The 120,975-nt window shown below is 36.8% G+C and overlaps 1 protein-coding gene and 1 pseudogene across 6 annotated transcripts; both read left to right on the forward strand.

Annotated features, from left to right (window-relative positions):
* Positions 1–6,321: 6,321 nt before the first annotated feature.
* On the forward strand, positions 6,322–110,496 carry PALS2 (protein associated with LIN7 2, MAGUK p55 family member). 6 transcript variants are annotated; one of them, XM_068550004.1, is made up of 13 exons: positions 6,322–6,580; positions 60,834–60,955; positions 75,716–75,868; positions 79,576–79,728; positions 80,767–80,994; positions 91,177–91,218; positions 92,698–92,829; positions 94,698–94,797; positions 95,134–95,202; positions 97,519–97,680; positions 102,934–103,136; positions 104,088–104,216; positions 110,104–110,496. In XM_068550004.1, the coding sequence occupies exons 2-13, from the start codon at positions 60,839–60,841 to the stop codon at positions 110,278–110,280; spliced, it is 1,665 nt and encodes a 554-aa protein (XP_068406105.1). In that variant the 5' UTR covers positions 6,322–6,580; positions 60,834–60,838; the 3' UTR covers positions 110,281–110,496. The 6 variants fall into 6 exon arrangements, with proteins under 6 accessions (XP_068406105.1, XP_068406104.1, XP_068406106.1 ...); XM_068550003.1 differs by having other exon boundaries at positions 60,837–60,955; XM_068550005.1 differs by having other exon boundaries at positions 6,322–6,570; positions 60,837–60,955.
* Positions 81,145–84,329, forward strand: LOC137768712 (transcription factor BTF3-like; annotated as a pseudogene).
* Positions 110,497–120,975: the final 10,479 nt, after the last annotated feature.

Consider the following 120,975-nt stretch of genomic DNA (forward strand, 5'->3'; position numbering starts at 1 on the left):
TAGGCATGAGCACAATAGATAATTGTTATTATTCACTATTATTATCAAAGCAGGATTTTTAAAAGACCTGGTCTTTCATATTTATAAACAGCTGATACTTTAAAGAGGAATGGAGTGCCCTTTACTCCCTACCATGAAGATGGCATCACTTTAGAATGGGCCATCAAGTTCCTGGATTTTTATTTTTTAACAGACAAAACAGCTTGCCCTGACTATCCCCGACACACACACACACACACACACACACACGCACGCACACACACACACACACACACACACACACCCCTCTACTTCATCTTTGTTCCCAGTATCCTGATCATGTTTCATTCATTTGTGTAACAAAAGTGTCTTAGGGGCCTACTATGCACTCTCTTCACTTGGTTTTGCCCTCAAGTCTGCCCTCCAGTATTCTGGAAGAGCATCAGACTCAGAGAGTTTTATCCTTTGCTTCTGTGCTTAATGGCTATTCAGACACTCTTTTTTACTATAATGCCATAAGACTCCTCATAAAGACCTCTGCCTTCCAGGACTTCATGCCTCTCTGCCTATCCAATGAGCCTAGGATACCATATTGACACCATATATATTCACAATCTTTCATTTTTTTCTGTTTTCATATATTTTAAAATCTACTTTTGATGCCTGAGTAGAACTGCTATTATTTTTTTTAGCTCGTATATAAATAGGAGAGCTGGAATCTGGAAGCCAGTTTGAAATGAGACTCCCAAAGGGTTAATTAGATATAGCAGCTGGCTGCTGTCTGTTAAACTCCAGTAGCTCAATTAGGGTCCCTGCCTGAAATCTGATTGCCCTTGGAAGAGCTTCTCAGCTGTAGCTTGTATACAAGAGCAAGAGTTCACTTCTAATTAGCAACATTTTTTTCCACTTAATTATCTTTAATTTTAGAAGTCCACCAACTAACAACTTTATCTGTTTCAATAAATGAGCCCCTACTATGAGTAGTATTTTGCCAAGCATTCCTGTACACAGCACCCTGGATTCTTATCTGCAAGTAAGTAGGAGATGGGGCTGGCAGTTGTGGTGAAAAGAGTGTTAAGATAAATATTCAAAGACAAATGATGCTATTGTGAAGCAGAATAGATAAAGGGCTGTAAGAGATAAAATGTTACAGGAATTCAAATGAAAACAGTTGCCTCTGTTTAAGGTGGAGCAGATAAATCGTAGTGGAAAAGGAGGATGTGAGATGGGCATAAAAGCTTGGATTTGGGCCAGCAGAGATGGGAAAGGCATTCCTGCCAAAACAGAGGGGTGGAAATGTAAAGGTGCAAGATATGACTGATGTGTAATATCCCCACATGGGGGCAGGGGAGTCTTGAAGATTGTTGTGAATGACCTTGTGAATAGAGTCCCATGGGCAGTGAGGAGGCAGGGATGATATGACTGACATCTGGCATTCAGATGCACATGGGACTGGACAAGGAGACTTTCTATAGGGCCAGAGGAAATGAACAAGAGAACCCCCTCCTATGAATGACATTGAAAAGGCAAATTTCAAGAGACCTGGGTGCAGGCTGTATCCGTTAGGGAGAGGGTAAAAGAGGCACAAGGGAAACCTGCAGGAGGGATAGAGCAGGGGGGTAGAAACAATACATTTTATTTTAGACGTTAATTTGAGCTGTGACTGGGTTATCCAGATGGAGATATTCAACAGGAAGTTGAAAACATGCCTCAGGGGAGAGTAGAACTGTAGATACAGATGTGGAAGCACTGAAGATAGAACCCTAAGGGTCCATGAGATTCTTGAGAGAAACAGTGGTCTCTTCTCTGTCTACACTTTCTCCCTCAAAAATCTCTTCCATTCTTAAGTGGAACATTTTCATTTAGGAAGTGGGAGAAGATGACACAAGTTAAGAGGGCAGAGAAGGAATAATCAGAGAAGTAGAAGGCGGTCCTGGGTCGTAAAGTGTCAGGGAAATAGAAGGAAAGGAGAGGTTTAAAAGGTGGAGAGGCTAACCTCCTCAGACACTGCAGAGAAGTTAGATTGCTTGAACACTAAGCAAAGACGCACCCCGCCAGGATTCCATTGTGTCTGGTTAAGACTCCTGACATAGCATTTATCATGTGATAATTTAATTGTTTATTATTCTCCACCATTAGGTAAGGGTAATTTGGTATTATTAATTATTTTATTACCAGCAATTACCACTGATAAATGAGTGAATGAATGAATAAACACATGAATGAAAATGTCAGTTGTGGCAGCAGTAAAGTGTAGTTTCAGTTGAGAGAGGGGGGTGTGGAAGCCAAACTCCAATGCCTAAAGTAAATGAATGGTGGAAAGGACAGTCAGGGAGATCAACCGAGATATACAGGCTGTTTTTAATTTTTGTAAGAAACAACAACAAGAAAAAAAACCCAAACATGCAAATTCTTACAACTGTTGGCTTTAATTGTGGTGACTGAAAAAAAATGAACTGCCCTTGTGTCAGGGAATGTTCTTTCTGGTGGGTAGGAGAAAGTGCTGCTAAGAATAACATTTCTGTTTATTTTGAGATTGTCTGTTAACCTAGTGGGACTTCAGAGAGATTTAGATTACAAGTAAACCTCTGACAGATATCTATGAAAGCTAGATTAAAACAATAATACGCACAATCAACTGTGGTCCAAGGGCTTGTAAATCAGTGCCAGTTGGAATGTTCAGAGAATTGGGAACAGTGATCTTTAGGCAGCCAGGTGAGACTAATCTGGGGAAGCTTTAGGAAGGAGATAAATTTAAGTTGTTTTGAAAGGGGACTATTCTAGTCAATTGGCAAAGAGTCTTACAGCACAGGATTAGGTGCTTTAATTTGATTACTTGAGGTAATTTGGAGCCACCCCAATATTCTGAGAAGACTTGGTATAAAATGTTGTTTGGAAGATGACTCATTTCAGTAGTTTTTAACTCTGGCTGCATATTAGAATTACCTGGAGAGCTTTGAAAAATCCTGGTGCCTAGGCTATGGGGCAGAACGGTGAAAGCTATAGAGTTGGGACCTGGCCGTCAGTGGTTTTTTTAATGTTTTTTATTTTCTTTGTTTTGTTTGTTTGTTTAAATTCTCTGGATGATTCCAATAAACAGCCCAAAGTGAGAAGTACTGCTCTAAGTGTAGGGAAAACTGCAAGCGAGCAAGAGAGAGACTAGAATTAGAAAGGTTAGCAAGGAGGCTGGAAATTGGTATCTGACCTAGCTTTGTGAACAGAGATAAAAGGGGTGAAGCTAAATAAAGTATTCTGGAGGAAAGCTTGGTTGGACTTTGTGGTACATGTCAGTTGCAATTTTTCACAAAGCTATATTCCAGGAGCATTGCCGATCTTATTAGGATGGATTAGTTGAAAAACAAACAGGTAGGACCTGCTAAGATTTGGGGCTTTTATTATTAGCAAAATTCTCAATTTCTGAAGTGCCAAAGCAACTCAGAAGAGAGAGAGAGAGAAAAAAAAATCATATTGAAAGTATAGAAGATTTTGTTTATATTTGAAGGCAGAAATAAAGCCAATGATAGATGCTCTGGAATTAAGAATCAAAATTCAGACTTTAAATTGAGTTACAGTTAGGAGAGATATTGGTCTGTGGCAAAATTATGATCCTTTTAGAGTAACCTTGAAGAAAATGAAAAGCCAAACCATTAAGGACACTAAAAGAAAGATTCCCCATCGTTTTCAATCATAACATTCCACTTTCTTGGAACAAAGAATTTGTAACAGGTATGGGAAATGGATGGGTAGTGTCTCAGAAATGATGACCTCTCAGAAAGGTGGGCTGGCAAGCAACGATGAGAATTCCAAAGTTCATATTAAGTCACTTTAAATTTATTCTGGCATGTCCCACCTTTAAAGTTTAGAGGAAGGGCAGAATGTCATAAAGTGGCACTATTATTTATAAAAGGTAGTGTTTTATAATATATCATATTTGATAAAATATAGGCACTGAAAGAGAAACTTCACTACCAAGAGCATCCTGAAGACAAGCAATTGAAGGCAGGTGTGGAGCAAAACCATTTTTTTCTGGCTCTGAGGATGAGGCTGAGTCTTACAAGCATGGTAAGTCTCCATGTAATAGCTGTCATTAATTAAAGAACAGACTTGGAACTGTAAATGAAAGATAATTGTTCCTATATTCCTGCTCCCAAATGCTGGGTCCCTGGTACATGCAGGGATAAGGGAGTTGGCTAGGACTGGTCCCAGCTGTAAGTCAGGGAGGACTACATGTTGTGATTTGAGGGGCAGAGACTCCCCTATCTCTCCCTCCCCAAAGCTTCCTCAGTAAACTTCATCCTATTTTCAGGGACTGGGGGTGGAGTAGAAGGTTAGTACCTTGCTTCCAGAACACCCTTGAGAAAATAAAAGCATACTGTAAGGGATCAGGAACACACCAGAAATGACACTCATCCCCTCTCCCTCAGAGGAGCTCAGGGCACTCCCTGGGTAGGAGGGAGGTGTCCTGAGGTTGAGCGTCAGAAGGAAGAAGAGAATCGAAGTTGGCAGGTCTGGGTAGGGTGCAGCAGGGATGAGCCATCGGGTCTCCCGTGGGAAGCTAATGGGTCTGGGAAGCAAGGAGGAGGAAAAGGAAGACCTGAAAGTTTTGCTGATTCTCTGAGAGGAGAAACCACATTCTTCCCTTCTGCACCCCCGCCTCGCCTCACTCTTGGGCATGGGGCACTTGCTACTTCATTTCATCCAGCTGGCCTGACTACAAGGGAGGGGGGCTCAACACGTGTCCACAGTTACTCTGTATCCCTTAGTACATTCAGGTGTCCTTAAATGCTTCCAATTTCCCTTCCTCAGGTTTGCTGTTCCAGGAAAGAAGGTTCTAAATTAATAGGCTACAAACTCCCCCTGCATGTTGGTTTGCAAAATTAATGATCCTAACGGAAAAGTAAATTAATCTTTGATGCTTGGTTGAGGCTAAGAGAAAAATCATTGTTTTGGGGGCTGGGCCTTCTTAAACACCTCACCCAAAGCATTCTCTCCCTCCCTTCTGTGCTAACCACACTCACAGAGATTGGGTGGCCGGGGGCCGGCAGGGGGGGCCCGGGGGGGGGTCGGCGGGGGGCCGGACACAGTACAGCTTGAAACTCCATCTCTGAATCCAAAGGGCCATGTTGCAAACATTTATCAAATGCCTGGTTTGTGCAGAACAGTGCAACTGTGCCCAAGAGAAGCCAGGAAAGGCTGCATAGAGGAAGCCACCTGACGTGACGTTCCTCCCATGTCAAGTTTTACTTGCACTTTCTACATTCACGGTTTGAAAAGACTGCAGTATACATTTTGTAAAATGTAAAGAACACGTCCACAGTTCCTTCAGTTTTCGGAAGAACAGCTTTGCCAAAAGCCCCCATCACAGGTCTGAGGGTTCACAGATCTCTTGGGATTAGGTAGATGTTAAGGGAATCAGAAGTTCTCTGATTGTCTTGCTGTGTTTCTCTAGCCAGAGACTCTGCTGCACTGCATTGCTCAGTTTCTTTCAACTGAAAAATTAAATCTGCGCTCCTGTCAAAACGCATCATCTGCACACCTGGTCACTCATCCCAGTTCACCAAGCTCTCGGCAGAGTCGAGGTGGAAAGGATGGCAGTCCCCACTTCCGAAGTCTGGGAAGGCCAGATGTTTGGGAGGATCTGAACAACTGGTGTCCTGGGAGTTCCACGGGAGACCCGGTGCTATGAAAAGAGCTAGTGTCCGTCCATTTCCTAGCGTGTGAATCAGCCGGGTTGGGCCTTCGGGAGAAAATTCGTGAAGGACATCGTCAGAGCTATGGAATCTGCCAAATACACACGTCAGAATCAGGGGTGTGAGTGTGAAGGGGGAGGGGGGAGATTTTCAGAGGCTTTTCTTCGAGGTCTATTTATCCTTTGTGCCCCACGACTGGTGGGTTCTTAGAACTTAAACTCTTGGTAAGGGCCGGGAGGAGCCTCTTCCGAAAACGCCCGGGGGAGTATCTTGCTCATCAGTAAATGCTGAATGACAGCGGCAATTTCGGTCTGGAAGACCCGGCGCGGATTGGGTCTGGTGACCCTCTCGCGGGCGCGGCTCGGGGCCAGGACCGGGGAGACCCTGGAGAGGCGGCGGGGCGCGGGCGGCGCATCTGGCCGGGACGCCGCCGTCTGCGGGCGCTCGGAGGGGGCTCCACCTGGTCGCCGCGCCGCGGCCGGAGGGGCGGGGCCCGGCTTCCCCGCGGCGGCGGCGCCTCCTCGCTCCCGAGCGCGCACTCCCCGGCGTCCGGCGCACGCGCGAGGCCGGGAGGGAGCGCGCCCCGGCGGCGGCGGCGGGAGCGGGAGCAGGAGGGGGAGGAGGAGGAGGAGGCAGTGGCGGAGGCGGAGGAGAAGGGCGGCTGAGGGGAGGCTGGCCGCGCGCGCGGTGGTGGCGGCGGCGTCGGCGACCTGAGCCGGGCGGAGTGGAGAGCGACGGAGGAGGCGGAGAGAGAGGGAGGCGGAGGGGAGTGAGAGCCGCATTTCCAGTTCCCAACTACGAGTCCCGAGTTTGTAGATGGGGCTGCTCGGCGGCGCCTGCGGCTGAGGAAGAACAGCGGCGGCGGGAGGAGGGGAGCGACGGCGGCGCGGAGGAAGCCGAGGTGCGAGCCGGTGAGTTGCCGGGGCCCCCACTCTCTCGGGTAACGGTCTCGCCGCGCGCCGAGCCGGCCGGGGGGCGCCCTGTTGCTTGAGGCTTCGCGCCACGCGGGGACCCCGGCCCGCCCCGCCCCCTCGGCACCTGGGCTCGGGCGGGCGGCGGGGGCTGCTCGGCTCGTCTCGCGCGGGAGGGGCGCGCTCTGCGGGGCCCCCGGTTCCTGGGCTGCGGGCGTGCGGGCTGGCGGGCCGGGTGCGGCAACGTGTCTGGCCCATGCTGCCGGCCGCCGCGCCCCGCTCTCCGCCCGCGCTCCCCGGCGCGGCCCGGGCTGGGGCAGGGCTGCGGCTGGGGCTGGGGGCGCGGGGCCCCCTCCGAGAGGGCGCCTGCACCCTCTGCGGCGAGAGTGGCGTTAAAGCATGAATGGAGAGCCGCGCCGGGGACGGCGGTTGCCGTGACTGACACCTTCGGGGTCGGTCCCCAGTGGGGGCGACTCCGCCGGCTTCTGGCTGCCTCTCGAGCTCCGAGTTCTTGGGGGAGGAGGCTTTCGGCGAGTACTGCTGCCACTTCCGAGGCACGAGACTCCAGTTGTTTGGCCAGAGTGGTTTTGGGCCGAGCACACGCTGCTCCGGAGGCGTTTGCGGCTGAGGCAGTGCTTTCCGATTCTGAGTACGTTGGTCTGGAACCAGAAAGGTGCTGGCTTTTTTTGTTTGTGGTTTTTTGGGTGGTTTTTTTTTTGGCGGGGTGGAGGGCCAGGAGCGAGTCGATGGAGGGATCTTACGGTCGGCGTGATGACAGGATGTGGATTGGTTGGTGGGTGTTTTGGCAGAAGGACTTTTTAACACTTTCTTGGGAGTTTAGTCTCAATCTCCCCAGCTCCTGGGATTACGGCTGGAGATTACATCCATTCAACTTCCATCAGTTGGGGCACGTAAAAGGGGGTGGGGGCAGGCGAGGAAGGTAATTGAAGGCTGATGGGGAAGCTCAGAAAATTCTCCGCATTACTTATAAACAGCCGGTTAAGGTCAAGCTAGCCACGTTTTACTCTTTTTCCATGTCTTTGGGGATGGTTGGAATTTTACTTTGTGCTTCCTGACTTGGTCTTCTTGTTATATGGCTCGGAACAGTGGAGGTGCGTTAAATCGCTCTTCAATGAGAGTATGGTTTAGCAGCCATTTCTTCCCTTGAAATCTTTTCAGATGGTCGTTGGGAAACTTCCGTATGCCGAATATTTAGGAGAGGTAACACGCTGTTAACCAATGCGGAGATAGTTGCGGTACGCAGGTGAAACAACAGACCTCACGGTATTATTGTATCAGGCCTGATTATAGTCATGTGTTCTGAGGCCTGATTACAGTAAACAAAGAACTTTTGTGGGTTGTGTCATTTTGAGGTCATCTGTATCTGAAATCTATCATGTATTTAAATTCATGTTTAAATAGACGTTTGCACAATGTATTACTCTTTAAGGTCTATGCTTCTTTTAGTTTAGACTAGGGTTACATAATATACAAGTGGCAACATTTTTAATAGCTCTGTTTTTGTCCTATAGAGATTGTACACTAAATATCTTTATGCAAAAAAAAAAAAAAACATTCCGGGATGTGTGTGTGTGTGCCCTTTTCTAATTGATGCCACTCAGTTGCTTTTCCACTTGGAATTTCAAAATGAATTTTTTCTTTTTTTACATTCTAAATCAAATGAACACTGGAAAAATTAGGGGCTTAAGCAAGTCTGGTAGCTCTATATAAGACAGCGTCATTTTTTGTTGTTCTGTAGGCCAACTGTTGGATTTTTTTTTTTAAACGAATCATTTTTTTCTTAAACATTCATGGGAGCAGTTTGCATTTTTCCTGAGTCTCATTTAAGGCTGAAATTGTTCCAGAAGACTACACAGCCTGCTTCTCTTCCTCCTCCCCCCACCCCCTCTTTTTAGCTTGGGATAACCAAGAAAATCATAATTGTGAGACTCCGTGTATGTTATCTATATTCTGCTTTTAAAATTGAAGTTGTTTGAGTATTTACCATCCCTTTATATACTTTACCATTTAATAATAGATGGTTAGCAGAAGACAACTGAGATTTTAATTAAATGCCCCTCACTTTTTTGACATCCAAGCTTTGTTAAAAGTAACATCAGAAAATTATTGCAAGTTACAAATAATACAGGGTTAGTGCCGGTCAAAGACTACCTAATTATAAAAACACCGAGAAAATAAATGTTAAAAGAGGCAAGAGGAGCCATTTGTACTTTTTTTTTTTTTTAATTTTATTTATTTATTTATTTTTGGCTGTGTTGGGTCTTCGTTTCTGTGCATGGGCTTTCTCTAGTTTTGGCAAGCGGGGGCCACTCTTCATCGCGGTGCACCGGGCCTCTCACTGTCGCGGCCTCTCGTTGCAGAGCATAGGCTCCAGACGTGCAGTCTCAGTAGTTGTGGCTCACGGGCCTAGTTGCTCCGTGGCATGTGGGATCTTCCCAGACCAGGGCTCGAACCCGTGTCCCCTGCATTGGCAGGCAGATTCGCAACCACTGCGCCACCAGGGAAGCCCCAAGCGCTGTACTTTTTATGTCACTTGCTGTATTATAAATTACCTAGTTTTAGGTGGTTTTTTAAAAAGAGTGTCTTGCAAATTAGACATTAGGTTTTTAGCACTGGTTATAATTTTCTTTAACAAGGTGGTTCATTTAGTAAGTGACTAAATTTGTATCAGAACATCACTTCAGGTAGGTGTAGTTAACTTGCAAGGGATGTGCTCTTATTTATTTCCGGAGGAATGAACACCTGTCCATTTAGATAAAACAAATACTGGGCTGAGGATATCATTAAATTATTCCTAAAAAATTGTACTGAGAAAAAAGAACCTATAGATTCTTTCCTTCCAAAAATAGTGTTCACATTTATGAATATCATAAGAGCAGAAAAGCATACGAGGTCTCTTCACTGATATGGTGCTAGTATTGAATTAAAGATTTGATTTCTTCATTGTAGTTACCAGATTCTGCATAAATTACTTTTGGTCAGTCTCACAGGAGCTGCGATCATTTCCCAACTCTTCCTGTTATTTGTATGTGGCCACTGGGGGGAGACTTTACAATTTAGGTTGACCGTATCCCTCCCTCCCATACACCGCTACTAATCATCCCTGAGCACTTTGCCAAACTGCTGGAAATATGTTGAGGAGGATGCCCTCAGAATCAAGTCTTGATCGAGGTGTCTAAATGACTTTTATTTCTTTAACTCACACCACACTCAAAAAGTACCTCTCTTTATAGATTGTGTTATTAACAGTCTACTTTTTGGTTACATGGGCTACCTAAATATCTAACACAGTGAAAGATGAGATTCATGAATACATTAGAGCTTTCAAAGATCTGACTTTACTGATATTAATCTTAGAAGCAGTGCAGGTTTAATTACTTGCTTTGCTTATATAGATATTAGTTGTCCAGAAAGATCTGGAGAGAACACCGTCTTATGTGAGCTGTACTGTATCCAAACCTCTTAAAGCTGATTGTTCTCCTAATTTAAAAAGCTTTCAGAGGAAAAGATACTGAAGCATACTTTGTACCTAATTTTTATCATGTAGGGGAAGTTCTTCCTTTATCATAGTAATAGAGATAAGATTGAAACCCACAACTTTGTTGACCATTAAGCTGTAGCTATTCTCAAGAGATACAATAAAGTCAGAGAAGTCTAGTTTCCAGTTTTCTCTTCTGACAATATTTAACTTTGTTAACGTCCAATTCAATAATAGTGAACTCAGCAAAGGATGTTATTTTTATAGTAGCTTAGAAAAGACTTAAGTTTTTAAGTTCTTCTTTAAGACCTTCGTGCAATCTTGATCATAGCATATAGATTCATTCACAGTATAATAAGTAGTACAGAATTTGAAGTAGTTTCTACCATCTTTCCTAGTTTCTTCTTTTTTAAGATGGCTTTGCATTTTTTTCTTAAAACATTTCATAATCCTCCAGAAGAGATATTTTCTGCTTAGGAAATGCTCATTCCTAGCTAACCTCAACATTGTGTTTAATACTTGGGGAGTAGTTTCTAAAGGTTTGTAAAGTTATCACTGATGCAAAGCAAAATGAGAATTAAAGACAATGTAGTGAGTTTTTCATAAAGCTCAAGTTATTTTCAAATCCTTTCCTCTGCCTACTAGTTCCTATACATGATCTGATTCCTACTTACTTTACCAACTTACACCTTTCCCTCTTAGATCAATTACTCCATTACCACTTCTTTATCATTCCCCCTTGTTCACTATATTCCGTCTACACTGCCCTTCTTTTTTTCCCTCAGAAATGTCATGGCTTGTTCCTGACTTAGGTCTGTTCCCTCTGCCTGGAATTCTCATCCGAAAACATGCCACAACTGGCTCCTCATCATTTCAGGTTTCAGTTCAATTACCTTCTCAGATGAGCATTATTATCTAACCACCCTGTCAGAATGGCACCATCCTCATTTCCCTGTATCCCATTACTTAAATTTTTTTCTGCAAACTGTTTATCATATCTGAAATTGTATTTTTATTTTATTACCTGTATACTCTCACTAGAATGCAAGGTCCATTAGAACAGTGATTTTTATCTCTTTTGTTTAACAGTATATTCCAAGAACTTAGACTTGTTCCTGGCACACAGCTGTCATTAAATATAAATATTCCTTTTTTTAAAATTTGAGGTTCTATTCCTCCTGAGGCTTTGGTGTTAAAATGTTCCTTTATGAAATGATTTGAGTAGATGATAGTTGTAGTAAGTAGGCCACTTTTGGCTGTAAGTAACAGAAATCCATTCTAACTGGTATGAACAAAAAGTGAGATATACTGTAAAGATGCAGGAGTGTCTAAAGGAATCCAAGTGTTCGGACTCTGGAACTCCAGTGCCAGCAGGATACACTTCATCTCTTCTCTTTACTCTTCACTGTGCATTTGCTTCACATCTTCTAATGCTGTAGAGGACCACTTCCTAGTCCTCTTAGTAGAGGGCCATCAGCAGCTCCTTAATTTTCCCTGCACTGGCCCAGACAACAGGAAACAGATTCATCTAGCACCCATCCCTCCCCTGTTCAACAAACTATAATACCATGTTACTAGAACTTGCTTGTACTTGCTGTAATCATGTGAAATAGGATTGGGCAGTCAACCCAAGTAGGTGCCCCAGTGATAATTCATTTTCACCCTTACCACCCCCCCCCCCAAAAGGCTGGTTTCCCCTCTTTTAAATTTTGCTGCTATATGTAGTTGGAAGATTTGAAAAGCACTGTCCTGGGTTTATATAAAAGCAATGTCCTTTTATGGAAGGAATTTACCATCTGGTTGAGGATAATATATACATGAAGGAAAGAAACAGAGTGGCATGAACTAAGGATAATATTTGCAACTTGTATTATAGACAACAAGCTAACTTCCTTAACATATGAAGAGTACCTGCAAATTGATAAGAAAAAGACCAACCATAAAGTGGGCAAAGATCATGAACAGATAATTCACAGAAAAGGAAATTCAGATCGTTCTTAAACATATATATCAAGATATTCAACCTCACAATATAAATATCAAAAATTAAAACTGTGAGATACTATTTTCAGCTATTAGATTGGCAGATCAAAAAAGTTTGATAGTACATTTAAAATTTTTTATTTTATATTGGAGTATAGTTGATTAACAATGTTGTGTTAGTTTCAGGTGTACACAGATTCAGTTATACATATACATGTATCCCTTTTCAAATTCTTTTCCCATTTAGGTTATTACAGAGTATTGAGCAGAGTTCCCTGTGCTATACAGTAGGTCCTTGTTGGTTATCTGATAGAACTTTTGAAGAGGATAGAGACTAACAGATGTTCTCACGCATTGCTGGTGGAAGTATATATCAATAGAATTTGATGTGATTGAAATTTCTGAAGATTGCTAAGGTAAATAGAACTACCTGGGAATATGTATAAATTGGTGTAGCTTTTTATGGGAGAGGAAAGAACTAACTTATTTACCTGAACACTAACTTGTGTTGCTTTATTTTTGGCTTTAATCGTGAAATAAACCCAGGCAAAGGTAAAGCCAGCAAGATTCCACACACACACACCCCGCCCCCCAACACACACACAAAGGAGATTTTTTTTTAAGGATCATATTCAGTTCTCCTTCCCAGGTCACCTTTTCTTCTACCCTAGTACTGGTGAAGTTTGTGTCTAAATCACTGAGATTTCCATATACTTTGTATCTTTTCAGAGCCTTGTACTTTGTTAGCTACTTAGTAACAGTTAAGTAAAGATTGAAGTGAACAGGGCTTAGCTTATTGGCTTTTTATAGCCACTTCATAATTTTATGCTTTTGGAAATATTTTGTAAAAAATGATTTATAATTTCACTTAATATATGTACTTCGGATTTTATTACTATAAATGGTCATAGAACACTTTTATAAGTTTATTATATAATATATTAATGGAACTTTTACATGGTTCCTTTGTTCTATGAAATATTGTTAGATCTTAGTTGGGTTAGAAAAATGTTGTGGAAAGATGGGGGAGGGCAGCTGAAATTCATGGACCTTTGCTAGAAAAATTCGTGAGAAAGCGTGAGGAAGATGACTGAGCAGATCAGGGCCACATGCTTAGGAAAGGAAAAGGAAAGACTGAGGGATTTATAGAAAGTCTGTGGTGGAACCCAGAGGGGCTACATCTTGGGAGAAGTTTTAACCTAGGAAAATGCTGTTGATTTAGTTGAATGCATACTTTGAGGATACATTATATCCTTCATGAGACTTTAATTCTGTAGGTCTTTTGCCATGAATTGGCTCTGATACCGGGGCTCTCTACCTGAGTGGGTATCGGAATCCTTTAGAGTTATCCCACACCAAAGGATTCTAATTTAGTAGCTCTGAAGGGCGGCCAGAGCATGTTCATATTTTTTAAATCCCCAAGAACCAATATTTGTAAAATAATACATCCTATAAAATATTCTTTTTAACGACCAAATCAGTCAGCATAGCTTTTATGGTCCTTTACCATTTAGATAACTAACCTCAGAAGGTCTGTCTCACCTTAGTCTCTACTTTAGCCAGATTGATAGTCTACAAGCATCTAATTGATTTCCATTGCTTTGCTCACTTTCATGCTTTCCCCTTCTTTGCCCCCTTGTTTCTTCTCTGCTAATAAATGTTTAAGCTTGCCTCCCCCAAGAAGCTGTCTTTGGCTGGCCTCATCCACCATTTATCTTTTCAGTATAGGACAAATTATAACGTAACACTGACATAGCTGGTAGGTACACATCATATGAGGGGCTGATTCATGTGTTTTCACTCCTGAGTCTTGTGTATGTATTCCCCTGTTTTACTGTTTGAACATCCTTATTTTTTCCTCTTGCTACCAAGAGCTTGGAGCTTAGACATAGTTGGCTTAGCATCGATAATGGCATCAGCAGTATATTTGAATGCTTACTGTGTTTCAGGAGCTTTGCTAAGTGTTCTCCACACGTTATCTCATTTGCTCATCCACAGATTTTTAAAAATCAAAACCCTTTTCTGATTGAGTTGGTTTCCTGTGGCTGCTGTAACAAATTGCCACAAACTTGGTGGCTCAAAACAAAAGAAGTTTATTCTCTCACAGTTTTGGAGGCCAGACGTCTGAAATCAGTATCATTGGGTAGAAACAGGGTGCTCCCTCCAAAAGCTCAAGAAAAGACTATGTCCCTTGCTTCTTCTGCAGTTGCTGGTGGTGCCAGAATTCCTTGGCTTGTGGGTGCATCACTCCAGTCTTCAAGGGCAGAATTTCAGATCTCCCTCAGCTCTGTTCTTCTCATCACATTTTCCTGTGTGGGAGAGAAGGAGAACTCTCTCCTTGCCTCTCTCTCATAAGGACACATATGAGGCCCCCCGCTATTGTTCCAGGATAATCTCCCTGTCACAGGATCCTTAACTTAATCACAGCCACAAAGATCCCTTTTGCAAATAATGTAACATTCACAGGTTCCAAGGACTAAGACATGGATATCTTTTGGGGGACCATTTTTCAGTCTACCACTGTGATAATTCAGATGGTCCAGAAAAGGAGGGCTGGTAAAAGTCTTTTTGCCCCACCCTCATTCCTCTCTTTCTATATCAGTGTTTCTAAGCTAGAGACAATTTTGCTGTCCCCTCAGGGACATTTGACTATCGTAACAGGGAGGCAGTTGCTGTTGGCATCTCTCAGGTAGAGGCCAGGGATGTTGCAGACAATGTACAGGACAGGCCGTCCCTCACAAAGAATTATCCGACCCAAATATCATAGTGCTGAGGTCGAAAAACCTTGTCCTAAAGGTAACTATTGCCAATAGTTTCTTGTATATCATTTCTGAAAAAAAAATCTTATGTTAGCACATGTGATGAGTAAAGCCCTCTGATATGATTTGATTATGTCTGGTGGTAGTTTTTGGTTGATTGAAAGTTGATTTAAGTGAAGAGTCATAAAAAATGACTCAATATACCTTAAATAACATATTTTCACTTTCAAAATATAAATATACATGCATGCGCCAATCTTTTCTTTGAGTATGTATCTTTTTTTTTTTTTTAATTTTATTTATTTATTTATTTATTTTTGGCTGTGTTGGGTCTTCGCTTCTGTGCGAGGGCTTTCTCTAGTTGTGGCAAGCGGGGGCCACTCTTCATCGCGGTGCGCGGCCTCTCACTGTCGCGGCCTCTCTTGTTGCGGAGCACAGGCTCCAGACGGCGCAGGCTCAGTAGCCGTGGCTCACGGGCTTAGTTGCTCCGCGGCATGTGGGATCCTCCCAGACCAGGGCTCGAACCCGTGTCCCTTGCATTGGCAGGCAGATTCTCAACCACTGCGCCACCAGGGAAGCCCTGAGTATGTATCTTTTGACTGGAGCTCTGGGTCAACATTCTTATATAAACTTGTGTATTATCACCGATCCTAACTTAGGAGCAAAAACTTAAAAGTTTGTGAAGGACTCTGAGTGTAGGATCCTTGTAGTGTTTTGTGACTCCTGGATTGTTTACAGCTGTCTTGCTTACACTTAATTATACAGCAATTTGGATTTTTTGTTTTCTTGTTTTGTCACTTGCTTTCTTTGGGTCTTTCCAAAGCATTCAACTTGGTTTTCATATGAAGAATAATATAGCTCTCATGGTCTTGTATCAAATACAACATATATATATATATAGGATGTGTGTGTGCGTGCACACGCGTATGTGTATAAAGAAATCCAATTTTGTACAGAAAAGAATGGCTAAGATATTGCAAGTACTTCTTCCAGTTGTAGCTCATTTAAATAGCTTCTCATCTGGTGATACGGTGAGAGCTAATGTCACAGTTACTTCCAGATTTTTGGAAGTTTTAGAAAATTTTGTTTTAATACTATAATGACAGAGTTTATAAATTATATGATATTACCGTAAATACTCTATTGCTGTTACCATCTTAATGCTTGAGTTACTTTTCATTAACTGTAACAAATATTATTTGGAGTTTTGCTTACTAGCAAAACATTTTCACTGTTCCTTATATAGTGAAATGATACAGTTTCTTGAAACTGAGTACTTTATTATTTTCTTACTCAGCAAGGCAAGAGAGTTAGCGATATGGGTTGTAATTCCAGTTTTTCCAACTTCCAGCTCTTTTACTTTGTTCAGGACACAGAGCTCTGTGTGGTATAAACAATACGCTTGCTGGCAGAGATTCTGGTGTTACTACTAAACTCAATATACCTTATCTCTAAAATAGGGATTATAACATCTACTTTGTAGGGTTGGTGTAAGATTTTAATTGGATAATATATGTAAAGTGTCTAGCACAGAGTCTGGTACAGTAAATATCAGTATCCTTTTCTTCTCTTACTGTTTGGTACAGTGTTATGTGTACAGTGGATAATATTTGTTGAACAAATATGTCTTCAGTGCCTTTGCTTGATTCATACTTTCACTTTTTTCTTTCCAGTGTAAGAGCTATGTCTGTTAGTAAATATTTTTTAAAAGAACTTTGCTTTTAAAGTAGTCCAGTAAGTTATGTGCTGTTGACTAAAGTTAATAAGTCTTATTTCTATATGACATTTCAGTGTGTTTACAAAGGCAAGTTAAATATTGGGTGGAAAGATGACTGTGTAACCTCAAAAATTCCTTCCAACGTAATCTAAAATTTTTATAAACTTCACACAATCCTGAGTTTTCCTCCTGCTTTCCCCCTAAAATCTAAAGAAGTAAGTAGTGTTTGAAAATGTAGCACTTTGTTTGGAATGAAGAAAATGACCATAATTATAATATGTTCATAATGGTCCATTTATCATATAATAGGAATTCTTTAGTATTTGGAATGAATGTTGCTGTCTTTAAGTGGATTTGTCTTTTTATTTTACCTTGAATATGTATTTTTATATACATATAATAAAATGTTTTACGGGAAGTTTCATTTTACATAAAACTATTTGCCTTTTTATTCATCTATTACATATCCTAGCTGGGACTTTGGTATAAGAAACTTGGGTAGCTGAGTTAAAGAAATCTAATTCATTGAAGTTGCTTATTTTAGAAAGTAAATGATGGTCATGCGTAATTTTATATAAGTTGATTCAGATGTTTTTAATTTTCTTTTTTAAACTAGTATTTTGGAATGGGGGATAAATGAAAAAAATTAAACCACGTTTTTAAGAAGGTTGGAACACCCTGGGAGGCACATGGGCAAAGCCATCACAGTATGCACTTGCCATCCTTAGCACTGGGTTCTTGAAAAACCCAAGGTAGAGAAGTTTTCCCTGAAGGAATTTAAACTGTTGTGGGGGAAATAGGATTAAGGAGTCTGAGATTGTGAATGAACCCTTAAAAACCTTATAAACTTTTAATGTCCTCCCAGTTAAAACGTGAAATATATCAAACAAATTATCGATGACATTTTATGCAATTCAGTTTGGAAATACCGGGTACTATACAACTAGTTTGCATTTACCACTACTTCCTTGAAAGAAATGTTTCAGGATTTCCAGTCTTGGGGTAGGGGGGGACAGGAAATGCTTCATAAATCCTAAGAAGCATTTTTAGGACCTCTTATTCAGAGCCTTTCTTATTTTCACTTAAAGGTTACTAACTTCAACTTCTGTTTCTAACTGTTGTTTTAGAGATAGCATAATTTGGATATTTGAGGTAAAAGAATAAGCTTTTAGTAACCTTTATTTAACTCACTCAGCTCGCTATAGCCAAGTGGGTATTTATAGTTCCTTTCCGTCCGTGGTAACTTCATGCCAGTTCATGTCAGAACGTGACATAGTGGGACACTGACTTGGCTCTGATTGTCCTTCCACTCTCATCTCTGTTCTCTCCTTCCCAACAGACTGTGATTCTTTCTAGATCGAAGGCTGGAAATTTGTTTTGTCTCTGTTTCTATCTCTTTTAGGAGTGCCCAGCAAATATCTTCTACTCCTACTCTGTCATCTCCTTATTTCCCTTCCAAACCTGCAGTTCCCTCTCTTCCAAAATATCTCCAGAAACAACAGCTTAGAATTTGTTACACTCAAATAGAAATCTTTACCAAAAGTAAATCTGTGTATATATGTATATACTGGAATTTCACATAATACAAAGGTTATTTTATATCGCTATTTGAGGGAAGAAATGGTCTTTGTGTCCCCTCAGCCAAGCATTGTCCCATGATCTTAGGCAATGCTTGATATTTATTATTGAGCAAATTAGGAAACCTCAGAAATTAGCATATAAGTAGTGGTTTATCAAGTGCAGCAGACTGTAGGTTCTGAGATGGTTTAAGAAAAGAAATTCTTATCTGTAGGGAGGGACTTGCTGCTCATTTGGTTGGATTAGTTTTTGAGGTAAGTCCTAAGATGCTTTTAGCTCTAAAACTTTGATTGTAAAAAAGCAAGAAGGGGGCCATCAATTGATTAGGTATTGAATAGCCAAGAAAAAAAGAATATTGTTGGGTGAGGTAACATGAATGAAGGCATTTGGGTGGGAATGAGATAATGTGGTTGTAGGTATAGGAAGTAAAAAGATCAATGTAGTCAGGACAGAGTTTGTATTAGAGAATAGAGGAATTCAGTTGAATAGATGGAAGGCTAGATTTTTAAAAGAGAAATTTAAGCATTTCCAGATGGCAGAAAGCCCTATTTTTCTAATGCAGTATTGTCATTAAAATGATATTTTAACGTGATCTGTGTGATAGTCTTATGCCGAGTGGATTACAACAAAGAAGAGAATAGTAGTAGAAGATTTGCAGTGGTAATTTAAAGGTGAAGCAGCGAGAGCTTGGAAGACAGGTGGCAGAGAGAATGGGGAGTATAAGATGAATATAGGGAAATTGTGAATTCACTGTGGCTGATCAAATGGAATATAGAGGTATTTTTCAAGGTAGTTTTCAAGGGATTCCTAGGCAAAGGACAGTCCCTGGATTTTCAGGGTTTGGGGATCTTTTCCGAAGATAAGCCCTGTTCTTGTTTTAAAGGTTCATTTAGGTTCTTATTTTTAAGTAAGTTGTTACATTCCTTAGATTTAAGCAGGCTGTTCTCAACTATATTTGACCCTTTTTATTATTATTAAAGGATAGAAAAGTTCTTTTGAGACCACTTACCTGGGTATTACTTAGTAAGTCAAATTTCATTTGGACCAGCATGATATACTGTTAACTTTCAAAGGAAGGGTATTTACCGTAATGATGATGGAGGCGCTGTGTCCGTGTTGTCCTGGAGGGGAGGGACAGAGAAACTAAAAATTAGGAAAAGGGGAAACTTAGAAAAGCAAGACGCTGATAGTACTGATGAAGATGATAAGAATATTAAACCAGGAATATTAAATTTTAAAAGCATTCAAATGCCTGAAAAACAATTAAAACAGTGTTAGAAGTTGTGGGGAAATATGAGAAGTCTGTGATTTGATTTTTATTATCAGAAGGCATATATAAAGAATGGTCATGGGCCTTCCTCTCTGACTTTTTTTTTTTTTTTTTTTAATTCATCAAAAAACCATATCGTAAATACCTCTTGGAACCATGGTCATACTTTCTCTAGAAAGCCAAATTATTATGAGACATTTACTGGGTGATCAAGAAAAGTGAGGTGATTTTGATTCTAGAAACATCAAACTTTATTAGCTTGGTTTGCATTGTATTTCAGTGTATATTGTGTAATTGTGTATATTGTATTTCAGTGTAATCAATGTATATTCTAAAATATACCACTGATTCTTTAAGGGGGGCAGTTTTGCTTCCCACGGGATATTTGGTAATATCTGAAGATTTTTGATTGTCACAATTTGGATAAAGGTACTCATTAGCATCTAGTGCTTAGAGGCCAAGGATGCTACTAAACAATTCATAGGACGGTTCCCCATAACAAGGGACCAAAATGCCAGTAGTGCCAAGATTGAGAAACTCTGGAATATGGAGTAGGCAAGTTCTTCCCGGGGAATTTTAGAGACCTGGTCAATTTATTATTTCCTTTTTTCTAGATTTGACCAGGTATTGCCTTCTGTTAATGCACTTTCTTCCCACAGCTTACAATACACTTGATTGTCACTGTTTTCTTTATTGTGTTCTTATCCTACGGCTATATCTTGGATACTTTGATTAGACAAATATTTCCAAATACTTCGACCTGTCTTCTCTTAAGGTGGCATTTTTCTGCTAGGACTGTTTATCTTGTGTTTCGTTTTACTAATTTAATTCTTGAGGGATCACCCTATTTTCAAATTCTGAGGGCCTCTTGATGCGATTTCTTAAGTACTTTCTTTTGTAAGAAGGCTTTTTCATGTGCTTCAAGTCCCAGGTCTGAGTTCTTGAGTCCAGATTTTTTTTTTTCTGATGATGTTTGTATCCATTCTAATATTTTCGTGCAAGGTAATTTTTTTTCTGACAGTATTTGAAACTGTTGTAATCTATTATACAAGTTTATTTAAATGAAATGTTTAACTCCAAGAAAAACCATCTAGGAGTTATTTCTTTTAGAATAATTTTATCCCTGCTTATAGATAAAGATTACCCTACATAAAACAGTTGCATGTGAAAAGGTAGTTTAAAAGGTATTAGAATGGTTTCCTAATGATAAGTGAAAAACATTAGGAACCGGTTTATTTTTTCCTTAACATACCTCAATTTGATGTTCATCTAAACATATTGACCATTTAGTAAAATATAAGTGCAGCATGCCTGTGTATACAGTTGACCCTTGAATAACATGGTGGGTAGTGGGGTGGAGGGGCTGGTAGTCTGTGGATATGTATCACTGGCCCTCTGTATCTGTGGTTCCTTGGCACCTGTGGGTTCAACCAACCACGGATTGTGTAGTACCGTAGTGTTTACTATTGAAAAATATCCACGTGTAAGTGGACCCACACAATTCCAACCCCCATTGTTCAAGGGTCAGCTGTACTAGCTACTCTGTGTACAGGAAAGGAATAGGGAGGGAAAGCAAAAGTATAAAGGAATTATGTAGTAGTCAGGATGTGATGGATCCATATTGTGTGTGTGTGTGTGTGTGTGTGTGGAAAATTTGTCATCTTTGAGAAGCGAAGTTCTGGAGTAAGTGTAGGGTTTTTTTTTGTAGTAAATATTTTCTGTCTACTTCTAGTACACATCACTTATATCTTAATCTTCCATTTTCATCTGTGCAAATGTTTCATTAATTGACCTTCCATCAATCTAAAACTGATCTGCCTCACTGATAGATCGCTTGTTAAAAAGAGGCTTTCATTGGTTTGTTAAACGACATATTCTGGAACTGCACAACAGAACCATCCTACCCCACCACTTCAAATGTGCGTAGTTATTGTTTTGAGTCTTGACTCCTTCCTTGGGCTTCTGTCAGCCGTGGAGAGCACTGCAGTTGCAGCTGCTGCCTCACAAAAGAGGTTTCGGATCCTCACTGCATGAGCACACAACCAGCATCAGTAAGTCTGTTTTAATTCAGAAGATACTTTAGCTAAGAAATATTTAAATGCCGGAAGAGACTGCTCTTCTGAGTCTAGGAATTGTAGGGTAGTCTGATGCACTGCTTTTATCCTTGGTGTGCTGAACAACCCAGTTTATCTAAAAGGAGAGATTTATGTTGACTGATGAGCAGGACAGTTGTCCCTCCCATTACTTGTTTATATAAATTTATTTTTAACTTTTAAAAAATATTAATGATAAACAGTTAAAATAGTACAGAAGGATGAATGTACAATGAAAGTTGCAAATTTTCTGTTCCCAGTTTTACTTCATAGAGTTATTCGTTGATAATAGCTTCAGATTTAGTCATATCAGTAAAGTGTTTCTCAACAATTGGTCTTTGACATTTTTGGCAGTACTGTGCTTTGTCTTGTGGGATTGTGCTGAACACCACTTAAAGTTTAGTGCCCCTGTTCTCTACTACAGCCATTGGAGCATCAAAGATGCCCTCACACATTTCCAAATGCTCCTGGGGAGGGGAGCGGTACTTACCCTGGGTGAGAGTTTTGTAAATATTAAAATTACGCTGTGTGTCTTAGAAAACATGTGTCTATTTTTTCAACTTTACCCAGTAACTATTGACTCTACTATAAAAGAAGAATATTTGAGCACACATGCACTTCTCAAGGGAGACCCAGAAAGAAGTCCACTTGGGAAGAACTGCGCTTACCTCTGATGGCTTAGATTACAACATTTATTCAATCTTACCTGCATTCCTTTATGATAGTATTACTCTTGTGTTTTCAATTACCTATCTTTTTTTTTTTTTTTTTTTTTTCTCTCTTGAGTGTTTTTTGTGATTTTTGAATTGTGAGCTCATGCTTGGCAGGGTTTTATTCAAGGGATTCTGTGCAGCCTGGTTAGGGGACACATTTCTCCAGGGAAGATTTGCTAAGGGTTTTCTTTGGCACCTGTGTAATTTCTCAGCTTGGGGTTTTCTGAACTAGGTAGGTATATTGGAACCCTGAATCCTTGAGAGTAGCTGTGGTTACAAATTCTCAGGTGGTATTTGCCCCCTCATACAGAGTTCAAGCTGAAAAAGGGCTCATTTCCTCATTGTCTTCCTTGACCAACAGGGACAACTTTGCCAGGCCACTCTTTTACCAGGTGGGGCTTAGTCCTGTAGCATCCCTGATCTATATGGAGGGGTCTAATTGGCAGTTCTTCTTTTTGAACAGACCAAGGCCTAAACTGCTGCCTCTGAACTAGGTACTGAAGTCTGCAAACACTCCATGCAGCCATGACTCAAGCACATGCTTACCAGTTTGTTTTTATCCTCTTCACGTTGGCCCATGAGGAGTTTCTTGAGGACTTACCCTTGCACTTGAGAGGATGATTTTGGTGCTTTGGTTAGCATTTCTAGGCATTTTGTGAGAGAATTACTTTCAGATTTTCAAGTCCATCTTTTTGCTAGACATGCAAGCCTCTTCACCAGCTTTCTGACTTCTAGTATTTCCTAAAATTTCTGGTTTCTAATCTTTCATTTCTCTCCCATCTCACCTCTAGTACTGTTGGTGTTCTATTCTTTTTAAAAAGCACGGATTCTGTCATTTCAGTGGGACCTCAGGAGGGAGACGGTGTAGGCATGTGTGCTCAGCCTTCCATTGTGTCTGGAAGCTTGTCACATAGTTTTTAGATCTAAGCCCATCGATGCTAACTGACCTGAAGAAAAATAAATCTCTGTAAATGCCTTTTCATTTAACTGTGATTTTTTTTTTTTTAAGTTTGAACTTGAAGAGCGTGATGTTTGGCTATAAAAGAGGTGAAGGGACAAGGGATGGAGGATGAAGTTCAGGCCATTAACTGTGCAGTTGAGCAAGGCCTCCCTGGTGTGGGGAGCAGAGTGGGGATCTTACCATGAAGTCTAAATATATAGGGTAAAATTACAGTACAACAATGAGAAACTACAGTTTTCTTAGTTACATGCAATCAATGTTAACTGCAGTTTGTTTGGCATAATAATAAGAATTAGAGTTCAAAGATAAATAAGATGCCATTTCTGCCCTCAGAGAACCCACTAATTTTGTGGTAGAGATAGAAACGTAAATGCAAATACAATCATTTCTCATTATTCATTTTTTGTGGTAGTTTTGTTCTGTAAGTTCTCTGTGAACACTGAATTAGGGAATACTGAGCCATTGTTTCTAGGCTAAAAGAGGGTTAGGTTCCTACAAGCCTCTGATCACATTTTCATTAACTGGTCAATACATTACCTTGCTTTATGTGTGTTTCTGTTTAAAGACACCTTGAGATATATATATAGTTGATTCATTAACATTGAATGGCCAACAGCACTATAATTTCATGCCTGAAGGAAGCTCATCAGACACTTGTATTTTCTCTGTAAGGTACATCACCCTACTTCTTTGTGCTTAGGAACACTGGACAGCACTTAGGCACTATGCTTGGGGGACATTTCAGACAGTGAAATCACCATGAAAAAAGCACAAAAATGTGAAAAACATGACACTAAATAAACCATGAAAAGGATACTTGTTTTTGGTGTGAGAGCTGAAACAACAAGGCAGAGTGTTGCCTAATTGGACCTAAGCTGGGGATGCACACACTGGGCATGTTGTTTTTGCTGCTCTGTGTCTGCATATGACAACAAAAGCACTATGAGTATTGACTTTGAGGCTAAAGGTAAATTTTAACAAGTGGGTGAATTCATAAATACAGAATCCGTGAATAATGAGGATCAACTGTACTATTCAGTAAGTGCTGTATGTTCTAAATCTTCTAGGATGGGTCAGGAAAGGCTTCATTTGAGACCATTAAGATAAAATCACAGCAGTGTGAAGCAGTAGGTTTATGGATAGCAAATGGCTTGGTGTGGCTGGAATTAAAAGGGCCCCTTTAAGGGGGAGCAAGAGAGGATGTTTGAACAGTTAAAGGGGGGAATATAAGATCCTTATGCCTCATATGACCCTTATGCCATGTTAAGTAATTGGAATTTTATAGGTGATGGGGAGCCAGTGAATGATTTTAACCAGGAGGAAACATGGTCATATTTGTATTTTGGAAAGCTCACTCTGATGGTGGTACTGGGGATAGATAAAGTAACAAAAATAAGTAGAAGGTGTTAGAATTTAAGATGAGAGAGGATGAGAGTATGAGCTAAGGAAGTGACAGTGGAGATAACGAAAAAGGGATGTGTTTGTAAGATATGCAAGATAACAGATTGAAAGGTCTTGGTGGCAGATTAGGTAGCAGGAATAAAGGAAATTGAACAGGTTTACCTGGGTGCCATTAATTGAGATAGGGAATACTGGAAGGTGACCAGATTTAAGAAGTAATTTGATGAGTTTTGGGCATGTTGAGTTCATTGTGTCTGTGGGATATCTTTACAGTGATTAGACAAGAAAATATCATCTGAAGCTCAGGAGATAGAGCTTTGAGAGACATTAGCATATATTTGTTAATTGGTTGATGAATATCTGAATGCCGTCCATGTGTCAAGGCACTGTCCAGTGCTGGAGGAGACAGAACAATGAGTGAATTTCTAGCAAGGGAGACAGGCAACAAGCAAAGATACTTTCGGATGAGCCCTAGGATGAAAATAGAACTGATAGGAGGGAGAATGACTGAGGATGTGTGTGAGGGAGAGGAGCTTGTTTAGACTGGGTGTTAGGGTTCACTTTCTGGGGCGGTGACATTTATACTGAAACAAAAATAAAGAGAATAAGGATATGCATGTGGGTATCTGGGAAGATCATTTCAAGCAGAGAGAACAGAAGATGGTAAAGATGGGAGATGAGAAATGGGAAATAAACTGGGCATGTTTGAAGAACAGAAGGAAGGCCAGTGTGACTAGAGATGAGCGGACCACGGGGAGAGAGTTGTAGCAGATGAACTCAGAGGGACGCACAGGGTGCCAAATCATGAAGGCTCTGTAGGTCATGGTCAGGAGTTCGGATGTTTTTCTAAGTGCAGTGGGAAGCCTTTGGACGGTTTTAGCACAAGAGTAACAAAATCTGTTTATGTTTTAAATGATGGTTCTAGCCAATCTGGAGAATATTGTTGAGAACTAGAGTGAAAGCAGGGGTGACTGAGTGACTACTGAAGTAAATGAGCAAGAGATGGTGGTGGCTTAGAGTAAAATGATAGCCGCCAGGGGTACGAGAGTTGGATTTTGAGTCAGTTACTTAAGATTATGTACTTTTCTTCTATTACCACCATCATGGCTGAATTTAAAAACCACTTTACCATTGGATCTGTTTTGAATTCTACATATTTTTATAAGTGCATGTGAAAAATAAGTGTTATCTTGAAAAAACTACCAATGAAATTTACTCTAAAATAATCTAGTTTGGGGGATACTAAAAAAAGATTCAAATTTGTATATTTAATACAATCTGGCAGTGACGCTATAGTCATATTTCACATTTATTAGTGCTTATTGTATAAAAACACTTTCAGACAATTCTGTTGGTTCAGTTATAATACTACGTATTTTCTTATAAAAAAACCAATGGAGCTTTAAACTGCTTTATTAATTAGTGGTTAGGTCAGTAAAAATGTATTAAAAGCAGGGCTACTGCATTCTGAGAGCAAATTAGGAACAGCACTATTTGAGCTGTTTAAAAAAAAAAAAACTGTAGATCTAGCTTTTCTCAGGATGAGCTCTGTACTGTAACAAGGATGCCTCTGGACACAGCACGGAGCCAGGACCAGGGTGGGGAAAGATTAGAGATCAGTAGACCAGTTAAGAGCCTTTTAAAATAGTCTAGACAAGAGAAGATAAAAACTTTAAGCTCAGAGGCTGGAAATTGTGATGAGGATGAATTTTTGAGACTTTTGTGTAGTAGAATGAGAAGGATTTGGAGGAGAATTTGATGTCTAGGTTAGGGAGAATTTTTAAAAATCAGATGATTCTGAGATTTTAAGCTTTGGAGAATGGGTGGATGGTGATGTCATAATAACAAGAGCTAGAATCTCTAGTTAGGGTGAGTGACTAGTTTTGAAAATGGTAAATTAAAGGCACCATCTTTGGGGTTCCCGGGGAAAGTACAATACATTAAGAAGGCAGTTGGGGAAAAGTGACTGCTGTAACTAAGATTTGAAAATCATATTCAGATAGAAACTGGTTGAAGCCCTAGAAGTAAATATCATTCAAGAAAAGAATGAAGATCTGAGGAACACCAACAGGAGTGACAGCCTGCCCTCAGGCAGAATGTGGACAGAATATGTGCTTGATTTTTCAGTTAGCTTATTCCTAAACATAGTTAGGAAGTTGGAGGAGAGTGGTGGCTAGGGAAGCCAGATAGCGGAGGCTGAATGGGAAGGTGGAGAACTGAAGAAAAGACGCCCAGGGTGAACTACTCTTTAAAGAAGCTTAGTAGCTGTGATGGGGAAAAGGAGAGAGAGGAGGGTGTGACTTAAAAGTGAAATGGGGGGCTTCCCTGGTGACGCAAGTGGTTAAGAACCCCCCTGGCAGTGCAGGGGACACGGGGTTCTAGCCCTGGTCCGGGAAGATCCCACATGCCACCGAGCAACTAAGCCCGTGCTCCGCAACAAGAGAAGCCACCACGATGCGAAGCCCGCACACCGCAATGAAGAGTAGCCCCCGCTCGCCGCAACTAGAGAAAAGCCTGCACGCAGCAACAAAGACCCAATGCAGCCAAAAATAAATAAATTAAATAATTTGTTCTTAAAAAAGTGAAATGGGGTTCAAAATGGAGATTTAAAATATCATTACTGAAAGATGAGGAGGATATTAAAACTTAAAAATGTGGGGGTTACAAATGAAGAAAAAATACTGAAGTTACAGGAGAGGGATAACCCATGGGTCATGGTCCTACAGTGGGTGGGAGGGACTTGATTCATCACACAGACAGCAGCTCTGTAGAGGACTAGGGGCATATTTTCTTGTGAGATTTGAGGAAAAAGAGGTAAGGAACGGAGCTGAAACAGTTGATTCTACAAGTGGAGGGGAATTTCAGTAAATCATAAACGATAGCCTCTTTTTGTTTCCCTTCTGACAAAATCGTCTGCTGACTAGGGTAGTAAATGTTTGAAATAGAGAATGTGAGAGAACCAAGGGGCAAGTAATAGAAGTGTGAAGCAGTATTTGGGACTTTGCTGATTTGGGGGGAAATAAGGAAGTTTGAGCATATTGAAAAAGCTGGGGATAAGAATAGGAAGGAGGGCACTGAAAGGAAGGAAAGAGCTGTGGAAATCAGAAGGGAGGGGAGATGAAGACAAACTTGATTCCCAGATAATTTTGTCTAGGGCTACATTTATTGAAATGAGTGCAGGCAAGCTGTAGCCAGGCTAGTGGGTGAATCTTTTCACTAAGTCTTAATGTAACTACACCATTAATGCAATTTTATCAAACCAAAGCATATGAAGAAAATTCTGTTAAAGCAGAAAGCTGTCATTACAGAAAAGGACTTGTAAAAACTTTCTGCAATATTTGAAACAATATTTTTATGTAACCTTTTAATAAACATTTATGAGAGACACAAATTACCACATTTCTAGTTCATTTTGTTACCAGTGTTCTCAAAACATGGTATCCAGCTCCTTAGCTGCTAGAACTGAAGGGCTGGCAAGGATATCCAGTTGTGTCTAGTGTTTATGCTTGCCATAAGGAAAATTGCAATGAGAAAAAGACTAAAATAGTACCAGGATTCAGTTGTCATTTTATCTATTTAGAGTGTTCTTTCACCACTTTGAACATATTGCGTGTTCCTCAAGTTTCTTACAACCAGAAAGTCTTCCAAATAAGAAATGTGAGGTTAAAGCCTAAAATAATCTCTTCATTTTGGATAGGATATAGCTGCTCTCACTGAGGCAGAACTTCTTTGGGCTTTCTAAATTTCTAAAACTTTTAAAATAATTAGTAAGGCTATTCTATGCAGGGTTTCCATCTGGACGTATAGAATGAAGTTTTCTAATATTGTAGATTATGTTTGACATTCCATACATGGACTTTCTATGTGGGGAGACTGTGTTCGCCTGTCTTCTTACCTGAGCATTCCTGCCCAGGAGACCTAGTTGAGTGGCATTATACCTTGGAGAAGAGAATGTTTCCTTCTTCTTTTTCACTGTCAATAATATATTATTGTGCTTATTTTTAATGCAGTGCCTTGTACTTACTTTTATGTAATGTTTTGCTCAGTGCTTTAAAGGCTGATATAAGTAGAAGTGAACAACAGCCTGAGAGTGTTGAGTGAGATAAGAATATTTGAAATTGATAGCTAATTCTAGTAGCTTATAAAATATTTTTACATAGAGAGATCTGTGTCATTTTAGTATAACAGTACTATAATCTGAATTGTATTTGATTACCAATCAGTGATTTTTGAGCCCCAGTTCCTAGTTGGAGTGGAATTAGTGGTATGTGAATTAAGGAAAATGATTTGGGTTAAAACTAGATAAACATGGCAGTAAATAGAAGAAGCAGTTTTATGATGAATTAAATAAGATTGATTAAAAAGTTTCCTTTTGTTAAAGTTATATCTGTACACTTATGAATGCAGAGAAAATACATATCTTTTGAAAATTAAAAATATTCTTTATAGGTTTTTAAATATTGATTTTAAATGTTATATTTTAATGGAATGTTTTACTGAAATACATTTCATATCATAATATATACAAAGAAGAATTTAATGAAGCATATCATCCAAAGGTGACTTGGTGTTTCCAGGCTTTTTCGCCTTCAAAGAAAAAGTCCTGTTTGTTTTTAACTCTGCAAGAACAGTTGTAATTCTGATCTTTCTGTGTTCAAATTGGTTACTGTTTATGCACAAGAGGCATATTTTTGGGTAGGTTTTCACATTAAAATTGTTAATGCATGTACAGATCAAAGACTGTCTTGCTCTTTATCTCTATTTCTTGATGCCTAGAGGCTACTACTTTGAACTTTTTAGCTGATTCTTTTGGCACTGAGCTCCATATCATTTATGGTATACTTATGTGGCTGATTTCTTGATTGTTCAGTATTAACCGTTATGGAAGATGAGGATTTAGCTCTTTTTTCCACTCTACCCCTACCTTCTCTCTCTCTATATATATATACACACACTTCTGATCCCTCAATTCTCCCAACATAATTATATTAATATTTTTATTAAATCAGTATTTATTAATTGACCCATAGTAAATTGTAGTTACCTTTTCCATTCCTGTGTTTTTATTTTCTTGGAGTTAATAATTGTTTGCTGAGTTTTCCATATATACTGCTTATCAATAATTCAACCCCCAAAATCTCTGCTAGTTTTTTAATTCACCTTTCAGTATGTTTATCCAAGTTTATCAACTTGATTTTCTTGAAGAGGTTGCTCCTGGGACCGTCTCACTGTCCAGGATAGACTCATTATTCTCCATACCTGATACACACTTGTCACCATCTTCCTGAGAGTCACTTTTGCCTTTCTCATGGATTGCATCTTCTAGTTCCTTTATCTCATATCTTCCCCTTTTCTATTTTGCCCCTTTGTTACATGCTCAGAGGGCAGCATGTCTTTTTTTTTTTTTTTTTTTAATCTTTCTAAGAAAAAGTGTTTGTGGTAGATTAGTTTTATGAAACCTTATAAGCAAGTCTGAAAATTAATTTTAACTGTCCTCACACTTGATTGATAGTTTGGCAGGGTAAAGAATTTTAGGGTGGAAATGTTTTTAGATGCATCATTTCATTGTCTTTTATTTTTAGGTGTCATCATTGAAAAGTTCAAAAGGACTTTGATTCCTAATTCTTGATATGTGATTGTGGTTTTTTTCCTTTGTCTCTAGTGTTCTGAAATTTCACAATGATGTGTCTTAGTATACCTCTGTTTTCATCTATTTCACTGGGTGCTCTATGCCCCATTTAGTCTAGCAACTTACCGCTTTCAGTTCTGGAAAATATTAAGTGTTTCATTAATGTTTTTCTCCCTTCTGTTTTGTATATTCTTCTTTCTAAATAATTCCTCTTATTTAGATGCTCTCTATTAGTCCTCTGACTTTTCTATCTTTCTACCTCTGTACTTTTCTACTTTTTTTGGTATTTCCCCAAATTTATCTTCCATGATTTATATTGCATTTTTTATTTCTACTTTTGCATTTTTATTTTAGAAGCTCTTTTGTTTCCCCTGGATGTTCCGCTCCTACAGCAGTCTTGTTCTAGTTTGATGAATACAATGTTTTCATATTTCTCTGAGGATTTTAATGATTGTTTCCTTTAGCCTTGAACAGTTTTATTATTACAAGTAGATTTTACCTGTTTGTTTATTCTGGTCTCTGTCACTCAGCATCTGAGATCCCAAGGTTAATATCAGTAGCTCATTCTTTTTTTTTTTTTTTTTTTTTAAATAAGCATGACTTTTAATGCATTTAACATTTATGTACCCATAGGAACATAAAGAATCAGGTTTGTTTTTTTCCTTTCCTTAAAAAACTTTTAACCAAAAAAAAAAAAAAAAAGTACCCAGTTAAAAACAAGTAAAAGTAGAAAGAGATATATAATGAGAAGTCAAATTTTCTACTTCACATCTGTTTCCCACGTCAACCACTATTAGTGTTTTCTTATATGTTCTTACATAAATATTTTATAAACACACAAAAGCATATATAAATATGTAAGTGTGTGTATTACTCCTTCCCCACCTTCTTTTCTTAAACAAATGGGAGCCTGGTATACTCACTTTTTTTTTTTAACTGTAGATGTTTCATTTCTGTAAACATGAATACAGCCCATTCTTTCCACAAGTATATATATTATAACTGAGCATACATACTATGAGTATATATATTATGACTTATTTAGCCAGATTATTTCTAGTCTTTTTTTTTTTTGGCTGTTTTTTTGGGTCTTCGTTTCTGTGCGAGGGCTTTCTCTAGTTGCGGCAAGCGGGGGCCACTCTTCATCACGGTGCGTGGGCCTCTTACTGTCGCGGCCTCTCTTGTTGCGGAGCACAGGCTCCAGACGCGCAGGCTCAGTAGTTGTGGCTCACGGGCCCAGTTGCTCCGCGGCATGTGGGATCTTCCCAGACCAGGGCTCGAACCCATGTCCCCTGCATTGGCAGGCGGATTTTCAACCACTGCACCACCAGGGAAGCCCATATTTCTAGTCTTTTGCTTTTATAAATGATGTAGCATTGAAAATCCTTGAAGATACATACTTTTTAATTTATGTAGAAGCTGCCCCAGCGTGTACCCCCAACTCTGTTACCAAACAGAGTTTTTGACCTCTGCATTTCTCTTTGGTTAACATTAGTATCTCACTGTTATTTTGATTAGCCATCCTCTGTTTAGTTCCACTGATCTTCCCATTTCTACCTGAATGAGTACTACCCTGTTTTGATTAACACAGCCTTAAAATATATTTTAATGTCTGATAGGTTCAGTCTCCTTATATTTCTCTATAAAAGGATCATTTTTAAAATATTTTTAGGACTTCCCTGGTGGCACAGTGGTTAAGAATCCGCCTGCCAATGCAGGTGACACGGGTTCGAGCCCTGGTCCGGGAGGATCCCACATGCCACGGAGCAGCTAAGCCCGTGCGCCACAACCACTGAGACCGCGCTCTAGAGCCCGTGAGCCATAACTACTGAGCCTGCATGCCACAACTACTGAAGCCCACACGCCTAGAGCCTGTGCTCTGCAACAAGAGAAGCCACAGCAATGAGAAGACTGCGCATCACAGCGAAGAGTAGCCCCCGCTCCCTGCAACTAGAGAAAGCCCGTGCGCAGCAACGAAGACCCAACACAGCTGAAAATAAATAATATAAATAAAAAATAAATTAAAAAGAATTTTAGGACAACATTTCAGATTGCCTTGATGACAGACTGACCAGCACAATATAGTTATGCTCTCAGTATATAAATCCATCACAGACCTTGGATATATTGCGGGTTCAGTTCCAGATCATCACAATAAAGCAAATATCACAAGGTGAGTCACATGGATTTTTTGGTTTCCCAGTGCATATAAAAGTTACGTTTACACTATACTGTAGTCTAGTAAGTGTGCAATGGCATTATGCCTACACATCTTAATAAAGAAATACTTTATTGCTAAAACATGCTAACCATCATCTGAGCCGTCAGCGAGGTGTAATTTTCTTGCTGGTGGAGAGTCTTGCCTCAATGTTGATGGCTGCTGACTGATCACAGTGGCCATGGCAGTTTCTTAAAATAAGACAGCCATGAAGTTTGCCCCATTGATGGACTCTGCCCTTCATGAACCATTTCTCTGTAGCATGCAGTGCATTTGACAGCAGTTTACCCACAGTAGAAGTGCTTTCACAATTGGAGTCAGTCCTCTCAATCCCTGTCGCTGCTTTATCAACTAAGATTATATAATATTTTAAATCCTTTGTTGTCATTTCAACAGCCTTCACAGAATCTTCACTGGGAGCAGATTCCATCTTAAGAAACCACTTTCTTTGCTCATCCTTAAGGAGCAACTCCTCATCCATTAAAGTTTTATATTTGTAACAGATAATGAAAAAGTTTGAAATATTGCAGTTACCAAAATGCAACACAAAGACACAAAGTGCAGTAGCTCATTCTTAACAGCAGAGAACTAAAACCATGGAACTCTGTGTGCATGTATGAGCTTCACTGTAGCCATTCTGTGACTGGATTGTTTGGGGGTAATGCCTGATCTTGATGTCTATGTCTTTCCACTTAGGCTGGTCATATTCTCTAGAGAAGATTCTTCACATCTGCCTGGAAGGTAAAGATGTGAAGGGTAAAGGCTTTTGATAGTCAAGAGGGAGAAGCAGGTGGAAGGTTTGTCTCATCATTCAGTAATCCTGTTTTCCATATGATTTCATTGTCCTTTGTCCAGCGACACTTCTTACCTTACTCTCTCCAGATCAACCCCTAGTTTTCAGTCCTGCATGGGTGAGGGTGAGGGGCAGCAAGTACCCTGCAAGGAGGGTGGGGTTGAATTACTGATAAGTAGTATATATGAAAAACTAAGCAAATAAATATTAACTTCAAGAAAATAAAAATACAGGAATGGAGAAAGGTAACTACGGTTTACTAAGGGATCAGCTAATGAATACTGACCTAATATTATCTGAGTCTCCTCATTGTAGTTCCCCTCACTTCATGTACCTTGGGCTGCTAATTCCTCAGTCTTTGGAAGATTTTGGGTTTTTTTGTTGTTGTTTTTTTAAGGATTATTTATTTATTTATTTTTGACTGTGTTGGGTCTTCGTTTCGTGCGCGGGCTTTCTCTAGTTGCAGCAAGCGGGGGCCACTCTTCATCACGGTGCGCGGGCCTTTCACTGTCGCGGTCTCTCTTGTTGAGGAGCACAGGCTCCAGATGCGCAGGCTCAGTAGTTGCGGCGCACGGGCCTAGTTGCTCCGCGGTATGTGGGATCTTCCCAGACCAGGGCTCGAACCCGTGTCCCCTGCATTGGCAGGCAGACTCTCAACCACTACGCCACCAGGGAAGCCCCTGGAAGATTTTGTTTTGTAAATGAAATGATTTTCTGCTTTTCCTGTAGCTTGTTTAGAGTTTGACCTCTTGGGTCTGCTAAATCAGTTAATCCTTTATCCCTGTGTTTTACAGCTTCCAAAGTCAATTTATCTCTAATTCTCCACATCTTTGTAAACTTATGCCTTTAAAAATAAAATAAAATTACACACACACATCTTTGTTACATTTTAGAGAGATTTTAGGTGAGAGCAAAAATAGATGAATTCAGTTTATTTTAACCTGGAAATACTGATACTTGTCCTCTTGAATAAAAATATTTGTTCATTTTACTTTTGTTTTTGTGTTTAATATTCTTTCAAGCTTGACACTTAATTTTGTCAAATCCAAATATGCCAAAATGTTGGAGCCTGTCAGAGAGAAGGGTTTCTGCTTTCTAACCATGTTTATTTTTAATTCTTAATTATACCTTGGGTAAAAGGATCTGTGATGAAGAACACCCATCCGCTTTCCCTTCCGAAAGAAGGTTGTTTGCTCTAAGAGCCACTACAGCCATCCATGCTTTGCTTCAATTTGAATTTTTCTTTAGACCTCTTCATTGTTAGCACAAGAAATTAACAAGAGTTGGTTCCTTTGGCATACTGGTGCTATTTCAAACTCAAACTAATCCCCAAGTGACTTTGTATTTTACTTTGGTATGTGTCAGTTGCTGATTATACAAAATTTTATCCCCAATCAGAGCTGAAAGCTAGGTAATATAAAGGAAAAATAATTCAGAGCATTAGTTAAACACTTATTAAACATTTGTTGAGTACCTATTATATACAAGGCTCTCTACTGGGAGCTATAATGGAAGAGAAAGCTCTTGTTCTTAGAGAGGTAATCATTTAACAAAGAGAAACAGGGAACAAATATGAAATACTTAATGAATGCTGGGAAACCATTCTTTCTGCTTGTTTAACCAGATGTTTGTATTTAAAAATAATTAGGAAAATAGGAAAATTAATTATGAATGTATGTATTCCCTTTGGATCTTGACTTCGTTTGTTAGACATTATAATAATCTTTTTTTGGAATTACATAATGTAGAGTGACATAATTAAAATCTGTACCTGTTATCACTCTTCCTTCAGCATTTCTTGAATTCTTGATAATTGGTTTTAACCCTAAAAGATTACTTTAAGCAAAGAATATGAGAGAAAAAAGAAGGTTGGTAATTTGCAAGAAAAGGAAATGTTTTATATTTAATTTTTTTTTCTTCAGATTTCAATACATACATTTGATTCCATGACTGTTTTATCTTTCACAGTTCAGGGAGAAGGAGAGAATAAAATGGAGTGGTGAGAGAAGTATCTTAACCCACTGTTGATCTGTAGCATCCAGCATCCCTGACTTCAAAGAGTTTCTAATGGCCATTTCTGACTATTAACCTGGAGTTTTATTTCAGTCATCTGTTGTTCTTGCAGGCATTTATTTTAGTCATCTGCTGCTCCTGAGCATGTTAGTACTGGCAACTCATTTTCTTCCATCTTCCTGAACTTTGCAACTGCTTCCAAGTTTCACAAGGATATTTCTGATTCCATTACTGTGTCCAAACACTTGGCATGGCAGTAGAAATGATGAGAGATGGCTGGTGTTGACCAGTAGAAATTTGTGTCTACTCTTTCAGGGCTGAAATCATAATAAAGTCATACTGCATAGTGGCAAGACTGGGACTAGGAACTGCGTTTTCTCATGCCCAGCGTTCTCTCCAGTGACCAAACTGAATTGTTTCATGAGTTTTCTTCATATCTGCCACTTGTTGAAATGCAAGCCCTCAGTGACAGAACTCATGTCATCATATCCCTGTGCTTTTGGCCAGTCCCTTGCAAAATGTTCTGATTTGTTATCCTTTCAGTCGCTTGGACATTTTCCTTCTTTCTGTTTAGGGAAAATATTGAGATTGTTTTGTAGAGTGATCATATATGGGAAATAATCTGTGATTACAGCTGGGAAAGATGAGCATGGTTTGGGGCCAGTCATTTACATTTATTATATGTAAATATGATGTACATATTTTTTTAACCTATTGAGTTATCGCTGGTCAGTCTCTTAAACTTTTGGGGCCTCATTTTTCTCATCTTTAAGATGGAGATAATACTTATACCCTCCAGCTTATGGCAATTTTTTGAGACTGAAATGGGATAGAAAATGTAGGAAAATGTAATAACAGTGGTATGCAGGCTTGATTCAATGATGGAGGAGTTGTAAAGAGTAAGGGATTTAAGACTTTTATACTGACACCACTTGATGGCTTTGATTAAATTAGCGTGTGTGGGTGTGTTACATGAGCAGAAAAGCCTAAAAGAGCTTTTACAAAAGGGGCTCCTTAAAGCAGCAGTAGTAAGAAATTCTTCCTCAGTCACTTAGTACAAATAGAAAAGATGGTCTATTTTGTCATTTTACAGTTGTGAGAGTAATACAGTATTATAAGAGAGAAGAAGAGTCCTCTAGCCTGATAAATATTTATCAAGAATCGATATAGAAATTCTTAGTCATCTCATACCAAATACCCTGGAGCTACATGCAGAAATTACAGTTTTCATTGTGTGTGTGCATGGCTAACAGTGGAAGGTAAGTTGTTTTCATTTATTCCCCCAGTGGCTTGGAGGCTTTGTTTTGAAATTTATAAAGGTCGTGATTAAGGTAAAAATGGGAAAAAAATATCTGATTTGTGGAATGAACATGTAAAAAATTAAGAGCAATTGTTAGTGAGTTTCATTCATTGTAATGCTTAACTATAGGCATTAAAATAGTCTCATCACTTAAAGTGCTCCTGTTAAAATTATGAAAAGGTATTATTTAATGTGACATGGACTGAAATGGCTTACTAGGAAAGAAATCCATGATAAAAAGTACAAACTAATACATAAGGCATGAGGTATTTAAGGGATGAAGTGTTCTATATAAGGAGATTATCTTTGGAGAGACAAATCCATGACTTGAGAAATGAGGCTAAGCATTTTTGCCTAATGAAATCTTGTATATAAGGCTACTTAATTTTATTAGGTAAGGTGGTTTTCTTTAATCCTTATAAGTCTGTACAGAAACCTCTAGGAACCTTCATGATATTGACTCTCCAGATATACAGTTCATAGTTTGAGCAGCTCATTTGTTCAGTCATTGTTTTGTTACACAGGTATGCATAAATATATTAATTTTGTAACAATTTTAAGATATTACCAGGTAGAGCCAAGAGCCCTTTTAACTAACCCTTCTTTCAATCTCTGCTCCTTCCCCAGGGGTAATACCTGTTATACTTTGCTTTATATCTTTCCAGACCGATTCCTGTATATTTGCATATTTGTACCTGTGGAAAAGATAAAGTTTTGTGTGCTTCATTTCTCTCCATATGACACAATACTATCTTTATGACACTTGCTGTTTTCCACAGAAAAACGTGTTTTGGAGGGTTTTACATGTTAGTGCATATAAAATCACGTTCTTTTAACGGTTGCAGATTATTCATAGGATGGGGATTTAGGCGTTCCCCTGGTGAGGAATATTGAGGCTATTTCTCTTTTTTCCCATGTTTTCCAGTAACATCACAGTGAGCATCCTAAAAAGCTGCCTCATTAGAAGCAATATTACCAATTATCATGACGATCTTTCACTTGATAATAAGTTGTGATGATGAAGGTTTAGTAGAGTTAAAACTTGGATTTTTCTTTTTAATTAAAAACATTACTTGAATTCTGGTAATGGTGGCATGAAGAGGCTGGCAGTTCCCTCTGCAGAAAGTAAATAGAAAACCAGACAGAATTGTCAAAAACATCCATTTAGGGGTATTGGAAATTGACCAAACGTAGTTAAAAAAAATTGATCTTGCACAACCGTTAGGGCTTGGGGTGAGAACAGTGCGAGTCTGTGGCCTTCTGGCCTGGGCCCTTCCCAGATACCTCCTCAGGCGTGCCCTGCTGTCCCCACCCTCCTCAGCTGATGAAAACTGAAGCTTTACCAGCTTGGGACTAGCTGAGAAACCGAGCAGCTTTGCTGCCAAAGAGGTGGCCGTGGGGGAGTAACTTGATTCAGGGAAGGGAGGAGTGAGAGGGGGCACAAAAACCTGTGGCTTTGCAAGTACAGAGTGGTGGGTTCGGATGGAAAGAGAGGGAGAAAACCTGCTGCCTTGCTAGCTCAACGCTGTGGACCTGGTTTAGGGTGAGCAGTGGACCAGAAGAAATTTAATAGAGAAATCCCAGAAATGAGAGAACCATAGAAGGGCTGAGGTAAGTTCACCATACAGCTCTGGTTGACTGGAAGCTACGTATGTGAAGGGGAGACCCAAGAGAGGGGAGACCCAAAAAGTTCAACCCAAAGGAGACTAGAGAACTGGCTGCAGTGTTGAATGCATTCCCCAGTCTATACACAAATCAACTGGCAAGAGCTGGACGTCTTACAGGCTTGAGATGTTTGAGCACAACCATTGCCCAGGTCATTGGCTGACCATTAAGCTATACAGACATAGGCACACCCACTAGGAAGCCAGGCTAAAATATAGAAGTAAGAATTTAAAAAACTGAACAGAGACGTCCCAACTGCATACCATGTAGGGAAACTGATTCTTCAGTTCAAGTCCAGATGAATTACTAAAAAAGACCCAGCATCTCTGAAAAATAAAATAAATTGAATTGCCATAATATATTAAAGGTTCAATTTTCAAACAGAAACTGCTGGATGTGAAAAAAAAAAAAAGAAAAGAAAACCTAGGAAAACGTGACATATAATCACGAGAGTCAGTGGAAACTGACTGTGAGTGGGCTTGATGTAGGATTTAACAGAGACTTTGAATTGGCTGTTTTTAATATGTTCAAAGAATTAAAGGACAGTATATTAGCAACACTTAATAGAGAGTCCCAAGAGAGAAACAAATTAGAAAAGAAGAATGAAATAGAAATTTAAGATTTCAAAAGTACAATAATTGAAATGAATAGGATAGGATTTATTTATCCAATAAATCTGTTATTGGATAGGCTCAGTAACAGATTTGAGATGTCAGAGAAAACTTGAAGATCAATAAAAAGTATTCACTCTAAAGAAGAGAGAGAGAAAAAACATATTGTGAAAAGTGGGCAGAGCCTCAGAGACCTGTGGGACAATGTCAGACATTTCAACATAGATGTAATGAGAGTTCCAGACAGGAAGGAAGGACAGAAGGGACAGAAAAAATATTTGAAGAAATAGTGGCACCAAACCTCCCCCCCCAGATTTGGTGGAAAATAATAAAAAGGGTTCCAGTAAGATGGAGTAAGCACACAATACCCCGTCTCTTCCACTGAATGCGGCCGTAAATACTGGACAGCATACAGGAGTAGCTATTTGCAGACTCTGAAAAGTCAATAGTATCAGGCGGGTTAGAGAAGACAACCAGAAATTTAAGTACCATTGAATCAACGGTGAGTTTACTGTTCTTTTGTTTTGTTTTGCTTTGTTATCCCTGGACCTAACCCCAAACCTAGAGCATCAGAATGGACAGCTAGAACTCCAAAAACTTGCTGGTTCTGGTTTAAAGAGCAAGATGCTCAACAGGAGTGCAGAGATCAATCAGTCCCTCCCCCTCCCTCTCCCCTCCCCCTCCCCTCCCCTCCCCCTCCCCCTCTCTGCCGCCCAGCCCCCAGGAAGTCCTTTGGCAGCAGTGCTGAAGCAGCTACAGCAGCTAAGAGGAGCATAACTAAAACTCCAAAACAAGAAACCTTCCTCTTCAATTGGAGGAGTTGTAGTTCCTGTCGTTTTTTTGTGGGGTTTTTTTTTTTTCCTCTGTGCTCTGGCTGCCTGAACCAGGTCATGAGCCCATTTATAGAAAGTACACTGCAGAATGGGTTAAATTATGCCCCAGATTTCTGGAGGATCAGTAAAGAACATCCCAGAGAACCCAAAGTGCCAGGCAGATTGCAGAGGAGCTTTGGAAAGAGACTTCTTAAAGTTGTTATGCACTCCTAGGCTCATCCTTGAGAGGTGTGTATGTGGATCTGACCCTAAAGAACACATATAGATGTTTAGTACTGAAATACCAATAGACCACCAACTAAGCCCCAGACTGGCTAGTGGGTGGTACATATATGGGACTGATCCAAATAACACTGTGGAAATTTTGAAGTTTACTAGTTTCTTATAAAGTTAAATATACACTTACCATGTGATCTAGCAATCCCATTCCTAGGTATTTACCTAAGAGAAATGAAAACTTAAGTTCACAAATAAAGGTGCAGATAAGCATGGACAACTAAACTAAAATGGCATTGGTACCTTAGAGGGTCAGAATTTAACTGAGTCAATTGCTTGCTGAAACAAAAATATCAACACTCTCCCTAAGATTTCAGCAAGACAGTCTTTGTTTGTTTGTTTGTTTGTTTGTTTATTTGGCTGCGTTGGGTCTTCGTTGCTGTGCACGGGCTTTCTCTGGTTGTTGTGAGCGGGGCCTACTCTTCATTGTGGTGCGTGGGCTTCTCATTGTGGTGGCTTCTCTTGTCGCGGAGCACGAGCTCTAGGCGCCGGGCTTCAGTAATTGTGCCCCACGGGCTCTAGAGCGCAGGCTCAGTAGTTGTGGCGCACGGGCTTAGTCGCTCCGTGGTATGTGGGATCTTCCTGGACCAGGGCTTGAACCCATGTCCCCTGCATCGGCAGGCGGATTCTTAACCACTCCACCACCAGGGAAGTCTGGCAGAGTCGTATGTTATTAAAAATGTACAACATACAGTCCAAAATTCCTTGGCATGTGGAGAACCTGGGAAACCTTAACCCAGATGGGCAGAGATAATCATGAGACACCAATACTGAGATGACACAGATGTGGGAATCATCTGAGAAAGATTTAAAGCAGGTTTTATAAATATGCTACAACAATTAAGGGTGAGCTCTCTTGAAATGAATGGAAATATAGAATGTCTCAGTAAAGAAATAGGAAAAAGAAAAACCAAATGGGAAATTTGGAACTGAAAAATATGATACCAAAAAACTCCCTGGACAAGCACAATAGCAGGATGGAGATGACAGTCCATGAACTTCAAAGTAGATCAGTAGAAATTTATCCAAACTGAAAAACAAAGAAAAAAATAGTTGAAAAAAAAAATAATGAGAAGAGCTCAAGGGACCTATGGGATGGTACCAGGTCTAACGTTAGGTTTCATCAGACACCCAGAAGGAAGAAAGAAAGAATATGGTACAGAAACAAGTGTTTGAAGAAGTAGTGGCTGAAAACTTCCCAAATTTAGTGCAAGACATAAATTTGTCTTGTAGACTCAAGAGGTTCATTGAACCTTAAGTGGCATAAGCCCAGTGAAATCATGCCCAGAAACAACATAATGGAATCGCTGAAAACAAGACAAAGAAAAAAATACAGAAAGCAAAAAACTGAAAACCAGTAATAGAGTAACTATTTGAATGAATGTGGATGTCTCATCAGAGACCATAGAGGCCAGAAGGAAGTGCAACAATATTTTAAACATACCAGGGGTGGGTGTCAATCCAGTGAAACTATTCTCCAAGAACCTGGTGCTTTTTTTTTCTTTTTGAGCGGACCTCTCTCTGAAAGCATGGCACATAATAGAAAATTGTTTCTAAGTAAGAGTGCCAGGAAGTTACACTAGCTGCTTTTGCAAGGCATTTACTTAGTTCATAGTAGGAAGATTGTTAAGTTCATTTAAAATGGTAGTTCACTTTCCTTTCTGAATTAAACTTGTCATCAGAGGATGACAGTACAAAGTGGGTCGGTTAACATGATTAAATTAGGGGGAAAACCCAACTATGTTCATTAAAAAAAACAATTGTTTTTAAGGTGGGAAAATTGTAATAAATTGCTGTTTTTGAGATACATTTTTCACTGACACTTTAAATAATTAACAGTAGTCATGATGAGAGATGGTTGAAGAGATTGAATTGCAGAATGTTAGGTAAAGCAGAATATTTAGCATTTATATGTTTTTAGTAGATCAGTCATTTAAATTTATTGTATAACCTCATGAGTTATATCAATCTCATTTCTTTTTTACAGATAAGGAAGTAAGTGTGTAGTTAAATTTTTCTTTAATGCTATATTGGAGAAAAAGATTAAAATTCAGAATTTAGCTCTATTTTAATCACTTTTTGCGGCACATGTTCTCAGCATTTATATTGATATGTCTTTATGAGGCAATTCATTATTATTGTAACAAATAATGAAATGAGGACCTCTTAATGGAGATGTAGTTGATACAACCTGTTTATAAAGGACAGTTTGACACTATCTGACAATTGAAAAATCACATATCCTTTGATCTAGCAGTTCTACTCTTAATATTTACTTACTAATGATGTGTGCGTAACTATGTATGTGTGTATAGATATAGGTGTTGATTGTAACACTGATTATAACTGCAAAAAATGGAAGCAACCTGTATATCTTTCAGTAGAGGACAGACTAAATAAATGTTGATGCATCCATATAGTGAAGTGCTAGATATATTGAAAAGAATGAGCTCCAATATGGAAAGATTACTAAGATGTTTTATTAATAAAACAATCATTCATGTAAATAAAAAAGGATATATTCAAATACAGGGATAAATTTTGCTGGGACGGCTAGAAAGAAAATCTCTTTGGAGAAAATCAGTTTTGATGTTTATTTTAAAATATTTCAATATAGTTAAACTGCCTTTCACCACGCATGTGTGTATATACACACACATATACATATTTGTATATATATACATGTGTAAATATATATTGAGTTTTTAAAAATAGCATATGTAAAGTTTTTTAACTCATTTTTCATCAAAACTTTGACATTGTTACTCCATTATCTTCTGGTATTAAATATTACCAGTAATAAGTGGCATGGAAGTCTGATTATTGTTACTTTTACAAACTCTTTTCTTTCTGGAAATCTTCACCTCCCCCTTTTTAATCCTCAACATTTTGAAATTTCACTTAGGTGTCCAGATCTGGGTCTTTTGCATTCATTCTGAAGTTTTGTTTGTCATTTAAATTCAGAGACATTTTCTACTATTATTTCTTCAACTATTTCCTTCCCATCCTTGTCTCTGATCTTGTCCTATGAAACTCCTGATATGCACCGTTGGATTTGATTATGTATTTTAAGTGTTCTCATATTTTTCATCTTCTCCTTTTTGTTCTGCATTTGGGAGTTTACCTTGACTTGATTTTCCAGATTAGCAGTTTCAGCCTTATCATTCTATCATTTAGTCTGCTGTTTGATTTTTTTTTACTTTGACAATATTGTTTTTAACTGCCAGTAACTTTTTCTTCTTCTCTGATTGCTCCATTATCTCCCTCTTAGCAGCCTGTTCCTTTATGAATGCAGTAGCCTCTCACATATCTTTGAGAATGCTAATAAAAATAAAAAATTTAAGTTCTATTCTCAGCACCATCTGTTTCCCCTGTAGTTTAGTTTGTTCAACTTTGTCCCTTGTCACTGATGTTTTCTTCATATGTCTGGCAATCAGTAATGGTTGGTTTATATTTATAAATGAAGGACTAGGTTGATTAATCCAGAATATACCTCTGTTGAGGACTTCCTCTGTAGTTGTATAGGCTGTCCCCCCACCCCCCAGCCCTCTGTCTGGAATGGCGGGCTTCTCCTTCAGATATCTAGGCAGAGAACTAGTGAGCAAGTTGGGAACCCTCAAATAGCTAAATTAAGAAGGAGGAATTTACCCTGGCGTTGGAACATATTGGTACAAGGCTGTAAGTTGGAAGAACAGAAGGGGAGAAGGCGGGGCCACCCCAGAAGTGTTAGGCAGTGTGGTGAGGGGAATTTTTTGGTTATCAGAATACCTGAGGAACACTGCAGGCATTTGGTGGAGAACAATCCTATGCAAAAAGGATTATGCCAGTAGTCTCCTGTTTGAGAAACACTGCTTTAGAGCATTCACTGTGGGATAGTCTCCCTTCCCCCACCCCTACTCATCTAGTGTCTGTTGTGAAGAACCAGATGCACCTCAGCCTCTCTGCTCTTTGTTTAGGCCCCACATCCATGTAAGGAACCCTTCCCATGCAAGACATGCGCCCACTGTCTCTGGAAAGAAGTCTGTGGTACTTAGGCCAAAAAGTGTGCCCTTGTGTATGGGGTTCCTTAATTGCTGTGAGTGGCTGCCCATCCACTCACTGTGCCTGCCCTTTTCTTTTGTTGGCTCCAGGCTTAGACTTTCTCTAGGAATGCTTTGGGAAGTACAGCTCCATGTTTTGTTTCAAGGTTTTAAACATTGATCATAAATTCAAGATTTTCAGTAGGGTGAACTGTTTGGTTCTTTGCACTGGGATGCCTTCCACTGGGTGTCTCCCATTTTATTGTCCCACCACTCCCATCAGAGAAAGAGTTAACCTTTTACTCCTTTCCAGTATTCACTCAGTGTTAATAATGCACTAGAAGGTATTGTTGCAGGAGTTGCCATGTATTATTTAGTTGCAACAACCCTGTAAGAATAGGTAACTATTGCCGTTCCCCATTTAACAGATGAAAGAAACTGAATTGGAGAGGTTAAGTCATATACTCAGGTTTTCAGGACTAGTTAAGTGGTATTGTCCAGGCTTTTAACCACTGTGCTATATCACGTAATTCTCTGATTCCTTCATAGTGTTCTTATCATGGTGCTTTATTCATTTGTTTACACATTTTGGTCTACTCTGCTAGATGTCGTTTTTGGAGGAAAGATAGTGTGTCTCTTTTCTTCAACATCAATCATCATGCCTGGCCTATAAGCACTTGGCTAATGTTGAGTAAGTTAGCTGAGCACATTTAAAGTTTAACTTTCTTCTTTGATTCAATATAACTAAACTAGAATTTCGAGATACTATTTTGAGAACTAAGGTATTGACTTCATATTGTCCTTTTATAGAAAACAAATGTTTTTATTGACCTAACGATTTAGATGAACTCTTGCTGTCAAATCAGTCGCGCGAGTCATATGTCAAAATTTAATCATAAACCTAACTTGATCCAAATTTTTTTTTAATTTTTATTTTATATTGAAGCATAGTTGATTAACAGTGTTGTGTTAGTTTCAGGCGTACAGCAAAGTGATGCAGTTATACATATACATATATCTATTCTTTGTCAAATTCTTTTCCCATTTAGGTTATTACAGAATATTGAGCAGAGTTCCCCGGGCTATTCAGTAGGTCCTTGTTGGTTATTTTAAATATAATAGTGTGTACATGTCCATCCTAAACTCCCAATCTCACCCTTCTGCCCTGGTAACCATAAATTTGTTCTCTAAGTCTATGAGTCTGTTTGTTTTGTAAATAAATTCACTTGTATCATTTTTTTTTAAGATTCCGCATATAAGCGATATCATATGATATTTGTCTTTCTCTGTCTGACTTACTTCACTTAGTAAAATAATCTCCAGGTCCATCCACGTTGCTGCAAATGGCATTATTTCATTATTTTTAGTGGCTGAGTAATATTCCATTATATATGTGTACCACATCTTCTTTATCCATTCATCTGTCATTGTACAGTTAGATTGCTTCCATGTCTTGGCTATTGTAAACAGTGCTGCAATAAACATTGGGGTGCATGTATCCTTTCAAAACATGTTTTTCTCTGGATATATGCCCAGGAGTGGGATTGCTGGATCATATGGTAGTTCTATTTTTAGTTTTTTAAGGAATCTTCATACTATTCTCCATAGCAGCTGCACCAATTCGCATTCCCACCAACAGTGCAAGAGGATTCCCTTTTCTCCACACCCTCTCCAGCATTTATTGTTTGTAGACTTTTTGATGATGGCCAGTGTGACTGATGTGAGGTGATAACCTCATTGTAGTTTTGATTTGCATTTCTCTAATAATTAGTGCTGTTGAGCATCTTTTCATGTGCCTGTTGGCCATCTGTATGTCATCTTTGGAGAAATGTCTATTTAGGTCTTCTGCCTGTCTTTTGATTGGGTTGTTTGTTTTTTTGATATAGAGCTGCATGAGTTGTTTGTAAATTTTGAAGAGTTATCCCTTGTCGGTAGCATTGTTGGCAAATATTTTCTCCCATTCTGAGGGTGGTCTATTTGTCTTGTTTATAGTTTCCTTTGCTGTGTAAAAGCTTTTGAGCTTAATTAGGTCCCATTTGTTTATTTTTGTTTTTATTTCCATTACTTTAAGAGACAGCTCACAAAAGATATTGCTGTGATTTATGTCGAAGAGTGTGTTGCCTATGTTTTTCTCTAAGAGTGTTATAGTATCCAGTCTTACATTTAGGTCTTTAATCCATTTTGAGTTTATTTTTGTGTATGGTGTTAAAGAATGTTCTAATTTCATTTTTTTACATGTAGCTGTCCAGTTTTTCCAGCACCATTTGTTGAAGAGACTGTCCTCTGTTGTATAGTCTTTCCTCCTTTGTCGTAGATTAATTGACCATAGGTGCATGGGTTTATTTCTGGGCTTTCTATCCAATTCCATTGATCTATATTTCCGTTTTTGTGCCAGTACCATACTGTCTTGATTACTGTAGCTTTGTGGTATAGTCTGACATTACGGAGCCTAATTCCTTCAACTCCGTTTTTCTTACTCAAGATTGCTTTGGCTGTGTGGGGAATTTTGTGTCTCCATACAAATTAAAAATTTTTTTGTTCTAGTTCTGTGAAAAATGCCATTGGTAATTTGATAGGTGTTGCATTGAATCTGTAGATTGCCTTGGGTAATACAGTTATTTGAACAATATTGATTCTTCCACTCCAAGAACATAGTATCTCTTTCCATCTGTTTGTGTCATCTTTGATTACATCAGTGTCTTATAGTTTTTGGAGTGTAGGTCTTCTACCTCCTTAGGTCAGTTTATTCCTAGGTATTTTATTCTTTTTGATGCGATGGTAAATGGGAATGTTTCTTTAATTTCTCTTTCTGATCTTTTGATGTTAGTGCATAGAAATGTAAGAGATTTCTATGTATTAATTTTGTATCCTGCCACTTTACTGAATTCATTGATGAGCTCTAGTAGTTTTTTGGTACCGTCTTTAGGATTTTCTACGTATAGTATCATGTCATCTGCAAACAGTGATGGTTTTACTTCTTCTTTTCCAGTTTGGATTCCTTTTATTTTCCTTCTCTGATTGCTCTGGCTGGGACTTCCAAAACAATGTTGAATAAAAGTGGTGAGAGTGGACATCCTTGTCTTATTCCTGACCTTAGAGGAAATGCTTTCAGCTTTTCACCATTGAGTATGATGTTAGCTGTAGGTTTGTTTTATATGGCCTTTATTATGTTTAGGTAAGTTCCCTCTATGCCCAATTTCTAGAGAGTTTTTATCATAAATGGGTGTTGAATTTTGTCAAAAGCTTTTTCTGCATCTACTGAGATGATCAGATGGTTTTTATTTAATTTGTTAATGTGGTGTATCACACTGATTGATTTGTGGATACTGAAAAATCCTTGCATCCCTAGGATAAATCCCACTTGATCATGGTGTATGATCCTTTTAATATATTGTTGGATTCTATTTGCTAGTATTTTGTTGAGGATTTTTGCATCTATGTTCATCAGTGATATTGGCCTGTAATTTTCTTTTTTTTGTGGTATCTTTGTCTGGTTTTGGTATTAGGGTGATGGTGGCCTCATAGAATGAGTTTAGGAGTATTCCTTCCTCTGCAATATTTTGGAATAGTTTTGGAAGGATAGATGGTAATTCTGCTTCTCTAAATATTTGATAGAATTTGCCTATGAAGCCGTCTGGTCCTGGACTTTTGTTTGTTGGGAGTTTTTAAATCACAGTTTCAATTTCAGTACTTGTGATTGGTCTGTTCATATTTTCTGTTTCTTCCTGGTTCAGTATTGGGAGATTGCACCCTTCTAAGAATTTGTCCATTTCTTCCAGGTTGTCCATTTTATTGGCATATAGTTGCTTGTAGTAGTCTCTTATGATCCTTTGTATTTCTGTGGTGTCGTAACTTCTCTTTTTTCATTTCTAATTTTATCAATTTGAGCCCTCTCCCCTTTTTTTTTTTTTTTTTTTTTTGATGAGTCTGGCTAAAGGTTTATCAATTTTGTTTATCTTTTCAAAGAACCAGCTTTTAGTTTCATTGATCTTTTGTATTGTTTTTGTCTCTATTTCACTTATTTCTGCTATGATCTTTATGATTTCTTTCCTTCTACTACCTTTGGTTTTGTTTGTTCTTTTTTCTCTAGTTGCTTTAGATATAAGGTTAGGTTGTTTATGTGTGATTTTTCTTGTTTCCTGAGGTAACGTTGTATTGCTATTAACTTCCCTCTCAGAACTGGTTTTGCCGCATCACATAGGTTTTTGGATCGTTGTGCTTTCGTTTTCATCTGTGTCATCAGGTATTTTTTTATTTTTCTCTTTGATTTCCTCAGTGATCCATTAGTTGTTTAGTAGCATATTGTTTAGCCTCCACGTGTTTGTGTTTTTTACAGTTTTTTTCTTGTAGTTGATTTCTAATCTTACAGTATTTTGTTGGAAAAGGTGCTTGATCTGACTTCAATTTTCTTAAATTTACTGAGGCTTGCTTTGTGGCCCAGCATATGATCAATCCTGGAGAATGTTCCATGTGCACTTGAGAAGAAGGTGTATACTGCTGATTTTGGATGGAATGCTCTATAAATATCAATTAAGTCCATGTGGTCTAATGTGTCATTTAAGGCCTGTGTTTCCTTATTGATCTTCTGTCTGGCTGATCTGTACATTGATGAAAGTGGGGTGTTAAAGTCCACCAGTGTTACTGTGTTACTGTCTATTTCTCCCTTTATGGCTGTTAGCATTTGCCTTATATATTGAGGTGCTCCTGTGTTGGGTGCATATATATTTACAATTGTTACATCTTCTTCTTGGATTGATCTGTTGATCATTATGTAGCATCCTTCTTTGTCTCTTGTAACAGTCTTTATTTTAAAGTCTATTTTGTCTGATATGAGTATTGCTACTCCAACTTTCTTTTGATTTCCATTTGTATGGATTACCTTTTTCCAACCCCTCACTTTCATTCTGTATGTGTCCCTAGATCCAAAGTGGGTCTCTTGTAGACAGCCTGTACACGGGTCTTGTTTTTGTATCCATTCCATCAGTCTGTGTCTTTTGGTTGGAACATTTAATTCATTTACATTTAAGGTAATTATCGATGTGTATGTTCCTATTTCCATTTTCTTAATTGTTTTGGATTTGTTTTTGTAGGTCTTTTTTCTTCCCTTTCTCTTTTGTTCTCTTGTGATTTGTTGACTAACTTTAGTGTTGTGTTTGGATTCCTTTTGTGTGTGTGTGTATCCATTGTAGATGTTCGGTTTGCGGTTACCATGATGTATTGATATAGCAGTCTATATATAAAAAAGATTCTTTTAAGTTGCTGGTCTTTTAATTTCAAATGCATTTCCAGTAGCCTGCATTTGTGCTCTCCTCTTCTCACAATTACTGGTTTTGATAACATATTTGTGTTCAGCTGTTTTCCTACCTTTACTTGATGTTGCCTTTACTGGTGAGCTTTTCCATTTAATTTTATTGTTTCTAGTAGTGGCCTTTTATTTTCTGATTAGATAAGTTCCTTTAGCATTTGTTGCAAAGCTGGTTTGGTGGTGCTGAATTCTCTTAGCTTTTACTTGTCTGTAAAGCTTTTGATTTCTCCATCAAAACTGAATGAGAGCCTTGCTGTGTAGAGTATTCTTCATTATAGGTTCTTCCCTTGCATCACTTTAATATATTGTGCCTCATTCTTTTGGTCTGCAGAGTTTCTGCTGAGAAATCAACTGATAACCTTATGGGAGTTCCCTTGTATGTTATTTGTTGCCTTTCCCTTATTGCTTTTAATATTTTCTCTTTGTTTTTACTTTTTTGTCAGTGTGATTACTATGTGTGTTGGCGTGTTCGTTGTTGGGTTTATATTGCCTGGGACCCTGCACTTCTTGGACTTGGATGACTTTTTTCTTTCCCGTGTTACGGAAGTTTTCAGCTATTATTTTTTCAAATATTTTCGTAGGTCCTTTCTCTCTCTCTTCTCATTCTGGGACCCCTATAATGTGAATGTTGGTACGGTCAGTGTTTTCTCAAAGGTCTCTTATACTGTCTTCCTTTCTTTTCATTCTTTTTTCTTTATTCTGTTCTGTGGCAGTGATTTCCACCATTCTGTCTTCCAGCTCACTTATCTGTTCTTCTGCCTCAGTCACTCTGCTATTGACTCCTTCTAGTTTATTTTTATTTCAGTTATTGTATTGTTCATCTCTGTTTGTTTTTTAGTTCTTCTAGGTCTTGTTAAACATTTCTTGTATCTTCTCAATCTGTGCCTTCATTCTTTTCCCAAGATCTTGGATCATCTTCACTATCATTACTCTCAATTCTTTTTTCTGATGGATTACCTATCTCTACTTCACTTAATTGTTCTTCTGGGGTTTTAGCTTATTCCTTCATCTGGGACATATTCCCCTGCCATCTCATTTTGTCTGACTTTTTGTGCTTGCAGTTTCCGTTCTGCAGGCTGCCAGATCGTAGTTCTTTTTGCTTCTGCTGTCTGCCTTCATCTAGTGGATGAGGCTTCTTCTCTCTTGTTGCCAGTCCCCCAGGCTGTGAAGACTGACATGGGGCTCAAGACTTTCACTCCTGTGGGAGAACGTCTCTGGTATAATTATTTACCAGTTCATGTGTTGCCCACCCCGTGGGTGGCTTGTTGTTGCTTTGTCTTTGGATGTAGGGTATCTTTTTTGGTAGGTTCCAACGGTTTTGTTTTCTTTTGTTTTTGTTTTTGTCAATGGTTGTTCAGCAATTAGTTGTGATTTTGGTGTTTTTGTAAGAAAGGGTGAGCCTTCTACTCTGCTGTCTTGCTGGCAAGTCAATCCAAATTTCAATTTCAATCCAGTTTTCTGTACCATTTCCTGGAAATGTATTTAAAAATTTTTTTCCTGCTGTATTGAAAATACATTAGAAGTAGTCCAAATGACTTAGATAATTCCTTTAAATTTTTGCTTAAATATTTCCAAATGCACACAGAATAAGGTTTTGTTTTTCATTTTCTGAATCTGCAAATTATGCAGTATGGTTCTGTCAAAGTAACTGTTATTCTATCTACAAAGTATAAGAGCAGAAATAATTTTTAACGTCTTATGAAAACTTAATTTACCTGTCATATTTTCATTGGGGATTTCAGTTCGTTGAATTAAATGGGAGTGAATATACCACAAATGTGATTACAAAAGGATTTTTAATACTGAAATAGACTCTAGTCCTAATTTATTAAAAACAGTTCATTTAAGTACTTATAGTTCTAAAACTGGGAAGAAATTCTTTTGTAAACAACTCTAGAAAGCTTTTGGAACAGAATATATGTGGGTAAATACCATTCATTTTATTAAATTTGTCTTTTTACTGATCTATATTTTAGAAAGTTAGAAATGTATTTATATGTAAGAAGTTCTGTAAAAGCTTGCCATTTTAGTAGACTAAGCATTGAAAGATACCACTTCTATCTTTGTTGCTTGTTATACAATTTGTGAAAAGTTAATAGCTTTAAGATTACTGCTTTGTAAACCATACCACATTTCACTGATTCCAAGTATTATACAGACATTTTATTTATAAACAACAATATATAATTTGAAAACTATTCTTCATTTTAGTAACAGAAATATGTTACATTTTTGTGACTGAAACTCTATTATTGAGGACTTGTGATGTACCAGACTGTGGGCTAGTTGCTGGGAATATAAGTTTGAACAAGACAGATAAGATTTCTGCACTCATCAGACCTAAGAGTTTAGAAAGAAAATCATACATTAAATAAATACCAAAATATTTAATTACAGGTTGATCAGAGTTATAAAGCATAGACTACTACAAAAGTATATATTAAGAGAATTTATCCTAATTGGGGCTGCCAAGGACACAGAAATTCTGTTCCTGAAGGATGCGTATGAATTAGGTACACCAAGGTGGTGGAAAGTTGAGGGGAGGACTTTGTATCAGGACAGGGGAAGGATTGGTGTGGCTAAAGCTACAAAGGGTGGTGCAGATTGTTTAACCTAGTAGTGTATTTTAAAGGTTCACTGGCCATAAAATTTACATTTTAATTAATTCCTTGTAGGTGAGATATATATCACCCATAAGAAATCTGTATATATGTAGGAGGCTCTTGTATAGTCTGGGCAAGAAATGATGATGACTAGGACTCATGTTATTTGAGTCCAGAAATATTTAGGAGGTAGAATCTACTGCTTCTTTGCTCCAAGTTAGTTTCTATTCCTACCGCTTACATACTTTCAAATATTTTTGCTATTTTTTGGTCCATTTTTCTTCCTCTTTAGCCATTCTCTTTATTCTTGTGGGTTTTCTTTTTTTAATCTTTATTAATACTTTGCTGCTGTTTTAATAGAGATTCTAAAGGGAAAGACTATAAACTGAAGTAGTCAATCTACCATATTTAACTGAACCCTACCCCCCACTAATTTGAAATGTCACCTTTCACATATATTAACTCCTGTTTAGTTATTCAGGATTTCTCTGTTGCTGTGCCAGTACTGCACCAGTTTAATTTATAGTGTTTTTATACTTGACAGCACAGGCACCTCCTTTACAGTTATGCTTTTTTTCCAGACATATTGGTTGGTTTTACATATTTTCTCTTTCAAGTAAATTTTAGAATAACAGTACCCCAAAATCCTGTTGGGATTTCTTTTTTTTTTTTCTTTTTTAATTTATTTTTGCCTGCATTGGGTCTTCATTGCTGTGCGTGGGCTTTCTCTAGTTGCAGTGAGTGGGGCTACTCTTCATTGCAGTGCCCGGGCTTCTCATTGTGGTGGCTTCTCTTGTTGCAGAGCATGGGCTCTAGGCCCACAGGCTTCAGTAGTTGTGGCTTGCAGGCTCAGTAGTTGTGGCTTGCGGGCTCTAGAGTGCAGGCTCAGTAGTTGTGGCGCACAGGCTTAGTTGCTCTGCGGCATGTGGGATCTTCCTGGACCAGGGATCGAACCCGTGTCCCCTGCATTGGCAGGCAGATTCTGAACCACTATGCCACCAGGGAAGTCCCCATCCATTTTTTGATTGGGTTGTTTTTTGGTTTTTTTAATATATTGAGCTGCATGAGCTGTTTGTATATTTTGGAGATCAATCCTTTGTCAGTTGCTTCGTTTGCAAATATTTTCTCCCATTCTGAGGGTTGTCTTTTCATCTTGTTTATGGTTTCCTTTGCTGTGCAAAAGCTTTTAAGTTTAATTAGGTCCCGTTTTTTTTTTTTTACTCTAGGAGGTGGGTTAAAAAAGATCTTGCTGTGATTTATGTCATAGAGTGTTCTGGCTATGTTTTCCGCTAAGAGTTTTATAGTGTCCGGCCTCACATTTAGGTCTTTAATCCACTTTGAGTTTATTTTTGTGTATGGTGTTAGGAAGTGTTCTAATTTCATTCTTTTACATGTTGCTGTCCAGTTTTCCCAGCACCACTTATTGAAGAGACTGTCTTTTCTCCATTGTATATCCTTGCCTCCTTTGTCATAAATTAGTTTACCATAGGTGTGTGGGTTTATCTCTGGGCTTTCTATCCTGTTCCATTGATTTATATTTCTGTTTTTGTGCCAGTATCATATTGTCTTGATTACTGTAGCTTTGTAGTATAGTCTGAAGTCAGGGAGTCTGATTCCTCTAGCTCCGTTTTTTTCCCTCAAGATTACTTTGGCTATTCAGGGTCTTTCGTGTCTCCATACAAATTTTAAGATTTTTTTGTTCTAGTTCTGTAAAAAATGCCGTTACTAATTTGATAGGGATTGCATTGAATCTGTAGATTGCTCTGGGGAGTATAGTCATTTTCATAATATTGATTCTTTTAATCCAAGAATACAGTATATTTCTCCATTTGTTTGTGTCATCTTTGATTTCTTCCATTAGAATCTTACAGGTTTCTGCGTGCAGGTCTTTTTCCTCCTTAGTTAGGTTTATTCCTAGCCATTTTATTCTTTTTGTTGCAGTGGTAAATGGGATTGTTTCCTTAACGTCTCTTTCTCATCTTTCATTGTTAGTATATAGGAATACAAGAGATTTCTGTGTATTAATTTTGTATCCTGTGACTTTACTAAATTCATTGATTAGCTCTAGTAGTTTTCTGGTGGCATCTTTAGAATTTTCTATGTATAGTATCATGTCATGTGCAAACAGTGACAGTTTTACTTCTTTTCCAATTTGGATTCTTTTGATTTCTTTTTCTTCTGATTGCCGTGGCTAGGACTTCCAAAACTGTGTTGTATCATAGTGGTGAGAGTGGACATCCTTGTCTTGTTCCTGATCTTAGAGGAAATGCTTTCAGTTTTTCACTATTGAGAATAATGTTTGCTGTGGGTTTGTCATACATGAGGCCTAATGTCTTTTTAAAATAGTAGAGTTTTGAAAACCTTTTTAATTTCTTCTGTTATGATCTGTTTTAATTTTTACCTCTTTTTCCTAAATTTTAATAATTGACATTTTCCTAGAAAATCTCTACTTGACTGGATTTTACAATAACGTTGTTCACCATGTTTTCTTTTGAATCTTCTTCATATCTGCAGTTATTTTCTCATTGCATTCCTAAGGTTATTTGTGTCTTCTCTTTTCTTAATCAGACTAGGCAAGTATCAGTCTCTTTTTATTGGACCTTTGAAACAGCCAGAATGGATTGATCAAATCTATGGGTTTTTTTTTTTTTCTTCTTCTTCTTGGATTAATTTCTGCTTTCCGTTTTAGTTCTTTTTTTGAATTTCCCATTACCTTGTAAATTTTGTTCTTTCATGATCCGTAGCAGGTTTCTCATACTTTGCCCTTTTCTAGTGGGAAAATTCTTCAGTTTGATCCCTGATATTCCCACCCCCTAACCCACCCTATAATTTAATCTTTTTCTTTCTTCTGCTCTTTCTTTTCTTTTGTTTTAATCCCCTGGTAGATAGTAAGTCTGTTTCTTTGGCAGTTAATATTTATTTGTTGAATTTGGTGAGTTGCATTCACGCTTTTAGTATTCATGTGTAGTGATCCTTGATGTGTAGTGATCATATTTGTAATTGAAGGGTCTAGATTAAATATATTAAATTTTCTCCAGTTTAAATAGGAATCCCATTTGTATATCATTGAATCTGGCTTCTGATTAAAGAGTCCATCCTCCCGTAATTAAGGAGGAGGAGTGGAACTTGTAGGAAACTTACCTTCTGAGTTTTGGGACTTTCCTTTCTTCATGGAATCTCTGAGTAAATTGGGACACTTCCCTGCTTCTCTGGCTCCAGCTCAACTTTGCAAGGTTCCCACTACAGAGAGCTTCCTGTTTCATATATTAAGCTTTCACATGCAAGAGTTGCCTTGTGGTAATCCGTGTCTGAGTTGTTATTATAGATTTAGTTAATGTTTTTTTAAATTAATTTATTTTATTTATTTATTTTTTTTTGGCTACATTGGGTTTTCGCTGCTGTGCGCGGGCTTTCTCTAGTTGCAGTGAGTGGGGCTACTCTTCACTACAGTACGCGGGCTTCTCGTTGTGGTGGCTTCCTTTGTTGCAGAGCATGGGCTCTAGGCACACGGGCTTCAGTAGTTGTGGTTTGCAGGCTCAGTAGTTGTGGCTCACAGACTCTAGAGTGCAGGCTTAGTAGTTGTGGTACATGGGCTTTGTTGCTCCGTGGCATGTGGGATCTTCCTGGACCCAGGCTCAAACCCGTGTCCCCTGCATTGGCAGGAGGATTCTTAAGCACTGCGCCCAGGGAAGTCCCAGATTTAGTTAATGTTTTAATATTTTATGAGGTTAATTCTCTCTCACTGCTCTTTGTTGTTATTTTCTTATATTGTTTATTTTTTTCATATGCTTTTAGGATGATTTAGTTAAAAAGAACTGTTGTATTTTTTTCGATAGTTAATGTTATTAGATAACTAATTTATAAGCCAGTGAATTGGCTTGTGAGGGGCAATTATTTCTTCACCCTGTCCCATAACATCCCAATAAATGAGGGAGATTGGGATTATGCCAGGTGTTCGAACGTTATTAATTTTATTCATGACGGAGTATAGAGTAAAGGTGTTAGGGCAGATCCTTGCAGGTCTGGGAAGTTATGCTAATGTTTGACATTCTGGTGTAACTGGAGCACCAGGGTGGGTTGTTCCACACTCACCCACCCCCTCACCTAACCTCCTCACCAGTTCCTCTCTGCTTTTCCCACCTGTCAACTCTGCAACTCCCTAAACCCAAATAGTTTCCATTCAAAAAGGGAAGATATGGAAAATAGCAAGTCCCCTCACCCCAACTCTCAACTTTGGAATTAAATAGCCTGGAATGGGGCAAGTGAACTAAGTGAGGACTTTTTGACAGTAAACATTAAGAGTAACATCTGAATTCAACTCCGGAAAAGAGTGCTACCAGGGGAAAATCAAGTCTTAGCACATGTTCTTAAACTGCCCGTAAGAAAGGGCTAGGGAATGATCCTCTAGGTACGAGCTCTAAGAGCTCTGGACTCAAAGGGGCTTCAGCTGGCCCACTCTGGGCCTGCAGAACCAGATGACCCGTGGGCTGCCTGGCAAGCCCACTGCAGTCTGTCTGTCTCAGTCTCCCATCAGAGTCCTTCAGTTCCATCGCAGAGTACTCTCCAATGTGTTATACAGTTGACCCTTGAACAACAGCACCCACCCTCCACACAGTGGAAAATCCCCTTATGCTGTCTCCGCAGTTCCATGTTGGCAGATTCAACCAACAGCAGATGATTAGTACTGTAGTACATGTTTACTGACAGTAGTCCACACATACGTGGACCTAAGTAGTTCATATCCATGCTGTTCAAGGATCCACTGTAGTTGTCCTTAGAGCTCTTTGGTTTGAGGAAGTGTTTGGCATGCTTACTCTTCTGACTGTAGAGGAGGTGTGTCACCTGATGGCCGTTGGGAGACTTCAGGAGACTGGGTTAGGTCTTTGGCTGCTGACGGAGGTGTTGCTGAGAGCTCCCACTTTGAGCTTTGACCACAGGGCCAGCTCAGTCAGGGCCTCCTGTTAGCACAGGTACTCTCTCTGGCCACAGACCCATGTCCCATGGCAGGCTGTCTCAGCCATCCAGCAGGGTATCAGTGAAGGGCTTGCATACACCCTTGAAAGGATTACTAGTGTTTCGGGAGATCTAGCAGATAGGAGCCTAAAATCTTGCCCATTAAGGAATAGGGATGCCAGCCTTCAGCTCAAAGTGGATTTTCAGAGGCACAGATGGTGTCCATAAGTTTCATCCTATGCAGATAGTTGTAGCAATTCTGACTTCCTTGGGTTTCCAGCTGTAGCAGTCTTGGACCATCCTCCACAAGGAGTCAAGGTTTGTACTTGATATCCCAAAGTCTGGACAGTAGAATATCAGTCTCCTATTTGAAGACTTTGGGGGCATGTACCCCTCAGGGACATGAGGTCCCCTTCAAGATTTCATTGTGAAGCTCATGATTTACTTCTTCACAAAAATAAATGGCAGTAAAAATACCAGATTCCCGTCGACCTTCACCAGCACAACATTCACTCCAGACTGGCCTCCCTAACCTGTGTAGTGCTGCATCAGTTTACCCCACTGCTCTGCCTCCTCAGCCCAAGTTCCCTGGAGCTCCCCAGCCAGGCCATTTCCTTAGTGGAGGGAAGACCAAGCCAGACTTGGCCTGAAAACATGGTTATATAGGGGGTCTACTGTATTTTTATTAAAACTCCATTAAATATACCAATTAGCTTAGGAATGTTTGGCAACTTTATAATCTAGATTCCCTTTTCAGGACATGGGATATTGACAGACTTACTAGTTTTTAATTAAATTTCATATACTAAAGAATCAGTAACAACTTAACAAAGGTCTTCAAAATAACCAAGGGTATATTTCACAATCTCTGCCACTTTTCTTCCCACGTAATTAAGCACAAATATAAAAATTCAAACGCTGCAAGAACCAATATAGAAGATACATTTTTAAAAAAGTCTTCAGTACAACTGGAAATTTAAACACCAGCTATATATTTGATGATATTAAGGAATTACTGTTATTTTGTTAGGTGTGCTAACAGTATTGTTACATTGTTTAAAAAGAGTCCTGATCTTGTAGACATAAACACTGAAATAGGACATCTGGGATTTGCCTCAAAGTTATGTAGGTTAGAAAGTATATGGGGGTATGAAACAAAATTGGCCATGAGTTGCTAATTGTTAGAGCTGATAATTGTTGGGTGTGTTATTGTCTCCTTTTGTGTATGTTTGGAATTTTCCACAATAAAAATAAAAATAAAGACATACATAGAATGTCAAAGGAAAGAAAAAAGTACTCATGAAAAGTAGAGTTAACTGCGTTTATAGCCAGCCACAGGGTAAGAATACTCCTACAGATTGTTGATTCTGTTGTTCCCCGCGCAGAGTACGGTTTGGACTTAAAGCAAAATTATGAAGTAAACTTGGTTTATATTCTTTATTTCCTAGTGTCTTCTTTCTTCATTTTACCTCAATATCAGTTTTCCTTCTGCCTGTTGTAAATGCACATTTTTCTCCTGTTTACCTCTTTACTTCCAAAATTGTCACTCATTTATACATACTGAGAAGGAGACCTAAAGATGAACCTGTTCCAATTAAAGTGCGAGAGAAAAATACTTGGGAGAGAGTTCAGGGTTAGAAGTCAGGGAATAGTTCTGATATTTGAGCATTTGGAAAAACTGATAGAAATGGGAGAAGTTTGTTGGAACATTTGAGAAAAAACTTGTAGGAGTCCTATATGAAAAGCACTAACTGTTGATTTTATTTTAAAAACTGCCAGTCTGGGGGCTTCCCTGGCGGTCCATTGGTTAAGACTCTGCACTTCCAGTGCAGGGGGTACAGGTTCGATCCCTGGTCAGGGAGCTGAGAATCCCATATGCTGCATGGGGTAACCAAAACAAATAAATAAATAAAAATAAATAAAAATTGCCAGTGTGGAGATAGGGGGAAGTAAAAGCATCACACTAGTACTATTCTAACAAAAATAAATAATGTATAAAATGGGTAAATCAAAAAGTAGCAATATTAGCACATTACCCAGAAATACAGCTGCGATTAAAAGAAACAGCAAATTCAAAGTAGTTGCTTCTGTAGAATAGGATAAGTTGGGAAGGAGGCTGACAGCATGGAACAGAGAACTGCTGTATTTCATTATAAGCCACTTAGTAATACAATCTGACTTTTGACAATGTTTTATTTTAATAAAAAATAAAAATATTAAAAACAAACTGCACTATTAGTAGACTTATTCTAAAGAAGCATCAAGGGAAAATAAAATTAGTAAAACTAATCTGAATAAAATTAAGGCTGTGATATTGAATGAAGTAGGGGTCTAGCTGTACCTTCTTCATATGCATATCCAGTTGTCCCAAATTCATTTTTTGAAAAGACTGTTCTTTCCTTCTTTGAATTGTCTTGCCACTCTTGTTGAAAATCTAATGACCGTAAAGTGGATTTATTTATGAACTCTCAGTTATATGTCTTTATGCTAGTACCACACAGTCTTGATTACTGTAGCTTTTTAGTCAGTTTTGAAGTAAGTGTGAGTCTTCCAGCTTTGTTCTTTTTGAAGATTGTTTGGCTATACTGGGTTCATTGCATTTCCCACATGAATTTTTGTATCAGCTTATATAACAGTTTCTACCAGAAAGGGCGAGGGGAGCTGAGATTTTAATAGGGATTGCATTAAACCTGTAGATCAATTTGAGAAATACTGCCATCTTAACAATAGTAAGTCTTCTATGGAATCCATGAATATGGGTATCTTTTTATTTATTTAAGTCTTCTTTAATTCTTTCAATGATGTTTTATAGTTTCACTGTTAAAATCTTACAGTTCTTTTGTTACATTTATTTCTAATGATTTTTATTGTTTTAATGCTATTGTAAAAGGAATGGTTTTCTTAATTTCATTTTCGGATTGTTCATTGCTAGTGTATAGAAATACAATTGATTTTTGTATTTTGATCTTCTATCTTGCAACCCTACTGAACTCATTTATTTAGTTCTAATAAATTTTTTGTATATATTCCTTAGGGTTTTCTATATATGAGATCATGTCATCTGCAAAAAGAGATAGTTTTACTTATTCATTGTTCATCTGGATGCCTCTTATTTTGTTGCCTAACTGCCATGGCTAGACCCTCCAGTACAGTGTTGAGTAGAAATGGCAAGAGTAGACATCCTTGCCTTGTTCCTGATCTATGGGAAAGCATCCAGTCTTTCACCATTAAGTATGATGTTAGCTATGGGTTTTTCATAGATGCCCTTGAGGAAATGGAAATTTCCTTCTATTCCTAGTTGAATGGTTTTTTTTTATCATGAAAGGGTATTGGATTTTGTCAAATGCTTTCTCTGTGCCTATTGAGATACCATGTGGTTTTGTTTTATTAGTATAGTGTATTACATTGATTGATTATCATATGTTGATAAACCACCCTTGCACTCCTGGGATAAATTGTACTTGGTCATTGTGTACAATCGTTTTCATTCGTTGCTGGATTCAGTTTGGTAGTGTTTTATTAAAGATTTTTGCCTCTGTACTTGTAAAGGATATTGGCTGTAGTCTTCTTGTGATGTCTTTGTCTGGATTTAGTATCAGGATCTCACAGAATAGTTGGGAAGCGTTCCTTCCTCTTCTACTTTTTTTTGGAAGACTTTGTGAAGTAATGGTTTTAGTTCTTGAATTCACTGATGAAGTCATCTGGTTCTGGGCTTGTTGGAAGTTTCTTGATTAATCTTTTTTTTTTTATTGCTCTATTACAATTTTATATTTCTTCTTAAGTAATGTTTTTAAATTTGAAAAATAAAAAACAAGTATAAGGTTCTAAATATGCATTATATAGTCTGGTAAACCCCAAATTGCATGTAAAAACCTATCCTGCTGCTAATTCATGGGAAGTCCATTTGAAATTTCTACTATTCAACAATTCAGTTCTTTAAATGTGACTTTTCAAAAGAGTGTTAATTCATAACGTCTTTTTACTTGAATTATTTTATAGTTGTATTTCGTAATAGCTTGGAATTTAAGGTTTGCTTTTTTTTACTATTGCTTTTATCTCAGCAGCAATGCAGCAAGTGTTGGATAACCTTACGGAGCTGCCCTCATCTACAGGAGCAGAAGAAATAGACCTAATTTTCCTCAAGGGGATAATGGAGAATCCTATTGTAAAATCACTCGCTAAGGTATATTGGTTTATTCATAAGATAACTAAATTATTTTTTTTTATTGTTTTTACAGAGGTCTTTTCAGATTACCGTTTTAGAACCTGGTTAATATACCTTAGCCTTTGTTAGCAAATAATAACAGTTAACAGCTAATGAGATCTTACTGTACACAGAAATTAGACCACTTTTGCCTTTTCTGTGCTGACTTTAAAGTTTTAGGGAAATAATAACTGAACAGTTGTATTATAACGGAGGTCTGTGGAAAAGATTCTGGTCCTGTCTCTGTTTTCAACAACGGGGTACTGACTTTCTTCTTTTACATTGGACCATGTACCTGTTTTTTCATTTCAGTTCTTGACTTCTTATATCTAGTACTTTTTGAAATCTTGTTTTTTCTTGGTAACCCTGACCTTTTGAGTCTGTTTCCATAAGCAACTCTCTAGTAATCTTTTTAACTCATCCATAAATATATTTTTACAACCATTTTTGGCCCAGTTTCATTTCAATTATACTATTTCCCTGTAATAATTTTTGTAAATGTCACTAAAGCTTAGCGTATTAACTATTTCACAACCGTGCTCTTCCATTCTTCAGATGATTCTTGCTTTCAAGAACCTGTGCCATATACCCTCTCTTTTTCTTTTCTTCCCTTTTATTTCTCTTACAAGATACTGAATATAGTTCCCCTTGCTATACAGTAGGACCTTATCGTTTATGTCTCTGACCTTTTCTTCATGTAACCATCTTGTCATTCCTAAAATGTTGATTTCACCCTCTCCTGTGATCATTTTTTAGCCATAGTCTCTTACTTGTTTTCTTCTAAGAGTTCTGAAAAATCCTACTTTTTACAAAGTGTTCTATTAGTAGGAGTGAGTTAATGATGCAGATTCTTCATTTTATTCATCAGTGTAATCATTCTAAGGTCATGTGACATACAAGCTTTGGTTTCTAAGTAGAAACTTATCCACTTGCAGATCACCCAACTAGAATTTTTATTTTAGTCATTATTGACTGTAGTCTTTCAAAAATTTATTAGATATTCCTTTAATAATAATCTATGGGATATGATTTTCCTTCAGATACAAGCTTCTTGTAACAAATGTCAGTCACTATACTGTGTTGAGATAAAGTAATAGTTTCAGGGTCTGTTGAATTAAGTAAGGGCTGTTTTAAGCCTGTTAATTAAATTGCTCGCCCTGAGCTCTTATTGCTACTTTAAAAGTAGTGTTTACTTCTCCCTTGATATCATACTTACTATTGGTTGTCAGTTTTTATTGCCAGTGTATCTGTTGCACCCCATCTCCATGTTTATTTAATTTACAGCTTTTAGATGGAGATTTCAAAACTAGATAATATTATGTAAGGCATCTTACAATGTGCTTATTGTTTATAAGGGTTTTTAAAATATACCGTTCCATCTTTGCAACAACTTTATGAATTGAAAACTAAGTTTTAAAAATAGAAAAATTATTTGCCTAGGGTCACTTAGCTAGTAAATGACAAAAATATTTAGACCAGATCTTGTTTCTTCAAATTCTGTGCTCTTTCTACCACAGCACAAGCTGTGTTTGTGTGTCTCTGTGTGTGTGTATTCTTAAGAATTTCTGTGCGTAAAAAATTATTGGCTTTTGTGTCACTGATATTGGCCTTTCAGAAGATTATCTTGTTCACTGTTCTTAACAAGTGAAATGGCTGGATGACTTTTGAGCAGCTGAAGTGCTACTGTAATCTTTTGATGATAAAATTGAAATTAGGAAGAGAGTCACCCAGTAGTATCCAACATTCAAGCAGCTTCTCAAAAAATAAAAGCAATAGTAGTTGGGTATTCCTTACATTGAAGGCACGGAAATCCCAGGAGGAAGGGAGGACTTTCTTCCAGGAAAGAGATAATAAGTCACAGCAGGCCAACACTCCCAGCACAAGTAGGGAGAAAAATGGATAAATTGCTGAGGAAACAGCAAGCCATACATTGCTAGACCTGTGGAAAGGCAGGAGCATGTGACTAATAATCATGAGAAAGACAACAGAAGCAGTCCCATAGATGACCCTTTTATTAAAGTTTATAAACAAAGATTTTTAAATAACATATTTTTTTTAAGTGATACCTTGTTTTTCGGGGCTTGAAAAAATATTTTATTTATTTATTTATTTATTTGGCTGCACTGGGTCTTAGTTGCTGCGTGTGGGATCTTTAGTTGTGGCATGCGAACTCTTAGTTGGGGCTTGTGGAATCTAGTTCCCTGACGAGGGATCAAACCCCAGCCCCCTGCATTGGGAGCTTGGAGTCTTAGCCACTGGATCACCAGGGAAGTCCCTAAATAACATATTTTTAATAGAAGAGAAAAGTGGGAAAAAATGAAGACATTTAAAATATTACTAGAAAATAAGAATCAAAAACAATCAAATGGTTATTCAAGGACTCAAAAATACAATATCTGGTTAAGAGCTCATTTGATGGGTTTGATATTGGGTTGGCCAAAAAGTTCATTCGGTTTTAAGTAAAAATAAAAGGCACATTTTTCATCTTCACCAGGAATTTTATTGAACAACATATTTGTTAACCTAATGAACTTTTTGGCCAAGCCAATAGGAGACTAAACACAGCAGAAAAGAAGATTAGTGAATTTGAAGACAGGTCAACAGAAAACATCTAAACCGAAATTCATAGAAAAGTATGTCTGGAAAAGACAATATATGAGGCATACTCAAAAAGATCAAATACACATGCAATTAATATCCCAAAAAGAGGGAGAGGGGGAATGGGACAGAAGAAATAGTTCAAGACACAATGGCCGAGAATTTTCAAACCTAATGAACAACAACATCAACTGACAGATTCAAGAAGGCAAGTGAACCCCCTGGCAGGGAAAATACAAAGCAAAACATTCCTCAGAATATCACAAACTCCTGAAAATCAAAGATAAAGTGAAAATTTGTAAAGCAACTGGAGAAGAAAGACACATTAAGGAGAAACAGTAAGACTAATGGTTAGCAATAAAACAGGAACTCTGTTATGAAAGTCATAACAGAGTGGATTGAGATCCTTAAAGTTTTCAAAGAAAAACACTGCCAACCTCAAATTCCCTTTTCAGCAAAAGCAACCTTCAGAAATGAAAGCAAAATAAGGATTTTCTTTTTAGACAAACAACATCTGAGAAAAATTGTCTCCACTTACTCAACAATAAATGCAAAAGGAAGTTCTTCAGGCAGAAAGAATGACAAAATAAAGGGAACATTAGTGAGTAAATATAAAATCATACTGATTTTTAAGATGAAATAATAGTAATGTCTTGTGGCATTTATAGCATGTATATAAATGAAATATGTGCAGATGATAGCTGAAAAGGAAGGACTTAGTGATTCAGACAATTGTAAGATGCTCTCATTATTCAGGAAGTGGTAAAAGTAATGTCTTAAGGTTGTATATAAACAGTCAGGGATGCGGGGCTTCCCTGGTGGTGCAGTGGTTAAGAATCCACCTGCCAATGCAGGGGACATGGGTTTGAGCCCTGGTCCGGGAAGATCCCACATGCCACAGAGCAACTAAGCCCGTGCGCCACAACTACTGAGCCTGTGTGCCGCAACTACTGAAGCCCACGCACCTAGAGTCCGTGCTCTGTAACAAGAGAAGCCGCCACAATGGGAAGCCTGCGCACTGCAACGAAGAGTAGCCCCCGCTCGCCGCAACAAGAGAAAGCTCACATGCAACAACGAAGACCCAACACAGCCAAAAATAAAATAAATTAAAAAAAAAAAAAAAAGGGATGCATGTTGAGATCTCTAGGGTAGCCACCAAAAGTAAAATTATAAGAATGAATAAATTCCACCCAAGCTATAAGGGAGAGAAAATAGACTTGAATTACCCTCACTCCGGAAACTAGAAAAGTTAGCACAAAGGTGGAGGGGGGTGACCATCTTCAGACATGGGACAACAGGCAGCACAGGATTGTGATGCCTGAGAGAAAGGAAAGAAATGAGGTGAGCATTATGAAACTGTCTGAGGGTAGTTTCCATGCTGCACTGCAGAAAGAGGAAGCACAAACAGCACAGCAGTTTTAATAGAGCTTGGCGTTTGGGGAGGTGGAGGTGACTGGAATTTGTGTAGCAGAGTATCAGGGAGGAGGAAGCTAAGGAGATTTGCTTAGGGGTGCCCTCAAATCTCTGGCTGAGTGCTGATTGTGCATATGTGAAGCACAGGTCTAGAGTCCAAGGAAAGACCCACTGGAAAGCACAGTAGGCCAAACAATTTCCAGGGCTCACAAGGGATGGGGAATAGTTTAGTTGGCATTCCCACCAGCCTGAGTGGAAAGGCCTCATAACATGCGGGACATTGGGCAGAGTTCACACTCAGTTTGTTATAACAGACCTAGGAAACTAGTACAGATTACAGCAAAATCAAACTAAAAATTAATAACAGAGTTATTCCGCAAATCCCCAAATATGTGGAAATTAAACAGCATACTTCGAAATAGCCATGGGTCAAAGGAGAAATCACAAAGAAACATAAAAAATATTTTGAATTGAATGAAATGAAAATACATGTCAGAACTTGTGGGGTGCAACAAAGCAGCGCTTAGAGGGAAATGCCTATATTAGAAAAGAACAATATTTAAATCAATGTTCATGTGTACACCTTAAGCAAATAGAAGAAGAACAAATTAAACTCAAAATAAGCAGAAAGTAGTAAATAATAAAGATGAGTGAATATAAAAAGACAAATAGAAAAAAATCAATATAACTCTTAGTATATTAATACAATTGGTAAACCTCTAGCTAGACACAAATTATCAGTATCAGAAGTGAAAGAGAGGACGTTGCTACAAATCCAACAGACATTGCAAGAATAATAAGAAATAATGTGAGCAACTTTATGGCAATAAATATAACTAGATGAAGCTAATTTCCTGACAGATGCAAATGACTAAAACCTAGATAAGAGTAGATAACCTGACTAGCACTATATCTGTTTTTTATAATTGAATATTTGCAGTTTAAAACTTGAAGCTCCACGGGCTTCCCTTGTGGCGCAGCGGTTGAGAATCTGCCTGCAAATGCAGGCGACATGGGTTCGAGCCCTGGTCTGGGAAGATCCCACATGCCGTGGAGGAACTAGGCCCGTGAGCCACAACTACTGAGTCTGCGCGTCTGGAGCTTGTGCTCCGCAACAAGAGAGGCCACGACAGTGAGAGGCCTGCACTCCGCAATGAAGAGTGGCCCCCGCTCGCCGCAACTAGAGAAAGCCCTCGCACAGAAACGAAGACCCAACACAGCCAAAAATAAATAAATAAATAAATTTTTTTTAAAAAACACAAAACTTGAAGCTCCAGCCTAGACGGCTTCAAAAGAAAATTCAAACATTTAAGGAAGAAATAATACCAATTTTACATGATTTCTTCTAGAAAAAAGAAAGAGAAGGGAACATTTCCAATTTTGTTTTACTAGTCTTGGTGTTACCCTGATAACAAAACCAGCTAAAAACAGTTCAGTTAAAGAGAACTACAGAATAGTATCCCTCATGGACATAGACTTCAAGTTCTTAAGAAAATATTAGCAAATCAAATCTAGCAACATACAAAAAGGATAATACCTCATTACCAAGTGAGTTTTGTCTTAAAAATACAAGCTTCTTAACATTTGAAAACCAATAAATGTTTGTCACCATTTTAATGACATGATAAGCAAAATCGTTTGATGATGTTCATAGTTGTGGGAAAAGCATTTTACAAAATTGAATATCCATTCCTGATAAAAACTCAGCAAACTAAGAATAGAAGAAAATTGCCTCAACCTAATGAAGGGCATCTATGAAAACCCTACAGTTAACATCGTAATTCATGGTGGAAGATAGAATGCTTTCTAAGATCACTTCTGTTCAACTGTTATCACTTCCTTTCGACTTTGTACTGGGAGTCTTTGCTAGAGCAAAATGCGAGGAAAAAAAAATAAAAGGCATACGGATTGAAGAGGAAAAAATTAACTGTCTTTATTCAAGGATGACATTATCATCTATGCCAAAAATCCTAAGAATCTATCAGAAGGAAGAAAAAAAAAAACCCTCTAGAACTAATTAGTGAGTTTAGCAAGGACACAAGATAAAAGATTAATCTATGTAAATCAATTGTATTTTTATATACTAGCAATGAACAATTGGAAATTGTAATTTAATGAAAAAGAAATAAATTTGTAAAAATACGTGCAAGACCTGTACACTGAAAACTACAAAGCATTGCTGAAATTAAAGGCATACATACATACATACTTACATAAATGAAGGAATTGGAAGGCTCAATAATCTTAAAATGTTAATTCTCTGGAAACCGAGCTAAAGATTCAGTATAATCCCAGCCAAAATTTCAGACTGACAAGATGATGAAGGACCTAGACCAGACAAACAATTTTGAAAAAGAACAAAATTTGATCTCTTCCACAACCTGATTTCAAGGATTACTGTTGTCCTACAGTAATGAAGACAATGCAGTATCAGCATACAGATCAATGGCACAGAATAGAGTCCAGAAAGAGACGACCACTTACATGGTCAACTGATTTTTGTTAATAGCGCTATGATAATTCAATGAAGAAATGATAGTCTTTTCAATATATGTTCCTGAAACATTGAATATTCATATGCAAAAAAATGAACACTATCTTTTTCCCCACTCTATATGCAAAAATTAGCTAAAAATAGATCATAGATCTAAATGTAAGAGCTAAGACTAAAAAAATTCTAAAAAAACACATAAGGGAAAAACTCCTTGTGACTTTGGATTAGAGAAAGACTTCTTCGATAAGACATAAAGAGCATAAGGCATAATGAAAACTTTGATTAATTAGATTTCCTCTGCAAAAGACACCATTAAGAAAATGAAAAGGTGAGCTACAGACTGGAAGAAAATATTTGCAGAACATATATCCTAAAAGGGAAGCTGCTCATTCATTGGTGGTAGCAGTGCAAAATGGTACAACTACTTTGGAAGACAGTCTGGCAATTTCTTACAAAGCTAAATATAGTGTTACCCTACAATCCAGTGATTGTGCTCCTTGACATCTACCCAAGTGAATTGATCATTTGTGTCCACACAGAAACAAACACATGAATGTTTATAGTAGCTTTATTTATAATTGCCAAAACTTGTATGCAACCAAGATGTCCTTCAATAGGTGCATGGATAAACACAGTGTGGTACATCCATAAAATGGAATATCATTCAGCAATAAAAAGAAATAAGCGATAAAGCCATGAAAAGAGATGGAGTAACCTTAAATGCTTATTGCTAAGTGAAAGAAGCCTGTCTGAAAAGGCTACACACTGTATGATTCCAACTATATGACATTCCGGAAAAGGCAAAAGCTATAGAGACAGTACCAAAAAAGTCAGTAGTTAACAGTTTGGGGAGTATAAGGGAGGGATGACTAGGTGGATCACAGGACATTTTTAGGGCAGTGAAACTATTCTGTATGATACTTTTAAGGTGTATGAGTGACATTATGCATCTGTCAAAACCGTTGGAACTGTACAACTTAAAAGTCAAAATCCATGGAAATGTAAACTATAGGCTTTAGTTAATAAGGGTGTATCAATATTAGCTCATTAATTATAACATTTATCACATTAATACAAGATATGAATAAGGGAAACCAGGGATAGGGGAGCAGATATATGGGAATTCTCTGTATTTTCTGCTGAGTTTTTCTATAAATCTAAAGCCTTCTTAGCTAAAGTCCATAGTTTACATTAGGGTTCACTCTTTGTGTTGTACATTTGATGGGTTTTGATGCATGTATAATAACATGTAATGTCTTTTTTCTGGTTTTGGTATTAGAGTAATGCTGGCCTTTATAGGTTGAGTTAGGAAGTGTTTCCTTTGCCTTCTAGAAGAGACTATAAAGAAATGGTATAATTTCTTCTTTAAATGTTTGGTAGAATTTACCAGTGAACCCATCTGGACCTGGTGCTTTCCATTTTGGAAGGTTATTAATTATTGATGTAATGTCTTTAACAGATACAGGGCTACTCAGATTATCTGTATGTCCTTTTATGAGTTTTGGTGGATTGTGTTTTTCAAGGAATTGGTCCATTTCATCTAGGTTATCAAATTTATGTGCATGGAATTGTTCATACCATTCCTTTATTATCCAAGACATCAGTAGTGATGGCCTCTTTCATTTCTGATATTAGTAAATTCATGTCTTATCCCTTTTTTCTTAGTTAAGCTGGTAAGAAGTTTATCAATTTTATTGATCTTTTCGAAGAACCTGCTTTTGGTTCTTTGATTTCATGTTTTCAGTTTCATTAATTTCTGCTCTAAATTTTATTATTTTATTTAATTTGGATTTAATTTGATCTTCTGTCTTGAGTTTCCCAAGCTGAAAGTTTAGATTATTGATTTTAAATCTTTCTTCTTTTCTAAATATGCATTCAGTGCTATAAATTTCCCTTTAAATACTGCAGTCACTGCATCCCACAAAATTTCATAAGTTGTATTTTCATTTTCATTTAGTTCAGATTTTTTCAAATTTCTCTTGAGATTTCTTCTTTGACTCATGTCTTATTTAGAAGTGTGTTGATTTGTCTCCAACAAATGTAGCTGGGATTTTTATTATACTTTTTATAATCTTTATTCTTATAAACTTGCTAAGGTATGTTTTATGGCCCATACTGTGGTTAATATTGGTGAATGTTCCATGTGAGCTTAGGAAGAATGTGCACTCTACTGTTGTTGGATGAAGTTTATTGATGGTGCTGTTCAGTTTAACTCTGTCCTTACTGATTTTTCTGCCTGCTGGATCTGTCAGTTGCTGATAGAGGAGTGTTGAGGCCTCCAACTACAATAGTGGATTAAACTGTCTCTCTTTGAAGTTCTATCAAATTTTGCTTCATATATTTAGATGCTCTGTTGTTAGGAGCATTTACGTTATAGATTGTTATGTCTTCTTTATTATGTAATGTTTCTCTTTGTTCCTGATAATTTTTGATTAGTGTTAGCATGGTATGTCTTCCTCATTATCTTTACTTTTAATCTACCCGTGTCTTTATATTTAAAGTGGGTTTTTTGTAGACAACATGTACTTGAGTCTTATTTTCTTATTGTTTGGTCTTCTATTCATTTTCTGCCATCTCCGTTTTAATTGAGCATTTTATATGACTTCATTTTTTCTCCTCTTCTAACTCATATCAGTTATATTTATTTTTTTAAAAGATTTTAGTGGTTTCCCCTTGATTTTGCAGTGCACATTTACAGCTAATCTAAGTCCACTTTCAAATAACACTATATTACTTCACTGTAGTATAATAATACAGTAGTTACATGAAGTAACTACCTCATAACAGAATATTTCCAATCTCTCCGTTATAGCATGGCTGTCAGTCATTTCATTTACCCATAAGCTGTAATCATCAAATACACTGTTGCTGTTATTTTTGAAGAGTTAATCTACTAGATTAATTAAGAATTTTTTAAAAGATTTTATTACTTTCATTTATTTTTTCTCTAATGCTCTTTTCTTTATGGAGATCTCAGTTTTGGACCTATAGTCCTCTCTCTGAAGAACCTCTTCTAACATTGTTTTCAAGGCAGGTCTACTAGCAACAAATTCCCTCAATTTTTGTTTGTCTGACAAAAAGTCTTTATTTCTCTTTCACTCTTGAAGGATAATTTGACTGTATAGGTATAATTCTAGGTTGGTAAGTTTTCTTCTTTCTACACTTCTTTCCTATCTGAATGCCTTTTATTTATTTCTTTTTCCTTTTTTTTTCTTTGAAACTTTCTTCATTGGTTCTTTTTTATTTATTTTAATTGAAATATAGTTGATTTACAATTTTGTGTTAATTTCTGCTGTACAGCAAAGAGACTCAGTTGTACATATACATTCTTTTTTATATTCTTATTTGTTTTTTTTCTTGACTAATTGTCCTGGCTAGAAGATTCAGTACAAATGTTCAATAGAATGAAGAGAGCAGACATCCTTATCTTGTTCACAATCTTAGGGGAAAAGCATGTGTTAAATATAATATTATTCACTACTAAATATAATAGTAGCTGTGGGTTTATACTTTCTGTTCTAAATTTTGACTTTTTTGTGCATATGATTCCATATCAGTACCTACAGAGAACCTTCGTTCTCTGTAAAAGTGGCATAATATTCCATTGCATGAATATAACAAAATTTTTTAGTCAAACTTCTGATAGATATTTAGGTGACTTTTTCACTTACAAGTCATGCTGTAATATGCAGTCTTGCTACATGTTATTTTGCATATGTATGTGTATCTCTAAGATAAATCTTAAAAGAATCATTGTAATTTTGGTAGATATAGTCAAACTGCTCACTAGTGTGTTCCCACCAGAAAAGAATGTGCAAGAATGCCTGTCTTCTGCCATATTCTCACCAACATGGTATGTTACCAGAATTTTATACTTGCCAATCTCATTTTTAAAAAAAGTATTTCAGTGTAGTTTTAGTTTGCACTTCTCTTATGAAGGAGGTTGTATATCTTTTCATATGTTTAAGAAGTATTTGAATTTCCATTTTTGTGAATTTTTCATATTCTTTGCCCATTTTTCTTAATGTGTTGCTGATCTTTTTCTTACTGTTTTATAGAAGTTCTCTCTCTCTCTCTGTATGTGTGTATATATATATAGAGAGAGAGAGAGAGAGCGAGAGAGAAGTTAACCTTTGGTCTGTAATATGATTCGTAAGTATTTTGACCCTAGTTTGTCATTTGTATTTTGACTTTGCTGATTTTTGACAAGAAGAAATTTTAAATGTTCGATTTTAAATGTTCAGTGCAGTTTATTTTATTGGGCCTGTTTTTGTTTGTTTAAATTATAGCTTCCGGATTTGGGATCATAGTTATGTCTTTGCCACTCAATGATTATAAAAAGATTCTTTTATATTTTCTCTGAACACTATTAAAGCCAAGCTTTGTAAAAAGCCCTTTCTCCTTTTAAAAAGTATAAGATTCCCATTTTTAGTTCTTTGACATCTGTGTGGGTCTCCTAATTCTACAGGTATCTCTTAAGAGTGGCTCAGCTCCCTGAGTGCCTTGAGATATAGTTTATCTAATCTAAGAATTTGAACTTTTTTTGGTTAACTAGATGACAAGTTCTTTACTCATTGGAGAATTCAGTTCTAATTTAGTTACACTTATTTCATCCATTTTTTTCAACAGAACAGATCTCATCCTTTTTGATATTATATATGCAGAAGCAAAATAAAAAATGAATTCTCCATTCTCTCTGTCTTATTTCCACTTTCTGCTCAAATTCTTATTTTTTGGTTATTTGTGAACTTTATCTTTTTTGTTCAAAAGTCTCTAGAATAAAAGAAGAGGATGTCTCTAGACCATAGTCAATCTTATCTCCTATTTACTTAGCTTTTTCGAGAAATACTTAATGAGCAACTACAATATACTTAGCCATGTTCTAAGAAGACAGAAACAAAATTTATGATATTTTTGTTGTTAAGGGAGAAAGATAAGGTTACTACACATAATCACAATACCATTATCATTACCAGGTATTTGTCACGTATAGTGCATAACTTTTGTTAAAATTTTTTGTTTGTTTGTTTGCAAGCATAGACGGACTGTGCTTGGGTAAAATACCCAGAAGTTTTGAAAGAACTTTTCTTCTCTGCAGTTCATTTTTCTAAAGTGCAGTGGTGAATAGGATTCTCAGAACTGGACATACAAGAGGGCTGAGGCTATATTTGTATCAACTCCAAGTCTACAAAGCCAGTCATGGCATGTTCTTCCAAGCACTTGTGGCAGGTGACATATATTTTTATTGAGTTGTGCTAGCTTTCTAATAATGCTTTTTTTTAAAGGAAGCAAGACCCATTTATTCAAATAGCATGTGATTCATATCTGTTTCTCTGGTCCGTTTTCAGTATTTCCTTTGTCTTTTTTGTTTGCTTGTTTGGTTAGTTAAATTCAAGTTGGTACTTGCCTCTTGAAAGCTACTAAATAAATTCTGACTTTAAAGTGAATAAAGGTCTCAACTTCTTTCACATTATCCTAGAACTTAAAAAGTTACATATTAACAAATATGGACCTGTATTTGCTTTCTTGGAAAAACTAAAATTGATCTTGATTGAACCCAGCTATATCTCAGAAATTAATTTTCCATATTAATATAATTATAGCTGCAGTTTCACTTAAAAACTTTTCTTCCTCTGAGAACTTATGTATTGTATAGTGAGATTTTTTTTCCTACCATAAAACCAGTCTGTACCAGGTTTTTGATGTGCAAAAACCTTCAGGTATATTTGTTTTTATAGCATAATTCTGCCCTCCACTTGACTTCCTCTTTCTCTCTTGCCATCAGTCTTTCCACATTCCCTCCTGTCCTCTCCAAATTTGGGAGCAATAAGGTAGGTGAACATAGAAAGGAGGGGGGAAGTGTATTAGAGCTTTCAAGTCAATGATCGTTTCTGTTCCTTTACTTTTCCCAAAGACTTGAATTTAATCAAAGTCTACCAGTATCTGAAGTAACATAGGATATTGTAGAAACTATATTGGCTTAGTTCCTGAAAATTTTAAGCCAGTCATTATCTGTTCCCTGGAGAAACAGGTGATCTTTATAGCTCTTTGAGCAAACAGGTGGAGGTTGAAAGGGTGGGTGGTATTCTTGAACCATAAGAGTATAACTTAATACATCTAGACTGGAAGAGCCATGCTAAGAAGCAACAACTCAACTAGCAGTCAATGAGAGCATATGTCACACATTTAAATGAGTGAGAGTAATGCATAATGTTTTAGATTAAATAATTAACCGCAAGATGATGATAGAGTAGCTGGCTGTATAGTGATAAAGTCGAATAAGCTTTAGTATGTAAGAGCTCCAGCCTTGATGTTGGACTACCTGACTTAGCCACTTACCAGTAGTGTGAACTCAAGCAATCACTGTATCTCATTTTGCATCATCAGTGTCTGTGTCTATAAGGTGAAGATGATAATAACATACCTACATTTTCTGAGTACACACACACAATCTCATACTGCGCTGAGAATATAGTTCCGGGCACAAAACAAAAGCCCTCAATAAATGTTAAAGTTCTTTTCTTCCTTTTTTTTAAGATTCATTATGCTACCATAAGAGTATTAAAAGTATTTGCAACGTTAACGATGCTACATTAGATTTATTAACAACGAATATTTGTATTAAAGCAATTAGCAATTCTAGCTTGTTTTGTAAGAGTTAAGTAATTGTGTACATTACTTTTTTTCCCAATGGTGGTGATAATCATTCCGTGATATATGCTGAATGTCTTCATCATCCTGTCTTTATTAGGCTTGTATTATACTTTAAGAAAATTATAGATTTACCTATTCTCACTCTTTGTGGCATTCTCTAGTCTTCCTAATTTTTTTCTTATCTAGATTTAGTAGAAACTCATTCCTCTGTTTAAATTACATTTGGTCTTTTGACATTTTTCTTTGTTTCATAACAGTTATAATTTCTTCTGTATCAGTTTATTTCATATGACTTAAAATTTCTTCTTCAGAGGTGTTTCTTTAAAATGTTGCTAATGTATAGCCCCTCTCTTCTACTTAAACTTATTTCAACCTTGTGAATTGCCTGGAAAAATATATTTAAATGTAAAAATGCATTTTTAAGATTAGAAAATGTATCATTTAGAAGATGACATACAAAAACCAAGATTGTTAGATAGCTCATTAACAATTTTACATTGATACATGTGAAATGATATTTTTGTTTAAATAAAATATAATTTAAAAATAAAAAAAATTAGAAGATGTGTTAGAACTCTGAAGGATCCACTCCGTATGGTAGAAATAACATCTAAAGTATTATAGGGATAAGTTAAAGTTTGATACTATTTCCGCTTGAAATTTGGATTTTTCGTCACTTACAGAACTGAATCTTAAAATGTTAAGTGTGAGATTTGTCATCTTGCATGTTTTCATTTATAAACTAAATCTTTATAGTTATGCTCTACCTGTCTTCAAAATCAGACAGCAACCATTTATCAGAAAAACAACACTTAAAAGATAGAGACTGCTTAGTGTTCATTCTAAGTTGGAATTTAAAACTCTGCTTTACTCCCACTATTAAAGGATAATTAGGACTACGTATTTCCTGTGACAGTATGATTCATGGTTCATTTTCTGTGGAAAAGTTTGTGAGATTAAAAAAAACAGATCAGCTTAAGATATGGAGACATAAGGGGATCATTCCCCTAATGAGATCATATGGTCCTTCAAGGCTCAGTTCAAGAGTTCCCTTTCCTGAATTGCCTTTTTCTGCTGAATTTTCAAAACTGGAAAATGATAGCTTTAGGATTATCATTTGGGGTTCTCAAAATGATTTTCATTATTTTTTAATGACAATCCATATAACGATTACGTTCCTATTTTTTATTTTTATTACGCTTAATCATTTAATAGAGCATAAACGGTATCACTTAGAGTTTGAGTCTAGACTAGAAAGTCATTAGGAAATTCTGTCAGGTAGGAAATATAATACATTTTTTAAATTGGCCTATTCAGTTTTTTCATGGTTTAGTTATAAAAATGAGTTTTCCATTACTTTTAGGGTAGGAATAGAGGCCAAGATTTATTATATTGCATGATAACATTTACTCTGAAATCTATATATTACCTCTCATTGAAAGATTTGGTTGCAATGAATCAAACCTTCAAGTAATATCTTTTAAAACTTTCTTTATAAAAAGGAAACAAATCAAGAAGAAAACCGCGGTCTGGAGCAAAACAGTGTGTGTTATTATTTTAATATACTGTTGTCTTTTCAGGCTCACGAGAGGCTAGAAGATTCAAAACTAGAAGCTGTCAGTGATAATAACTTGGAATTAGTCAACGAAATTCTTGAAGATATCACTCCTCTAATAAATGTGGATGAAAATGTGGCAGAACTGGTTGGTATACTCAAAGAGCCTCACTTCCAGGTAAACTTTCCCTGTTGCTCTTCTTTCCAAGTCCCCTGTATTCCCAAAATATTCTCCTTTAGTAGTTAAGTTTCAGTTTAAGATGATGTTTTTCTAAAGATTATTTAGGGCCATATTTTGCAAATTCCAACTTAGATATTTTAATATCCCGTTCTGCTGGGACTACATAAACAGACACACATACTATACAGATGTATAGGGTCTGTCACAGAAATACATCAGAATGGATTTTTCTTTGTGTAATTAAAAAACAACAACAACAACAACAACAGCCCTGCTTCACCATCACACCACATGCTGGGGACGTTTTTCTCCCTGTGATAGTGCATTTTTCTTCCTCACTACCACTGTTTCTCAGCCCTCCTTGTGACCAGCCGTATACATTTTCAGTATTGCTTCTAAGACTGGGGTGCAGTTGATGACCTTGGAACAAAAGAGAACTGTATGATGATAGAAACTATGACATAGCATACTTTCCAAAGGTAAAAAAATAAAAATAAATGCAATTTAAGCATTTGTCTATGTAGGTGAAGAGTTAATCAGTTTACCAAAGAAGAATCAGTTTCAGAAGAAAAGGAGGTCGAGAGACTTCTTATAAACCTGTAATTAAGACAGTGTGGTATTGGGGCAGTATTAGAAAAATAGAAACCCCAGAAATACATCCACAGACAAATGGCAACTTGATTTATGACCGAGATACTACATTTTAGTGGAGAAAGAATGGACTGTTCAATAAATGGTCCTGGGATAAAGTGTCACCTGCTTGCCATTGCAAATCTTAGCATTAAAAATCAAATGGTAACACCCCTTTGCTTTTTCTCAGAGACTTTCTGTGACTCTCTAACAGTGTTACTGCAAAAATTATTTACGTTTATAGTGAGATGGTTCCTACGTAAATCTGTATCTTAGATACAAAAAATACAAACACATGTCAAAGACACCTTTGTGAAGAGGCCAGTTAGTTGAGGCCTTATAAGGCATACTAAGTTATTTGGACTTTATCCTGAGGACATTGGGAAACTTTGGCTCGGGATTGCGGGGGTGGGTGGGTGGTGGTGGTTATTAAACAGGGAGAGGTCAGATTGTGGAGCCAGATGGTTTTGTACCAAGGCAAGAAGTTGTGACGGCAGTACAGATAGTGGGCAATGTGAGGATTTTCAAGTTCTAAGCAGCAAAATCAATAGGGCTTAGTGAGTGGTTACATGTAACAGCTGCAGAAGAGAAATGTGGGAAGTTGATAAGGACAGGATTTCTGACGGACAGTTGATGGCATCCACTCTAGGAGAACTGTTTTGGACATGTTAATGTTAAGGTAACTGGCCATATTAAGTTTGCAGTACCTTAGAAGCATCTGGTAGAGCTTTTCAAGCATGCTGTATTTTTTGTATAAGTATATAAAATTTAATGCATAAATTTATATAAAGTTTAATAAATACGTAAAATTATGAAATGGCAACAAGTAAAAATTAAGACATTGCATTTTTACTACCCAATCCACTACTGTACTACCATAGTGCATATTCCTCCATACTTTTTCTAGGCATAAATGTACATACGTATTTTTTTCCTTTACTGATTGCGATCATTTTGCACACGTTTTTTGTAACTTACCCTTTTTTTCAGTTGTTGATTTCCACTTTTTCATTTCAGTGGACCTCTGTCTCATGTAGTACACATTCTATATTCACATATCTCCATTTCCCCCAAAATATTCTTTATAGCTGCTTTGTGCATATGAGTTTTCAACCTAGGTCCATGTGTGGCATCTGGGTGGACCATCCCTTTCTCCCTTGATTATGATGTTGACCCATGGAAGAGACCAGGCCATTGTCCTGCAGAATCCACTCCCTGGATTTATCTGGTTGCTTTCCTGCTGTGTTGTTTAGTTATCCCTTCTATTTCTTATAAACAGAAGTTTTACTTAAAAGATGATTCAAATTAATTATTTGGAACTAGAATGCGTCTTAAGTAAGGTGATACAACATAAATTAATCTGCATCAGACAACGTATAATACCTGGTTGGTCCATCACTCCTGATGCTGAGATTAGTCCTTGATTAAGGGCAATGACAGCCTGATCCTACCCTTGAAAGCCTTTCCACTAGGAAGTAATCTAGTATGTTATTATTCTAGCATTATACAAATGCTGTTTCCTTTCAACCATTTACCTACTGACGAACATAAATTAATAATCCTTGCCTGAATCAATATTTTCATTAGAGGTTACAAAATGACATTTTTCAAATTCTCTCATTCTACATTTATTGGCTGGTGTTCTTATATAAAGTAGAGCTTTTCCTCATCAACTGAGCTGTTTAGTTAACCTGTAATGCATTTCCTACTGAAAAGTTAGGGAAATGCTAGATTCTTTGCTTTACCAACTTTCAAAGTAAAGAATTGTTTAAAATAGCAATCTCAAATGGTAACAAAGGAGGTTTTTTCAGTCCTGTTTTTTAAATAGCATTGTGGACTTATGGAGTTTTCATTAATTCAGTATGTTTCAATCCTCTACAATCCTTAGTTTTGTTTTGTTTTGTTTTGATTTGTCAAATTATCATGACTTTGGCCAGTTGTGGGCAGATTTTTAGTATATGAATCTGAAGCTCAGGAGAGTTCTGAACCAAGGGAGTTCTCAGTGTATAAGCAGTGGTTCAAGTCACAGGAGTAGATAATATTGCCTAAGAAGAGTATATACGGTAAAAACTAAGCAGCCCAGGTTAGTGATTTGAGTAACTTCCAGCATTTATAGGAATAATACTTATATATGGATTTGTGAATATTTTTCTTCAGTCTCTTATACTATTTTCATGAAATGACCAAAAATTACCAATTAAACCCGTATACTGATTGCTTCTGTTCTGAACCTGTTGACATTTTCCCCCTTTATTTTGATCTTTTTTTTTTTGTTTGAATTTGCACTCCCACCATTAAAAAAATTTTTTTAAATTTAGGTTTAAGTTGAGTATACACAATTACAGTATAAATGAAAAATAAATATAACCCCCCAAGTTATAAGAAATTCCTAGAAAGCTAGATCAAAGTCATCCATGAAGATAGCACATATACAGTAAATGTAGAAGGTAAAAGTGTATTATATTCAGGACCATTACTGGCTCTTTTTTCCCCCAAAAAATGTAAGTTTTATACCTTTATTAGTAATATGAAATTTCCTATCACTGATATAAGATGCTAATTTTTATTCACTGGATATCTTTTTAACAGACATTTTGTACATGTGAAAAATATGTGGTGTTGCTAACAACAGGCTTAGGATAAAACTTACGGTCCTTGCCATTTGAATTTGTATGATAACTAATAAATAGGAATTGATAAATATCGAGTGATGGTGATGACAGTGGTGGCAATGAAATTCAGTGCCTCTATTGCATCACACTTGGACATCTAGGTTCAGTTTCCGTTAAACGTAAGGCTTTCAAAAAAAGTTACAAAACTCTATCAGTCTCTTCAGATCTTTTAAAACAAGGAATACAATATTGTTTGATAATAAGTAAAATGATACATGCTTATATGTCATAAAAAGATTCTGTATATACTTGATTTAACTCATATTTGGGAATTTAATAATTGTGCCTTTTGTGAAATTTTTAGTACTCTACTGGGATAATGAACTAAGTTATTTTTAATAACTTATTCCATCTGTATTCCATCTGTAATTAATAACCACAGGCTGTTTTGAATCCTTCTAGTCACTCTTGGAGGCCCATGATATTGTGGCATCAAAGTGTTATGAGTCACCTCCATCAAGCCCAGAAATGAATAATTCTTCCATCAATAATCAGTTATTACCAGTAGATGCCATTCGTATTCTTGGTATTCACAAAAGAGCTGGGGAACCACTGGTGAGTTGATAAGTCAGTGCCCTCTTAAATCTGAAATCTGACATACTTGTGGCTGAGTCACTACTCTATCTCATTTTTTCTCTCTTTCATAATTAGTATCATTATGAAAACTTTATTCATGTTTGTTTTATCAGTCTTTTTTGGCCTGTGTATAAAATACACAGCTGTTGCTCTCTCAACTTGATTTAGCATGCAAAATTAAACCAAAATTAAAAGTTAAACTGAAGTAGAGGCGAGAAGAAGTTTGCCGATGAGTAGCAAAAATTTCAAAAGATAACTATTTTTTTCCTATACCCTTTGAAGAAGTAAACTCAGGTTGCTTGCTAATTGTAGTATCAAAACACAGAAGCAGGTTGTTATGAAAAATTGAAGTGACTATACTATACTCCAATAAAAATTAATTAACAAAAATTGAAAACATTGGTAGGACGCTATAAGTAATGAAGTTGACAATTTCCTGCTGACATGATTATTTCTGGGCTCTGACTATAAGAACAGTGAAGTGGAAAAATGAGAAAAGCCGGGAACAAGGCCATCAGAATGCACAAATACGTTTTCTTGCTCCTTCAAGCTTCCTTTCATCCTGTGGAATGCAACCTAAGATATGTTTCATTTTCAAAGTTACCCTTACCATGGAAGTCCTTTTTTAAGGGATGGTATATGTCAGCGGTCCCCACCCTTTTTGGCACCAGGGACTGGTTTTGTGGAAGACAGTGTTTCCATGGGGTTGGGGGGGGATGGTTCAGGCGCTAATGCGAGCGATGGAGAGCGGCAGATGAAACTTTGCTCCCTCACCCGCCACTCACCTCCTGCTGAGCGGCCCGGTTCCTAACAGGCCACGGACCCCTGGTATATGTTGTCACAGTTGCACGTGGTTTAATGAGATTGGAGTATTGAGTCAGGAGAGAACATGGGAAAAGTAGGAATGATTCACTTACCTACTTTTGGAATTATTTTCTTATACATACATGTTCATGACTATTTAAGATTTCTTCCTAACAACCTAAAATCAATAATTCCATTCCTTATTTCCTTTAGGGTGTAACATTTAGGGTTGAAAATAATGATCTGGTAATTGCCCGAATCCTTCATGGAGGGATGATAGATCGACAGGGTCTGCTTCATGTGGGAGATATCATTAAAGAAGTCAATGGCCATGAGGTTGGAAACAATCCAAAGGAATTACAAGAATTACTGAAAAATATTAGTGGAAGTGTCACCCTGAAAATTTTACCAAGCTATAGAGATACCATTATTCCTCAACAGGTTAGTAATAAAATTCTTGCTAATATTAAGAATGCTTTTATTTCTTTAATCACACTGTTGGGTAGAGCCACCAGTTGCTACTTTTTTGCTAAAGAGAAGAGAAGAGAGAAAACTATCTGGTTTAATTGTTCTAAAGTGCCTTATTTCGTCATGGGTGAATTTTTGGATTTTTAAACAATATCATCTTACTATTCAAAAGGAATTAGGAAAGAAATCTCTCTGTGAACACCATGAACCCTAGCATTTCAGTAACATACAGCTAGGTATGAGAAAAACCATAAAGGCTTTTAGTCATTAATCTAGCAAACGTTTTTGACACCTGTTATGTTCCAGGCTGTGTGAGAAAATAAGCATGTACTCCTGATCACCTCTAGCTTAGTGTTCCTGGGATGGGCTAAATAGAGAATGAGGCCAGAGAGAGAGGATGGGTCCAAAATGAAAAGAATCTTGAACACCTGATTTGTACGCATTTGATCTACATTTTGTAACTAATTTTTAGGTAAAATAGATTATTAAGCAGAGGAATGTTTTAATGACAGTGATCATCTAACCTCACACTATGTTGAGTGAATTTCAAAAAGGAGAGAGATGAGATCGTGTAGTCAGGAAGCAGATTTTTGAAGGTGTGGGGTGATTTGTGAAAGGCAACTCTAATGGAAGGCTGTGACGACTGCTTTGGTTCAGATACCTGTGCCACCGCTTACTAGATTATGCTCTCTGTGCTTTGTTTTCTCGTCTATATAGTTGGGATATTTCTTTTCTTAAAAGATTGTTGTAAGGATCAAATGAGTTAATTCACATTAAGCTCTCACAGCAGCACCTGGCACATCCTGAGTGCTCAGCAAGTAGCTGCCGCTATTGTTGTGATGGTGGCGATGAGGTGGTGGTGGTGTGATTGTAAAGAAATGGTAAAGAAGGAAAAAGTAATAAAGTGATGGCAAAGGAGCAGTTGACAATTATGGTAATAAGCATGTTGGAACTGGGGAGAGGGTTTTTGAATCTAGGTACTGAGGACATGGGAAATATCTATCAATGTTTTAGATGCCTTTAATTATTCAGGTTTATTCCATAAATTTATTGTTTCATGTGTGAGTAAAATTATAGGTCTTTTACATAAGATACTGCCAGTATATTTTATTTTAATATTGATAATATAATTTAAAATACTAGTTTATATTTCTATACAATTCTTTGAAATAATGTGTGTTGAATACCTGCTTTATATTCTTTGGAGGATAAGCATAGTCAGTCATGAATTTTAGTATGTAAATTGGATTTCTGAAAATACAGAGGCTTATAGTGAACTTTGGTTCAAATGAAGGGTAGAGACCTTGTCTTCAAGGAAAAGAATCATGAAAGAACTGGTGTTAGAAATTAGACATTTTAAATAACTAGTACCTCTCAGACTACCTTTTTTCGTCCGTTGACACCTGAGTAGATTGGAAAAGTAGAACTTAAGATTTATGTATTTATTTTTAAATTATATGTTAGTTGTGATAGTTAGAAACATTTTTTTTTCCCCCTGTGGTTCACACTTCAGAATTCCTACCAGCTCACCATGGCTATGATGGACTTTTATGGGAAGAAGTAATTTTTGTGATATTAGTAGCTAGGGCTTTGGCCCAAATTCCTTTGTAGATTCTGCACCTGGTGAATGGTCTGAATGATGTGAAATGCAAGGGTATTTAGCCCTATCTTAGGCATACATTTTTGTCCGTCCTGTGCCTTCTCAAACGCTGCTTTTTATGTAGCCTTCAGAACTGGGAGAGGGCATTGAAATGGGGAAGGAGAGGCCTTCCATCCAAGCCTGAGGCAGTCTCAGACCGATCTTACCATAAAAAAGAAGACTCTGACCTGAAGCCTTCCAACAGGAGAGAGAAAACACAGCCCAACTGGGACATTTTTAAAGTGAGAGGGGGAATGATTACCAATTATGCTGGAATACGACTGTCCTGGGCACACTGTGGTCCTCTTACTAAGAGAGACTAATGGGAATCAAGGGCTTTCAGCCTTTCCAGCTCTGCCCCTCTTTCACTCACTGGAAGCTCCACCATGTAGTCCTGTTGGGCCTGTCTTAACTCTTTCTCTTATTGCCGTGAGAGCAGATGGAAGCCAGGAGGTCTGCATTACCAGGGTGCTGTTTTTCAAAGCATGGTCAGTGGATCATCTTTATCAGTAACCTTTGAGGTGCTTACTAAAAATCCAAAATCTTTCATGAGACCTAAGAATCTATATTTTTAATTTGAAGACCAGGACGGGTTAGAAGTTGCAGCTAATTCTGAAGTTCTCCAACTTACATGTATGTTGGGTTTCCAAAGGCCGTTTAAAATTCCATTTCTTTATTTAAGGCCAAATTGATGGGAATTCTCTCTTTGAGGCCATTATGACCCAGGTGCAAAAAATGTTATGAAAAGAAATTACAGTTTTATTTCACTCAAGGATATACATGTAAGAATTCTCAGTAATACGTTAGCAAATGAAATTTAACAAGATATAAAAAAGATACTATAACATGTCCAAGTTGGATTTATCCCATGTATGCTAGGATGGTTTCATGTTAGAAAGTCCATATATGTAACCAAACACATTAACAGATTAAAGGAGAAAAATATCAGTAGAGAATTTGATAAAATTCAATACTTACGATTTTTTTTAAAAAGATTAGTAAATCAGGAACAGGAAAGAACCTCCTTAACCTTACTTTTTTTTTATTAAAAAACCTAAAACATTATTCTCAATAGTTGACTGTTAGAAGCATTTCTCTTTAAAATCAGGAACTGGAGTCTAAGCTGGTCTGCCTGAGACTACTTGAGTGCCAACCCCAGGCCCCTGTGAAGCCCAGTTTCCACCCTAAGATGAGAAAAACCCACCATAAACCAAGAGAAACTTGCCGAACTTCAGGCATAATTGTGAGGGTAAAAAGGAACCACCCTTAGATGATATATAGATTAACAGATGATATTACAAATATCTGTTATAACAGATGATAAAAAATCTTCAGTTCTCCTTAAAGAAACTAGGAATAAACAGTATCTCTGACTTTTAAAGAGGTAAATATATTTGCAAACCAGGGAGCGATGATTCCACCTTAACAGTCCTAACACTCAGAGGTCTCTGGCAGCAAACACTTTCACCATTACCAGCCATGCTGAGACAAAGCCCTTGACAGAAAGGTCACCCCAATCTCAGACCAGCTTGGTGTCAGCAAGTTTTCAAGATCCTGGCATAAGCTGGATGGAAAAGCTCCACTTGCTACTGGGGAGGAGGGTGATCTTGTTCAGAATTTTGATGAGGCTTCCAACAGTGAAGCAAAGGGAATTGACCACTTCTTTTAAAAAAAAAAAAAAAAAATGAAACTTCAAGAATTTTGACTCCTAAAAAATTTTGTTTAGGATATAGTGAAATATCGAAACCTGTAATATTTTAAATTCTGAGGCTCTTGGACACTGCTGCTTTTTAAATGATTGTTTATACAGTTATTTATTGTGCAGTTAATTAAGCCAAAGAAGCCAGAACATAAAGTTTTAAAACAAGGATTAATAAAGTCATTGCTTCGTTAAAAAAAATTCAGAACTAGAGAAGGATGTTCATTAGCGGCACTTATGTTCAATATTTTATGGAAAGTTCCATAAGCGCGTGAAGACAAAAATAAATTAATTATGGAAGCAAAAGGCTTGTAAAGGAGAAAATAAAATATTATTTTCAAATAGTAAGATTTTTTATTTGAAACCCCCCCAACTATAAATTATTAGAAATCATTTAGCAAGATACTTGAAAATAAGATTAATATACAAAAGTCAGTTGCATTTCTATATGCCGTAAGTAAACATCTAGAAATTAACTAGGACATTTACAGTAGAGTCAGAGAATGTCACATTTATGTCTAGGAATAAATCTGACAAAAATATTCGAGACCTCCATGCACAAAAAATTAGTAAGATCTAAGTAAACAGATATATCATGTTCATGGACAGGAAGACAATATTATGAAGATATCAGTTTTCCTTAAATTGACTTGTAGATTCAGTTAAATTCCAGTGAAAATTTCAATAAGGTTTTTCATGGTATTTGATAAGATGCATAGCCAAGACACTTTTGAGGCAGAAAAGCAGGAAGAGGGGCTTATTATTAATGTGTAGGAATTAAGATACGTGATATTATTGGCTTAGGACTAGACAGAATGAACAGTGGAAGAGAGAGTTCAGAAAGAGACCTACACACATATATTTCTTAGATATCTGACGGAGATATGTCTTTCAGTGAGAAAGACTATTCAATGAATGAAACTGGTTATTCACAGGGATAATATATGAAACGCTACATACACAAATCAAGTAAAAGGGGATACATGGTCAGTAAACATATGAAGAGATATTAAAAATCACAATGTGAGATACCATTTTATAACATTCAGTTGGCAAAAAATGTAACTGTGAATATAGAGTATTTCTTCTACATTGCTGGTGGCAGTGCAAATTGGTATAACCACGTTGGGAGGAAAAAGGTTTAGCATTATTAGGGTTGAATGTTTACGTATACTAAGACACGTAATTTCTTAGAGCAATATGTACAGCTAGAAACATGTTAACAAGCATGTCAGTTCCCCAAAAGAGTACATGCACAGAGCATGATACTATCTTTTTTAAGTTTTAAATAACTAGATATATATACTTTTACAGATTACATATAGGTTTAATAAAACTATACCAAAAGGAAAGCAAGGAGTTTGTGGACACAAGATGCAGGATGAGGGTTACCTTCATTGTTGGGGAAGCGAGGGTGGTGGGATGGAATGGAATGTGGGCAGGAGGACCATGTAGGTTTCTAGCCTCTGCTTTGAGTGGCAAGCTCATGGCTTTTATTATATTGTTAAAACTAACAAAATAAAAAAATAAAAGCAGGCCTTGCATGAACTAATGACTCAAGTGTAATGTAAATTAAGAATTATTAGTAGTATGATTTCAGAGCAGCCAGGTTAATAAATTTAAAAAAAATTTTTTTTTTTTAACTAACAGAAGCTTAAACTTGTGGCCCACGTATGGTTATTTACCATACAGAAGTGTGAACTGCCCCTGAAAGCTTTTTAAACCAAATATATAATCTAGTTTCCTTGCTGATCTCAAAATATGTTGTTTGTGAGTGCGCATTTGAATAGGCTGAGTTCATACACTTTGAAAATCTTTAGAAAAATAACATTCTCCCTTAATTATCTGTTATTATTGTAGAGAACTTCTTAGCAACTCTGATCACTGCATTCACTACCTTGTCACTTACTCTGATGTGTAAACTCAGGTGGACCTGAAACTATGGCTTGAGACTGAGAGTGTGTACGCAGCACTTGTACCATGTTCAGCCAGCACATTCCCAAACGAATTACCAGCCTCCTTCTGATTTACGACAAAGGTCATGATTGGAGATGTTTCTCCAGCCTTTCATCCATTTGATGATTTTTCTTCTGCTGCTAATTATTATCCTTTGCATAGGCACAGCATACTCCTGTGCAATATTTTACTTTGTCAGTACTTTGACTATTTTTAGCTTTACTTTTTAAAGGTATCTTTGAGGTAAAGTTTGTATAAATAGCATATACTTAAAGCATACAGTTAATAAATGTGGACATATCTATTATGTACCCATGAAACCCTCAACACAGTTGAGACAGTGAACATATCTATCACCCCCAGAAGTTTTCTTGGGTCCACTGTAATCCTTCCCTCCTGCTCCTTACTCCCAGCCCAACCTTCATGCCAGGCAAGTACTGCTCTTCTTTCTGTCACTATAAATTAGTTTACATTTTCTATATTTTTATATAAATGGATTCATACAACATGAATCCTTTGATTTTGCTTTTTTTTTAATCTGACTTCTTTCACTCAGCATAATTATTTGGGGATTTACCCATGTTTTTATGTGTATCAGTAGTTGATTCCTTTTTATTAACAAGTAGTATTCCATTGCATGGCTGTACCACAGTTTGATTATCCATTAACTGGCTAATGAACATTTTTGTTGTTTCCAGTTCAGGGCTATTATAAATAAAGATGCTATGGACATTTACATGTAAGTCCCTCAGGTAAATACCTAAGAGTTGAAGTACTGGGTCATTTGGTAGGTATATGTTGAACTTGTAAAGAAATGGCCATACTGTTTTCAAAAGTGGTTGTACTAATTACATTCCCACCAGCACTATAGGAAAGCTGCAATTACTGTACATCTTCACCAGCATTTGGTACGGTCAGTCTTTATAATTTTAGCCATTCTAATAGGTGTGTCATGGTGTCTCATCATGATTTTAATTTGCATTTCCCTAATGACTGCTAATATTGAGCATCTTTTCATGTGCTTATTTGCCATGCTTATGACTACTTTGGTGATGTCTTCAAATCTTTCATCCATTTTTTATTGAGTTGTTTTTTTCCTTATTATTTAGCTTTGGGAGTTCTTTATGTCTTGATACAAGTACTTTACCGAAATTATGATTTACAAAGATTTTCTCCAAGTGAGAAGGGGCTTGTCTTCATTCTCTTAACACTGTAATACAAAGAGCAGACGTTCTTAATTTTGATGAAGTCTAATTTGTCCATTTTTTTTTTTATGGATCATGCTTTTGTTCTGTGTGAAAAAATCTTTGTACAACACATGGTTATAAAGATTTTTTCCTATGTTTTCTTCTAAAAGTTTTATAGTTGTATACTCTACATCTGGCTCTGTGATCCATTTACACTGCATTTTTATATAGGGTATAAGATATGGATCAAAGCGTTGGTTTGGGGTTTTTGTTTTTGCATGTAGGTATCCAGTTTTTCCAGCTTCCGTTGTTAAAAAGACTCTTTCATTAGATTTGGAAATTTTTTTGATTGTTATTACTTGGAATATCTTTTCTGTTCCTCTGTTACTCCTGTCCTTTGGTGACACCAGTTATACATGTTAGGCTCCTTGGAGTTGTCCCATAGCTCACTGATACTCTTTTCATTTATTCAGTCTTGTTTTCTCCCACTTTTTCATGTCAGACAGCTTCTATTGCTTTGTCTTCAAATTTATTTTTTTTTTTCTAAAATGTCTAATCTGTTTATCATATCCAGTGTACTCTTCATCTCAGATATTTTTGTTTTCATCTCTAGAAATTTGAATGGAATCTTTTTATATCTGCCGTGTTTCTACCTAACATGCCGAATCCTTCCTCCAGCTTCTTGAACATATGACTACAATATGTAAAGTTAAAAATAACTATTTTAATGTCCTTGCCTACTAAATCAGTCCCATTTGTCATTTCCGGGTCACTTTTTTTTTTTTTTTTTAACATCTTTATTGGAGTATAATTGCTTTACAATGGTGTGTTAGTTTCTGCTTTATAACAAAGTGAATCAGTTATACATATACATATGTTCCCATATCTCTTCCCTCTTGCATCTCCCTCCCTCCCACCCTCCCTATCCCACCCCTCTAGGTGGTCACAGAGCACAGAGCTGATCTCCCTGTGCTATGCGGTTGCTTCCCACTAGCTATCTATTTTACGTTTGATAGTGTATATATGTCCATGCCACTCTCTCACTTAGTCACATCTTACCCTTCCCCCTCCCCATATCCTCAAGTCCATTCTCTAGTAGGTCTGTGTCTTTATTCCCGTCTTGCCACTAGGTTCTTCATGACCTTTTTTTTTTTTTTCCTTAGTTTCCATATATATGTGTTAGCATACTGTATTTGTTTTTCTCTTTCTGACTTACTTCACTCTGTATGACAGACTCTAACTCCATCCACCTCACTACAAATACCTCCATTTCATTTCTTTTTATGGCTGAGTAATATTCCATTGTGTATATGTGCCACATCTTCTTTATCCATTCATCCAATGATGGACACTTAGGTTGCTTCCATGTCCTGGCTATTGTAAATAGAGCTGCAATGAACATTTTGGTACATGACTCTTTTTGAATTATGGTTTTCTCAGGGTATCTGCCCAGTAGTGGGATTGCTGGGTCATATGGTAGTTCTATTTGTAGTTTTTTAAGGAACCTCCATACTGTTCTCCATAGTGGCTGTACCGGGTCACTCTTAATTGGTTCATTTTTCTCCATATTTTAGGTTGTATTTTCCTGCTTATTTGCATGTCTGGTTATTTTTGATTGGCTGCCAGATATGAATTTTACCTTGCTGAGTGCTGGATATTTTTGTATTCTTAGAAATATTCTCAGGTTTTGTTCTAGGATAGTTACATTATGTGGGAGCAGTTAGATCCTTTCAGATTGTGCTTTTTAAGCTTTGTTAGGTGCAACCAGAGTAGGATTAAGTCTAGGGCAGAACCCTTCCGAATACTGAATGCTTCATGAATTATGAAGTTTTTCCACTCACACTGGTGATAACAGGAACTATTTCTGACCCTGCATGACCTCCTGATATTGTTCCCCATAATGCTGATTCTTTACCTGATCGTACTCATGACGTGCACTGATGAGTATTCAGCTGAACGCTGGAGGGAGTCCTCTAGTTCTTGAGCCCTTTCTCTGTGTAACCCTTTCCTCACTGTCACTCTGTTCTGTGCACTGTAACCCCCTTGATCTCCCTGTCTCTCAGCTCATCTCCTCAACTTGGAGACCACCAGGCTCTACCTAGAGTCCCCCTTCCTGGGTTACAGCCTGGAAACTTTTTCTGTGCGGTTAATTGGGGCAATTGTATAGTTCATCTTGTTTATTTCCAGTTTTTAGGGATCACTGTCTTTGTTGTCTGATGTCTTGACAAACATTTCATATGTTTTGTCCAGTATTTTAGTTGTTTCAGGTTAGAGGGTGGGTCCTTGTTACTTCTCTTAGTCAGAAGTGGGAGTCATTTTATCTCTACTTTCATTACCATAAGAATTTAATTTTTGAATAGGTGAATCATTCCCATGGTTCTAGAAGTCAAGAAATAGGAATATGTATTCAGCTGAAATCTCCCTTCTAATCTACTACCAGTCTAGTCCTCACTCCCTATTGTTAAACAGTTAAGATTGCTTCCAATCTTTTGTGATTAGGACATATTCAACAGTTAATAGTCTTCTACGTAAGTCATTTTGCATATATCTGAGTAACACTGCTGTTGAACACATTCCCAGAGGTGGATTACTAGGTCAGAGGTTTTTTGCATTTATAATTTTGATAGCTTTGCTGCATTGTCCTCCCAAGGGATTAAACCAGTTCTTCCACCAGCCTGTTAGGACTATGGGCCAATAGGCATTTTCCTATCTACAGAATGTTATCAAATATTTGGATTCCTGCTAATGTGACAGGAAGGAAATGTTATTATAACATAGTTTTAATTTGTATTTCTACTCTGAGTGAGGTTAACATCTCCTGTGTTTAAAAGCCAGTACTTTCTTTTTTCTCTTCCTTCTACTTTAGATTGTTGGTTATTCAGTTCTGTTAGAGATAAGAATATGAGATTGAAATATATTAGCAGGTTGTATTTAGTAACTTCTTAATAACCAATGAACAGTTAACATCCATAGCCTATTAATGAAACACTTTAAAATGTACTTAATAAAATACAATTATACTAAATCTAGTCAAAACTCTGTGATTTAAAGGTCATTACAAAATGTTTAGATCAAAGGTTGGGTTCATTGATTTTTTTCAGACAAATTTTCAAAGTTCAGAGTAAAACTAGTTTAATCTGAGTTTTTGAGCTTGAGAGTAATGTTCCAAAACTAATTTGGTTAATGAAAAAATAAAATTGCTTCTTCCAGAAATCTTTTACATTGGAGAGATGTAGTTTGTTTGACAAATAATGACATTTCCAGAACAATTTGATGAGAGTAGGGAAATGAATATTTGAAACTTGGACTAACTCAGAAAGTCTGAGCCTTTTGTTACAAAATATATTCTGTCCCACAGATAAGAATAATAAACACATTCATGGTTAGATGACAGGATCCTCTGACTATTAATTCAGTGCAGCTTTCTTGAAAAGTAAGGAGTATCCAAGTATTTTTACAACTTTGCATATCCATCCTTCTTCTCTGCCTCATCTCAAACACCTCTTTTGCTTCTATCGTTTTCAGGTGTTATAGCCTATGGACAATTAATTAGGGAAGTAGTTGCTTTACCAAATGAGTGAAGTAAAAATGGGCCAGTAGTTTGTTTGTATTTTGTTAATTTATTGTCAGTTTAAAGTCTGGCTTTATTTATGCGATGAAAAATGTATTTTTAGAGTTGCATCAATATGGAGAGGCATCCGTCACACGTCCGTCAGGTATGATGTCATTCCAGGACATTCTCTGCTACTCTGTTTTTCTGTCTTATCAGCCAGCTACATTTACCTTAATGACACTTAATCATTTTGGGTTTTTTCCATTGCCAAAACATTGAGCTGCATGCCATTGTCAAGTTAGCCAATTGTCACATTTTAGCGATCTTAATATTGTTTGTATGCTTGCCTTTGAGGTATTTCTAAAACTGTATATCAGGAAAAAAATTATTGGCTTACTGATTTTTTTAAGCGTTAATATTTAGCCTTTCAAAAGTTATTGAAAATATTCTGAATGCTTTGTATCAAAATCATCTAATTGTAAGTAACTAAAATTTTGTCATGTTCCCAAATTAAGTTATTCTTAAATTAATGTGCATCCATCACATTACATTTTAGTACACTAATAATGTAATATATCTGCTTGTGTTATTTGAATATCTTGTTTGGTTATATTTATAGAAGTATGATAAATAGAAAAATAACATTGTTATTTTGACTAATTATGTGCTTTCCTGCTTGCTAGTTTACCTGCTGATAAATACTAAGTCAGTTCCTTAGCAGATAAAATTTGAATTTCTATAAATATGCCTGAAAAAAGTCTGTATTAAAGTAATTGCTCTGAACTTGCCATCAAATACTGAAAATGCTTAACTTAATTAGAATTCAAATTAAAATTAATAAACTAAATATTTTGGATATTGGAGATCATAACTAATAGTGGTAATTGACATACTTTTATTAATAAAACAGATTTAAAGGAAATTTGTGTGGTTAAATGAATTTAAATCGGAAAATAGTTTCAAGGCTTTTTCAGTATTTGTCTTACAATTAATTTAATGCTGATCATTTACATCAAAGCAAGATGATTCCAGAAAAGTATTTTCCACACTAATTTTGGCTAGTGTGAATCTGTGTGATTAAAAATATATGTCATTACCAGGGATGAAAGTGGGTTGTATTTTGTTGTTTTTTAAGTTTAATAAATATATTGCAGGTCTGATTTTAATATGAACTTTTAGTATTTAATTTTTGCTTCAGGAAACTTTTAAGAAGTCAATCCTATTATATCTGAAATACATGCCTTAAATCAGCTGCATATATTAATTCAGGATGTTAATTAGAAAGTAGCATTTACTTGCATAAAAATTACGCAGTGTTGGTTGGAAAATCACGTGAAAAGATTGGGAGAAAGTGTAAGAATGGTGGAAGAAAACAATTGTCAAACTCCGTTGATTTACAATTAGAAGTTAAAAATAGAAACAAAAATTTAACGTAGTACTAATGTTTATTTCTTATTTTCTTCTCTGATACCAAATTATTAATGTTCTAATAATTTTATACTTATTTAAGGAAAACAAGTTCCTTAGTTGAAGTACTAAATACATTGTCAGTTACAATTAAATCACAGTGCTTTGAAAAAGATTTCAGAAATCCTGTGACAAATGATACATCTCTAGTATTTTTAATTGTGCTGTGTTTTAGGTATTTGTGAAATGTCATTTTGATTATAATCCATACAATGATAACCTGATACCCTGCAAAGAAGCAGGATTGAAGTTTTCAAAAGGAGAAATTCTTCAGATTGTAAACAGAGAAGACCCAAACTGGTGGCAGGTTAGTATGCTTCTCAAAATTTCTTCAACTGCCTTTTTATTTTTAATCTTAGATCTGGCCAATATCTGAATATTCAGGAAGAAGGTATTAGCATTTGTTCCAATGATTTTTCCTGCATGAACAGCTCCTGCTTCATGGCTGCTAATTTTGTGGACAGAAGACCAAATTGAGAGGGAATTTGTGAGTAGATGTTAATAAATGCAGAATTAACTAGCCTGTGGTGCTCTTCCTTTGGTTTAGAGACTAGACCAGTCAGTTCTTCCACATGTGATTGCAGTAAAATATAGTATTGGGTAGGAACAACTCACTTGGGGGTCATCCCTTTTTAGTGTTTGTTCCTTTTAACTAGGAGTCTTTTACTGTAGGTAGAGTAGTCTTCCTCTTGTCTCCTCTGTGTATACATTCATGACAAATAAAACGTAATTTCTTAAGGTCTTAAATCCATTTGCCCACCTCTTCTCAGTAATTGAGAAATGAAGGCTTGCTTTATCATCCGTGTTGTTTGGTCTTGGATTGAAATCTGTGTGTATGGAAAGGGATGTGTGTTATCACTGTCTTTCCCCCCTCCATTTTCCAGAAGATGTGTGATGGTCTTCCTTTTCCTTTCCACTAGTACAGTTTTCAGAAAACTCTAGCATAAGTAATAAGTCTGGTTTTGTAATTGTTTACACTGACTAGCAACCACAGTATTCAGAACTGGAGAAACAAAGTCTAAAATCTCTTAAACTGTAAAAGCAAAAGAGAGTCTCATTAAGGAACAAAGTGTGAAAGAAAAGGACCTGGTACCTAGCACTAAATTCTGAATTAAATGGAGATATTAGTAACTCACATTAGCTCTAATAAGTTATACTGACTTCTAAGGGGGAATGAATTACAAGAATAAGAATAGTCTTGCTAATATGTCCTTAAATTTAAATTAAGACATTATGATGTATAAGGGCACAGTGTGGTGAGAGAACTAAGAAATGAGTAAATTAAATGGAATCCATGATTTCAAGAGGTTTCCACTGAATTTCTTAGAACTGATCTAAAAAAATCTGCTTTCTGTGACAGTGTCCTTTTTTAAACTTTCCCAGTTTTCTCTTTTTTCCCTTCTCTGTGAATGCCATCTCTTAGTTTTCTCTTCTAACCCTGTCACCATTATCTATCTCTGTCTCTTCCTGCATGTTTGTCATCTATTACTCTAATTGTATTTTTCAGGATTTCAATTGCTAAAAATGATACTGGATTTTTCTGTGCTAGCTGTAAGGATAAAGTCACTAATGTTGTGGGATAAGCCATTAGTAGCCAGTTCTCCAGCCACTATTTTGAAATAGCACTTCTTTGGGTTTCATTTTAAAAGTTAGTTTGTTGACAGTAGGTGAGGTTTTACCTATTTTAAACTTACTTCCCCTCAGGATATTCAGATTCCTGGTAGCATGAACTAAACTCTCCACTCTGTTCTCCCAGTGCTGTCTCTCTCTTTTTTTTTTTTTCCCCATTGATTTGGCCTCAGGAAATACCAACGTAGTAGAATTATTGGATAACAAACACCTAACTAGGTGCCAACACATAACAGCATTTATTCCTTTCCATTCTCACTAGTTTAGTATTATAAATAAAAAGTTTTAGTAATTTAAAGAGCCTGTACACCTTTGTATTTCGGTCTAAAAATTCACTACCAAATAGCACACTGGTTAGGTACCCACTGATTCCTCAGTACTAAAGTGTTTCAATATCCTGACAATGCCATGGATTTAAATATCAAGGTCAGTTTCTTAAGATCAAATGTGATTTTATTTTTTAACTGACTATTGCTTGTCCTGCTTATTAGAATGTGGTCTCAAGTTTTGATCACTGAGATATACAATTCATTAATTTGATTCTAGGCTAGCCATGTAAAAGAGGGAGGAAGCGCTGGTCTCATTCCAAGCCAGTTCCTGGAAGAGAAGAGAAAGGCATTTGTTAGAAGAGACTGGGACAATTCAGGTGATGAACTCGATACAATAAGTAACAAGTAGTCCTTTGTGGCCACCTTTCTTTGCCTCTTTCATCTGAATTAGCTGATGAATTTATTTAAAATATATCTAGAATTAATCCCTCTCATCTGCTTTAGTGTACTGCTCTCAAAAGTAAACTTTTTGTTCCCTTTCTGCCACCTGCTGGTATTGTATCAGAATTCAGTGGCTCAACTCACCCCTGCCTGCTTCTGCTTTGTAGGATGCAACACTGGGAAGATAATTCTCCCACCCCTATAGAACACCACAGGGCAATGTATATAGTCTGACATATTGTTTAAGTTATATTTGCCTTGTCATCCTTCAGGACCTTTTTGTGGAACCATAAGTAGCAAAAAAAAGAAAAAGATGATGTATCTCACAACCAGAAATGCAGGTATGTTTTTTTTGTTTGTTTTGTTTTTATTTTTTTTTTGTTTTTAAACTGTTCTTTTTTTTTTTTTTTTTTTTTAATTTTTATTTTTTGGCTGTGTTGGGTCTTCGTTTCTGTGTGAGGGCTTTCTCTAGTTGCGGCGAGCGGGGGCCACTCTTCATTGCAGTGCGCAGGCCTCTCACTGTCGTGGCCTCTCTTGTTGCGGAGCACAGGCTCCAGACACACAGGCTCAGTAGTTGTGGCTCACGGGCCCAGTTGCTCCGTGGCATGTGGGATCTTCCCAGACCAGGGCTCGAACCCGTGTCCCCTGCATTGGCAGGCAGATTCTCAACAACTGCGCCACCAGGGAAGCCCCGCAGGTATGTTTTAAATACTTTTTTGAGAAATCCAAGTGAAGTATGAAATAGCTTTATATCATTACTCAATGTGGCATACACTCTAAATGTATAATTTTAAATGAATTAATTCAGATTTAGTACCCAACTGCAAGGGACTGCCATGTGAACACTTGGTACAATAATATACAGGCATTATTTAAATCCTGATATATATACTTGCACTATCACTCATGTGCTTTATTTTATACTCATAGTTTATAATAAAATGAATTGGTTAGGATTTATGCTTGTATTAATGAAGGAACAATGTGACAATTAAAACTATTCAAGAACTTTGATAGAAACTTGTGTCATTTCTACAGAACAGAATGCCTTTATAAAGATAATAAAAGAGTTATGATTAAGGGCAACCATATTCTGCCGTAACATTGTCCATGATACTTTTGGAAAAATAATACTGGACCAAACAAATCTTAGCCTGATCTAGTAGGATTCTTTCTTAAATCTTTCAGACTTAAAGAAAGATAAATATGACACCTACCACAGTTAATTCTTTTCAGTTATAAAGGCTGATAGGAGTGAAATGTAGCTCTTAGAATCAGAAGGCTCTGGAGGCTTACTCAAAAGAATTGATAATTTTAAAGTGCTTTCTTGACTTTAGAGCTACCTCTATATTGGTAATAAACTAAATAGCACATTATAAAGGAAATAATCTAATAATATATTATAATAATAATATTATAATAAGGGGAAATTAGACTCTCCCTTAATCTATTGTGGAGAAATTGTACAAAGAAAGTGTTGCTGTTAAGATAATAACCTAAGGAAGAAGTGTTATTACTATAGATTGAGAGTTATAGCCATAATAATAGGTAATATAATATTTCAAATCCTCTTGGGCTTTATTGTTCATTAAATATATATTCTTAAAGCTTTCTTGCAAAATGGAAAATTTCTAATTTTCCCATTGATCGTAATTTTGGAATGTGTTTCTACTGAAAATAATTAAGATCCAACATTTTATTTTATACATAAATTTAGAATCTTAATATTTAAATGTTAGTATGTTGTCTATATGCATTTTATTAATCAAACTAATATTTGCAGAGTTCACCGCACAGTATTTATTCATTTGTATCATTGGAAGGGGATACTCATTCTATGAAACTTATTTAAGCAGCCACTCTAAGTGTACTGCTGTCCTCCATATTTGATACTCACCTTTTAGTGGAATAGATTACATAAACTAATTTGCAATTTGATTATATTAAGTAATTATTTCTACTGATGAATTGATAAGAAACAGGTTTTAAGGGATAGATTATCTGATAAGATAAAGTAAGCGTATTTTTCTAGTTTTGTTAGACAATTTTTTAAGGCAAATGAATAGAAGCAGGTGTTTAAATCAGGGTACAAAATAATTTATTGTACTTTACCAAATTTATTTTTAAAACTCTGTACTAAGTACAGTTCAAGTGATACTTAACTATCAAGACAACTAAGCCATTACTGAACAGAATAGCAGAGGTTTTTCATCCATATAAAAGATAACTGAGGGACTTCCCTGGTGGCGCAGTGGTTAAGAATCTGCCTGCCAATGCAGGGGACATGGGTTCGAGCCTTGGTCCAGGAAGGTCCCACATGCTGCAGAGCAACTAAGCCCGTGTGCCTTTGCTCTACTACTACTACTACTGAGCTTGTGCTCTAGAGCCCGCGAGCCACAGCTACTGAGCCCACGTGCCACAAGTACTGAAACCCGCACACCTAGAGTCCGTGCTCCGCAACAAAAGAAGCCACTACAGTGAGAAGCCCGTGCACCGCAACAAAGAGTAGTCCCCGCTCACCTCAACTAGAGAAAGCCTGCGTGCAGCAACGAAGACCAAACACAGCCCAAAATTAATTAATTAATTAATTAATTTAAAAATAATAATAAAAATAAAAGATAACTGAATATGATGTTTTCCCGTTTCCTTACTTTTAGAATTTGATCGTCATGAAATCCAGATTTATGAGGAGGTAGCCAAAATGCCTCCCTTCCAGAGAAAGACATTAGTATTGATAGGAGCTCAAGGTGTGGGACGAAGAAGCTTGAAAAACAGGTTCATAGTGTTGAATCCCACTAGATTTGGAACCACAGTGCCATGTAAGTTTTCTGTTTCCTTTACTATTTAATTGGAAAGAAGGAGTGGGGGTGGGGCAGATTATTATTATTTTATTCCCAAGTAATTTCTAATTATGCCAATGAAAATGAACAAGCAAATGATACTGAAAAACTTGGCGACTCTACAGCTGTCTTGAAATAGCATTGTGGGCCATGTCAGCTGGCTGCCTGGTGGCAATCGCTTCTCCAAACTCTTCAATCCAGAAGTGTTCGTTAAATGCAAGTATTAAGAGTTGTGGCAAAATCAGCATTAGCTGTGCATTTTCTTGTACATTTGATGTGTATCTGAAAAGTTGTATTTTCATCCAGCAGGGGAATCCTGCTGGATCCTCTGACACTCATGATCTGGCTTGTAGCTTTCAGTCCTGTAAGGTCCTAAACCTGATTTTTGATAGCACATCAAGAGAGATTCCTCTTCCAGAGCAGGCAGCATTAATGAAGGTCACATTTATTTATATACAAAATACAATAATACTGATGGGAAATAATAACCATTAAATGAACCAGACACTCATTTTATGATCTTTGTGTTCTTTCTCTATTTGCACATTTACAAGGAAAGTTAAATAATGTCAGAAGCATGCTTGATGAGAATGGAGTTAGAGCAAGGAGTTAAGTACAAATGTATATTAGTCCTTATAATAAGGCAGTGATATCATTCATTTTGGAGATACACGAGCCTTTACTTGTGGGAACTTACATGTGCTCTCCCCTGAACACAAGCCAGTCTTGCCTTTATAAGTCCCCTTTCTGTGCTTCCATTGCTGACCAAGCCCCCTTTTGATTAACACAGAATTTCTGTAGGTATTTTAATGCCTTTAAGCTTTCCATGTCAAATCTTAGCCTAACATCACTCCATGTCTTTTGGATGAGTTTTAGAGTTTCTCCGCTTTCATCCAGTATGCTTTGACATTTAATTCTCAGTGAGTAATCTTATTGCTGACATTTTTAGGGGTGTATTGGGGCAATAACCCTGTCATTGTCCTCATGTGCTGTTTGTAATCCCTTCAGGGTAAGACTTTGAGTTCCATTGTAGGCACTGTAAATCACTAAATCAGACAAATCATAGTTAAGTAGTTAACAAAATAAAAATCTCACTGTGATCAAAGTATTTTAAGTATTTCAAAGTATTTTATTTTTCATTTTTATCAAATTAATACATGTAACATATTTTAATCAAGTAGTTCTCAAAAATATGTAATGAAAAATAACTCCATTTTCCTCTACCCCACCTCTGGCCTAGACCAGAAACAGTCACTTTTCAATCTTTCTGCTATTTATTTTGTTAGTCTTCCATATTTCTTAATAATGTCTTCATTCTGCTATTTCTTGTTCTGTCCAGTGTAGGCCTTACCTACTGACTTCCTGAGTGTCCTCCCAGCATAAAGGTAGCTCTAGTTTCAGTTAATTCAGTTTCACTTTCTTGTACAGCCTCTTCCTCTCCCCCAACCCAGCAATTTCTAGAGTTCGTTTTTTTCTTCCCCTCTTTTGTCTTATGTGTTCATGCGTATAGTTTTGTATTAAACCAAAGAACCTCTTATTTAGTAAGTCATGCTTTTTCCTTGGAGACCTCTGTCCCACAACCCTCAGTCTTCCTGCTTTAGTGAGGGCTACACACTCTCCACTCTGGCTACCCCACGTGCACATAGGGATGTTTCCCTTCGTTGCTGTCCTGGGTTGAAGCTATTGTTCCTGGGTCCCATTCTTTTTCTTTCTTGGTTTATTGCCTTGTTTTGCTACGGCACATGCCTTGTAACTTGACAAAAAATGCTGTATGGGATGTAATTTCTGCATCTTTGAAGTTGTATATTTTTTTGTCTTCTATTTGATTGATTATCTGAGAATAGAAGGTCTAGATTGTAAAACCCAAAAGATGTTACTCTTTAACCCAGTTTTGTTAAGAAGTCTAATGTCATTCTAATTTTTGTCCTTTCATACATGACCTGATTTTTCCTTCAGTCTTTTTATTTTGTTGGTTTTCATTATTTTATAACTTAATAATGATGTGCCTTTGTGTGCATCTATTTTTATTTATTGTGCTGCTGATTAGTGAGCTCTTCAGACTAGAGATGCATGTCATTCAATTCTGGGGAATTACTATTTCTTGGATGATTTCTCCCTGTTTTCTCTATTCACTTTTTTCTAGAATTTCTGTTCGCTGGATGTTGAACATCCTGGATTCATCTCCTCAGTCTCTTACTTTTTTAAATCATGTTGTCCAACCCTTTATCTTTTTATTCTACTCTTTAAAAGATTACCTTGAGTTCTTTATCTTCTATCTCATCAATGTTTTATCATAAGTAGTCATATTTTTCATTTTAGGATTATTTTCTGTTTGCTGTTTTTTCCCACAGCATCATCTGTTTGTGGGAGCTATCTCTTCTGTATCTCTAAGAATATTAAGTAGTGAGTGTAATTTTTTTTTTTTTTCTATAGGATGATAAAAAGGTTCTGGAGATGAATAGTGGTGATGGTTGCACAACAGTGTTACTGTACTTAATGCCACTGAATTGTGCACTTAATAATGGTTAAATTGATAAATTTTATGTTATGTATATCTTATCATGATTAAAAAACACTAAAAAAAATTAATTGTGTTAGCTTCTTAATATTCCAGCATATAAGTACACCATGCTTTACTGTTATCACCCATTTATATGGTTTGGGTGGCTTTTTTGTTATAAATAAAGAGATCATAAAATGTGTATACATAAATCTCAGATGTAAAATTATTAGACCAAAGGATGTATAGAGAGATTTATAAATATAGAAGTATTAAATATATTTATTTCAACTTCTTGATTTCTTCATGCCAAGTTAATTTCCAGAAGATGTACTATTTTACCTTTCAAGACTTATTTTTAGTAAAGATTCAAGTCTGAATTTTTATATAGAAATATTTATGTATATCCATACATTGTCAAGTATCACGTCTTCATATAATGTAGGTGTGTTTTACTTTTCTTTAAATCATTCATGTTTATATAGTGTTTAGTTTGTTTGTTTGTTTTAAGCCTCAGAATCAACACACGCATAAAAAATACTGATGAAGTGTGACAAGTTTGCCTAATTTTTGATACACAGTCTTGTGCTACACATTGTCTGGTGGGATGGTTGGGGAAGTCTCATAGGGAAGGAAGTAAATGCTGGTGTTGGATTAAATTGACTTAGTCTTCTCTTTATATTGTGAAATGGTCCTAAAATAAAATATAAAAAATTATTAATCCAGGTGGACAAGCTACCTTATGAATCATGTTTTTCCTTTAATACATCTTGGGATAGTTAACAAATAAAATGTTACTTTGTTGATTATTTCCTGACTATTTGAAGAGCTACTAAAGATTAGAATTTTGCCTATCAATCACAAAACTTAAATTCTAAGCAATCACATTACTTAGTTGCTTAGCATATAAGCCTAAGGAATCAGCTGTAGTCAATCCACCCTGCTCTAATTTCTCTGTTCTAGAAATGGAAAGGGGCTTAATTATGTGCCAACGTAGATTTCTTTTTTGAGTCTTCACTAGAGAATGGTATTTTCCTTAAAATTCACTTGTAAACTAAAAACATTTCACCAAGAATTTAAGATTCCCTCCACATGTTGGAGGTAGTGTTGGGGGGCAGTGTGTGTGCCTGTACATATTTATTTCAAGCAGCACGTTCCCATACATGGTTTCACTGTAGTGCGTCCCCAAAAGTCGTACTCTTCTAAAATTATCTTCACAGATATTAAGCCAAGTCCTAGTATGTATGTATTTGGGGAGTTTAAAATTGCCTTAGGAGTTTTATCATACCACCTTTGGTGAATAATCCCAGAAACCTTAGAGATCACACATTTTTGAATATGAAAAGCCATCATAGCATCTTGAAGCTCTTTAAGTGACTTTATAAATCTCTCCACAGTGGTCTGGAATGAGCCAGAAAACAGCAGGGGAAAAAGGGAATCCTCTTGTACATAATAATCTTATTTGTGAATTAGACCCTTATTATTGAGCTTGAACTTAAAGTTTTTTTCTTATAAAAGTTTTCTTGATGTGTTGTGCTTATTTCAAATAGTCAAAATTCTGTCAGTTTTTCATCTGATTACTTTGTAACTTTAATTGCATGTGGTTAATGATTTTGTCACATATTCTGCATGTATAAGTACTTGATTAATAGAAGTAGAATACTGTTTTATATCTGATCTAGGCAAACTCAGATTAAGGCTAAACTTGAAAATAACACACACACACACAAATTACTTTTCTTCCTAGGGAGTGCTAGCAAGTTGGCAGAGAATACCTAACTCTGCACCTTTGCAACAGTTTGAAAAGTGATAATCGTCCATTCCTAGCACGGCCAAGTTGCAAAGGAGTTGTATGTCTCTAAAGTACCTGACAAAAGGATGTTTTAAGTTTTTGACTTGGTCTCTTCTCTCTCATTCTCTCAGAATACTTCAGGTCAGAGCAGAGTAGGGCAAGTTACTAGACCATAATAACATCCAGGTGGCTAGATCCACCGAGGTGCAAAACAAAACAATTAGCATTTGGGAATGTTAATTAGAAGGAAGCTAGAAGAAAAGTTTGGTGCTGGGGCAAGGTAAAGGATAGATAATTTATGGGTAAAACTACACTTCAGAAAATTGATAATACCAACTAAGAATAGAATTTTGCTCATCTGTTGGACACTCAATTAGGAAATGTTCAAAGAAGTGTGAAGAAAGGCTGTAATTGATATTCCTTAAGGAGAAGGGGAGTGCTGGTCAGCTGGAAAAGATGTTCACTTGCAATATACCTCACACTTATTAGCTCTCACCATAGTTAAGAATTTAACTTTGGGGCTCTGCTTCTAGGTAAATATATTTTGAGTTTCAATCTGACTTTATAAAGCACATTTTTTGGATATAAATTGTATATTGGAGACCACCTCTTAAAACATTCCTGATCAGGGGTCAGCAAACATTTTTATTCAAGGGCCACATATAGTAAATATTTTAGGCTTTGCAGGCCATCTAGTCTGGGTCACAACTATTCCGCCATTGTAAAACGAATGAAACCATAGGCGATAAAATGAATGAACATGGCTGTGGTCCATAAAACTTTATTTACAAAAATAGGAAGCAGGCCAGATTTGGTCATAGGCCATAGTTTGCAAACCCCTGCACTAAATGGAAAAGACTTAGGCTACCCTGTGCATTTTAGTTTGTTTTTTAATACCCTGCACTGTCTCTGTACAAATTCTCAACGCTATTTTATTTAGTTACTTCACGGAAACCAAGGGAAGATGAAAAAGATGGCCAGGCATATAAATTTGTGTCACGATCTGAGATGGAAGCAGATATTAAAGCTGGAAAATATTTGGAACATGGGGAATATGAAGGAAATCTCTACGGAACCAAGATTGACTCTATTCTTGAAGTTGTCCAAACTGGACGAACTTGCATTTTGGACGTCAACCCACAAGTAAGCTGCATGATTCCAAAGCTATTTCTTAAGTTTTATTTCCTGTGGAGTTTTTGTTTCTTCTTCAGATTATGAGGGTGGCTCTTTCCCTCTATTACCTGTGACGATAGAGAACCTTATCATGCATCAACAACTAGTTAAATAAATCTCTGATCTATTAGCCAACAGAGTCATGGATAGCTATAGAAGCTTGATAGAAGTTTAGTATTTATTTACTTGCTTAAGTAATATATAAATGCATGTGTTAGGAAATGTTAAATTTAAAATTTGAACAAGGCTGAAACATAAGGAATAAAAATTAAAGTCACCCACGCACTCACCATTCATTTCATTCTCATTCCATGTCTCCCTTATTGACCCCTTCTCACCAATCTACACTCAACCCGATGGGTTTTCTATTTTTGTGGTTGTTTCTCTTATATATAAATGGAAAAATTCTATACAGATTCTTTAACCTTTTTTCATTAAACAGTATTTCTTGAAGATCTTTTCATGTTAGGTACTGTAGAGCTTTTTTTGTTCTTTGTAATTGCTGCATGGTATTTCATAGTGCAGATATATATTTATTTATATAACCACTCTCCAGTTAATGGACACTGAAATTATTTCTGCTTTTTCAATATTAACAGAATTCTACAATTAACATGGAAAGCATTTACATCATTCTTGATGATTTGGGGATCATTAAGTTTAATACTTTCCTTTGTTCAAGGGTACCAAAAAGTAGTGAGATTGAGGTCAGAACAAAATTTAATGGATCACCATTTTAGGAAAGTACTGTATGGAATCAAAAGGATAGAAGGGAGGGGGGGCAGATAGCAAGTATTAAATTATGTCCTTTATCTTGAGGAAGAGGGCAGATGGACTTTGATTATTTAGTATAAACTAAAGGGTAACATAATTCAAATTCTAATCCTGTATAAATTGGTTTGTAATTGTTCTTCTACACAGGCTCTGAAAGTGCTGAGGACATCCGAGTTCATGCCCTATGTTGTGTTTATTGCTGCTCCTGAACTAGAGACGTTACGTGCCATGCACAAGGCTGTAGTGGATGCTGGTATCACTACCAAGCTTCTGACGGTAAGCAGTTCTTTTCAGGCTAACAATACTATTTTCCTCCTAAAACTTTTCCTTTTTCTTTTGGGCATGTTTAATTCTATCCATATTTATGAAATAAACACACTGTATAAGGTATTGGAGAATAAAAATTTGTTCCCTAGATGTAGTTAGGATTTGGAACAGTATTGCTTTTACTTAGAAACCATTGTTCACTCTATTTTAAAACAAAAGTTTACTCCCCCTATGTAAATGAAATGGACCAATGTTAAAAAGTGCATATTAATCTAACTCCCTCATTTTACTAATGTGGAAACTGGTCCCCAAGACCAATAACAAGTATGTTCATCATAAGGTTTACTATTGGTAGAGTTAGGTGTTCTGACTTTTAGTTGTTACATGTCTTTGTCTCTTGTTCTTCCTCTCTTTTCTCATGTTATGGAAAATTTTAAATATGTACAAAAGAGGGAAGAAATGAACTCCCAAGTACCCATCACTTAGCTTCAATAACACATGGCCATTTTTGTTTCATTTAGACCTCTCTTCACTTCCTCCCTTACCATGAATTATTTTGAAGCAAATCTTTGATATCATATCAACCATAAGTACTTTAGTATTTATCTCTAAAAGATAGACTTTTTGGACATAACCATAATACCATTAGCACATCAAACATTAGGAAGAGCAACTTCTTCTCAATATCATCAATATACAGTCTGTATTTGAATTTCCTCAGTATTTATCATTTTTTTTTTGACAGTTTGTTCAAATCAGGACCCAAGCAAGATTAACATGTTGCATTTACCTGATGTCTTCTAAATCTCTTTTTTTCCCCCAGCTTGAGGTATAATTGATATACAATAAACTGTACATGTTGAAAGTATACAACTTGATAAGCTTGGGCATATGTATACACCCATGAAGCTATTGCAGTCAAGATAACAGGCATGTCCCTCATCTTCGTAAGTTTCCTTGTGCCCCTTCAGAGTCCCTCCCTCGTTCTTCTACCTCTTCCACACTATAGGTGATAAGCCTTGAGATCAGGTGGTTTTAATCCTCTTTGTTCTTTTTCAGGTTGCTCCATGTCTCTACTGAACTTTATGAAAATCTGAAATATAGTTATCAATGTTTTTATATCACTGTCTACGAATTCTAACATTTGCATCACTTCTGGATTGGTTTTGACTGAATGACTTTGCTCCTCATTATGGGTCTTATTTTCTTGCTTCTTTGCAATCCTGGTAATTTTTTATTGGATGCCAGACATAGTGAGCTTTGTCCTGGGATGCAGTTATGTGGAAACAGTTTGTTCCTTTCAGATCTTGCTTAAAAAATTTGTTAGGTAGAACCAGAGCAGTTCTCATTCTAGGGGCAATTATTCTTCAGTACTGAGGCAAGACCCATTTGAGCACTCTCCCAGATGGCCCATGCGACATGAGGTTTTCTGTTCTGCCTGGTGGGCATGGGTACTATTCCTGGCTCAGAAAGAATACCTCTCATCCTTTCTGGTGGTTCTTTGGCGACCCTGGGTAGTGGTAACGTGCACAGATTGGTATTCAGCTGAATGCTGGAGGGGGGGACCTTTGCAAATCTTCAGAGTTCTCTCTCTATACTGCTATTCTAGCCAGTATTCTGTCCTGCAAACTCCTGCTACCTTGTTCTCCCTGGGCTCTCAGCTCTGTCCCAACTTAGAATCCAGTAGTGTCCTCCTGGGCTCCACCTCACTGTGTTACAGCCTGGAAACTCTTTCAAGCCAGTAACCTGGGGTAATCATAGGGCTCACCTCATTTGTTTCCTGTCTCTCTGGAACCCCTGTCTTCCATTACCTGATGTACAGTGTCTTAAAAAGTGTGTTCCATACATTTGGTCTGTCTTGGTTGTCAGGCAGGAGTGTTAGTCTGATATCTGTTATTGCATATTAGCTGGAAGCAGACCTCTCCCTTTAGACTGTTTTAATCTGTAAGTCTTCACTGCCTCCCTCCCCTCTCTTTTAACCTTCTAACTTAGTTGTTTAAAAAAACTGGGTCATAGAAAAAATGGGACCTGATCTGTAAAGTTCTCAGTAGCTCTTAACCTAATGATTTTAGCAATTTTTTTTGATCTTTGCCTGGCTCAGTTAATTTTTTAGGAATTGTGAAGTGGTGGTATTCCAAGTTTGTGATTTGTTCTGCATTTATAAACTAGAATTCTTCTAAATAACTTTTCCTTATCAACTAGTTGATGACTCTGAAGTAGAGTATATATAGGAAAGTCAGAACATAATGCTTGATACTTCCCCTTTAAGGGTCAGTTTTCAGAATAATGGGTTTGTTCCATAACAGTCTCCAGAGGCGACAGGTGACCAAATAAGGTTTGTGGTTTTTTTAGTTTCATCATGAGCACATGGACTTAAACTTACTTGATGTGTTTTACTCTTTTGCAATTATTATTCTTATTGATGTTCAAATCGCCCCATCTTTGACCAACAGGGGCTTATTTAAGTTGGCCCTTGAGACCTATTTCATGAGCCTAATCGTCTCAGATAGCTTCCTTGCTACGTGACAAATGCTCTAGGCTCATCTTGTACATTTTCTGTTCCAGGCCAGGAATCAGTTACTTCTCCAAGAAGCTCTGGTTCCTTTTAGAGTAAATGGTATTTTAGGCGTAATACTAGGGGTGCACGTTGTCCCAAGATTGATCATTGTTTCTAGCTAAATGTACCTTTTAGGCAGACAGAACTAGTTTGGTTATATGCTTTTCGGTTTGTATGTTTGAAGGAAACTATATCATGAACATATATTGATACTTCCCAATCAAATTCAGGATTACAGGGTTTTATTTAACCTCTTTCATATATATAACTCCATTCTCCTAGGCTGAGTATCCCAGTTCTCAAAAACACTGGGACTGTTAGAATATAGCACATAATTGCTCATTTGATTTATCTCACAGTACACACACAACAGTCTGAAAATAAGTGTACAAATACTACCAGGTACGATTACTGTGAACTGTCTCTTTCTCCTTTATCCTTAGGGTTTATCCCACTAAGTATATACAGTCAAATCAAATCGCTATGTTTTAAAGTCACTTGGAATACTCTCTCTCTGTGTACTTAGGTCAACTATTACTCTCTGATGTTTAAATTGTCCTGTCTTCAGCTAAGAGGAGCCTATTCATCTTGTTTTCTGAGTCTTTTTAACACAACCCCATAAACTTTGATGTGCTTCCTGGTATGACGAGCTGCTCCAGGTTATCCTTACACATTTCTCGGCCCAGATCTGGAACCAGCCTTCCAAAAGCCCTGGTTCCTTTTAGTGGGAAATGGTATTTAGAGATAATATAGATGCTAAAGGTGTGCATTCAACTTAGTTTGTCATTGTTTCTAGGTCTTCTCAGTGGCCAGATGAAGGAAATATATTTTCCCCTTTTGGAAAATATACATCATTAATTCAGTTTGATAGTTCCAACTCACATTTTACATTTTTACTTAACTTCTTGGACTATGTTTATCTATTTTTCCTCCTATGCTGAAAGTCTTGGTTGCTGATGACATTAACATAATTTCTGACTTTACATGTATAAACTAAGTACATACTATATATATATAATTTCTGAGTAACAATATTAACAATATGATTATTGAAAAGTTTTAAGTTTCAGACTTAAACTTTTTTTAAAAAATTGTTCTTATGATATATCCCTTGAGTATTAAATTATTTTATTTTAAAGTCGCTAAAATAATTCTTTTCTGTGGTTAAGGCATCAACTTGAAACACAGATTTGTTTCATTTTGCTTTTGCTTTTTAGGTATTGCTCTTTTTTTTAATTTGAATTTGATTTTGTTGTAATATAATTCTATACATTTTCGTAGTTCCAAAGTAAATCTTAAAAACAAACAAACAAACAAAAATCTAGCTTTTCCCTATCCTCTCTACTCTATTACCTCCTACCCACATAGGTAGTCATTTTTACAATTTTTTTTTTAATATAAGCAAGTATGTATGTGTATCCTCCCTCCCCCATTTCTTACATAAAAGGTAGCTTATTACATACAATAGTCTGCCTGCGTTTTTCACTTACTAATATATTCTGGAGATCATTCTAGAGCCATACATAGAGATTTTTTAATTCATTTTTCCATCTATATGGTATACTCCATTATTGTTACAGGATTGTTATTGTCAAAAAAGAACTTTTTTTTTTTTTTTTAACAAGACAAGTTTCTAATGACTGTACTAGGTAAGATTTGTTTACAGGTTGAATTGTGGCCTGTTTATACATCTATAATAAAAGATATTTTAGTTGTTTCAAATTGATTTCGAAATCTTAGTGAAAATATTAACTATAGTACTAGTATCCCTCAGGCTTACTTGGGAACCCATTTCTCTCTATATACTTTCCTTTAGGTGTTTTCACCAAATCCATTAACTTACATATCATTGTTATGCTGATGATTCCTAATTTATATATAGATAACCCAGACCTCAGAGCTCCAACTTATATAACCATTACCTACTTAATGTTAACATCTGCACTTGGATGTCTCACAGACATCTTAAACGTAACATGTACAAACAAAGTAGAATGTTTTGTTTCCCCTCACCAATATCGTGTTTTTCACACTCCCACCCCCCTCAACTCTGCATCTTCTGCAACCACCCATTTATTCAAGCTAGAAACTCGAGCTATTTTTGATTCATTCATATTCCTCACTTTTCATATCCAGCCCATCAGTTAATCCTGATGATTTTATCACCAAAATATATTTCTAGTCTGGTGTCATTTCCATCTCCTCTGCCACCATCATAATCCAGAGATGTCTTTCCATTGCATCTAGGTCCTCCATGACCTAGCCTGGGCTATCTCAATTTATTACCCACCCTCCCTAAGCCTCCATCCATCTTGGTCTTTCAGTATCTGAAACACATCAGGGCCATTTTTCCTCCTGAACTTTACATTGCTATTTCCTCTGCCTGGAATGGTCTTTCTCCCACTATAGTTCTCAGTTTAAATGTCATTTACTCAGTTTAAGTATCATTTATTCATTTGTAGAGTCTTTGTAAGCACTCTATCTAAAGTAGATCTCTTAAAGTTCTTTGTTCCTGGTTATTACAGCTTGCAGTTTTTTGTTTATTTGCCCTTTATTTGTCTCCTCCACTGGAGGGTAGGAGCCCATTCTCTCTTATTCATTTTTATATCCACAAATTATGAAACATAGTAGACGCTGTAATAGGAACTCAGTAAGTATTTGAAGAACATGTAGAAGCATTATGAAATTTCAAAACACTTGCAATTTAATGAAAAGCTTTACTTGCTCATGCAAAACCTATTACTTATTTATTCCCCCACATTGTTCCAAAATGACTAGAAATAGTTTATGAAATATAAACAGTACTAGCTAAAAAAATAGATAAAAGTGTGTGTGTGTTGTTGGGGGTGGGGAGCATGGACAGGCAGCCTTCAAAATACATTACTGAGATTCTTTTTCTTACAGAAAGGCAGCAAATTTGGCTTTGAGCTTAACAGCCGCTGCAGATTGGGTTCCATGAGTTACAGAACCCATACGATAAAAATATTTTGAAAAGGGTGATGCAGTTGGGCTAGAGACCAGTCACCTACAAGAATTCTTTTATTACTTTGGATTTCACCCCAAGGTATTGTCAGCAGTCTTTTAATCAGGAATCTTACCTTAGTATCAGTGAAACAGAAGACACAGAATACTCATAAATTCAAACACGAGTGCCAGCTGGAAAGACTAGGATAGGAACAGATGGTAATGTCTTTTTTAACAATCTATATAGATTAGATTTTGAGGATTAGTATCAGAATCACAACAAACAAATATCCAACCTACTTATTTCACTTTGAGTTGGTTTTGAGCAATTAAATATACATTATGTAAACTTTTCCTTTTAAAACTCTTTGACAGGACTCTGACTTGAAGAAAACAGTGGATGAAAGTGCACGGATTCAGAGAGCATACAACCACTATTTTGATCTGATCATTGTAAATGACAATCTAGACAAAGCCTTTGAGAAACTACAAACTGCCATAGAGAAACTGAGAATGGAGCCACAGTGGGTCCCAATCAGCTGGGTTTACTGATGATTCAGTAAGGTCCACAATTAAAATAAAACTTTCAAAAAGTGACTGCAACAAATAAACCTTCTACTGAGAAAATACATGCACAGATAGAAGATATCTGCCAAGTCCAGGCATTTTTATTGTGTAGATTGAAGTACCAGTACACTGTTCTGGATTTTTATAGAAAATGTGGTTGGGAAGGTGTACTAATATATAATTTATCTTAATTTTTCTAACTTTTTATGGATAATCTTTCTATTCATATCACATAAAGAAATGCGTTGAAGCATTTTGTATATGTTTTGATTTAGTACCCTTGCCTTTTTCATCAAAGGAATTTTCAAATCATTCACTCTAACATTGGTCTCACATTTTCACTGTGATAATGAATACTTGAAATAGTTTTGTAAAGCTGTCATTTAGTTCAGTATTTAGTGAAGGGTCAGCTACTCTTATTAGAAAATAATGGTTTATTGGCCTTCTTTCCTAATATGTATAATTTCTTACAGAAGCAGAATTTTAATGTCAGTGCTACAGCTAGTCTACTACCATCCAATACTGACAAGGGAAGTCTGCTCAATGCTACATAGTTTCATTATCACAGAGATGTATGGCTATCCACTTTAATTTACGCAGCTATATTAGTTTTTTCCCTTCATTCTCTCTCTTGTGAAAAAATGAAGAGCAATACTTTGCACTCTCATTTATCGCAGTGACGGGCTGATGCTTCGTTAACATGTACACAGCAAGCAAGGCCGTGCCGGCTGAGAGAGTGCCTTATCCTGCAAAACCTTACAGCAAAATGACTCTGAAAGTTGATTTATTTGTACATGTAAAAGTTTAACTGACAAAAATGAACGTATTGCTTTATACAGTTTTTTTATTAGGATATGGTCAGCAAATGTATCACGCCTCTGAAAATTTCTGTGACGCTGAAAAATGCCTCCAAGTTTGCAATTGGGGGGTGTTGTGAACAATCAGTGTGCTTTTGAAGTGTGATGTGATCATTAGCGTATTTTTTCGGTTTGTTATGCTGTGAAGCAAATCCATTGAACAGTTTATGAAATTTGAAATAATTGTCAGCTGTTTTATCTCAATACAATATATACATTATATAATATGTACATTGTATGTATTATATAATATATATTAAATAATGTATTATATATATTTTTTACATTTCTGTTAGGAAATGTACTTTTTTGTTTAATGATTAGGAAAACAGTTCTCCATCTTTAGATGCATTAACATATACAAATTTCCAAAATTAATCTCAGTTAGTATATTCTTCTAGGATTCTCAGATGGTATAAATTCTTCCTAAAACATATTCAGAGATGCAGGTCATCATTAAACTAAGTTAGCCATATTTTATATTGCTGCTAGCTTTTCACATAAACAGTATTCACACTTAAAGGGTGAGGTGCTTAAATACTGGTGGTCATCTTTGTCTGGTGCTAGGCACCAGTCACCTGGCTGCTGAATTTGTTTTCCCCTCACCAAAGCTGTCACACGGAATGCAGCCGGGAGGACTCAGAGGGAAGAGAAAATACATGGCATTAAGCAGCATGCACACACTGTTCTTCACAATGAGACCGAACACCCAAGTTGCTATATGGTTAAGATTGGAAATCCATAGGTGTTTTTTTAATCCAGCATTTCATATCCAGAACACAAGTTCATGTTCTTTGTCCTAGGATAGGAAATTGGTGGCAGAATGGATCACACCCTTTTAATAACTTTGGTAACTTTTAAACCACATATATTTACATCAAATTCTTGGCTTCTCAAAGCAACATGAATCAAAGCACAGTGTCGAGATGATGTCCCATGACTTAGTGTCTCAACACACTGTAAGCTTTAAGAGAAATTTTATTTCCACATTCTCAGGAAATGTGCTGTCTTCTGCGGTGTGCCTTCATGCTGCTGCGTGGAGCCTCTTTGGAATCATTGTAGCAGCTCAAGAAGTTTATACACAAAATATTTTACCCATCTGACACAATAGAGATGATTTTTACATCATATATATCTTAAGCCTTATCATATGGTATAAAATGCACATTATTTAGAAAACAGTCTACACTTAAAGGAATTATTTCTATTATAAATGGTATTCATGACTAACTACTTAGTTAATACGAGATTCCTCCTAATATAAAATGGAACAGTGCAGTTGATTTCATTTCCGTCTAGACGCCAGAGATGAAGAGAATAAATTTAGAAAAGGTCGTTTATCTCAGTAAAGAGTCGCTGAACTTGAAACTCAAGTCCCATCTGGGTCTGCAGGAACCAGCAGAGCTCTGCTGGGGCAAGGAGTCCCAGAGGCCCTGGGATTCTCCCGAGGCAATGAGAGTATAGTTGTGATCAACGAAATGTGAGCTTCTCTTGTAGGAAAGGTCTAAGATAATTAGCTTTACTAAAGAGAAAATAGTTTAAAGTGATGTTGAACAATTGGTAATAGGTAAAATATACATGCACGTGCATATGCTTTTGGGAAACAATGTGCCAGTACACTAATGCACCTGAGGATTCCTTGTGGACAGGTGAGTATCCACATTCAGCATTCAGGGCATGACTATTTATATACAGCTAAATATTATATATATTTTTTATTTTTAAATATACAAATACCCCATATCCATAGAGTTGATGTCCCTGGATAAATCATTTAACCGTTAAGTAGTAGAATATATGTGATGCACTCAAGTAGAATTTTACTTTTATTACAGCCATGCCCCGATTATGCAGTCTCAATTTCTGTTTGATATTCGGATAGTATCAAATAAAGTACTATCCAGTACATCAGAACTTTGTTTACTTTTGCCAAGTCTAACCATACCATTGCTGAAGATAGCTTTCTAAAGTAGAAATCGTATCATAAACCCAGTACAGCAATAGTAGCCTGAACCCTAGATTCTAGAATCTAGTAAATTTAATATAATAGCTTATAAGGACAAGTTTTCTTTAAAAGAGCAAATTGGATATTAACACAAATTTAGAAAATAATGCAAATTAGCAATAAAATATGTTAGTGTAGCATTATAGACTGGCCAGATACTAACTGCTTTGATCGTAATATCCCAATGACAGTAGAGGATGATTGTTGCTTTAAAGATTCATTTAAATTTGTACTTATTTTAATGGATAACAGTAAGTGTCATGATCCAGTTAATTGGGGTTGATTTTTATGATAGATAGCCATGGAGTTAGGTACAAGTATTTTAAATTTGTAAACACTGAACATAAAAGTTTTGCAAATTGGTCAAAATAATGATCTACTTAACATTGTACTTACACGGCTTCTGAAACAACACCCCGTTTTCCAGAAATCACAGGCTAGGGAGCCAACAATTTTATAGTAATGAATCTTTATACTAAAAATGGAAAAACCAATCCTGAAGTTTTATGTATATAGATAGCAGGTCATTTTTTAAATGTTTGAGTCACCATATATAATATATATATATTATATATATATATATATATATATATATATATGTACACACACACACACACACACACAGCTATGTGTATAATATGTAAAATTCTCCCAAGATACATGAATAGTAAAATCTGTTCACCCATGTAATTATAACTAGTGCTCTTACATTTTTAATTACTCCCAATTCTTAGACATTATGAAACTTTTTTCACATTGTTTTCATAGGTTCTGGTTTTACCTTGAGGCAGATACTAATCCCCTTTCTGAAAAATATATTTGGAATTAAGCTCAGAAAATTATTATAACTTAGTTTCCTTAGGGAAGAAGGATAGAGTCCTAGATGGAAGCCTCTTGGGAAATACTTATTTAAACCTTCAAATGAGTTTGTGATATGGTTCAGGCTTAGAGATTATGGTACCTGCCCTCCTCTTGTTTCATTGGATTTGTTGTGAGAATTCATGTAACAACATCTGTAATGGATTTGGAGTTCTTGGGAGAAATTCAGAATTTTAAATAATAGGGTTATTGTATATAGTACAAGTTAATATTATTCACAAACTTTTAAGAATACAGTCGACTAATAATTCATGAGTTTTTACGTATACATTGTGTATCTGCAGAAGATGACAATTATGTAATTTTTTTAAGGTAAGATTATTTTTTAACTGCATTTTTGTTAGCTTCAAGTTTTATTCATTTTTAATATTTCCCATAATTTATCATGTTACTTTGTGTGTTCCTGGAATGATTTAATGCACAGAATCAAAAATGAGTCCTTAAAAACACTAGAAAGTGAAGGAATGATGATATCTCATTTCTAAGGTAAGAATTTAAAAGCATGGTTTGCACTGCTTCTGCAATACACTATACTGCTTTCTTTAAAATAGTCTCTCTTTTGATAAAAATAGAGCTGGTGTACTTCTACTGGCTGAGATCCTAATTCTGACTCCTGACCATGTGGCCTTTGATAAAATTTATATCTCCCTTTAGTTTTAACATTACACTTGTTAAATAAGGCTAACTTAATATTTGTCTTCACCTTAAATTACAAGAAGTAATTTATAACTCTGATGTGGTAAATGCTAAATTGGAAAATCCTTATTAAGCTACTTGATCTGTTTATTCACTCACCCTGAGGTTGCTTATCTTTTAGTTCTTTTAAAATGTACCTCTTTTGGAAGTAACATAGTGATTGGTGCACACCATTCAGAAATTCTACCTTCAGTTTTAAAACAGCTCTGAGGATGCATTGATAGTTCCAGCCTGGAAGAGGATGTGTTCTGCTCTCTTAGTGGTCCTGGTCAGGAGGTCTTGAGTTCAGAATCCTACTCTAAGTCCAAACCTTTAGCAAATCCTTGCGACCTTGACCACTCACAAGTCAAACAAAATTTAAGTAGGCAATCCACAATTTAAGTAAGCATCCGAAGACACTCTGATGTTTGCCCCTTAAAGCTGCCCTACCTTATGCCTGAAGTTTATCACTGCAGCCCTCTTGTTTAGTGTAAGTTTAAAAGGCATCTGTTTCTTTAAAAGGGGAAACACATTCAGTTAGGTCCAGTTAGGGGACCTTGAATCCAACATGAATGCATTTTAGGAGTGTTCTCTAATTGCTTCAGGGCCATTGGCTGATACTGTAGTGCTATGATAAATCTGACTTGCCTCCACATGCCAAAGTCGGTCAGAAGTGACAATTTTTTTTTTTTCCCTACCAGCTTTTACTGTTTTCTAATCTCCGGTACAAACTGAATGAACACATCTACAGGTAATGTAAATGCCACTTACAACTTGACAGATTAAATTCCTCAATGCTTGCAAACTTGTCTTGAGTCCCATTGAACAGGTATTGTCACTACCACAGAGTAGAAGCCAAAAGGTCTTATTTTAAAAGTTGGAGATAGATGTCTTTACTGCACTTCAGCAACAGCATGCCAGGGGTAGAAACATACAAATATGACAAGCCATGCCTGAAATTTGACCTTCCTCACATCAGTCCAGGTGGCCTGGGAGCTTGGAGGAAGAGGGAAACTCCTCTGCTATGTATTACTAACCCAGAAGTCATTACCAGTTAAAATGTGTGGTTCTCATCTTACTCTTAAATAGGAGAGGCAGGCAGTGGTATGAGTAACCTTACTTTGGAGACATAAACCTTGTTCTGGTAAACATGGTCCAACTGAGAGATGCCTTAGTCTTTTCAGTAAAACCTGATTTGAGGAATAGCTGATCTCCATCTGTAACTGAAATACAAGATACATATTTCCTTTGGCTGTGTGTCCACTTTAAAAAACAGCTGCTGACTGCTGTTTTTTCAGTAACATTGATTTTTAAGAAAGTGGTGTCTTGGATTTTGCTATAGAAGAATGAGCACTGGGGTTCAGCAGCTGGTATAATTTCCACGTTATGTTAGCTCTGTTAGAGCCCATGATGAGAATTTGATGTGAAGACTTTGGGGGACTTTTTTTTCCATCTCTCTTGGTATATATTTATTTTGAACACATATGCATGCTCCTTTTAACCTCTGGTCTTTGAAATGATTGTAGAAGAGACCTTTTTTGTTTTTGTTTGTTTTTTAATGGAGGGCAAAATGCTTGTTAGCAACCAAAAAATCAAAGCTGAACAAGCTGCCAAAGTAAGTTTCTGGTGAAAAAGTTTAAAAATAAAATTAATTGCTACTGCTTTCCAAGTAACTGTATTACTAGTTCCTGTATAAAAGAAACATTATTGCTGTCCTTGTATAAATAAAATTTTCCTGCAGTACAATTAAGTATTGATTTCTCAGAAACTGTCCCTATAATTTTTTTTCACATATTTCCATATGTTGTCCAAAATGAAAGTTACTGAAATGTCCAATCTGTGAGATTGCATACTCCTGGTAAAATATTTTTGTATATGTAAAGAAATAAATATTTAATATTGGGAAAATGTAGTGTTTCATTTATAGGTACAACTAAGGCTTGGAGATAATAAAATACAGAGAGTATCAGATTAGCTTCACCAATTTCTTTTAAATGCTAATAGTCTTTGTTAAAAGCCTCTAATGTTATTTTAGATTTCCCCACCAAAATAGATCAATTTTTCACCTGCCTCCCTTTTTTCACAAGGAAATCCTAATTATTGTTTCATCTATCCCAGCCCAAAGATTCCGTGGCTTTCAAAGACGACTTCCTCAAGGAAAGATTTCCAGAGACAGGGAAGGTTAAAATACAGGATCAAGAAAAGACCTCTAAGCTTAGATGGCATGGAATACTAGGACCATTTCCCAGCTAGCCAAGAAAGAGAAACCCTGGTGGGAAAGACAATGCCTGCTGTGGCACACAGCTCAGCCCTGAAGCCTGCGGTGAGAAAGGGAGGTGGACCCACCAGACTGGCCAAGGGATGGAGGCGTGAATGTGGGTGAGTGCAGGAAGCCTGTTTCCAGAAAAGGTACTTTGGCAACTCTTTCCCAAGCTAGTTTCCAGGTTTCTATACCTCGTACTTCAGAAATTGCTAGTCTAGTGTATTTCTGGTATTTCTGAAAGAATTAGTCTTTTAATTGAAGTATAGCTGCTTTACAATATTGTTAGTTTCAAGTGTACAGCATAGTGATTCTGTATTTTTACAAATTATATTCCATTATAGGTTATTACAAGATAATGGGTATAATTCACCATGCCATACAGTAAATCCTCACTGCTTATCTATTTTACATATAGTAGTTTGTATCTGTTAATCTCATATCCCTAATTTGTCCCTCCCCCCTCCCGTCTCCCTTTTAGTAACCACAAGTTTGTTTTCTACGTCTGTGAGCCTGTTTCTGTTTTGTATATACATTCATTGGTATTATTTTTTAGATTCCACATGTAAGTGATACCATATAGCACTTGTCTTTATTTCACTAGGCATAATACTCTCTAGGTCCATCCACATTGTTGCAAATGGCAGTATTTCATTCTTTTTTATAGCTGAGTAATACTCTATTATATATATATATATATATATATATATATATATATATATATATATATATATATATATATACACACACACCTTTTTTTTTTTGAATTTTTGAATTTTATTTATTTTTTTTATACAGCAGGTTCTTATTAGTTATCTATTTTATACACATCAGCGTATACATGTCAATCCCAACCTCCCAATTCATCACACCACCACCACCACCCCCCGCCGCTTTCCCTCCTTGGTGTCCATACGTTTGTTCTCTACATGTGTGTCTCTACTTCTGCCCTGCAAACCGGTTCATCTGTACCATTTTTCTAGGTTCCACATATATGCATTAATATACGATATTTGTTTTTCTCTTTCTGACTTACTTCACTCTGTATGACAGTCTCTAGATCCATCCACGTCTCTACAAGTGACCCAATTTCATTCCTTTTATGGCTGAGTAATATTCCATTGTATATATGTACCACATCTTCTTTATCCATTTGTCCGTCGATGGGCATTTAGGTGGCTTTCATGACCTGGCTATTGTAAATAGTGCTGCAATGAACATTGGGGTGCACGTGTCTTTTTGAGTTATGGTTTTCTCTGGGTATATGCCCAGTAGTGGGATTGCTGGGTCATATGGTAATTCTATTTTTAGTTTTTAAGGAACCTCCATACTGTTCTCCATAGTGGCTGTATCAATTTACATTCCCACCAACAATGCAAGAGGGTTCCTTTCCTCCACACCCTCTCCAGCATTTGTTGTCTGTAGATTTTCGGATGATGGCCATTCTCCCTGGTGTGAGGCACCTCATTCTACCTCGTTGTAGTTTTGATTTGCATTTCTCTAATAATTAGTGATGTTGAGCAGCTTTTCATGTGCTTCTTGGCCATCTGTATGTCTTCTTTGGAGAAATGTCTATTTAGGTCTTCTGCCCATTTTTGGATTGGGTTGTTTGTTTTTTAAATATTGAGCTGCATGAGCTGTTTATATATTTTGGAGATTAATCCTTTGTCCGTTGCTTTGTTTGCAAATATTTTCTCCCATTCTGAGGATTGTCTTTCCATCTTGTTTATGGTTTCCTTTGCTTTGCAAAAGCTTTGAAGTTTCATTAGGTCCCATTTGTTTATTTTTGGTTTTATTTCCATGACTCTAGGAGGTGGGTCAAAAAAGATCTTGCTGTGATTTATGTCAAACAGTGTTCTTCCTGTGTTTTCCTCTAAGAGTTTTGCAGTGTGTGGTCTTACATTTAGGTCTCTAATCCATTTTGAGTTTATTTTTGTGTATGGTGTTAGGGAGTGTTCTAATTTTATTCTTTTACATGTGGCTGTCCAGTTTTCCCAGCACCACTTATTGAAAAGACTGTCTTTTCTCCATTGTATATCCTTGCCTCCTTTGTCATAGATTAGTTGACCATAGGAGCATGGGTTTATTTCTGGGCTTTCTATCCTGTTCCATTGATCTGTGTTTCTGTTTTTGTGCCAGTACCATATTGTCTTGATTACTGTAGCTTCGTAGTATAGTCTGAAGTCAGGGAATCTGATTCCTCCAGCTCCGTTTTTTTCCCTCAAGACTGCTTTGGCTATTCGGGGTCTTTTGTGTCTCCGTACAAATTTTAAGATTTTTTTGTTCTAGTTCTGTAAAAAATGCCATTGGTAATTTGGTAGGGATTGCACTGAATCTGTAGATTGCTTTGGGTAGTATAGTCATTTTCACAATATTGATTCTTCCAATCCAAGAACATGGTATATCTCTCCATCTGTACACCACATCTTCTTAATGCAGTCACCTGTTGATGGGGACTCGGGTTGCTTCCATGTTCTTCGCTATTGTAAGTAATGATGCTATGAACATGGGGGTGCATGTATCTTTTCAAATTAATGGTTTCATTTTTTCCAGATAGTGGGATTGCTGGATCACGTTAGTTCTATTTTTAGTTTTTGAGGAACCTACATACGGTTTTCCATAGTGGCTGCAGTGATTTACAGTCCCACCAGCAGTATACAAAGGTTCCCTTTTCTCCACATCCTCTCCAACATTTGTTATTGTAGGCTTTTTGATAACAGCCATTCTGACCAGTCTGAGGTGATACTTCATTGTGGGTTTGATTTGCATTTTTCTAATAATTAGCAGTGTTGAGCATCTTTTCATGTGCCTGTGGGCCATCCCTATGTCTTCTTTGGGAAAATATCTATTCAAGTCTTCTGTCCATTTTTTGATTGGATTTTTTTTCTATGATTGAGTTGTATGAGCTGTTTGTATAGTTTGGATATTAACCCCTTGTTGGCAGCCTCATTTGCAAATATTTTCTCCCATTCCATAGGCTGCCTTTTTGTTTTGTCGATGGTTTCATTTGCTGTGCAAAAGCTTTTAAGTTTAACTCGGTCCCATTTGCTTATGTTTGCTTTTATTTCTTTGGCCTTGGGGGACTGCTCCAAGAAAATACTGTTACGCTTTATGTGAAAGAGTGTTTCACCTATATTCCAAAAAAAATAGGTTTTACGTAAAGTCATCCCTTGGTATGCATGGTTGGGCATCCGTGGATTGTATAGTACTGTAGTATCTATTGAAAAAAATCCCCATATAAGTGGACCTGTGCAGTTCAAACTCATGTTGTTCAAGGGTCCAACTGTGTGTGGTTCATTCTTCTGTCTTATACTACCTGTCAGTTTTCTATCACTGCAGTAACAAATTACCACAAATTTAGCAAGCTTAAAATACAAACTTACTATCTCAGTTCTGTAGGTCTGAAGTCCAACACAAGTCTCACCAGGCTAAAGTGAAGTTGTCTCCCAGGCCCTGCCCTGGCTCTTACCTGCAGGTCTGGAGGAGAATCTGCGTCCAGGCTCTTGCATGTTGTTGGTGGACTCCAGTTCCATGCAGTTGTAGAACCAAAGTCCCCACTTCCTTGCTGGCTGTCTGACCGACTGCTCTCTTGTCCTTGACCTGGCCCCCTCTGTCTTGAGAGCCAGTGACAGCACTGAATTCTTCTCATGCCTCATCTTTCCTGCATTTTCTTTGGCCAAATCCCTTTCTCACTGACCCTCCTGCCTTCTTTCTTTTAAGGCTCCACCCAGATAATCCAGAATAATCTGTCCATCTCAAGGTCCACAACCTAAAAACACCTGTAAAGTCTCCGTTTGCCAGGTTCTAGGGATTTATTAGGTCATGAACACATTTTAGGGGCCATTATCGGGCCACACCACACCAGCTAATCAATCATGTCAGCATTTCTTCCTGTATCCGTTTATGAGACAGAAGTGGTTGTGGAAATATCAGAGTTAAGGTGGTTGTTCTGTTCTAGGAAACACTACTGTATTTACTGTTTTCTACGTATTCTGGGATACTAG

Source organism: Eschrichtius robustus, chromosome 8, assembly GCF_028021215.1.
Source record: "Eschrichtius robustus isolate mEscRob2 chromosome 8, mEscRob2.pri, whole genome shotgun sequence".
Taxonomy (NCBI): domain Eukaryota; kingdom Metazoa; phylum Chordata; class Mammalia; order Artiodactyla; family Eschrichtiidae; genus Eschrichtius; species Eschrichtius robustus.

What these genes read in the sequence shown, in the direction of transcription:
- PALS2 (XM_068550004.1), top strand. Translation starts at nt 60,839, where the DNA reads ATGCAGCAAGTGTTGGATAACCTTACGGAGCTGCCCTCATCTACAGGA. An exon ending in AAAGAGCTGGGGAACCACTG is followed by an intron (nt 79,729 to 80,766) that starts GTGAGTTGATAA and finishes TATTTCCTTTAG; the next exon opens with GGTGTAACATTTAGGGTTGA. An exon ending in ATTTGGAACCACAGTGCCAT is followed by an intron (nt 97,681 to 102,933) that starts GTAAGTTTTCTG and finishes TATTTTATTTAG; the next exon opens with TTACTTCACGGAAACCAAGG.